At 38.6% G+C, this 141,866-nt stretch overlaps 2 protein-coding genes across 15 annotated transcripts; one reads left to right on the top strand and one right to left on the bottom strand.

The window, feature by feature from the left end:
* Positions 1–7,551: 7,551 nt before the first annotated feature.
* On the bottom strand, positions 7,552–19,687 carry LOC108037945 (protein yellow). The gene is made up of 3 exons (XM_017114619.2): positions 19,346–19,687; positions 16,532–17,198; positions 7,552–8,080 (listed from the first exon to the last, which is right to left on the bottom strand). The coding sequence occupies exons 1-3, from the start codon at positions 19,579–19,581 to the stop codon at positions 7,589–7,591; spliced, it is 1,395 nt and encodes a 464-aa protein (XP_016970108.2). The 5' UTR covers positions 19,582–19,687; the 3' UTR covers positions 7,552–7,588.
* A 1,177-nt stretch (positions 19,688–20,864) lies between these two features.
* LOC108040061 lies at positions 20,865–105,556 on the top strand. Of its 14 annotated transcripts, none has more exons than XM_044460611.1 (15): positions 20,865–20,960; positions 21,399–21,441; positions 22,977–23,558; positions 25,046–25,126; positions 39,011–39,091; positions 56,952–57,017; positions 57,081–57,164; positions 73,643–73,930; positions 77,498–77,582; positions 77,817–78,005; positions 91,295–91,525; positions 92,390–92,805; positions 92,854–92,968; positions 103,718–104,155; positions 104,761–105,556. In XM_044460611.1, the coding sequence occupies exons 2-15, from the start codon at positions 21,418–21,420 to the stop codon at positions 105,429–105,431; spliced, it is 3,351 nt and encodes a 1,116-aa protein (XP_044316546.1). In that variant the 5' UTR covers positions 20,865–20,960; positions 21,399–21,417; the 3' UTR covers positions 105,432–105,556. The 14 variants fall into 14 exon arrangements, with proteins under 14 accessions (XP_044316546.1, XP_044316555.1, XP_044316548.1 ...); XM_044460612.1 differs by having other exon boundaries at positions 20,882–21,084; positions 92,486–92,805; XM_044460610.1 differs by having other exon boundaries at positions 20,883–21,084.
* Positions 105,557–141,866: the final 36,310 nt, after the last annotated feature.

The raw sequence follows: 141,866 nt of genomic DNA on the forward strand, positions 1-141,866 counted from the left end.
TTTGCATAGTTCTTGGGATATAGTTCGGTATTGACAAATAAAAACCATCGCAATATCCTTTAATAGAAATCCTTATCGTGAATTAACGTTGACTCTGTTGAGCACCTTGACGAGCTGTTCCAAAGTCATCCGTTAGATGGCGATATTGTATTGCGCCATCTACCCCAAGACATTGGTAACACGGGCCATGAAAGGCGGAAATGTAGGCGCTAGCCAGGCTTAAGCGTTTTATGGGTTTTTGGGCTTTAGAGTGGGCGTGGAAAACTTTTATTAGGCCAATCGATAGGTATTGACGAAAGAAATACATATCAATTAAAAGTATCATAATAGCATCAAAACTGTGGCCACAGCTTGTGGCTTGTGGGCGTCAGAGGGGCGTGGCACCATTTTGAAACAAACTTGCGCTGCGTAGGAACTCCTAAAATCTGCATGCAAAATGCCAATCTTCTAGCTTTTATAGTTTCCGAGATCTCAGCATTCATACGGACAGACAGACAGACTGACAGACGGAGATGGCTAGATCGACTCGGCAGTGATCCTGAACAGGAATATATATACTTTATAGGGTCGGAAACGCTTCCTTCTACCTGTTACATACTTTTGCACGAATACAATATACCCTTTTACTCTACGAGTAACGGGTATAACTACTAAGTTGCCTCTCGGCACTTCGCATACTTTTCGACTCTCAGGGCTGCCGTCAGAATGAAAAAATAGTTAGTCTTTTTGAAATTTTGGTACTCCAGGGCGTCTTTACATAGATGATTGACAGCAAGATCGAAAACCTTTATTTACAAAACTTTTAATAACATTGTCCTTCTTCTATAAACACATACGCGGATTTTGATTCATTAACGTTCTTATTGCTCGGATTGCAAATACTGTTACGAACAATCTTATTCACGCTCGCTTTTAATATCCGAAAATTGACTTCTCCATAGTCCAGGTTGCTATATAAGAAAATTGGCAGTCGGTTACTCATTATCCATACACTTTGGTCTTCTCTGTTGTCTATTTTTAAATCATTGGGAAATTGTATTAAGTTTGGTTCCTTTTTTAGATCTAGAAGTTTTCCCAAATTGGCTCGAGTGTATGGCTTTGTTGTGTCCCAGCAACCAACATTGTCTTCATGAACTTGTGTAAAAAACATTATTCCATTCCTTGTGATTCCGGAAGTAGATGACTGACTATTAAATCCACGATCCCCAATTGAAAAGAAGTACTTTGCGTTGTCTTGATTAGAATTTATCCATAAAGATTCGTTTAGCAAGAGATCCATCGGTACCATAAACTCCTAGAATAAATATAAAATAATTGATGTTATTTGTACTTGAAATTTATATTACTTTAATATCTTTATACTAATAACAATAAATAATATCTATTTACTAATAATATGAAAATAATTCGCAATTCCTTTCAAAATTAACATATATTAAAACCCGTTTATTTTTACATAGATACTTACTTGACCAAAATAGATTAAATGTTAATAATTTTGTTTCGTTAAAATGTTGTTCAGCTCTGAAGACGAATCCGGACGGTTTTTTTTCGCGGAGAGTTTTAAATATATTGTAAAAGAGGAAATAATAGGATTTTTCAATAGACTCTTGGGAGCACCTAAATAAATAGTTTTTCTTTTAATATTCTAACTCGTGATGCCTTCATTGACGGTTTCTTGAAACTCAAAGAGCTTGAGATTTTTTGGTGTTTCAATATAATATATAGAAGTCATTCTTGCGTTACGGGTATAAAAAACGTTGCACTCGCTGCGACAACAATTTTGGATCGCACATATGGAGAACAAGGTCGCTCAAGTTATAAAATCTTGCATTAAATGCAGTATATGCAACAAAAAATTGGGAAAGCAGGAAGGTCAGCTTTATTGCATAGAAAAAGGGGACTGTCCACTATACACACTGCACATAGATCACTTGGGACCTATGGATGCAACGAGCAAGCAGTACAAATATATTTTCGCAGTAGTTGATGCTTTTAGCAAATTTGTCTGGCTGTTTACAACGAAGACTACAAACAGCGATGAAGTTCTCAAAACCCTTAAGGACTGGTCAGCTGTTTTTGGATACCCATCCCGCATCGTCAGCTACAGAGGAGTAGCCTTCACATCCAATGTTTTCATGGACTTCCCAAGGGAAAATGGAATTGATCATGTCTGGACAACTACTGGTGTACCTCGAGGCAACGGACAAATAGAACGGGTCAACCGATCCATTCTTTCAATCATATCCAAGTTGTCGGCTGAAGATACCTCCAAATGGTATAAATTTGTTCCCCAGGTTCAGAGAGCAATAAACTCCCACGTCAATAGTCCGACAAAGAAGACACCGTTCCTACTTATGTTTGGTGTAAAAATGCGGAGTAAGACCAACGATAATCTTATTGCCTTGCTAGAACAAGAGTTGCTGGACGAATTCGATACAAAGAGGACCAAAGAACGCGAGGAATTAATACAAAAAGCGAAAAAAGAAAGCATCTACAAAGAAGGCGATTTAGTTGCAATAAAACGCACCCAGTTTGTATGTAGTATCCAATGTTAAGAGAAATGGACGTTATGATGTCAAAAAAGCTGCTGCAATTGAGGGGCCAAACTCTCCGTCAACTAGCTCTGACAACATGAAGATGTGGAAATATGTCAACTGGCACGAGGATAATTTGTCGTCTGGGACAGACTCGAGTGGCCAGGATGACCGAATGTAAGGAACAGATCAGTTGCTACAGGTTGGCAGAACTACAGAAGAGAAGTGGCAGTAGAAGGGAAGCAGCAAAAGTGAGCAGAAGCAAGTTGTCCTGAATTAAGTCCGGAATATACAAAAAATAAGTCGAAAAGTCGTTATATGTCACGGAGAATTTAAGTTGTATCAATTTTGTCAAATCATATTTAACCAATATAAAATATAACCAATAAATCTTCATTACATGTATATATTAAGAATACCCGCTGTACCAAGTACACTTAAGAAAACACTTTGTTGCAGTTAAACGTAAACAGGTATATCTCAAGTGCGACGTGCGAAAAAAATTTTGGTTCAGACGAAATAAGTGCTAACGGCGGCATATTTTACATAGCTCGGCGCAAAGCATGATCCAGTTTAAGTGCATATACATCCTCTCTTTTATTCTAACACATAATACCGAGGGGCATTAGCTTAGCCAAGGCTAAGTTGACTCTAATACATGCATTACAGCACATTCGAATAAACATAACTCAATCAAAAGTTTTACGATCAATCCATTAAATTTAAAGCTATTTAAATAAAACTACAACATGGCGACCGTGACATGTTATCGGATGATAACCAAGCCAAAGACAATACGGCGAACGTTTTCTATAATATCAAAGTAATTGACCACAGAGATGATAAGACCACTGTTTGTCTTACTTTTGTTTATTGTCACTACATATAAATATACAAATTATAAAGAAAAATTATCTGTATATGCGTTATAAGAGCAGAAAAATTAACCTAGACAGGGTTTAACACCATCCAAATTAATAAATAAAAATTAATACTTTAAATACCTATCTTGAAAAAAAAAGAAATATTAAACACATCACAGAGACCCAAATTTTGCAATTTTTTTTATACTATTGGTCTCAACGACCCAGTGTAGCATCTCAGAGCTCGAATGTATGTAAATGGGATCAAATAAAAACCAATGGTACTGACCACCAGGAGCAAAAGTCTATTACAAAAAAAACACTGTGTCAAAACATACGACAATATTGGTATAGTTTTTCAACAAAGCACGAAATACAATATATAAAAATAGGAAAAAATTAAATAAAACAAGAAAGAAAATCTAACTTCGGCTAATACTCATAAAAATCCCAACTTCCGAACTTTAAAAACACCAAATTTATGGCACTTCCGATCGTTCTTATATATGGCAGCTATAGGATTGCATTGATTGGCCAAAAATAAAACCCATAAAAATCCCAACTTCCTTACTTTACAAACATTAAAGTTATGGCATTTCCTATCAATCAGTTGTATGGCAGCTATAGGATATAGTCGGCCGATCCCAGCCGTTCCGACTTATATACTGCGTGCCAAGGAAAGAAGGGTGTGTGCAAAGTTTCAATTCGTTATCTCTAAAACTGAGAGACTAGTTTGCGTAGAAACAGACAGACGGACAGACGGTAGGACAGACATGCATCAACTCAGGAGGTGATCCTGATCAAAAATATATATACTTTATAGGGTCTGAGATGTCTCCTTCACTGCGTTGCACACTTTTGACCAAATTTATAATACCCTCTGCAAGGGTATAAGCATAGGTGGTTAAAAACGTTAAGAGTGGCTCTAGTTAACCTGATGACCATAATAACAAATAACAAAGAAAAAGAAGCAATATTCTCTACACTACATGACGTTTCTATCCAAGGAAGACATACAGACATATGTTAATAAAAACGTTGGCCAAGGCCAAATAATAATTTTTTGTATGGTCATACATAAGCATACGGTCCGATAAGTACTTAGCCTCCAAAAGAAAAACGAAAATTTTGGAAAAGAGGCGATTTATTTCTCAACTTAATCTCCTTTTGGCTCGATACACTTGACCCAGCGATGCTCAGCCTTCTTTAACCCGTCTGAAAAATACGTTTTCTCGAGGTTTGCAAAATAGGCCTCTGTGGCGGCGACGACATCCTTATTCGACGCAAATTTCTGTCCAGCGAGTGACTTTTTCAAAATTGGAAATAAAAAGAAGTCACACAGGGCCAAATCTGGAGAATATCGTGGATGGGGTGCTACCCCAATTCGACCAATTTGTGAGCCGGTGCGTTGTCATGATGGAAGAGCACTTTTTTCTTCGCCAAGTGGGGCCTAATAATTCGGCGTAGTACAGCCCTGTGACCGTTTTGCAATTCTCTAGGTAGTCGATGTAGATCACACCTTGTGAATCCAAAAAAACGGGGGTCATCACCTTTCCGGCCGATGGGACAGTCTTCGCCTGCTTCGGAGCAACGCAGTGAAGGAGACATCTCCGACCCTATAAAGTATATATATTCTTGATCAGGATCACCTCCTGAGTTGATATAAGCATGTCCTTCTGTCTGTCTATCTGTTTCTACGCAAACTAATCTCTCAGTTTTAATGATATCAAATTGAAACTTTGCACACACCCTTCTTTTCTTTGCACGCAGTATATAAGTCGGAACGGCCGGGATTGGCCGACTATATCCTATAGCTCCCATACAACTGATTGATCGGAAATGCCATAACTTTGGTGTTTGTAAAGTTAGGAAGTTCGGATTTTCTATGGGTTTTATTTTTGGTTCCTGCATTTAGAGTCAGATTGTGTTATTAATTTCGATTTTAAAAGAGAATATCCTAGTTAAAACTGACGGAATAATGGTCCCAAATTTAAATTTATGGCTAAAGCTGCATATTTTTTCGCCAACGATCATTTCATGTACTCTAACACAAAGCTAAGAATCAGCATGTTGATCGACACGAAGCGGGCCGATAGACTGCAAGAATTCGTAGTCAAAATGATGCAGCGAGCATGATTATTTCTTTCGGGAGTGTATCACTCGCAATCACGTATTTGTCGAGTTGACTCGATCATACTCGTTGCAAATCTCTGTTTCGAACACAGATCTTCCTAGAAGTCTCCCAGGCGTTTGAAAAGCATGGCTAAAATGTATCATCTATAGATTAAGCTTCTACTTCCGCAAAACGTACACCTGGTGCTTGAATAGTGCCTTTTAACCAAATAGATCGACATCGCGGCAGGCGTACCACAAGGTAACGTCCCAGTCCTTACCTCCTATATTCGGAAGATATACCCACAAACCACTAACTTATGACACACGTACGCTGATGACTCAGCTATCTAAAGTCGCTCAAAATGTTAACTTAAGGTATCATTACTACTAGCTACTTACCTACGCCGCTTTGAAAAAAAGTTTGCCGATCTCTATTTAATTTATGTATTTTCCTCGCGAACTCGCATTTTTTGCCCAAATTGATAATAGGGCCCGCGCGTAACAAGCACGTGCTTGGTGTCGTTGGGCCACTTGTTTGTACTGCTCGTAGTGCATCAACGTCCATCAGATAATAAACTTATCATTTTAAACGTTGAAAGCAAGCCAGTGAGTATTTTTTTTTAATAACGTTTCTTAGGTGTGTCAACTAATGTGGTTTATGTTAGATAAACGGATAGTACAACGGAACGCAAGATTAAGAAATCTGTTTTATTGCATTATAACAAATATTTATGGCATTAGTATATGGTTCCGTAAGTACAAATTATTTAGCTTCAAAAAGCCTGCGAAAACAATGAATTTGTTAAGAGTAGTTTAAAAATGTCAAGCGAGCAGACCTTGGACCTTTTGCAAGGAAGTAAAGGTCACCGACTTATATACTGCCTGCAATAGAAAGACAACTTTTGGGAAAGTTTCAAGCAGATAGCTATAAAACTGAACTGACTAGAAACGGACAGACGGACATGGTGATGCTGATCAAGAATATATATACTTTATAGGGTCCTTCACTGCGATGCAAACTTTTGACTGAAATTATAATACACTCACAAGGGAATAAAAACACCTGGAACAAAGAAAAAACAAGAGAGAACGCTATAGTCGAGTGCCTCGACTATTAGATACCCGTTACTCAGATAACCAATTTAATATTATAATTGCCGGGCAATTGCAACTGTGTACAATGTAAATACATGCATATGTATATGCTTACATACATACACACATACGCCATTGTTTGACTCAGACCTCCAATTTGGCTAACTTGATTTGATTTGCATAGTTCTTGGGATATAGTTCGGTATTGACAAATAAAAACCATCGCAATATCCTTTAATAGAAATCCTTATCGTGAATTAACGTTGACTCTGTTGAGCACCTTGACGAGCTGTTCCAAAGTCATCCGTTAGATGGCGATATTGTATTGCGCCATCTACCCCAAGACATTGGTAACACGGGCCATGAAAGGCGGAAATGTAGGCGCTAGCCAGGCTTAAGCGTTTTATGGGTTTTTGGGCTTTAGAGTGGGCGTGGCAAACTTTTATTAGGCCAATCGATAGGTATTGACGAAAGAAATACATATCAATTAAAAGTATCATAATAGCATCAAAACTGTGGCCACAGCTTGTGGCTTGTGGGCGTCAGAGGGGGCGTGGCACCATTTTGAAACAAACTTGCGCTGCGTAGGAACTCCTAAAATCTGCATGCAAAATGCCAATCTTCTAGCTTTTATAGTTTCCGAGATCTCAGCATTCATACGGACAGACAGACAGACTGACAGACGGAGATGGCTAGATCGACTCGGCAGTGATCCTGAACAGGAATATATATACTTTATAGGGTCGGAAACGCTTCCTTCTACCTGTTACATACTTTTGCACGAATACAATATACCCTTTTACTCTACGAGTAACGGGTATAACTACTAAGTTGCCTCTCGGCACTTCGCATACTTTTCGACTCTCAGGGCTGCCGTCAGAATGAAAAAATAGTTAGTCTTTTTGAAATTTTGGTACTCCAGGGCGTCTTTAAATAGATGATTGACAGCAAGATCGAAAACCTTTATTTACAAAACTTTTAATAACATTGTCCTTCTTCTATAAACACATAAGCGGATTTTGATTCATTAACGTTCTTATTGCTCGGATTGCAAATACTGTTACGAACAATCTTATTCACGCTCGCTTTTAATATCCGAAAATTGACTTCTCCATAGTCCAGGTTGCTATATAAGAAAATTGGCAGTCGGTTACTCATTATCCATACACTTTGGTCTTCTCTGTTGTCTATTTTTAAATCATTAGGAAATTGTATTAAGTTTGGTTCCTTTTTTAGATCTAGAAGTTTTCCCAAATTGGCTCGAGTGTATGGCTTTGTTGTGTCCCAGCAACCAACATTGTCTTCATGAACTTGTGTAAAAAACATTATTCCATTCCTTGTGATTCCGGAAGTAGATGACTGACTATTAAATCCACGATCCCCAATTGAAAAGAAGTACTTTGCGTTGTCTTGATTAGAATTTATCCATAAAGATTCGTTTAGCAAGAGATCCATCGGTACCATAAACTCCTAGAATAAATATAAAATAATTGATGTTATTTGTACTTGAAATTTATATTACTTTAATATCTTTATACTAATAACAATAAATAATATCTATTTACTAATAATATGAAAATAATTCGCAATTCCTTTCAAAATTAACATATATTAAAACCCGTTTATTTTTACATAGATACTTACTTGACCAAAATAGATTAAATGTTAATAATTTTGTTTCGTTAAAATGTTGTTCAGCTCTGAAGACGAATCCGGACGGTTTTTTTTCGCGGAGAGTTTTAAATATATTGTAAAAGAAGAAAAAATAGGATTTTTCCATAGACTCTTGGGAGCACCTAAATAAATAGTTTTTCTTTTAATATTCTAACTCGTGATGCCTTCATTGACGGTTTCTTGAAACTCAAAGAGCTTGAGATTTTTTGGTGTTTCAATATAATATATAGAAGTCATTCTTGCCTTTGTGTTTCTTATTTTAATTTTAATTGTTTTTTGGTTTGAAACTGGTGTGATGAAATGATCCCACTTTATCATCACCGGTAGTAATTGATTCATCCGCATCAAAATATAAGCCATATTTCGTGAGTCGTGAGAACATTTCCCAATTTAAAGAGCACCTTGTTGTGTCATCGCATTCTATTTCACTTTCTCATAAAAGCCGAATTCAAAATAAATTTTTGGCCAGTTAACCCTCATTCTTGCTTATAGCCTAGTACTCAGATCGACAAACGATTACGCTAGCGTAAAAACTTTAATCTTTCCAGTGTGACCAAAATTTCGAGAGTTTATCAGATTTAAGCGTGCTTTAAAGCGTGATTTAAATTTAACAGTTGTTTTTTGAATTTATTGATAATTATTCGCTAATTTAAAGTTCATAGCTGCACTTTTATTGTGTTTTTCGTACATTCTTGACCTAAAAAACATTTTGCTCTGACAAGAGGCACCCCAGAGAGTATTAATGTTATTTTGTCCTCACATGTAAACTCCTGCAATCGACTTTTGCGAGGTTTTTGAGTTTTTCCCTTCATTTCTTATAATGTTCAGTGAGAAGCGCACGCCAAAAGATTAAATTTTGTAATCTTTTCGCTCGGGTTCACCCAAAGTTCATTTCCGCAGTCTGGCAACGCTATGAACATTTCTGGTATTTTTTTCGTCGATCTGAGGACCGATGTGAAAAAAACCCTTGACGAAAAGTGAACGCCAGCTGTTAGCCTCTCGCTCTCTCTCATGACTGGCGTATGAAATGCTGCCGCTAATTATTACATCAGACGTGCTATACCGTCATATTGAGTCTTCTCTGAGAAAACCTTTTCGTTTAATATCTGATGACATCATGTCTCCTTCCTGTGATTTTCGTCATTATGAAGCAACTCTACCCTTTATAAAAAATCACTTTGTATTTTGCATAACTTAAATATCAACAAAAACACTTTTTGCTTTTCTGTTTTGTGCCAGAGTTTACCGCCAACTGTAAACATTGTGTTTTTGGTACCATTTGCTGTCTTTACGTTACACCTAATTGCTCTTGGACTTAGCCTTAGGTCTCTCCTAGCTTGACGATTGTACAGTCACCTTAGAGCTTTTAAAAATGATTATTGCTTGCACTTATGCGCCTGTCAATAAAGCCGAATTAGTTACTACCTTAGTTACTACAAGGATCTGCTTCTAGCATATGATTAAGCGTTAGCAATAAAATATAATTTCGTAATTTGCTTTCTGAATATTTTTTTAATGTTTCAAGTAGTTTCAAATTGTCGTATCTTAATTTTGTAGAAGATTGTAAATAGTGTTTGATAAATAATAGAAAAATAAATAAATATAGAAAAAGCAATTATAATTTTATAAACATGAAGTATAGATCTACATCCTATCCATACCCTCTGAAAAAACCTGCCGGCAACCACAGATCAGGCAATAAACGGATTTGCTCAGTTTTTTAAACGACTTAAAATACTTCAGCTCATTCAACACATCCTTTTTATCCCCTTGGTCAGAAGTTTGTAACGCAGTGAAGGAGACGTTTCCGACCCCATTAAGTATAAATATTCTTGATCAGGATCAATAGGGGAATCGATATAGCCATGTCCGTCTACCCGTCAGTTTACAAGATAGTGATCTGAAACTTTCACTGCCGTCCTAAAACATGTGTACGCAGATCAAGTTTATTTATCGAATCTTCCCTCTTCGAGACTAACGACAAGTATTCAAGTCTTAGCTTAATACATACATTTAATACATTTAATTAGTTAAAATTAAGTTTTTTAGGAGAAGGGCCCTAGCTATTGTTGCTGAGTGTGGAGATCTCTTCGCCTGAGTCGTGAATGGCTGGTGTTCCAGGTTAAAGACCGCGCAAGCCTATTTGGATGAGCCTGTAGCTTGATCGTATACTTTGCTTTTACACTGTCGATTTCGTGTTTAACAGATCCCACATTTAAATCTCTGTGAATGTTTTCATTCCGTATGTACCACGGTGCACCAGTTATAGTTCTCAGTATCTTTGATTAAGCTCGCTGTATTACTTCTAGGTTGCTAACGCATGCGTTTCTCCAAAGCTCGGAGCCATATTTCCAAATTGGCTTGAAAACTGCATTGTACAGAAGAACCTTGTACTCCATTTATAGCGGAGAACGGGCATTTATTAACCAATGAACCCTTCTTGCTTTTAATTTAAGTTGTGTTCTCTTAGCTTCGATGTGCTTTCGCACAAGTAAGCCGTCTATCAAGGTGGACTCCAAGAAATGTTACTTCAGTTGTTTGTGCACCATGAAAGTTGTTCAGAGATAGTGGGGTGCAAGTTTGTCTGTTTAGGGTAAAGGTGACGTGTTTATTCTTTTGCTCGTTAACCTTTATGCGCCAATCTGCTAGCCAATTCTCTAGAAGCCCGATATGAGCTGACTGTTGCGTTGCTCTTATGGGGCACTTAGATCGACTTAGAAAGGCAGTATCATCAGCAACTGTTGAGGTTGTTGTAAGACTGGTTGTCGGAAGGCCTGCTGTGTAAATTATATACAGTGTTGGTCCAAGCACGCTACCTTGAGGTACTGCAGCTTTAATTGTATGGTATTCGGAGAGGAAATCTTTACATAGCAATGCGAAACTTCTATGCTCAAGATATGGGTGTTCTGTGGAAGCAAGGTTTTAATTTTATAAATTAAACCGTCCTGCCAAACGCGGTCGAAGACCTGGGCGATTTTCAAATGTATTTCGTATCTAGGAGGTTATTCGGTTTACTTCTTCAATGGTTCCGTGTTTCTCGCGAAAACCAAATTGGTGGTTTGGAATGGCATTATGGGACTGTAGGTGTTGCTTTATACGATTCAGGAGCAGCTTTTTAAATATCTTTGATAGGCATGGCAGGAGATTGATTATCCTACATAATGGGACTTGTCCTTTTCGGCTTTGTGGATCATAGTGATGACAGACTTTTTCCATTGTTGTGGATAACAGCCCAATTTCATCATGCTGTTGAATATTGTGGTGACGAGATTTACTGCACAGTTTGGCAATTCTATAATCATTTTAGGGGAGATTAAATCGTGTCCTGGCAGTTTATTTTTTTCATTTTTATCACTTCTCTTGATTGAAATATGATAGGCAGGTTAGCCTCTGGAAAGATGTTTGTTGGGAGCACAAAGCTATTTGTTGGTGGGAGTGGTTTGAAAACGTTTTCTAGATGTGCGGCAAATACATTTGACTGCTCTTCATTGCTGCGAGCTCCTGTTTGTGTGCGTAATGGCGACTCACTTTCGATTGGTGGACATATACCTGATTTAGCTTTTCACAGTGGATATCGTTTGCTGTTTGGGGAGAGATGCTGCAAATAGGATAATTGAGATCGATTAAATTCATCTTCTAAGGCTGTGAGTAGAAGATAGTTTGCTGTTTTAAGTCACTCCCTCCGAGGCCTTCGCTTATTGCGTAGCAGTTCGTTAATATGCCCAGAAGCCCGACAGTTGTTATCAGGATTACAAGCCGGTATAAAAGGGGTGGAGTGTTGTGCAGCTAGCGACATAACAGACACTAGTTCTTTTTGGTAGCCATCAATATGGGAGCTTACGTACTTTCTGTATTTAACCCAATCTGTTTTACGGGAGGTTAGAACATATATGCGTTCTGAAAGCTGTGGATGATCGTAGAGATGAAATGAGTGATTCATGATCTCTAGCCACTCTTCCTTTGGGGTTGGTGAGTCGAGAGCCCCAGTGGGTGTGTTTTGCATTGTAATCACCAGCTGGTCAAAGAACTGTACAAATTCATCTTCGGAATGATGCAAATGATGGCAACTCATAGTGCCTGATGGGTTTCTTGATCAGTATGCCAGTACTGCCATGAGCCTTGCCATCAGGATGGTTTGTTTCATAAAATGTATAGCCATTAAGGTGAAAATAGTTTTTGTTTGTTAGGTGAATCTCTGATATAAGCATGTCTTCAATGTCATACTGATCTAGGAACTGCGAGAGCTCGTATTTGTGCTGTGAAATGCCGTTCGCATTTCAGAAACATATTTTTAAGGAAAACATCTAAGCAGATTTCTGTTTGATTAAAAGCTCCAATAGGAGATTTTGAGAGCGCATAAGTTCCTGCAGCGTTTGCTGTATTGCTACCATTGTGTTGGTTATAGTTACCAGCATTGCTTCTACGCCATTAGGCAATTGTGTGCTTGCAGTTGTATGTTAGAAAGTAGTTTCTGGATTCTGGTTCAATATTGATTGCCGCACTGTATCCGCAGTGGTTTTTCCGTTATCAAGGTGTTTAACCACTGATCGGTAATCTTGCTCGTCGTTCACTTGAATTTTTGATTCGTTGATGTTACCCCTTTTTATGGACTTTACATAAAACTTGTTTGCTCCAATTTGATCAGTTATTATACCCTTGCAGGGGTATTATAATTTTGGTCAAAAGTGTGCAACGCAGTGAAGCAGACATCCCGACCCTATAGAGAATATATGTTCTTGATCAGGATCGCGTCCTGAGTTTATATAAGCATGTCCGTCTGTCCGTCTGCCTGTCCGTCTGTCTGTTTCTACGCGAACTAGTCTCACAGTTTTAAAGATATCGAATTGAAACTTTGCACCACACCCTTTTTTCCTTTGTACGCAGTATATAAATCGGAACGGCTGGGATCGGCCGACTATATCCAATAGCCGCCATAAATCTGATTGATCTGAAATGCCATAACTTTAGTGGTTGTAAAGTTAGGAAGTTGGGATTTTCTATGGTTTTCATTTTTGGCCAATCAACAAATTTCATAAGGATCCGCAGACTATATCTTATAGCTGCCATATAACTGAACGATCGGAAATTCCATAACTTTGGTATTTTTAAAGTTAGGATGTTGGGATTTTAATGAGTATTAAGAATGCATCATATGAATAATTTTGGAGAATATAATTTACAGAGTATTCTGCAAGGGTATATAAACTGTTTGTATTCATGATCCGTTAAAATTTTTTGTATTTCTGGTTTGGGTAGGGGCTAGCTTGACAGTAAGAGCTGACGAAACAGACACTGCAGTTGATGTGGTTGTTGACGTCGTTAGTGTCGAAGTCACCTTTTTAAACGAGGGCATTGTGCTGGTCGTTGTTGTATTGAGCAGATCGTTTGTTAAGTTGTAGGGGTCGGGGGACTGGCATTGGACACTCCACGGCTTTTTTTGTGATGTGCCGCTTGGACATAATACGCCTGGAGAGAGCGAGCGTGCCTCCGTATTCGCTTGCAGTGTTGCAGTTGTTGCCGGTTCTGTGCACTCTTCCGCTATTATGGAGAAGTAAGCGTTATTTCTGATTGACGAGAGCCGACGTTCGTCTTGTTGTTGTTGCCGAGGGTTGCCCTTTATTGTAACAAACTGTATTATCACTTATCTTAGTAATGTAGCAGCCCTAAGCAACACTATTAGTATTTATACACATTATACATAGTAATAGCCCTAAGCATCTCTGTAAATAAAAACACACAAATATACTCGGCCTGTTATCTATATGTATACATTCTGTTAAAGTTCCTAGCTGTTAAGATAATGTTAGAAAAGCAGACAATAAATGAGAGAAGGGCAGTCTTGAGAGTGATCCCGACCTGAACTGGTGCGTGTTTTACTCTGCTACAGTAAGCACATGAGCACAGGTACCCATGCGTACATTCTGATCGTCTTTTCGGGAAATAGAATTCGGCTATTTGTGGTGTATTTTTTTAGTTTCTCGGCGGAGCGAAATAAAAACACATTTGTCGTCATTGACAGTTGTGACTTTGAATCACTTTGTTTGATCCAAAAAGTGTGAGCGGTGAGCATTTGTGAGTGAACATTTCTGTTGCATCAAACGATCAAAGCTTAAGCCTAGTATCCAGATCGACAAACGATTACGCTAGCGTAAAAACTTTAATCTTTCCAGTGTGACCAAAAGTTTGAGAGTTCATCAGAGTTAAGCGTGCTACGGTCGTACTGTCAATCAGCTGGGTTTGTTGACAAGCAGTTAAAATTCAAATATCGTATTTGCGGGAAAGAGCCTTTAAAAGATATTATCAAATACCTTGGCAAGAAAAGTCTACCGCTTTACAAAGAAATTAAAAAACAATACAATTTAAAATTAACAGTTCTTTTTTTTAATTTACTGATAATTATTTGCTTATTTAAAGTTCAGTTTAAAGTGCAGCTAGCACTTTTATTGTGTTTTTTCGTACATTCTGGACCTAAAAAACATTTTGCTCTGACAAGAGGCACCCCAGATAGTATTAATGTTATTTTGTCCTCACATGTAAACACCTGCAATCGACTTTTGTGAGTTTTTTGAGTTTTTCCCTCCATTTCTTATAATGTTCAGTGAGAAGCGCACGCCAAAAGATTAAATTTCTTAATCTTTTCGCTAGGGTTCACGTTTCCGCAGACTGGCAACGCTATGGAATTTTCTGGTATTTTTTTCGTCGATCAGGAGACCGACGTGAAAAAAGGCCCGACGAAAAGTAAACGCCAGCTGTTTGCCTCTCGCTCTCTCTCATGACTGGCGTACGGTTTTCGTCGATCAGGATACTAGGCTTTATCAATGACCGTGATCGTTCTTAACCGCAGGCATGATCGTTTGTGAGTGCAACATTGCTCATACATGATTGTTGTGATCAAATATTTGGGTTCGCTTATGTTCAGATGGTTTACATAAGTGGTTTTTCGTACGGTACTTTTCATTTGAGATCGGTTTGATCGACTTTGCCTTGGGCCTCTTTGTGAGTTTTTTGGCACGCTATGTTTGACTTTTTTCGCTGGCAGGCGATAATTTGTAAAGTTTGTATAAATTGACATTGAAAGTGTTGCTGAGCAAATTACACTTGCCACATACACAGTATCTGCCAAACGTAAAGGACGCAGTTTTATTTGGAATGTCTTGGCAGAAATTGTAAAGCCAGACAACACCTTATTGACCGGATTCGTATTCTGCCGCACTTGCTCCAAGGTTCTAAAGTACACCGAAAGCCAAACATATAATTTAAACAGTCATAGCTGCTGCAAATTAACTAAGCAGACATCACCTTTAAAATGTGTCTCAGCTTTGGACAAGTCTGAGGTCATAGAAAAATGTACATCGTGGATAACGGAAGACTGTCGACCATTTACAGCTGTGCGTGGATCTGGCTTTCTTAAGCTAGTACAATTTTTCATCAAGATCGGGGCCTCTTATGGTGAACACATCGTTTTGGAAGATTTATTACCACTACAATTTCTCGAAAGGTCAAAAAGTGCGCCACAGAGAGAAAACAAAATATTAAAGACGAAGTAATTAACATTGTAAGCTGCAGTGGAGCCTCAGTGACTACAACTACGTGAAAAGAAATTTTCTAGGCGTTACATTTCACTACCAAACGGATATTTTTCGATATTGTTTTGGGAATGAAATCAATGGACTTCCAAAGATCTACAGGTGACAATGTCTTGCGAAAACTTCCCTATCGTTGTGTTATGTTCTCCCAACTATGTTAAAAATTCAAAGCCTTTGTCCGCCAAATTCTGAAGATGCTATCTTAATTTCGATTTTAATGGAGAATATCCTAGTTAACATTGACGAACCCATATCCAAATTTAAGTTTGTGTCATAAAGCTGCATATTTTTTATTCCCACCACTTTAAATATGCAAATTTTTAGATCGGCAAATTTAAGGATCGGTAGACTATATCCTATAGCTGCCATATAACTGAACGATTGGAAATGCCAAAACTTTGGAATTTTGATAGTTAGGAAGTTGGGATTTTTTATAAGTATTATGAATGCATCATATGAATAATTTTGGAGAATATAATTTACAGATTATTCTGCAAGAGTATATCAATTTCGGCTCCGCCCGAAGTTAGCTTTCCTTTCTTGTTTATTTTAAAATTCATTATTATTATTTTTTTGCAAATAAATTATAAAAAGAAATTAAGAAATATTAATAGAATTGTAATTTTTTTTTAATTATTCTAAAATCTTTTGTACCTCTTACCTTAAAGCTTGCCATGGGATGGAAGTAAAGATGCCGTTGCACACTTCCCTTTTTGCCAGATATACTCATACCAAACACACCATCCATCCATTGAAAGTTCAATCCGTATATATTAAAGTCTGAAGCAATTGGGTTGGGATAGAAATTATAGTTTGTCACTCTCCAGCTTCGGTTTTTTGAAAGGCTATAAACAACAAGCCCAAATCTCCATACATCTGATACAATAGCATGAGCATCGTCGCAATTATCTCCAATATCCACAACTATATTTGAGTGCAGGGAATCCTGCTTAACATGAGATTTTTCCAAATTGTATCGAACGATCAATTCGTCAGTATTAAGGTCATATACAACTATTTTAGGCGGGCAGATCTGATTTAAATTGATTGTCGCATTAACAATACCAGAATCGATCATCCAAAGCCTTTGGCATCTATCTACCGCTGTACGATACACCGATATTAGTTTTAAGCAGTCGGGATTAATGGGGTTTCCATGAGCCTCCCAATTCGGATACGGTTTTATTGCTGGGCTCGACTCTTTTGGAGGAAACGGAATTGTGCCTAAACTTGCAGGAACTCCATCCTTCCAACGAGGCGTTGTAACAAACAGTCGGTCTTGATAAACATCTATACCAAGAGGTAAATTATTTTTTGGCACGAAGTCTCTGTAAGTAAAAAAAAAAGTATAAAAGTTTTAAATGCAGTTTTTAAATGCGTTTGCTGAAAAACAATTTTTTTTATAAGCTGAAAATAATTTAACAAGAAATAAAAAATAATTTATATCAATTTAACAACAACCGAAAAAAATTAAATTAATAAGTATTAATCAAGAGAACAGTCTTAACTTATATTTTTAAGCTAGCTTCCCTGATCATCGCCAATTCGATAGCACGGTCTCCATCTCCCACCCGGGAAATGCTTAGACGAGATATAATGTAAGACCGAAAATAGGTATAGAAAACAAGAAAGGAAAGCTAACCCCGGCCGATTATATCCTATAGCTGCCATATAACTGAACAATTGGAAATGTCATAACAATGGTGATTTTAAAGTTATGAAGTCGGCTCCGCCCGAAGTTATCTTTCCTTTCTTGTTTAGAACTAACAAGAAAGGTGGCAAGCTTCGGCAAGCCGAAGTTTATATACCCTTGCAGTTTTTACAAATCGACTACATTTCGATTTTTATGCCTATATGACTAAAATTAATGAAGCTATGTCGATTTTGCGTTGCATTTTGCCATCGTTTGTATGGCAGCTATAAGATAATATTGTCCGATTTTAATTTAATTAAAACTGTAATTCCATAATATTTAAAAACAGCAAAGTTATAATTTTTTTGGAATTGTTTTTTCCGATTGTTCCTATGGGAGCTATATGATATAGTCGATAAATCCGCCTCGTTCCTACTTATATACTACCTGTAATAGAAAGACAACTTTTGAGAAAGTTTCAAGCAGATAGCTTTAAAACTGATTGGCTAGTTTGCGTAGAAACCGACAGACGGACATGGCTAGATCGACTCTCCTGGTGATACTGATCAAGAATATATATACTTTATAGGGTCGGAAATGTCTCCTTCACTGCGTTGCAAACTTTTGACTGAAATTATAATACCCTCTGCAAGGGTATACAAATTTTTTTAAGAAATCGTATATAAGATCGATATCTATATATATAAAATATATGTAGATCGCGAATTCTCTTTAGTAAACCAATACGGTTTTGTTATAAACCCTTTATTATTACTATTGCCCTTGCATAAAGTATTATAATTTCAGTCAAAAGTTTGCAATTAGTGAAAGGCACATTTTTTTAGCTTAAAAGCTATATGTATGAAGCTTTGCAAGACTTAGCAATTTCAGAAATTTTTGGCTTGTAAAAATTGGACGTCTGTATCAGATAACGGCGATATAAAAAAATCGGAGAAGGGAAAATAAAATGAAAACTTCCTTGATTCTTAGCATATACCCATATACTACGGTAAGTAAGACCGTAAATTACTTTTATAAGAACGAAATCTTCACTGTTTTTAAGCATCGAAATGAAAATAAGGCATATTAATTTAGAAATTTTGTTAACATCAATTGACAATAGACAAACAGCAAAATCGATGTTTTTAAAATTACCAGATGTTTTGTCTATCCCATAGCATTTGAATAATAAAATCAACAAACAAATAGAATAAATATTATTTTTATACCGAGGGTATTATAATTTCAGTCAGACATTTCCGATCCTATAAAGTATATATATTCTTAATATTAATATTATGGAATTACGGTTTTAAAATCGGACAACAATATCAAATAGCTGTCATAGAAACGATGGCAAAATGTTTAGCTTTATTGATTTTAGTAATATAGGCATAGAAATCGAAATGTAGTCGATTTGTAATAACTGCTTCCTTTCTCGTTTCTTCTCCGTTATAAATCAATCATTTAATAAACATATTATCACCAATAAAATAAATACATTTTTTGTGTATCTCGTCTTATATAACTACTCACGACAATACAAAAAAAATTTATTTTAGTTTTTAAAAAACTTTGCACAAGTTTACATCTTGGTCAGGTCTATCTATTAAAACAAATTAATTAATTGAATCTTTTTTAACTGGTAACGATTTTAATACAAAAAATTGTGGTATGCATTTATCCAAATAACTCTAATGCAATTGTATCCTTTGGCTTTATTAAAGACGCTCTTGTCAAGGTTAATATACACATCAAGTTTCAGTATAACTGCAGTACGCTTGCAGACGACAACTTACTTCCTCGTTATTATTAAAGAAGAATTATTTAATTTTTAGTTACCCATTCAAAATTGCTTGTTGACGTTCGACAAATGTTGAATATTCAAAGTCCAAATATTTCCACTCATTAACGATTTCAAGATGACTTTCACTCTTTAAATTCATCGAAAATGACTGTGTGGTGTAATCATAGCCTTCAAGATGCTGAACTGGTTGAATAATGAAGTTTCCTCTTAACGACTCAATAAAAAAAATTATCTGCGTAGTTATACAAAAACTTGGAAAAGAGTGCATCATAATGACCCGAAATTTAAAATTGTTTTGTTTAAAATTGATCTAGGGAAATCCGATGCATTCCTTTGTAACAATCAATCCGGTCTACCAAATGTAATTAACTGGTTAGTTGTTAGATATCGGTTAAAAGTTTTTGAAGCGTGTACGAGCTTTTAATTTTATTTAATGTAAGCTTTCAGCAAAAAGCTTTTCGACTTAGCGAAATATCAGACCGTTTTGTATACCCTTGCAGAGAGTATTCGAATTATAGTCAGAAGTTAACAACGAGGTAAGGGAGATATATCCGACCTTTTGAAAAATATATATTCTTGATCAGCATCACTGGTCGACTTATTCAGATATTTGTTTTACAAAACGATTTTGTTTTTTTTTGTGTGTATAATTCCCCGCAATTTACAATGTGACCGCCATCCATTGCCGATATGCCCTATTCTGTAAACGCGCCATACAGATTTTAATTTAAATTTATTTCTACCCTTTTCAGCATCTTTTATAATGCAAGGGAGTGACAGTAACGGGCAGTAATGGTCATAGAATTAATTATTTAGGTTATAGTCGGCCGATCCCTATGAAATTTGGTAGGTCGGATTGATTGAAAATCCCAAATTCCTAATTTTAAAAACACCAAAGTTATGGGATTTCCGATTGTTCAGTTACTTCGGCTCCGCCCGAAGTTAGCTTTCCTTTCTTGTTTATATATTATTTCTTTAAAGAATTTGTATACTCGCGCTTTTACTTAATTCAATCAACCAAAATACTTAATATCATAACAAAATGAATAAGAGCTAGCTTCGGAAAGTCGAAGTTTATATACCCTAACGTCTATTCATGAATTTGTATGCGCTTTTGTTTTAATTTCCGTTATTAAATTTTATTTTTATATTTTCTAAAACTTTTACATTTTTTTGGTTAGAAGGTCATTTAAACAAAAATTAAGAGTTTTAACAAGAAGAAGGCTGCATGAGACAACTCTACAACCCTATTAAAATGTATATTTGCTTCATTTCCTATAAATTTTATATTCATTAATTAAAAGTTCCAACCAAAACTATAATATACTCAGTGTGGGTATAAATATTTCAGATTTACTACTGTATGTTTGTCTCATATCCAGTGCCTCAAAAATAAAAACGTAAAACAAAATTGTATTTAATCAATGCGTTAAACAGCATCACATTGGGAAGAGATTCTCTCTACTGTTCTTATATGTAGAAATTACAATCTGTGGCATCTGTGAATACTTCTTGTTGTATGTGTGAGATTTAAATTTAAATTTTCTGAAGTGTCGTATGGTAAAGACTCGATAATATAGTAAATAGGCAAAATGTGGACAGTGTGGAAGCTATCTTTGATGTGCACTCATATTCTCGAAACACAAAGGCGTATGTATTCCTGTCCATTCTTTTGGTCTAAACGGATTTAGGTTTTTTTATTTTCTTTCAATAATTCGATTGTATTGTAAAAAGTAAACATTTTCTATTCGGAACACCACCTCAAAATAAGCAGGTAAATGTCGTAATTTTGAAGTCCTAAAAAATAAATCAAAAACAGATTTATTATGTTCATAGCTATTTGAGAATATGGATTGTAATTCGTGAAAAATGTATTACATAAGAACATCACCCTTTAACTTTAATTACGGTCCCTCGTGATTTTATATGTACATGAACAAGTAAAAACGATGTATTTGTCATCTACATATTTATGCATTCTTTTATTTATGTGATCCTGTTGCTGTTTTTCTTCTTACAACAAAATGTTTTTTCTACAAGTGGTTGATTTTAAATGTACCTAACTTACTTATTTATTTGTTTTTTTAGATTGATATAACTTTGAGAAATGGATTCTACTTCGAATACTGTGGTTAGTACTATATATTGTCTTTACTAGAAATAAATAAATATCTTTCATATTAGTTAGCATTACAAAATGCTTATTTCTTTCACACACGACTTGAGTTTTTTTAAATTTGGGAGAGACCTTTAAAATTCATTTGGCGTCCACAAATTAAATATATACCTTTCCTGCGCTATGTTGATTATTTCACATTAAAAAGGGTCTGATAAGAGATAATCAAAACTCAAATCGTGTAACGAACTCCTAGCATAGATTAACTTCATTGACAATTCGACGACGCATATATTACATGTGAAAAAGCCAATTTCACATGTGTACTTAGTCTCGAACTCAACTTAATCAAATTAAGCTAGTTAATATTCAAATTTTCTCAAAAATAAAATAATTGTCTAGGTTAAACGAATTAATTTGCTTTATCTGGGCTTTAAAATCTAAGCAACCATAAATATAAAATATGTTTAAGTCTTACTCTGCTTTTAAAGATATTGTCTTGTCACCTTCACAGAATTTGTGATTGCAAATTGAAATTATGACAGACTTGAATGATAAAAATACTTTTAATTATATTGTTAAACGTGGCTAATAACACTGACCTACAAAATTAAATGAAGGTAATACTCCAGAAACAGAAAATTTAAACAAAATTACAAAAATTGGGTAAAATGAATAAACCATTACCCAAAATGACACCTTTAAAAGGATACAAAATGTTTTTTTTTTATATATAATACTTGAAAATGAAATTTTCACAAAGTAAAAAATAATTGTAATTTCAACAGTCCTTCAGATAATAAATTTGTTTTATTAATTTGTCAATTTTAAAAAATCTAGTTTTTCGGGAGTTATTCCAATTGTTTAACATCAGAGAATATTATTTAGTTATCAGATTTTGACAGCCAAAAGTCCTCGAAAAATACATTAATTGCCTTTGTTAAAATTAAATCATCGATAAGATAAAAAAATGAATCCCTCAGTTTTAACGCTATCAGCTTGAAACTTTCCCAAAAGTTGTCTTTCTGTTGCAGGTAGTATATAAGTCGGAACGAGCCGGATCGGGCGACTATATTATATAGCTCCCATAGGAACCATCGGAAAAAATTCGACAACAATATTAATTTTTTTGTTTTTTTTCTGTTTTTTGGGATTTGGTAGAATCCGATTATAGCGACTTTCAAAAGACCGACGATTTTACGTAGTTATTCCCGGAAGACGCACTAACCATATAAGTTTGTATCTTATAAGTTGTATGGAGTCGTTATAACCGGATTCTACTGTATTTAAATATTATGGAATTATGGTTTTAATTAAAATAAAATCGGACAACAATATCATATAGCTGCCATAGTAACGATGCCTATATTAGCATAGGAATCGAAATTTAGTCGATTTGTAATAACTGCAAAGATATATAAACTTCGGCTTGTCGAGGTTTGCTTTCTTTCTTGTCTGATAATGATTTTGTAAGCTGTAAGTTGTAATTAACCATAATTAAATTACAAGTATTAGAGTTGACATCAGCATTTTCTCTTTACCATCTTAAGGAAAAAGTTCTTGAAACAAAAAATGGCACGGAAGAGTTACATGCTGATGTGTTGGCTTCCGAAGATAATGGTAACTCAGTCGAAACCCCTTTGGAATTAAGCAGTGACAGTGATTTAGATAAGCCCAATAGCCGAACAGATGATATCGACGATGCTGACTTAATAATTGAAGACAAGGAATCCAAAAACTGTAGTTTAAAAAGCGAGAACACGGATACCGTAGTCGAAAAGCCGTCAATACCGGTTGGGTCATTGGATACTGATACCACTGCTAATACGGATGAAAAAGAATCCAAGGACCTTAACATAGAACAGTCACCTGTTAAGACAGACACAACTATTACTTTGGAAAATTCAGTCATTGCCAATACCAAAAACGAAAAACCGCCCATTGTTTCTGATGATAATCAAAACGTGGCTGTCATAAAAGATGAAAATTGTATTATTGTAAGCACATCTAATGCTGAAAACTCATCTGTGCCACAAGGTACATCAAATATACAAGTTGAAGACGAAGACGAAGAAGTTCAAAAAACCGAAAAAACGGTATTACAAGACTGCACAGAAAATTTGACAGAAGAAGTAAGAAATTCTTACGCATACATCAATTTAACGCTTTTAAGCTATTAAAATGCAGCTTTATTTAGCTTACATTAATCCATGCAAGCTAACGACTTTTAAATCAATTTTTGTTTGGAATTTATTAAATTTATTTGTCGAAAAAAATATAAAAGGAAGCGTTTTCGGCCCTTTAAGGTGTATATTACCGTGACCTGGATCATTTGCCGAGTCGATCTTGCCATTACAGTTTTCTGTCCGTCCGTATAAACGTTTAAATATCGGAAACAATCCAGCTAAGGCTACAGTTTTTAGTTTCAATATGCAGATTCTGTTGCTACGCAGCGCAAGTTAAATTCAAAATTTTGATACGGCCACAAAAAGCCATCTTCTGTATAAACTTGGTATAGGATAGTTATTAAAAACTTAAAAACATATTTGGTCAATATCTATCAACACACCAACAATTTTGTAAGTCCCACCTTCTTTTTTACTTTTCAAACATTGGTTTTTTTGTTTTTTTAATTTACATTAGATTCTTTTTTTGTATTTAATTCACTACTGTTTTATCCGATTCATATGTAAATAAATTTAACTTTTATCCTTAAAATAAATTGTCAGCTGGAAATTTGGTTGAGCACACCAGATATTAGGAAAAAACCATAAATGCAGGCGAAAACTTCTTAATGAGACTGTGACAGCAAACACAACTTTTAGTGCCAATTGATCTAGACATTCGACTAGATCATTCATTAACGACCTGAAAGATCTTGGGTGTTAACTAGAGTAATAATGGTTTTAGTGCCGCCTTCTCACAATTTTAAAATAACATTACACAATGTACTAGTATGCATTAAAGTATCCCGTATTCCCCTCTAAAAAAAAAATCATATGGCAACTACAGTGATCAAACACTGCTCTTTGTGACTGGCAGCAACAGCTGTAAGTACCAGCCTAGTCTACGCTAAAACGTTGCGTCGAAATCAAAAAACATGTAATTTTAACATATTTTGTGTGTGGTATGCAGTGGTATAAAAAAGTGCAATATCTTTGTAAATGAATAGTCTGCCGCAAAAAATTCTTATTTTGATTTTAATAAATATGTAATTTCTGACTAATGTAGTTTATATTTCGTGATCATTTGAATACGCAGAAAATTATGCCAAGTAGTTGAGGAAAAATTCCTTTAATACTTTTTTAAATAAATAGCACAGGTCACCGGAAAAATAACTGCCAGTGTATATAAACTTCGGCGTGCTTAAGCTAACCAGGAATAATCAAGGTCTCTTTATTTAACTTTTATATCTCACACACGTTGTCTTTACTTCTTGGTTCGATCGAGACTGAGCTTCGCTGCACGCAAGCCGCTCTCTCTAGCGCTCTCTCTTGAGAGAGAGGGATAGGCCACCGCTCTTATAGTGTGGCCAGCTTATCTTTAATATACTTGGCCAGTTACACAAGTTTTTGACTTATAATTCGATTGATAATAATTATACTTTTATTAATCTTAGGGTATTATTGAAACTACAAGCACTAAATCTGAGCTGGCTGGCGAAACCACAAAACCCGAAGTTGATTTGCCAATTGAACATGTAAGTGAAGAAATTATATAAAAATATTAGTGAGTAAGTTCGCGGCATACAAAGATAACAGATTATTTAACTATTTAAATAATTGATAATAATTGTCATATTTGTATGATAATAAAGATGTGTGTTTTGTGAGGCAAAGTTACAGGATATTGTTTAAAAAAAATTTGATTTGCGGAACCACTCACTGGACGAACTGGGGAGACATAGAAATCTTTTCGCCCGAAAATGGTTTGAAATTTGTATGTAGTTTATATGAACATTCCATCCGCACATTTCAGCCCGGAATAGATTTAGTTAAACGAATTTATACTTTCAATGGATAAATTTTTGATTAAAATATTAATTTAATTAAATTAGAACGAACTGTGGTCGTGTAACTTAAAATAACTCTAGTTGTTAGTTCTTCTGATATTCTTGACCTAGTGAGAGCCACTTGTACTAACATTTCTAATCCTACATAATCAATAGATTTACGCATTATTTGTTAAAGTATAGTACTCAGATCGACAAACGAGAACGATAGCGTAAAAACATTAATCTTTCCAGTGTGACCAAAATTTCGAGAGTTCAGCAGAATAAAGCGTGCTACGGTCGTACCAAAGACCAATATAAATGATTATATTGGTCTTTGGTCGTACTGTCAATCAGCTGGGCTTGTTGACAAGCAGTTAAAATTTAAATATGGTATTTGCGGGAAAGAGCCTTTTATCAACTACCTTGGCAAAATAAGTCATAAGGAAATGGATATACCCGTCCGATCACCTGAGTTTTCAAACTCGATTTGAATGTTTGAAGTAAAGTGAGCTTGAAAGTTGTTCCATATAAACGGAGAGACGGCATGACTATATCAGCTCTCTTAATGATTTGAAATTCTACGCCTACGTTTTTTTCCAAAATTAGCCTCGTCCAAAAATCATAACTTTCTGAACATTTATATAATGGTTTTGATATGTGTTTAGTCTTAAAAAATATACATTTTTCAATTTTATACATTTTGTTAAATAAGCTGTAGCTCTTGTGATCACTTGAATCGTCTTTTTCAGTCCAATTCTGCCAGGTTCAGGCGTTCCTAGTTAGCCAAATTTCGAACTGGCCTAGCCGTTGGGGTCGACGTCGGCTTCCGCATTGCAGACAGTGACCGCCACACATTGTTGCTGTTTTATTGCCGGCGCACTTGCTGATCTCAACCGTCGAGGAGAAAAGCTGCACTGTTAACTCCTCCTACGGCGTACGATTCTTGGGTGTCCATTTGTTAAATGTCCACAATTTGTTAAATTCCAAAACCACACGTTTCCCGGCGGAAATAGTGGGATACATGAGCATTAGTCGGTATTTCCTATCCACCACCATGGGTCACTCGAACGTATAGTAGTTAAGGTCCGTTGATCATTATTGATGGCTCAGAAAATTCCACTGCCTCCACTATATGTTGGTATGAAGGACTCCACCTCTTTATGATGTTTACGACTCCCGTCTTCGCCAGTTGACTGGCTCTTGTAGTAGTACCGTGGCTACATGTACGTCTCCGTCGAAAGAGTTTACCATTGCCAAAATATTGTCTAGTTTCTGCAGCGAGACGTGTGTGACGTTGAACAATCTTGTGTTGATTTTAATTTTTTGATTATCGTTTCTGACTACTTTGTCTTGTGACTGGAGGATAATATTCCAGTCTGAGGCAAGGGTGACCTGGTGACCCATTTTCAGCCAGACGCCAGCCAATTTAAGAAGCAGGGACTGCGGTGAGCTGTAGCGGTCATCTTGGTGATCCCGTCCGTAGCCTCCTGCAGAATGTTCTTCGGTGGTCTTTTTGATGAATTGCTGCAGTTGTTGTAGGTAGATTTACATGTAGGAGGGGTATTCAAACCTCATTGACACGCCAAGCGACTCCTTGTTGAAGTGCGATGACCGGCGCATCGAATCTGAATATGTGAAGTGCGTTTGCGACGTGCAAGATCGCCATTCTAGGAAGAGAGTTGCTTCTTTGCTGTTCTCACCCGCTAGGTGTTGGCAAAGTCTTAAGTCTTATATTATTTATATTTTTTTTGTACTCCTAATAATTTCGCTTTTTTTGCTTATTATAATTTGTATTTTTTTTTCCTTACTTTTTAAATGAGATTTATGAATAAGTTTCCATGATTTAGTTTGACTTAATTGACTCTAGCATCCTCTTTTACCTCTTCTGTTTTGAATCGCTGTTTGTCTTTGTTTTTAACTTGTTTATTCGAGACATAGACTGTTTTCCCCTGTTGTAGATGATAGGCTTTGAACTTTTTTCTTACCCTTGCAGAGGGTATTCTAATTTCAGTCAAAAGTTTGCTACGCAGTGAAGGAAATAATTCCGACCCAGGAGAGTCGATCTAGCCAAGTCCGTCTGTTCGTCCGTCCGTCCGTTTCTACGCAAACTAGTCAGCTTAAAATCGACATAGCTTCATTGTTATTAGTAATATAGGCATACAAATCGAAATGTAGTGGATTTGTAATCACTGCAAGGGTATATAAACTTCGGCTTGCCGAAGTTTGCTTCCTTTCTTGTTTTTAATTGAGCCTATCCGTCGATGTTTTATACTCTTGAATAGGGTATTATAATTTCAGTCAAAAGATTGCATTGCAGTGATGGAGACATTTCCGACCGTATAAAGTATATATATTATTGATCAGCATCACCAGGGGAGTGGATCTTTCCATGTCCGCCTCTACGCAAACTAGTCCCTCAGTTTTAAAGCTATCTGCTTGTTGTTTTTATAATTTTGGTCAAAAGTGTGCAACGCAGTGAGGCAGACATCTCCGACCCTATAAAGTATATATATTCTTGAACAGGATCGCGTCCTGAGTTGATAAAAGCAAGTCCGTCTGTCCGTCTATCTGTCCGTTTGTCCGTCCGTCTGTCTGTTTCTACGAAATCTGAGTCTCTCAGTTTTAAAGATATCGAATTGAAACCTTGCACACACCTTTCGTTCCTTTGCACGTAGTATATAAATCGGAACGGTCGGGATGTTCGCCTTTCAAGCGCCTTTAAATGTTGATAAAAGTTGAATGGAACCTTTTAATCTTTCCTTTCACTTTCCTCTTTTGGGATGGTGTGTAGTAGACTTCTGCATGAATGCATCCAACACGACAAATGAATCACTTATTCTAGAAGTGGGCACACTTTTTTTCTGCACAGTATATTTGGGTGTGAGTAAGTAGGGTAGTATTGTGTGTTTTGATTGACAGTGTTCTCACTCATTCCATAGTTGTACAGCTGTTGATGAGTACAGCAAAATTGGTGTAGTCAACGCACTGTACAGTGTTTTGGTGTGCAGTTGACTTACTGTACAGTAAGTGAAATTGGCTGGTACATACACACATATATAGTTTTCGTGTGAACTATTCATAGAAAGAATACGATTAAAAAATTGATTTGTATTTTTGTTTCAAATGTATTTTTTATAAAATAAAGAATTTATAAATTTTTAATATTTTAATTAATAGTTATTATAATAATTATTTTATGTTATTAAAGAATCTATATTTAAGTTATTAATATTGGAATGAAGGAACATTATTTTATTTGCCATGTCTTCAGTGGTGGCAATTTTTGACTGCACTCATCTGCACAGTTGTACACAGTCAACACACAAGCTGTACAGCGTGTTTAAAAAAGGACAAATGTAGTACTCACTCACGAAGACTACAACTATATGCTGTACTCACTCGAAGTGAGTACACTGAAAATGTTGTGCTATCTTTTTCTGGCCTATAGAGTCTACTGTACAGTAAAAAATGAGTGCAGTATTTTTAAGAACACTACACTACTGTACAGATCTGTCATGCTACAAATGAGTACATTCATGCAGAAGTCTAGTGTGTACTACCAATAACCATACAACATATAGACTGGTTATTTCATACAACGAAAATGGACCCAAAAATTTCTTAGCGACAGGCCCCAGAGCTCTTAGCAGCAGGCCCCGGACGCTTCATGTGCGTTCGGGTTTTTTGCGCTCTCATTCTTATTCTCATTTTGATGCTCGCGCGCTCATTGCATGAGTTGAATCGTTCAGTCGCAGAGAGGCGCATTTTGAAGAAGGTTGCGCCTGCGCTTGAATTGGTCTTTATATGTATGCGTGTTCATGCATTCTCATACAGGGGTGTATGTGTACGATTATTTCAATTGGATGCGGCAAGAATATTTTGTCTCTTGCTACTTTTCATAATGTGTAATATTAAGAATATTATATGTTATAATATATTTTTAATATTTCAGCATTACTGATTTGAATTTGTAAATCAACATGAAGATTTACAAATTCAAATCAGTTGTAGCAGTACAATGATTTGCATATATGTATGTATAATATGTATGTATAATATAATTAATATAAATCAATCTCTTTAATGATTTTTAATATATTTAATATATCCAATTTTGTTATTGGTAAGATAGCATTATAAAAAGGATAATTTTCGTATGCTACGTTCTTTTCGAGCTTCTCCCGCTCCTTCAAAATACAATCGTTATTAGGGTAGGCAATGAGTGCGCGAGCATCAAAATGAGAATAAGAATGAGAGCGCAAAAAACCCGAACGCACATGAAGCGTCCGGGGCCTGCTGCTATGAGCTCTGGGGCCTGTCGCTAAGAAATTTTTGGGTCCATTTTCGTTGTATGAAATAACCAGTCTATATGTTGTATGGTTATTGGTTGGTGGTAGTACACAGCGATTCCCAAAGACTGTAAATAGTTGAGAACCGTCCACAAAGTACGCCCCTTTCATTATCTGACACCATTGTTTTCGGTGCAGTGAAGTAAAATGTATCGCCGACTTAGATTCAATTGGCAAGAGTTTGGAAAATTTGTTAATAATAACTTAGGAATTAGTTGGAGTTGAGGTTTATTCGGATGTCTGTCGAATTTAAACATTTACAAACTAGGCAAGAAGACACTTGTGACTTAATATGGTATACCATCATGGAAAAATGGTGCTTTTGTAAGATTTGCATCTTCATTTTCTTTGGGTTTCGGTGGGCTCTTTAATGTTCCTCTCCTATTATCCTGCCGATTTCATCTTTGTCACTCAAATTTGTACCAACCTCTGAGTAATGCGAATATTGTAGCCTCAAAAGATTCGAGGCAGCAGTTTTGCAAAAACTGTAGGTAGGTTTCGGGTATTTTGATCCCCTTGATTACCAATTAGTTAATTCATTTTTCAAAGAAATTTGCAGAGTTTGCATAGAGTTATCCTTACTTGCACACAACATGCGGAGTTTCTCAAAAATATTCCCGTCTTTTAGGATAAAAAAAAAAGTTTATTCCGGCGTGCTGAATTAAGTCTGATCCGTCTTAAAGTGCACTGTGAATTGTAGCTATGGATTCTGTTGCAGTTAGCTGTCAGTCGACACAATGGGGGGAGACCACCAGCTACTACAGTAGATTTCGATGTCTTATAAATAAGCTCGCGGTTGTATGCCCCTATGCATGTTTACCACCGTTTTAATTTGGCGTTGTAGTTCCTATTACCTAGTGTAAACGCTGGCGGTTGGATGTCGGTGTTTACTGTTGCTGGGTCAAAAGTAGGATCCAAGGTTGTCCAACGCCCAAACTATTGAACAATAGTTCGTCTTTTGACTTTCAAAGTAAACGGTTGGTTTTTTCTGCTCTCCGATTTCGTATAATCCCATCGGTGGGTTTTATAAAAATATTCTCATAGTCATTTATTTAAATATACATTTACATTCAGTTCGCTTTCCAAGGTATCTACTTTATAAACTTTGTGCACAAACTTAGTGATGTTTTATTATGAAGTTCTAAGCGTGCAGTTTCTGCGCTCTTGCGGTACTTATTACTACTCGCTTATAAGTTTCAAATAAGTTTTCGCATTACGCAATTCCTCAAATGTTGCTACGATCAGCAGTTAATAAAGATTCGGTATCCAAACAATCCATAGTGGAAAGCATGCAACCAGCGACTTCCGATTTGTCCGCTGTGGTTGTCGGTTGTTCGGCTCACGTTGGTTCTGAAGAAACAATGTCTGCTTTAGTTTCACTAAAAAAACAAATTTTCGATTCTCGGCTTGTGTAATGGTGGAATAGTGGATCGAATGTCTTACTACCTATAGCATAACATGATATAACATGCTTTCGTTGATGGTTCACTGGTTCGCGTAGTTGATTTGTTTTTTGTATCAAAGGTGTGTTTCTGTCAGAGTAGCACCACTCACGCAACCTGAAGATCCATATCATCCTACAATCGAATTTACAATTGACACGGGTACCGTTACATTGTTTTCACAAGGTAAATAATTTATTTCTGATTTTAATAGGTCTGATCTTTTCTCATGCAATAATATGTTCGATGCAATAACCTTATTTTGTAATTGCTGTTCCGTGTTACTATCCGTCAATCTCCAATAAATCACCTTGGTTTAGCAAAGAGTTGGCACACTTAAGAAATTTAAAGTCCAGATTTTTTTGGGAAATATAAAAATACCGGTTCTCAATCTGTTTTTCCTAAATATTTAAGTCCTCGGTCAAGATTTATTTAAAATGTTGTAAGGTTCAGCTCTTGCAGGATCCGAAACAGTTTTAAAACACCATGCGTAAATCGAATTTTTATCCTTCCTCGCTGTCGTTTGAAAAATACGGATCAGGTAATACCTAAACGACTCTACTTTAAATAATTCATCAGAGCCTTATTCTAACACCATATCCAAGTCGAACTTAATATTCAGTTCCACTTTAACAGAAATTTCTCTTCTTTTGGATCCTCTTCGTGTTAAGCATGTTTATTTGCCAGGGCCCGATGGTATTCCTGTGTGCGTGCTTAGGTTTTGCACTGAAGCCGTGTGCAAACCTCTTCACAAGTTGTTTGCCTTATCTCTAGAATATCCCCAATTTCCACATATAATATTTTTCCTCTTTACAGAAAAGGAAACAAGTTAGAAGCCAGTAACTATAGAGGTATATCTAAGTTGTCAGGTATTTCAAGCTTTTTGAAAAAATTTGCAACACCTTTGTTTCTCTGCGTCAACACAGATTTTTTAAACGTAGATCCACAATCACTAACCTTTTGGAGCTTTTTTCGTTTGTAATAAAAGGCTTCCAAATTAGTTTTTAAACAAACGTCATTTACCCTTATTGAAGTAAAGCATTTGATTTTGTATTTACTTACTTCTTGTTTGGAAACTTGACCTGTTAGGTTTTCAGTTCATCTCATTATATGGTTCTCAAGTTATCTGAATGGCAGGTCACAAAGGGTCCTTCTTAAAAATTATTATTTCTAAAATTCTCCGTGTTACATTCGCTGTCCCACAAGTGAGCCTTCTTACCACGCTTCTTTTTACATTATTTGTCAACGATCTTCCTTTAATTATAAGTCATTTTCGATACGATGTTAAATTATGACTTACAATCCAAACTGTATAACTTTCAAAACTGGTGCTGAGATAATTTACTAAATTTAAACGGCTCTAAGTTCAAGCTGAGTATGGGTCCACATCAGCACAAAATGGATATTTCCTCTTTCCCAGGTCTTTTACCTATACTCGTCTATCTACTCGCGGATCGTGGCAGACGATACACGGCTGCGCAACTCGGTCGGTTGGGCGGGTTGTTGTCCGTAGAATTCCGCGAGTAAAAAAAATGTTTTTAACATTCTCTTTCTCGTTTGTCGCATAGCTCTCTTCTGTTTTGTTCCCCATGTCGCTGTGAGAAAGAACATCATTTGAACATCGGTGGTCAAGTGGAAACATTTACAAAATCAGGGAAAGCTAAAACTTGTGAGGAAGCAAGAAAAGTTGTTAAATTGTTAAAGGCTTTTAGGCCTTCCTCGTCCAACACAACTATAATTTTTCTTGATTGTAACGCCTTGACTTTAAGAATTTTCGCATTGTCGTAAATAAATTTCCGAAAATAAGAAATCATCCCTAATTTCTTTAATCATTCAAGCGGATGTCATCTTAGGTTACAACGTAGCCCAGAAAATCCACTTGGGTACGCAAAAACTGTGTCTTTTCTGTAGTCAGCACGAAGATTGTGCCAGTAAGATTTCTAATCTTCGCTAAAGACTATGATGTCATCTACATATATAGACGTAACAGGGCTTACCGATTTATTCTCGCCACACATCGTCGATCATTCGTTGGAAAAAGACCGGGACATTCTTTGAGTCTAATGGCATGCAAAGGAATTATTATTTCCTATTCACGGTAGAGAATGCAGTTTTCGGTATGTCGGATTCTTTCATATAAATCTGATTAAATCCCGACGTTAGGTCAGGGCCGTAAAAATGACAAAATGGACGTAAGAGATTTTTACCTGCGCTGGGTGTTCATTCCCAATCAGAAGGTGGATGTTATGCGAGGCCCTGGCTAATAGAGTAATCCTCACTCCGGGTAATAGTGAGTTAACCGTAGAGAAAACGATTTTGGCTTATGCCACGGAAAGGGTTCCGGCTCGGACGAAGAATGTAATAAAAGAGTTATGGGCTGTTGAGTTGAAGAATGAGCCAGATAGTTGGTAAGTGATTTTAATTTTACCTGCTGCAGATTGGTCTTGGAAAGGTTTGAGGGAAGCTATCTTATTTGCATCAGTGAAAACTGCAATTTGCACTATCAGAAACTGTAGCTTAACCCCATCTTTGACGCCATATTCTAAGTATGGAACGCTTGAGAGGCATTGGTCATAAAATTTACCTCTTCGTATTGGAGAACTCATTTTCAGGGCAAAATTGACCATTGGCAGACAGCTTGGTAGGCTTCCTCATAGTAGGACTCGTTGTTTGATTTTTCATCAAACTCATTCGTAGTGTGGCCCTGGGAAGATGGGATAGTATTCAGATGGTACAACCTTTGCGATTTGCGGAACGGATTGAGGTTGGACCAAATGCTAGGGCTGCGCTTGAAATTCTAGTTATCGTCATCCTGCGCGCAACATTAGAACGATAGGATGCCCCGACTGATTAGATTCAATTTTAATCGCTGGGCGGCGGGGGTAGAACATTTTTGGGAGTGGTGTTGCATCTGGGGTCTAGGTTGATTCGGATGGAAGCACCACGGGTATCTAAAACCGTTTACAGGGCAAGCTTGTGTAGGGGACGGGTACCTATTGGCGTAGTTCAGGTAACTAAAAGCAAATGGCATATGCCTCCAGTAAGGTTTTAGGCAACGATTTAATAGCAGCCTAAACCCCTAGTAAAGACGTCTAATGCCCTTCAGGGCCTTGATGCCCTTTTTTAAGATTTCGTCCTATAAGAGCGAAGTGAGTCTTGACTGGTAATTTCGCTTTCTTTTTATTCGTACTAAGTGCAAGCTGGCCTTTTCTAGTGCGGTCACTTTGCCGCTCATCTTCCTTGACGCTGGCCATCTGCCCAAGTAGTGTGGTCGAGGTCGTGCTAAGTTAGAGTGCTAAGTTAGAGAGTAATTAGAGTTTCCTTCATTTCCTCCATCTTTTAAATCGGACCGACGAGGATTTTCGGTTCAGAACAGAAAACTATTAAATTGGGAAATATTCGGATTGACGTGAATTTGGGGACTATATTTAACTCAATATAAGGTTTAAAAATTTGTTGAAGGTTTATTTTTTTGTAGTTTTCTCTACCTTTTTTACTGGTCTTTTGTAAAATTTATCTACATTCAATTTTTTAGTTGTCGTTAGTCCCCATTTCTATTTTTTGTTTAAAAAAAGTTAAATTCAGGGTTTGACACCCAACTCAAGGTAGCTCTCACTGTGCTGGTTACACTAAACATATTAATAAGCTTCCACAACCACCCTCTTTTTATATTTTAGATATTTTATAAAGGGTCGCTCGCAAACTAGTTGCCGCAGCGGTTGTGAGAGAGGTGTGAGTTAGTTTGACCAAATTTATATTGGGTGATTACCCGTGACCAAAGGATAACGCAAGAAAGTCTTGGGATTGGGCTGGTTTATTATTCCTCTTAGTATAGCGTTATTGCTATTGCTCTGTTGCTGGTTGTCGCTGTCCTCTGCTGCGTTGCTCCTTGCTGGCCGCTACTGTGTCCGACCCAAGTGTCTGAGATCGGGACGGCTCCACCGAGACCCTGGATGTTATGCGAACATCCTACCGGGCCGGCAAAGTGTATCGGCTAGCAGGTGGAGCTACTTTCCGACTTATCGACTGGGCACATTTCCCGTTTGACCTGGATGCCCATCACTCATCCGCCGGTCTCGCCTGCTTTGCTGTTGCCAAGCAGTTCTCCAACATCGGGATTTGTGGGGAGTTTTAAGATTCCTCACATTTTCCTTAACCTTTCCCAAGACTGTATCCCCAAAAGACTTTTCTCATACAGTTCCCTTAAAGACTTGAACTTTCCCACGACTCTTTCCCCAAAAGACTTATCTCATGCAGCACCTTGAAAGACGGTTTACCTAGATTGTGCCCTCGTTCCCCAGAAAGTTCCCCGCTTTGAATTCGAATTTTCCCGCCCAAAACATATCCTCGAATTTAAAATTACCACTTCGTTTCCCTTGGTCCGTCCATCGATTGTAGGATCAAGTGTTGTCATCGTCGTTGTCTTCAGTTGCCAGCGTTGCCATTTGTATGACCTTATATAAAAATATTTGTTAAACCCATCGATCGCAACTATCGATCGACCGCCTGCCGAGTCGCCCCCGTCCCTATTTTCCATGTCCCCGATCCGCGGACTTTTGAAAACATAAAAAAAACCATTTAAATTGTGCTGATGGCTGTATACTGGCCCCGCAGAACCCTGATCTTACCGCACGCCGTCCTGCTGTGGTAGCAGACGCCGTCCTCGATGAACAGCTTGCCGGTTTGCCTCGGACGGCACCCTCGGCGGCCATCCTCCTTCGGCCACTTCATCCCAGCGGCCGTTGTCTGCCGATCGCTTTGGACAGATGGTGCTCCTTGGCCCAGACTGTGTCCCCGATATGTGGTTTCCATGAGCGTCTACGGAGATTGTAGTGCCGTGCCTGATTTCCTTTAGCTTGTGGTCGTTTTCTGACGGAGTTTGTGGTTGCCTTTCGTTGCCGTAGGTTTCCTCGTCGTACAAGGCGTTCGATAACCTGAGCTCTCTTACTTGTGTGACGAAAGCCAGCCCATACCATTGGCCATAGCTCCTCCGCAGCAGCATTTTCCCAGCCGCCTGAAGCTGGCTACGTTTGTACCAAAGGCAACTCTCACAATGGTAACTTGCTGCAGCCCTCGCAATCGTCTTGCCGCGACAGTGCGTCTGCCACTATAGCTGGCCCTTCCTATAAGCGATTTCAAAGTCGTATTGTTGCAGTTCCAGCGCCCATCGTCCGATTCTTCCGGTTGGGCTCTCGAAGCTATTCAACCACTTCAGGGCCATGTGTTATCACTTTGAAGTGGTAGCCCTCCTAGTTCGGTCTTAATTTTCGTATGGCCCACCCAATTGCCAAGCATACCTTCTCAGTGACCGATAAATTCCTTTCTGATTCATTCAAGGACCGGCTAGAATTCGAGCTTACTCGCTCGCCTTGGTCGGACATGTCAAAATTGAGTCGGCGACTAATCTTGCCTTGACGGATTCAAAGGCCTGCTGGTGATTGTCTGTCCACTCCCACATTGTACTCTTTCGGAGAAGGGCGTTCAGCGGATTCACCAGCGGGGCAACATCTTTCACAAAACGCCTGTAACACGACGCCTCTTCCAAGTAATGCCGCAGCTCCTTTTAGCAACGCAATCGCTGATACCTTTTCTGGGTGTGTTCCGATGCCTTGGTCTGTAATGCGATGCCCCAAGTATTGCAGCTCCTTTCTGAAAAACTGGCACTTTCTTTAGGTTTTGCATGTGTTCCTCTAGGTTCCATCCGATGACGATAATGTCCTGATACGCGAAGTCCTGAAGTCTAATAACCTGGTTCAACGCCCGCTGTAATGTTGCCGACGCGGAGTGCAGACAAACGGCATCACCTCCCACTGGAAAAGGCCTTTCCCTGGCACAGTAATCGCCGTGTACTGCCTACTGCCTGCCTCCAAATGTATCTGCCAGTAACCGTCCTTTATGTCGAGGCTGGTGATATACTTAGCCTCCCGCAGTTGGTCCAGAATGTAGTTTATTATCGGCATTGGGTGTGCGTCCTTCACGGTCGATGCATCCTTTTTTCTAGTAGCTCGTCTACTTTGACATTGATCTCGTCCTGCATTTTCGGGTTTTTAGGGTAATACTGCTGTTTGACTGGTTGGCCACGTTGGATGTGCCCTTTCTGCCTTCCAGTTTCATGAACTCGGCCTTTAGGAAACCGCTCCAAATCCTCTTCCGCAAATCTTTTTGGCGTTTCCAGTTGATTTAGGATCCCGGTTGATTTAGGCACTCCTTAGCCCAGTGGCATCCCCGCATCTGTGGCAGGCCTGGGCGGGATTCAGCACGGATCCGCTACGATCGGTTCCTGATTCGTGGCCACGCGGCGTATGCCTCGGTGATGCGACTTCGTCCTCCTGGCACCGCCAGCATACCTGCTTTGTCCTTTGCCTTGGCACCGGATGGATCTGCACCTGCTGCTTGTGAGGATTGTTCTCCAGCTCGAACTTCTCCCTTTGCTTCAAACTCGTCTGCCAGCGACATCAAGGTGTCCAAGTGTCGACTATCTTACGGGCTAATGAACATCCGGAGTGCCGACGTGCTGTTCTCCTTTATTCTTTCCAAGACATGTCCACCACGTAATCCCTAAAGCTTTCCCCGTAGGCTTGTTTTTTTTTTGCCTGACTTGGTCTGCCAGCTTTGTCATGTTTCCTCAAGGAAGGAAGTAGTTTTGGAAGGTGTAAATGAAGTCTCCCCAGGTCTCCCAGTGCCGATTGTTGGCTATGAACCACCTTTTAGGAACTCCGGTATTCCTCTTCGGACTACTTTGTCCAGAAACTCCAGGGGCTTATCTTGTCGTCGTAGCGGAAGTTCCACTTTCGGACCTTTTTGGCTACCTTTGCGTAGTCCTCCATGTGCGTCCTCGACTTTCCTTTCTTTCCCGGCAACTCTCTCGCTGCCGGCCATTGCTTCCGATACTCAAAACATCCATGCTCGCTATCAAGCCCTCGGCACTCGGGGTTGTGAGATTGAACTTTAGTGTGGGTAGCTTCAGAAATTTTCTTTCCAGTCGGCAATATCCGGCTCTCCTCGAAGTCTCTCTCTTTCTCATCGACTCGACTGAGCCCTCAAGTTCTACTCCCAAAACTTGGCTCAACTCGTCAAAATCCTCCTCCGGGAGATTATGAATCCACTACTTTCCCATCCCGAAACTTTTATTACCTTGGTCAGGACAATCACTATAGTCCGCCAAATGTAACGACCTAATTCTTTTGTTTCTCACTCGCTACGTAAACGTGCGGCTAGCTCAGAGAGGTTGAGAGTTCGTTCCACCAAATTTATATTGGGTGATTGTCCGTGACCAAAGGATAACGCAAAAAAGGGTTGGGATTGTGCTGGCTTATAATACCTCTTACTAGAACCTTATTGCTACTGCTTCTGTTGTCGTTGCCCTCTGCGAACGGCTCCACAGAGACCGCAGCTATAGTGATCAAACACGGCTCATTTTGACCGGAAACAAAAGCTGTATGTAACAGCCTACTCTACGATACTAAGTTGTCAGGACTCTAAACATGTAACTTTAACATATTTGGTGTGACCCTATGGCAGTGGCTTAAAAAAAAACACAGTGCATTATCTTGGTAAATGAATGGTCTGTAGCAAAAAGATTCTTATGTTGATTTTTATATATAAGTAATTGTTTGTACATACCTTTGTCCATTGTTTTAAAAAAAAGGCAATGGCGACTTCGTTTTAGTTTCTTATACATTTTCCGACTAATGTAATTTACATTTAGTGATCATTTTAATAGTTTTTAAAATAAATAACACAGGTCATCGGAGTTTCACTTATTTGATTGCTAATAATTATACATTTATTAATCTTAGGGTATTATTGAAACTACAAACACTACATCTGATCTGGCCGGCGAAACCACAAAACCCGAAGTTGATTTGCCAATTGAACATGTAAGTGAAGAGATTATATAAAAATATTAGTGAGTAAGTTCGCGGCATACAAAGATAACAGATTATTTAACTATTTAAATAATTGATAATAATTGTCATATTGGTATGACAATAAAGATTTGTGATTTGTTACAGGATATTGTTAAAAAAAGAATTTGATTTTTGGGAACCACTCATGACTTTTTTCTTAAGCCTAGTACTCAGATCGACGAAAACCGTTCGCCAGTCATGAGAGAGAGCGAGAGGCAAACAGCTGGCGTTCACTTTTCGTCGGGCCTTTTTTCACCTCTGTACTCAGATCGACGAAAAAAATACCATAAAATTTCATAGCGTTGCCAGTCTGCTGAAATGAACTTTGGGTAAACCCTAGAGGAAAGAATAAAAAATTTAATCTTTTGGCGTGCGCTTCTTACTGAACATTTTAAAAAATGGAGGGAAAAAATAAAAAAAACCCGCAAAAGTCGATTACTGGAGTTCACATGTGAGGACAAAATAACAATTAATACTATCTGGGGTGCCTCTTGTCAGAACAAAATGTTTCTTTGGTCAAAAATGTACGAAAAAACACAATAAAAGTGCAGCTATGAACTTTAAATTAGCAAATAATTATCAGTAAATTAAAAAAAACAACTGTTAAATTTAAATTGTATTGTTTTTTTATTTCTTTGTACAGCGGCAGACTTGCCAAGGTATTTGATAATATCTCTTAAAGGCTCTTTCCCGCAAATACGATATTTGAAATTTAACTGCTTGTCAACAAACCCAGATGATTGACAGTACGACCGTAGCACGCTTAAGTCTGATGAACTCTCGAAATTTTGGTCACACTGGAAAGATTAAAGTTTTTACGCTAGCGTACTCGTTTGTCGATCTGAATACTAGGCTTTACGATGAGACATAAAAATCTTTTCACACGAAAATGGTTTATATATTGTATGTAGTTCGTATGAACATTTCATCCAATATTTCTGTGTCAACCCTGTTAAAGGTTCCATAGTCACAACCCGTAATCGATTAAGTTAATGCACTTTGGGTGGCTTTTAAATGAATTTATACGTGCGAATGGCATGGATAAATTATTGATAAAAATATAAAATAAAAATTAAATTGAAAAAAACTCTATTTGTTAGTTTTTGATGATATAGGTAGAGTCACTTGTACTAACCTTTCCATTTCTATAATACCAATCGTTTTTTGTTAAGGATGAAAAGTTTTTTTTAAATCCATAAAAAATATGGATGAGGACGCGGAATGCTTATTAATATTAATATTAATGAACATGATTGTAATTAATTAAGCTATGATAGATTAAAGAAGGACCCTTTAGAAAAATGTTGAGTTTGAAGCTCTTATAGATGTGCACAATTAAGCTTAAAAACTTTTTTATTTGAATTAAATTTTTTCGTTTTCATTCGCTGCTGGGGAAAATTGTTTAGACAGTGGAAATCAGTAAAAACTTCACACACAAATGCAATGCGCGCATCTCATAGTATGTGTTTCGATCGCTGATCACAATAATTATCATTAACAAATGTAACGACCTGATTCTTTATTTCTGCTCGCTACGTAAACGTGCGGCTAGCTCAGAGAGGTTGTGAGTTCGTTCCACCAAATTTATTTTGAGTGACCGCCCGTGACCAAAGGATAACGCCAGAAATGATTAGGTTGGTGCTGGTTTATTGACTCTCTAAAATATAGCCTTATTGCTATTATTCTGCTGCCCGTTGTCGCTGTCTCCTGCTGCGTTGCTCCTGGCTCGCTGCTGCTCTGCTCCTGGCGTGCTGCTGCGTCGCTCCTGGCTTACCGCTGTGTTGCTTCGGCTTGCTGCTCCGGGTGACTGAGATCGGTACGACTCCACCAAAACCCTGGATGTTATGCGAGCTTTCCTACCGGGGCCGGCAAGGTGTATCGCCTAGCAGGTGAACCGAAGTTACGCCTTATCGCCTAGCCACCTTTATCGCCTGGCTTCCGGAGTTCAGCCTGGACTTTGTCGGCAAGGTGTATCGCCTAGCAGGTAGAACAGAGTTCTCCCTTATCGCCTAGCCACCTTTATCGCCTGACACCGCGCAAGGACTCCCTAAGCTTGACTTTATCACGACCTAGCACCGTTGGATCTCAGCGTTGTAGCCTCAGCCTTGTAGACTTGTCGTCGTTCGGCGTCTCGACTTTGCGATCTTGATCCTTGGGCACTTCGGTTTCGATGTTTACTTATTCCGCGTTCACGCACTCGCTCTGATTCTCGCACTCGTACTGTCCCGAGCTGCGCTTGCGCCGTCCTTTTTATAGGCGCTGTATGTGCCGTTATTTCCCTCGGGTCCAAGGTCCACTGAGGTACCGTTAATTCACGGTGTGTCCTCTTTGGGCGGGTCCGAAGTCCGCCAATTTACCGTATGACCCCGTTGCCCTTGCCGGGCGCGGGTCCAAGGTCCATCGAGGTACCGTTAATTCACGGTGTGTCCTCTTTAGGCGGGTCCAAAGTCCGCCCAATTCACCGTTTGACCTCGTTGCCCTTGCCATATGAGGGTCCAAGGTCCGAATGTTTCCCGTTTGACCTGGATGCCCTTCATTTCTCCGGTTTTCTCGCCTCCTCCGCTGTTGCTAGGCCGATCTCCTGCATAGAGATTTGTGGGGAGTTTATGACTCCTCACATTTCCCCCTTCCTTCGGAAACGTAATGAAAGTGGTGACTTTCCCCGCCCTTTATGTTTAGACTACTCGAATTCCCCGCCTGACTTGTGTGTTAGATGTTCCCCAGACAGTTCCCCGAAACACTTAACCTTTGCCCAGACTGTTCTCCTAAAAGACTTTACCCGTACATCTCCTTGAAAGACTTGAACTTTTCCGCGACTGTTTCCCTAAAAGACTTTTCCATGCAGCTCCTTGAAAGATTATTTCCCCAGACTGTTTCCCTGTTCCCCAGACAGTTCCCCGTTCCCCAGACAGTTCCCAGTTCCCCAGATAGTTCCCAGTTCCCATTTCCCAGACAGTTCCCAGTTCCCAAGACAGTTCCCAGTTCCCCTGCGTGGAATTCGAATTTTCCCGCCCAGACATTTCCCCAAAATAAAAGTCACCATTTCGCTTTCCCTCGGTCCGGCAACTCCCTAGAATCTCACCACGATCGCGTTTATCGATTGTGGGTTCCAGTGTTGCCATCGTCGTTGCCTTTTCGTTGTCTTAAGTTGCCATTTGAATTCTTGAACATAGAAATAACCAATTTTGTTAACCCATCGATCGCAACTATCGATCGACCGCCTATCTCGGCGCCCCCGTCCCTATTGCCTATGTCCGGCAACCCGTTACCCCAAAATGTAAATAAACAAATCGCTTTGCGTGTTACAACCATAAAAGGCCTTTTATTGGGCCCTCAAGACCCTTACTACTCCGCTTGCCACCCGGATGCGGTAGCGGACACCGTCTACCACCAAGAGTTTGGCCCAGCGGCTGTTACGGGCTCTCTCCCGCTGTCTACTGGCCTCGGCTGCCACCCTGGGCGGCCACTCTTCCTCGGCCATCTCCTGCCAGTGGCTGCTGTCCGCCGAATGCTGGCGGCTCACTGTCGGCCTGGCGGGTGGGGACCGCGGCTCCGGGCACGATGTCAGCCTGGCGCTTTTGGGCGGCCGCGCGGCTGGCCCTCCTGATGCTGGCCACACCCAGGGCCCCTTCTCCCAGCACTCCGGCTCCCCACCGAGCCGTTTTGCTGGCGACGGCGACGGCGTTGGCACCCACGGCGGCGGTGGAGGCGGAGGTGTCTCCGCTCCGTGCCGTGGTGCCTGGAATGGCCATGTTGCCTGCAGCGGTGACGGTGGTGGCGGTGGCGGTGCTGCTGCCCGGGGCGGCGACGGTGGTGGCGGTGGTGGTGTTGCTGCCCGGGTCGGCGACGGTGGTGGCGGTGGTGGAGGCGGTGGCGGTGCTGCTGCCCGGGGCGGCGACGATAGTGGCGGTGGCGGTGATGCGGCCCGGGGCGGCGACGGTGGTGGCGGTGGAGGCGCTTGCAGCGGCGGCTGCTCCGGGGGGCCTGGCCGGGCCCATAACGCTGCCTCTTCGGCCTCAGCCTCGTCCAGCCGCTTCCGCCACTCCCTGGCTGCTGCGGCTGCCCGTGCCACCGCCCGCTGCGCGAATATTCGCCGCACCACCTCTGTCCGGGTTGCGAGTATGCGCACTGCCTCCTCCGGGTGGCCCGAGGGCGCTGCTTCTCCCAACCGGATCCGCCCGAATCCGGCTGCGGCCCTCCTTATGCGGCGGAATGCCATCCGGGCCTTTGCCGCCCGACGGGGCTCGTCCTCCTCGTCCGACGAGACCTCCGGACTCACCGTCTCCGTCCCGGTGTCCTCCTTGTCTTCCTCTTCCTCCTCGTCGGATGAGGACAGGTCGATGGTGGCCATCTCGGCCTCCTGCCCGGCCGGCCGGACGCCGGTCTCCTCCTCCTCCTCCAGCTCGATGTCGGTGATGCGCCCCTCATCCTCCGATATGGGGTTCGGCGACGGGGACCGCGACACAAGGGGGGACGCCAGCAGCTGGAGTGCGGAACCTGAGTCCCGCCTCCATCTCGCCGCTGGCTGTTGCCCGGTGCTGCCTCCCCGCCCCTCTCCCACCACGATCTTCCTGTTGCTGCTGCTGCGTGTCTTCATCTCGGCGACCTGATTTTAATAGACCCGTCTTGTGGCGCTCGCGCGCTGACGACACCTCGGTTTCCTATGTTTCCGGTTCCGTTATCCGCGGCGGCCTTTGGACTTTCCCTTGCTACGGGCTCCGACGGGTCCCTGCTTTGGTATGCGTTACCCGGTAACGGTATCCGCATCCTCCCTCTCCCGCTCTCGCGCTCCTATTGCATCTGTGTGAGTTCGATACTGTGTATCGTCCTCTCCCTCTCTTCGGAGTCACAGTGCGCCCTTTCTAAGTCCGACTCCGATCCTTTGTTTTGGCCATCAATTACTTGTTTTTTTTAATTGGCTAATGTGGGCGGTTTTTTCTTTGCCAGAATTTTCGTGCCGCAACTTGCATATCACTGGCGAATTAAAATTTATTATCTTAAACGGCCCATCGTACTTTGGTGCCAATTTTGCGGCGAATCCTTCTGCAGCCTTGGACAGATGGTGTTCCTTAGCCCAGACTGTGTCCCCGATGTTTGGATTCCATGGGCGTCTACGGAGATTGTAATGGCGTGCCTGATCCTGCGCTGCCTTTTCCATATTTCTCCTCACTCTTCTTTTAGCTTCTTGGCGTTCTCGGCCGGAGTTTGCGTTTCCCTTCCTGTGCCGATTGTTCCTTCATCGTACAGTGCGCTGGGTAACCTAGGCTCTCTCCCTTGCGTAATAAAAGCCGGCGAATATCCTGTGGATTCGGCCACGCTCATATTCACGGCCAACTGCAGTTCCGGCCACTTTTCGTCCCAAGTCCTCTGGTCTGCCCCTGTGAACTGGGCGATCATAGTTTTCACCGTCCTGTTGGCTCTCTCCGTCGGGTTTTCCTGGGGCGTGTACGGGGCCGTGAACTGGTGACGGACGCCTAATTCACCCAGGAACTTTTTAAACGCCCTGCTGGTGAACTGAACGCCATTGTCTGTAATCAGTACCTTGGGCACGCCGTATCTTGCGAGGATCCGCTCGCGGATCGCCTTTTCCAGAGTTTCCGTCGTTGCCCTGCGCATTGGCACCATTTCGGTCCACTTGGAGAACCTATCTACCAGCACTAGCAGCATAGAATTCCCGTGTTTGGAGCGGGGCAGTGGTCCGACGAAATCTGCGCACACAGTGGCCCACGGCTCTTCCGGAACTTGGGTCAGCATTTTTCCGGCCGCCTGTAGTTGGCTTGGCTTGTATCGTAGGCAGCTCTCGCAGTTTTGCACATATTTCCTTATGTCGCGGTGCATTCCCGGCCAATGATATCTTGCGGCGACTCTGGCAATTGTTTTCCGACTGCCCATGTGGCCGGCTGTCGGTGAGTTGTGGTTCTCCGACATTACCCGCCGCCTGGACCCCGTTGGCACGCATAGCTTCCAAGACGTGACATCCTCGTTGCCTGCTCTGTGCGGTATGTGGCGATATAGCTGGTCGGCTTCTGTCATGTAGTCTGGATATTTTTGGGGATTTTGGGAAATCTTGCTCCGCATATCCCTTATCCAGTTACACTCGCCGGTTTCCTTGTGCTGTTCCTATGTTTTTACCCGTCGACACGTTTCTGGCAGTGGCTGTCGTGATAGTGCGTCTGCGACTATATTCAGCTGGCCCTTTCTGTACGCGATCTCGAAGTCATATTGCTGCAGTTCCAGCGCCCATCGTGCGATTCTTCCGGTTGGGCTCTCGATGCTATTCAACCACTTCAGTGCCATATGATCCGTGATCACTTTGAAGTAGTAGCCCTCCAAGTATGGCCTTAACTTGCGTATGGCCCACACAATTGCCAGGCATTCCTTCTCAGTCGCTGAGAAATTTCTCTCAGAACCATTTAGGGACCTACTGGAATACGAGATCACCCTCTCGCCTTGGTCGGAATTCTGTGTGAGAATAGCACCGAGCCCGTAATCGCTGGCGTCGGTCTGCAGCACAAATGTCTTTGTGAAATCTGGGCATGCTAAGATTGGGTCTGCTATTAGCCTGGCCTTGACAGCTTCAAACGCCTGTTGATGGTCATCTGTCCATTCCCATTTTGTGCTTTTCCGGAGCAGGCTATTCAACGGATGCACCAACGTTGCAAAATCTGGCACAAAACGCCTGTACCACGACGCCACTCCCAAATATTGTCGTAACTCCTTAACGTTGGCCGGTGGTTTTATTAAGGCAATTGCCGACACCTTTTCTGGGTCTGTTCCGATGCCTTGGTCTGTAATGCGATGCCCCAAGTATTGCAGTTCCTTTCTAAAAAATTTGCATTTTTCCGCATTTATTTTCAGGTTGGCGGCCCTTAGTCTCCTAAACACTTCCTTCAGGTTTTCCATATGCTCTTCGAGCGTTCGTCCGATGACGATAATGTCGTCCTGATACGCGAAGGCATGCGGCATCATTTCTGGTCCAATGACTTGATCCAATGCCCGCTGGAATGTTGCCGACGCGGAGTGTAGGCCAAATGGCATCCTGGTCCAGGATGTAATTTATCATTGGCATCGGGTATGCGTCCTTTATGGACCTCGCATTTATCTGCCGGAAATCCACACACAGCCTCCACTTTCCAGTCTTCTTTCTCACCATGACTATTGGTGAGCTGTAGGGACTCCTGGACGGCTCGATGCATCCTTTTTCCAGCAGCTCGTCTACCTTGGCATTTATCTCACCCTGCATTTTTGGATTTTTAGGGTAGTACCGTTGTTTGACTGGTTGGTCGTCCTTCATGGTGATCCTATGTACGGCCACGTTGGATGTACCATTTATTCCTTCCAGTTCGTCCAACTCGGCTTTTAAAAATCCCTCCACATCCTTTTCCGCAAATCTTTTGGGTGTTTCAACTATTGCCACTGACAGTTTTTCCTCCAGCCATCCTCCTCGTCTATTCTTTGCCGGTATCGACGCGCTGTGTCCTGCGCACTCGACTTCGGCCCCGATTCTGGTGAGGAAATTCCATTCCAACACCAGGGCGTCGATCAGTCCTGGTAAAATCAGCAGCTCCATTGAAATTGTTTTCGTTCCCAGTCCAATTTTGGTCTCGAGCTGTGATCTTATTTCTCCGCAGCGACCGTCTGCCATCCGTACTTGCCTTCTCGTGGGTCCGACCCTTCCTGCCGCCTGCAGCCTGTCCGCCAGCTCTTCGCTGATGAAACTCGCCGTGGCGCCGGTATCCACCGTGGCCTTAATCTTACTTTCACCTATGAGCACCGTGGCGGACAGTTGCATTTCTTCCGCCTGTAGGTCGCCCATTAATTTCGAGAGGCAGCACCTTGCGATCCCTGGCCGCCCCTCGGAGGCTGGGGTCGCTGGGCGTTTCCCGACCCGGAACAGCATTGAACCGTCTGAACTCCTATTTTTCCGCATCGCCAGCAGAACGTAAGACGTTGGTTTCGGCATTCCTTCGCCCAGTGGTCTGGACCCCCGCATCTGCGGCAGGCCTGGGTAGGATTTGCCACGTATCCGCCGCGATTGTTTGCCGGTTCGTGGCCGCGCGGCGTACTTCGTGGTTGTGCGTCCGGGTCCTCCTGGCACCGCCTGCACACCGCACCCTGGTCTGGTCTTGGCCTTGGCACTGGGTGGCTCTGCCCTTGCTGCTTGCGGGGATTGTTTTCCAGCTCGAATTTCTCCCGCTGCTGGTCGAGCTCCTCAAATTCGTCAGCCAGCGCCATCAATGTCTCCAAATTTCGACATTCGTATGGGCGAACGAACATTCTGAGTGCCGGCGTGCTGTTTTCTTTTATCCTCTCCAGCGTTTCCTTGGTCGACATATTCAATGGGCGCATCAGGGTCTGCATATCCACCATAAAGTCTTTGAAGCTCTCCCCGTAGGCTTGCTTCCTCTGTCTGACCTGATCCGCCAGCTTCGCCATGTATCCTCGGGGCAGAAAGAAATTTTGGAAGCTGTAGATGAAGTCTCCCCAGGTTTCCCAGTGCCGATTGTTGGCGATGAACCACTTCAAGGCTCTGCCTTGGAGCAGCTCCGGCATTGCTCGTGGGATCTGATTTATGTCGAGACCGTAAGTCACGACTGACCACTCTACTTGCTCCAAGAATTCCAGCGGCTTGTCGTTTCCGTCGTAGCGGAAATTCCACTCCCGGACCTGCTTGGCCACCTTTGCGTAGTCCTGCGTGTGTGTCCTGGAATTCTCCTTTCTTTCCCGGCTATTTTCCCGCTGCCGACTTGCGTGGCTTGCGATGCTCGACACATCCAAGCTCGCTACGAGGCCCTCGGCGCTTGCGGTTGTGATTTTAAATTTTGGCGTGGGCATTTTCCGGAATTTCTTTTCCAGGCCCGTTACCAAATCGGCGATGTCTGGCTCCTCTGCCGTCTGGTCGACGAAGTCTCCCAGCGTCTTCCTCATCGAATCGACTGAGCCCTCCAGTTCTATTCCTAGCACTTGGCTCACCTCGTCGAAGTCTTCTTTCCTGAGATTATAAATCCAGGACTTCCCCATCTCGGAACTTTTGTTTCCTTGGTCAGGACAATCACTCTTGGGCGCCAGATGTAACGACCTGATTCTTTATTTCTGCTCGCTACGTAAACGTGCGACTAGCTCAGAGAGGTTGTGAGTTCGTTCCACCAAATTTATTTTGAGTGACCGCCCGTGACCAAAGGATAACGCCAGAAATGATTAGGTTGGTGCTGGTTTATTGACTCTCTAAAATATAGCCTTATTGCTATTATTCTGCTGCCCGTTGTCGCTGTCTCCTGCTGCGTTGCTCCTGGCTCGCTGCTGCTCTGCTCCTGGCGTGCTGCTGCGTCGCTCCTGGCTTACCGCTGTGTTGCTTCGGCTTGCTGCTCCGGGTGACTGAGATCGGTACGACTTCACCAAAACCCTGGATGTTATGCGAGCTTTCCTACCGGGGCCGGCAAGGTGTATCGCCTAGCAGGTGAACCGAAGTTACGCCTTATCGCCTAGCCACCTTTATCGCCTGGCTTCCGGAGTTCAGCCTGGACTTTGTCGGCAAGGTGTATCGCCTAGCAGGTAGAACAGAGTTCTCCCTTATCGCCTAGCCACCTTTATCGCCTGACACCGCGCAAGGACTCCCTAAGCTTGACTTTATCACGACCTAGCACCGTTGGATCTCAGCGTTGTAGCCTCAGCCTTGTAGACTTGTCGTCGTTCGGCGTCTCGACTTTGCGATCTTGATCCTTGGGCACTTCGGTTTCGATGTTTACTTATTCCGCGTTCACGCACTCGCTCTGATTCTCGCACTCGTACTGTCCCGAGCTGCGCTTGCGCCGTCCTTTTTATAGGCGCTGTATGTGCCGTTATTTCCCTCGGGTCCAAGGTCCACTGAGGTACCGTTAATTCACGGTGTGTCCTCTTTGGGCGGGTCCGAAGTCCGCCAATTTACCGTATGACCCCGTTGCCCTTGCCGGGCGCGGGTCCAAGGTCCATCGAGGTACCGTTAATTCACGGTGTGTCCTCTTTAGGCGGGTCCAAAGTCCGCCCAATTCACCGTTTGACCTCGTTGCCCTTGCCATATGAGGGTCCAAGGTCCGAATGTTTCCCGTTTGACCTGGATGCCCTTCATTTCTCCGGTTTTCTCGCCTCCTCCGCTGTTGCTAGGCCGATCTCCTGCATAGAGATTTGTGGGGAGTTTATGACTCCTCACACAAATTAGAATTAGCTTAAGCCCACCGCACAGAAATCTAACATAAGTGCAAGCCTGCCGCACAGAGTACATACTTGTAGACGTACTTATGTACACAAACAGAATTGGGCGTCATTCAGATGACGTCGTTCTTAAAACTTTTAAAAAGTCATGCCAGAAAATAAGTTTAATAACCTAAATTTTACACTTTTCACCTACAACAACAAATTTAGGTGCATGTTCCTGCAATAATACCTAGGCCGTGTAAACCAAATACATGTGTATGTCTATACAGTGAATGCCTTCATTCCAGTTTACTTCTCGCTGGAATGCCAAGGGAAAGCCAGCATTGCAACAAGCGAGAGCCAGACCAGTTTGAGAACAAGCTGTCAGTATCAGGTTAAAAAACAGATCAAACCATTATCCAACTGAACAAGATGGAAGAACTTAAAGTCAAGTTTCGACTGTTGGGGCACAAGTTTAATAAATCGAAAAATCAAAAAATGCGAACTTTGGTGATCATTGAGCCACTTAACTAGTCAGTCTTGAAGAGCGAACAAGTTCAGATTACACAAACGTTAACATGTATAGGTAATTTAATGCCACATATTTCCTGACATGGACTGGCCAAGCCAGCAGTGATGGCCAGTTAATACTTTCTAATCTACTCGACCGTAAATACTATTATTACCAAACAACAATGCCCCCAGCAGGCAAAGCCGTTTGCAGGACTCGCTCGCTACGTAAACGTGCGGCTGCCTCAGAGAGGTTGTGAGTTCGTTCCACGAAATTTATATTGGGTGATTGCCCGTAATCAAAGGATAACGCAAGAAAGGATTTTGTTTGTGCTTGTTTATTTTTTCTCTTAGTATAGCCCTATAGCAACTGGTCCTGGCTTGCTGATGCGTCGCTTCTGGCTCCGGATGTTTGAGACCGGGACGGCTCCACCGAGACCCTGGATGTTATGCAAACCTCCCTACCTGGACCGGTAAGGTGTATCGCCAGCAGGTAAAACTGGTTTTTCCCTTATCGCCTAGACAGGACTTCTTAAGTTAGCCTTGTAGACTTGTCGTCGATTGGCGTATCGATCTTGATCCTGGGGAACTTGGGTAGTTGTTCCGCGTTCACGGACGTCGTCCTTTCATAGGCGCTGGAGATACCGTTATTTCCCTCCTCAAAATCGGGATCAAGGTACAGTTAGTTCATGGTTTGACCTGGATACCTTTCGCTCCTCCTGCATTCTTGCCACATTCGCTGTTGCCGTGCCGATCTCCTGCATCGGGATTTGTGGGGAGTTTTTAAGACTCCTCACAGGCCTTCAGTTACCCACTTGAAATAACAGCCGAACACGGTTCAAGTAACGTCATCGCAAAATAGGAGGTTTTGCAGATATAGAAGAAATGCTTTTTATTCGGTTGTATTTCTCCCTATCAGAGATTTTAGTAAAGAGACTGCGATACCTTAAGTGAACAAGACGGTTATGTTATGAGTATCATGATTTTCGATTCCTGCAGTTCGTCCTGCTCAGCACAACATGTACAAAATCTTAACGCTGAAATCTTTAAGGATGATAACCCAAGAATTGTTGTTTTTATTGCTTAATACAACAATTTGTCCTTCTTCTATATTAAAACACTTCCAATAAAAAATGTTAGTTACTCGCCTAGACGGCTTCCAAATAGTCGGCTGCCAACTTGTCTGTTTTGTAGATCCAGAACCTCCTCGACTGTCGGTAGTTTCTTGGAAAGCGTATTGAGAATTTCTGCGGGGTTGGAGGGCTTTGCCGGAAACCGAGCTTCCGTGTTGGGGTTGGTGGCCAGACGCTATCCTGAGTTATTTGTAGGAAAGCAGTGCCTCTGTGCCTGTATTGGTGGCATCCTATCCTCCTCGTGGTCACAATGACATCGGCTAGGGGCTGGCCGTCAGAGAAGGCTGGTAAGCCGCCCCAAAACTAGTGAAAGGCAACTCCTGGCCTTGGTGCACCTTATGCGTCATCAGGTTGCGTGGCAAGGTGGTCTTGGATGGTGTTGACATATTCGCGACATCCTTTGCTGTGGTGAGTTATTTGTAGGCTCAAACCCCCACCCAGACTGACTTTCGGCACGATTTCAGTGACAGCTTAGTCCAGTAGTTAACACTTAACTCCATATTTGAAAAACGGAGTTGATGTAATGGACAGAGTTGATATAATTGATAGAACGGAAAACTATTAGCAGGGCCGCTCTAAGCTCGTGACCTGCAGTTAGGCAGATGGCGACACATAACATTTTCGAAATGCCCCTTCAGCGGCGGGCATCAAATTGGTATGCTGAAAACCGGGTATCTCATAGTCGTTGCCCCTTGACTATAGCGTTTTTCCTTATTTATAATGTTTACTTGATTTGGGTTATGTTTCAGGTCGGAACAACTTCACTTACGAAATTGAAAGATCCTTATCTTCCAACTCTATAGCTGACTGTTGATATAAAAACAAAGTAAAAAAATGTTGTAGTTTACGGTCCGAGTTTTAACAACCGTACCTTCTCAAAAAAGTCCAAGATCCTGCCCATTTACCGGCTCCCGCAAGAGTTCAGGACGCTTTACTTAAATACTACTTTATTTTGTCCTCAATCATTTCTTACTCCTTTTCATGAAAAGGGAAATAATTCATAATTAAACTAGCGCAACTGGCAACTTATATTTGTATTTTTATACCTTTGCAGAGGGTATTATAATTTCAGTCAAAAGTTTGCAACGCAGTGAAGGAGCCATTTCCGACCCTATAAAGTATATATATTCTTGATTAGCATCACCAGGAAAGTTGATCTAGCCATGTCCTTCTTTCCGTCCGTCCGTTTCTACGCAAACTAGTCCCTCAGTTTTAAAGCTATATGCTTGAAACTTTCCCAAAGGGGATATAGTTCTTATAGGAACCATCGGAAAAAAAGAATTCAAAAAAATTATGACTTTGCTGTATTTAATTTTTTTTTGGTTCTTTGGGATTTGGTAATATAATGGAATTACGGTTTTAATTAAATTAAAATCCGACAACAATATCATTTAGCTGCCATATAAACGAAAGGATATATGAAGGGATAAAACTGTTTGTGCAATTACTATAGGTCTCATAAAAAAGAATTTTTAATGTTTATGGGAGTGAATTTCTTCGGCACCATGAGCTCGTGGGCTCTAAGACCTGGGTAATCTGTTAGGGCTTAGACTACTTTGAAATTGTAATTCATTTGCATAATTAATGGGATGATGCGACCTTCCATCTATCGGCAAATTGATCACTAGAGACTGATTGGTCGAACATAAATTGTCGTGCTCCAGAATTGGAGCGTACAATTAGTAATTCAATAAATTAGTATTTTAATTATTACTCTGCTCAAAATCAAATGCACAGGCTGTGCTGCTGAAGATAAATAGGGAATACAAATAATCTTTTAGATATTTACTTTCTTATTAAATTAATTTTAGTTAATTATAGGCAGGGATTTAACAATTCATTTAAAAGCTTTTAAACATGGTGTTATGACACATTTTTTTGACAAATTCTTTGAATCAACCCACATTTTGCCCCGTATACGTTAACTTACAACTGAATGTATTGAACGAGTTTGTGTAAAAGAACTCTTTACTATTTTGCTCTAACAACGATGCACATTTTATAATACTTCCTGTAATTAATATATCATATACAGTCCACAGAAGAACCAGGCTTTGTTATATTTTCTCTACAAGGCTGTAACTTTGATGAAAAACAAATCTTACATTAGTAGACTTCTAGTAATTAAAAAACCATCTATTGGTACTACCGAAATGCATAAATTTAATCACGTAGATGGGTTGCTATACCTAGTAGAAACTATGTAAAAACTATGCGCAAACTATGTATGTATAAATTATCCTTATAAAATACTATGACTTTAATGGACTATAAAATTATTTCTATTACTGACTTTTTGTGAATTCTTAAAAAATTAAATGTTCTGTTGGTCTGTCCGACCCTTGCCTATACTTTTTATTTATTGATTTCTGTTATTTACACTATCAGATTATATATATATATAGATTACACTATCAATTTGCTTAGCTTGACAGCGCAGAGAAGCTGGGCTTTAGAGAAAGTATTTGGTTCTATCAAGGCTATTATCCGAAGCACAATTCGGGCATTGTACAAAATGGCTCTTTCGAAATTGTCCGCAGGTTGTGTCACATGGCATTGAACGTAAAAAAGAGATCTTGCACACAAACTTCCGCAAGCGGAAAATATTCAACATATCTGAATTTAATTCGGCATTGTTAAGAAGTGGTCCAACTGTCAAAGGTAGTCATTCAACTTATTCAAAATTGGTTCATTATCTAGCCAAACTTTTAAGTTGTTACTACATGGTTGAGTTAAGTAGTGTGCTTATATTTTGTTAATTTTAGGTTAAATAAATGACAACTTAGAACACAAATATTAAAGATTAAGATTATTTAGCCAAGTACAATTGTGTAAACTCAAATTAAAATTAGATTATATTTATTAAATTATGTTGTCGTGCCGCCAGCATAGAGTAAGAATCTATATAGAGGTTTTATTTGCTCTGCCCGCCCCTCTGCCAAAGCTCTGCTGAGAGCCATGTTTTAAGCTAACTTCGGTTTCTCACCACACCCAACATGTGCGAGGCACAAGCAATAGTATGGGGAAATCTGGCACCAAACCTTAGTATAAGAAACTCACCGCGGGACTCGTTTCCAGTTCGATCGAACAAATGAAAAACTCTCTTTTTTCAGATTTTTCCCTACGTGGCATCACTGGCAAAGTCACTCGAGAGCACGGGCAGAGCAAATGAAACTTTTATCTAGTTTCTTTCTCTATGCCGCCAATTTCACATTCCATGAACTTTTGAGATGGGCGACGAAAACTCGTGGTCAAGACATAAAATTTCGATAGCGCGCTTATTGGTTTGAGGTGCGGCATGGCGGTAAGGCCTAGTACTCATATCGACGAAAACGCCAGACATGAGAGAGAGCGAGAGGCAAACAGCTGGCGTACACTTTTCGTCAACGTTTTTGTTCACCTCGGTACTCAAAAAATACCAGAAAATTTCATAGCGTTGCCAGTCTGCGGAAATTAACTTTCGGGGAACCCTAGTAAAAAGATTAAAAAATTGTATTTTTTGGCGTGCGCTTCTCACTGAACATTTAAAAATATGGAGGGAAAAAATCAAAAACCCGTAAAGGTCGATTGCAGGAGTTGACATGTGAGGGGTGCCTCATGTCATAGCAAAATTTTACTTAGGTCAAAAATGTACGAAAAAACACAATAAAAGTGCAGCTATAAACTTTAAATAAGCAAATATTTATCAGTAAATTAAAAAAACCAACTGTTAAATTTAAATTGTATTGTTGCAGATGGCAGACTTGTCTTCCCAAGGTAGTTGATAATATTTTGTAAAGGCTCTTTACCGCAAATACGATATTTTAATTTTAACTGCTTGTCAATAAGCCCAGCTGATTGACAATAAAACCGTAGTACGCTCAGAACTCTCAAAATTTGGTCACACTGAAAAGATTAAATTTTTTACGCTAGCGTACTCGTTTGTCGATCTGAGTACTAGGCTTAAGCTTTAATTTTATGAACAAGCAACGCCCACAATAAAGACTTATGCAAGCCAAAGTTAATATACCCCTGCCACTGTTTTATAAATTAAATATTCTAGTCGTCCGATATTTACCAAACGAAAAACAAAATTATATCGTTTAAAATGACAATATCTCGGAAGGGGCTTATGTTAAGAAACAACGAAGTTATAATTTGATTCCCGTTTACCAGTCGTCCGATTTTTATAAAACAAAAACCGTATTTCTGAAATAGCTAAAAATTATGTTATTATGTTTATTATTATGTTATTATGTGTTGCAAAGTAAAATAGCCAACCTAGTAAAATGGCCAACGAACAGGTCTACATCAATTCACCCGGTGTAGCGGCGTAGGATAGATCGAACCATTTTTATGGAAATCCTTGAAAATTGGAACCATTCATATAAATATCACTAATTTTATTCGGTTTAGTAAAAGTAACGACTATCAACCAAAACATAAACCTCTAACGATTTATCATTACGGTTTCAAAGTTGAAAGCAGAAAATGTGAAAATCTTACTAGTCAAATTTTTTTATTGTTGTAAAATTTAAAATGTTGCGATATATAATAGATCCAACCAGTGCGCTAAGCTTAAATGGCTTTTTAAAAATATATATCAGTCCAAAAACTTTTCTATATATATTTTCAATATTTTTGAGATTTCAATATAGGCTGTCACTATCACACGCCCTATCCAAGCGTCATACTAGTATCTTCTTTCAATTGATTTGTTGTAATAATCATCCTTTTTTTTCGAAAATTCGTGCTTTTGCTTATTACAACAATAAGAGATTTATGACGCTTAATCTGCGTAGTCATAAATTTAGAAAGTAGCAGTAAAACTTTTTTTTCTTCTTTACTTGTTACAAAGTTATTGAAAAAGATATACTCAATTGTCTTTTCTTAATTTAAGCACTTTATATATTAAATAATAAATGTTTCTTAATGTTAATTTATTATTTTTATACCCGTTACTCGTAGAGTAAAAGGGTATATTGTATTCGTGCAAAAGTATGTAACAGGTAGAAGGAAGCGTTTCCGACCCTATAAAGTATATATATTCTTGTTCAGGATCACTAGCCGAGTCGATCTAGCCATGTCCGTCTGTCCGTCTGTCTGTCTGTCCGTATGAACGCTGAGATCTCGGAAACTATAAAAGCTAGAAGATTGGCATTTTGCATGTAGATTTTAGGAGTTCCTACGCAGCGCAAGTTTGTTTCAAACTGGTGCCACGCCCCCTCTGACGCCCACAAGCCACAAGCTGTGGCCACAGTTTTGATGCTATTATGAAAATTTTAATTGATATGTATTTGTTTCGTCAATACCTATCGATTTGCCACTCTAACGCCCAAAAACCTATTAAACGCTTAGTCTGGCTAGCGCCTACATTTCCGCCTTTCATGACCCGTGGTAGCGCCATCTAACGGATGACTTTGGAACAGCTGGCCGTTAATTCTCGATAAGGATTTCTATTAAAGGAAATTGCGATGGTTTTCATTTGTCAATACTATATCCCAAGAACTTTGCAAATCAAATCAAGTTAGCCAAATTGGAGGTCTGAGTCAAACAATGGCGTATGTGTGTATGTATGTAAGCATATACATATGTATGTATTTACATTGTACACAGTTGCAATTGCCCGGCAAAGATAACTCCTTTCAAAGAAAGCTATTCGCTATACCCGTTACTCGTGTTGTGCAAACATTTAGACTTTAATATACATAATACTATTTAAGAATGTATGTGTTTATCCAATATAAGTATGTATGTTTAATATTTCTAGTCAATTTATTGCACTCAAAAACATAAACATAAACACAGCTGCTGGTGCAGGACAAAAGCTGCCTGCGCTAAAGCAGCGCTGGTGCTGATGCTCGTGCTGTAAAGCTGCCAGCTCTAAGAGATCGCCAAATTCAAATTGATAATTTGTTATTTATTTGAACAGCAAAGCAGATTTTTTAAATGTTTTGATTATCAAAAATCAATAAATTTAAATAGATTAATTTTTTGCTACCTAAACAAATATATTAGTATTTTTTTATGTTATTTAGGACAAGAATTTGGCAGTCCTTGAACATCGGTCAGTTACAAACAAAGATGCAAACTTTTCACAGGAGGTATGTTGTATATTCTTACACTAATGTCAAATCGATTGTTCATGAGATAATACACTAAATTAGGGAAAAGAGGAGGAAGAAATAACAGATCAATCAGAGCTTTTGAAAGAAAAACCTAAGGAAACTGAACATCTGAGGTCTGATCAGGTAAGTAATATAATTATTTTTTATATTTTTGTTTGTACCTATGGGATCTTTTTCAGTGCCTCAAAGGGCTTGCAAATATGTATTTTTTTCAAATTTTGTTTAAAGGCCCTTATTGAGCAACGATAAAAAGATTATCGATTGAGCTGTCTGGCTGTATTGACAGTCTGGATTCAGATTTAACTTTCATTCTATAAATTTCTCTTAAACGGGGCGTAAATGCAGTTTTTTTTGTATGTTTGGGCCTCTGATCATGCTCTGCAGTATCAGCCATGACAGAGGTTGTATTTCTGGTGGACCACCGATTAAATTTCACATTGACTTTTTGTATGGAATGTCCCTTCCCTCTTCATGTGAAATTTTTAATAAGTTCACATAAGGGTTAATTCATAAGTCCTTCGACACTTTAGAACATTTTTATACCCGTTATTCGTAGAGTAAAAGGGTATATTGTATTCGTGCAAAAGTATGTAACAGGTAGAAGGAAGCGTTTCCGACCCTATAAAGTATATATATTCTTGTTCAGGATCACTAGCCGAGTCGATCTAGCCATGTCTGTCTGTCCGTCTGTCTGTCCGTCTGTCTGTCCGTATGAACGCTGAGATCTCGGAAGCCACAAGCTGTGGCCACAGTTTTGATGCTATTATGAAAATTTTAATTGATATGTATTTGTTTCGTCAATACCTATCGATTGGCCTAAAGTTTGCCACGCCCACTCTAACGCCCAAAAACCCATTAAACGCTTAAGCTTGGCTAGCGCCTACATTTCTACATGGGGTAGATGGCGCAATACAATAGCGGCATCTAACGGATGGCTTTGGAACAGCTGACCAAGGTATATATTAAGTTGTTTAGCTGAGTAACGGGTATCTAATAGTCGAGGCACTCGACTATAGCGTTCTCTCTTGTTTATATTGAATCACTTTGAACAATTTCATATACCTGGAAAACACAAGCCGTTATCAAATTGTATTTAAATATTTATGAGTGCTTTGAAAACTAAGTTTATATTTTCTTGTTTTAAATAATTGCTTTAGATAAATACTTTTACTGGAAAATAGTTTAATAGAAATAGTTTTATACAAATATAAGATGTCCTTTGTCCGAGAATGTGTGTTGCTCAAGTTTGTCCACACATTTACTGAGTGACCTTGATTCCCCATGGGTTTATTGTTAAAGCCTAGTACTCAGATCGACGAAAACTGTACGCCAGTCATGAGAGAGAGCGAGAGGCAAACAGCTCCACCTCGGTACTCAGATCGACGAAAAAATAGCAGGAAATTGCATAGCGTTGCCAGTCTGCGGAAATGAACTTTGGGTGAACCCTAGCGAAAAGAATAAAAAAATTAATCTTTTGGCGTGCGTTCTTACTGAACATTTTAAAAAATGGAGGGAAAAAATCGAAAAACCCGCAAAAGTCGATTGCAGGAGTTTACATGTGAGGACAAAATAACATTAATACTATCTGGGGTGCCTCTTGTCAGAGCAAAATGTTTCTTAGGTCAAAAAATTACGAAAATACAATAAAAGGTCAGCTATGAAGTTTAAATTAGCAAATAAATATCAGTAAATTAAAAAAAAACAACTGATAAATTTAAATTGTATTGTTTTTTATTTCTTTGTACAGCGGTAGACTTGTCTTGCCAAGGTAGTTGATAATATCTTTTAAAGGCTCTTTCCCGCAAATACGATATTTGAATTTTAACTGATTGTCAAGAAGCCCAGCTGACTGACAGTACGACCGTAGAAATTTTGGTCACTGGAAAGATCAAAGTTTTTGCGATAGCGTACTCGTTTGTCGATCTGAGTACTAGGCTTTAACGAGACATGAATGCAGAGTGGATGTAAAAATCTGAATATGACTGATTGCAATGCTTTTAAATTTTTTTAAAATTGCAGATAACATTATGTTTTTTTTATTCTCACACAAATTTATTTCCTTAAGAAGGCCTAGAACTGAACTAAAATTATTCCTCTTGTTGGATACCTGAAATTGTAAATTGAATTCTCATCAGATACTGATTGCTGTGTTTTCTGCAGAGAGTACAGAGATTCTTAGAATCCAATGCCTTGCTATGACATAGCTATGTAAATTTTCAGACGAATGTCTTCCATAATATTAGTTATATCAATAATCCCATCTAAGAAACGCACGCAGCCAAAGATACATCTATTATCACAGGAGATTATGAATTCAGGATTATGTTACTTTCAGCCACAGATACATCAATTATAGAAAACTTATGGTAAAGTTATTCTAAATTTTTTTTTTTTTAATATACGCTTTATTTATTGAATCTTCTCTATATGGGACTAACAATAAGTATATCAAATCTTAACAATATAACTTAACTTACAGTCATGTATACTGAATTTTAGATCGTTACGATGCAGACGAGTTCTGTTCGAAACCCTTGTTAGGTTCGTTGCGAGATTATTTGGGTGCAGTGTAAGCTTGTTATGGTAGGACGCTTTCTGCTTTGCTATTTCATCTTTGACCGGTGGTATACTTAGATCCCTGTGGATGTTTTCGTTCCGAACATACCATGGTGCCCCAGTGATTGTTCGCAGGATTTTTGATTGTGAGCGCTGTATGATGTCAACGTTGCTGTTGCTCGCGTTCCCCCAGAGTTGGGAGCCGTAGTTCTTAAGGGTGGAGTTGTAGAGAAGAACTTCAAAGTCCAGACACAGGGGTGATCGAGAATTTATAATCCAGTGTAGGCTGCTAGCTTTAAGTCTTAGATGTACTTTCTTGCATTCAATGTGCCTCCGCCAGGTTAGGCGTCTGTCGAGGTGGACGCCGAGATATGTTACATCGCTGGCTTGGGGAATCTGCGTACTATTCAAAGTTAGCGGGGGGCACGATTGTCTGTTAAGGGTAAACGTTATATGTTTACACTTTTGTTCATTAATTTTGATTCGCCAGTCTGATAGCCACTTTTCAACTACCACCAAATGATCAGCCAGTTGAGCTGTTGCTGTAGTTGGGCATCTCGAGCGGCTCAGGATTGCGGTGTCGTCAGCAAATGTGGACGTAGTCAGCCTCTCGTTCGTAGGGATGTCTGCTGTGTATAGGACAAACAGGGTAGGGCCCAGGGCGCTACCTTGTGGGACTCCGGCTTCAATGTTATACTAGTTGGATGTCGTTGCATTGCATCTCACCTCAAAGACTCTGTGGTAGAGGTACGACTTAAGTAACTTATGTGAGTTTTCTGGCAGTAATGTTATGATTTTATGCATAAGGCCTTCAAGCCAGACTCGGTCGAATGCCTGAGAGACGTCGAGGAATATCGCACTACAATATTCCCGAAGTTCGAAGGCTGTACGAATTTCTGAAGTTATCCGGTTGACTTGCTCGATGGTTCCGTTTCTTTCACGAAACCCGAATTGATGTGCCGCGATTAAGTTTTGTTCTTTTAAATATGGTGTAATGCGCATGAGCATGCATTTTTCTAGTAATTTGGACAGGCACGATAGTAAGCTTATTGGCCTGTACGATGAGGGAATTGTGTGGTCTTTCCCAGGCTTCGGTATCATTATAACCACGGACTTTTTCCATTTTTTGGGGTAGTAGCCAAGTTTTGTGATCCCCTTAAATAGCTAGCATATTAAATCCACCGCGCAGTTTGGAAGTTCAATTATCATTTTTGGGGTTATTAGGTCGCCCCCTGGAGCCTTTTTCGGTTTTATTTGCTTCCTAATGACATTTCAGGTGTTTGAAACAAATTCGGGTTAATTGCAATTTCAGAGCTAAGCGGCTGTAGTTGAAGAGAGTTTGTGGCAGCGTTCGGCTAAAATACATTTCGTAGGCGTAAAGCAAATGTTTCGGCTCTGTCTTCGTCACTGCGGGCCCAAGTACACGAGGAGTTTCTAATTGGAGAGACTGATTCTATCGGAGAGCTTAAATTTGGGTGAGCTCTCCACAAAGGATGCTTTGTTCTGGTCGGCGACAGTTTCTTGATGTACTGGCGCTGCGCAAGCTCCTCTTCTTGCTTGAGGGTTTTGGTGAGTCTGCGGGTGGCATCATTATAGAGTTGCTTCGAATGGGGCGATCTGCAGGATTGCCAAGCGCGTCGTAGACGTCGTTTTTCCCGAACCAGTTGTTCGATTTGCAGATCAGTTTTGTATTGGTTGCTACGCACGATTGTCTCTTCTGGTGTTGAGATTTTGGCTGCTGCCACGAGTACTGACTCCAGGGCATCAGCACAGAAGTCGATGTCGTTCTTTATGTTTAACTGTGGTGTTAGTTCAATGTGGGAACTTACGTACATTTTGTACTTTAGCCAGTTAGTTCTAGTCGAGGTCAGCCTGAAGGGGTGCTCGATTACTTTCGGGCTTTGAAGGAGAGTTATTAAAACAGGCGAGTGGTCCGTTAATAAGTCCGATAGCGATTTGGCGCTTGCTAAATTTCTTGGGATGTTCTTGGTCACAGCGAAGTCAATTAAGTCCGGGAGTTTTCTGGGGTCAGCTGGCCAATATGTGGGGCTGCCAGGGGAGACATAGTCGAGTTTGTTGCTCAAATTTATAATTGCTTTATACAGTTGTCTTCCTTTGGGGTCACGAGTCTTGATCCGTGCGTGTGCTTGGCGTTGTAGTCTCCTCCTGCTATAAAGCGATCTCCGAGTGAATTGTAGAAGTCCAAGAATTGCTCTTCAGTTATTGTAAAACGCGGTGGGCAATAGACAGCGGCTATAGTGATACTTGCAAACTGCTTGCAATTTTATAGATGTAGCCTGCAAATAATGTGTTGCAAACCTCTGGTGAAAGTGGTGTTTAATGCGTTCCCTGATTAGGATTCCAGTTCCTCCGTGAGCCTTACCGTCCGGATGATCTGTGCAGTATGAAGTATAACCTCTTATTTGGAAGTTGTATTTACTTGTGAGATGCGTTTCTGCCAGCAGCATTACATCTATTTGGTTTTTATTGAGGAATTGAGTTATTTCAAGTTTGTGCCGTGAAACGCCAAAGACATTCCACATGGATATTCGAAGACAAGACATCGATTATTTAGATTGTTGGGATGTGAGCAAATTTATTAAAATGCTTTGATGCTGCATAAGGTTTGCCATTGTTGTTTTCATGAAGGACAAAAATTCCATCATCATCATTGAGGGGCCCAAATGAAGATCTGGCTGCTTTCGCAAAGAAAACATTAGGTGTGGTTTGGGATTGCACGTACGCATTTTATGCATTCTGGGAGCGTGCGTGTTTTGCTTGTTGAAACTGACTCTTCCGCTCTTTATAGACCGGGCAGCCTCTGAAGTTTGCGGTATGGTTATCTCCACAGTTAGCGCATTTCTTCGTCTTTGGGTTTTCTTTGCTTACAGGGCAAGGTTCGTAGCTGTGGAAGCCACCACAAGCTACGCAGACTGATCGAAGCCCGCAGTTGTTTCTGGTGTGTCCATACTCTTGGCAGTTTGTGCATTGCAGCGCACCATTTCGCTTATGCGGTTCTTCAACAGTAATACTATGCAACAGGAATTGCAGTTTGTAGATCGGGTGCACTTCATTTTTCTTTAAGGCTCTGCTTTCTGGCTCCAGTTCGACCTTAAAGAGTGGTTGCGGCTTTTTATTTTTGTTGATAATATTAATAAAACTTTTGGGGAAAAATCCTTTTTCTTTCAGTGCCTCTTTTATCTCATTGGTGGATACATCGGGCTCTATGCCCTTTAGCACTACTTGCAAGCCCTTGCTACTCTTGAGCTGGTACGTGTAGTAGGGTTTCCTAGCATCGTCTAGGTAATTGGTTACAGCTCTGAATTGATCTTCAGTTTTAGCTTGAAGCTTTGTTTCATGAATATTCCCTTTAACAAGAGGAGTAAGATAAAAGTTGTCATTCACGACCAGCACAACAATTCTCTTTACTAGTGCATTTGAGTTCTGTTCCCTTATGAAAATTGGCTTTGGTTTCTTTTGCAGCCTGTCCAGCTTCGGATTGATTATTGTCAATTTCCGACAATATGGCGAATCTGTTGTTACTAGATGCCCCTGGTTGTTCGCTGCCTGTATTAGGGCAATTTTGTTTTGGTTTATTTCCAACCATTTTATTTTGCGGGCTTAGTTTCCGTTTGATTTGGATGTAACGATCCATGCCAGTCTGTATAGCCGGACCCACCTGTTGTTGTTTGATATTGCCGATATTGGCACTCGTGCTTACAATTGGCTTTGTAGTTTTATTCGGCGCTGCAGAAGTTGCAAACGCATTCGAAATCGCGTTGTTGGTAACGGCGACCGTTGATGTTGTTGTTGCAGTGGCTGCGGTTGCAGAAATTAATTAATAAATGGTCAGTAGGGCTTAGTTGCTCTTTGAAGAAGTTCTTTCTACTTCTGTATCACGGGATGAGAAATAAGAGATATAACTTTTTCTCTGGTCTACGGAGCTTCTACGCTCATTTTTAGAATCGCCGCTCATTGCGCTTTCACTCGTGGCACTTCTTAGTTCTTATAATAACTTTGCACTAGTTTTATTCATAGCTCTAATCATTATTTTACTTTATTACACTACTCCAGTATTTTTAGTTATTTGTTTTTCACTTTTAAGCTGTTTTTTCCGGAGCTCGCGCAAAACACGTCTGCACTCTCCGGGTGTTTCAACAATCAAAGTCAAAATTATTCTACATGAACTATAGAAGTACTTTTACCTATTCCCCAACTATTTTATTCTTTAATTATGTGTTACCTAACCTTAAGAATTTAAGATTTATCCAAGAATATATTTTGGTCACACTCTGCCCTAACCGACTCTACAAAAGCCCACAAAAAGAGAACACAAATTTATAATATTTCATCAAATTAACGAATACAAAATAAATTATAGTTTAAACTTAAAGTCTTTTATATTTAATCAAGCGCAAGGTTGTTCCTTGGTTGTTTAGCCAATAATAACTGGTGACCCCGACAATTCGAACATCTGCAATAAAAGCGAACGAAGTCCAGTTTTACGCAGAACCTCATCCTAACCTAAGACAATGCAGAACAACGAAGATTTTGTCGACGCGCAGGAGCCATTGCAAATTCCTGATGCGAATGTTGTTAACTCGGTATTTGCTAAAATGCCCTTCCCTCAACTACATTCCATCACCAACACCGAAATGTGTTTCACCAAGTGGAAAGCTAGTTTATCCTGCAAGGCCTCGGTGCACGCAAAGAGCAAGAGAAATACGCAGCAGTAATGGCGTACGCTGATCCCAAATACCTGGATCAAGTGCACGATCTTGTCAACAACCCTCCACAAACGAATCCGTACTCCACCCTTAAACAAACCATTTTGTCCAAATTGGCAAAATCAGAGATGGTGCGCCTCGACAGTTTTGCGACAGGAATTCAACTCGGCGACGGTCGTCCAAGTCATCTACTCAGTCAATTGCAGCAAACTAACGCCACCAATGATGAATCGGTTGTCCGTCGCTACTGGTCAAGCGCCTACCACCTCCGGCACGTGCAGTGATCGTAGGCCTCCTTGAAAGCTCTCCCAACACCACCCTCGCGCAGCTCGCAACTGCCGCCGGTGCTGTGATGGATTCTCTTAACTACGACGCTTCAGACCACATCTGTGCGGTATCACAGCAAAACACCCACCATGCTTCACAGGAGGATCGCATCACACAATTAAGTAAATGCCTGGACGATAATGACAAGATTCTGCAGCAGATCAACAACAAGCTAAGTCACCTGCTTGGCACCACAAATCAGCAACGAGGTTGGAGCTACAATCGATCGCCCAGCAACAACAATTACCGGAGCAACACACTCTCAATTTTGCTGGTACCACAACAAGTACGCGGACAGTGCCCAACGTTGCATCCAACCGTGCTCTTTCCATGTCAACAACAGTTCAAAAAACTAAGCACCACCGTTGGAAATCAACAGGGCAGTTCCAACGGTCGTGACGCAAATGCGCCACAACGCTACCCATTGCTCAAAGTAAACATCTGCAGAATTTCGTCCTCCAATCGTCTCTTCGTTCCAGACTCAAAATCGGGTAAAAGTTTTCTTATCGACACTGGAGCTGACGTACCTGTTATACCACCCAGCATAATTAATCAATACATCGCAGTCACTAATGAACATACACTATTTGCAGCCAATTGAACAGCAATCAAAACTTATGGCACCACTCGCCTTATGCTGGATCTCGGTTTACGTCGCCCTTTCACATGGATTTTTACCATAGCTGATACCAAAATCGCAATCATTGGTTCAGACTTCTTGCAACACTTTAATCACGAAACACGCCTATCATGCTGCGGTATATTTAGCCAGCAATCGAATTCGGAGATAAGGACATATAACATTCACTGCGAATTCTCCAAACTACTGGAAGAATTTAAAGACATCACGCAGCTCAACTCATGTCCTTCTCAATCAACAACCACCAACGTCACACAGTGCATCGAAACCAAAGGATCTCCACCATTCGCCAGGCCAAGAAGGCTAACTCCAGAAAAATTCCAAGCACCAAAAAGGGATTTCCAGTATTTAATCAACCTTGGCGTTGGCCGTCCGTAGGGCTACTGGTGGTGATTACCGAGCTCTCAACGCCCAAACCACCCTAGATCGGTATCCCTTACCGCACATCCAAGACTGCACTCACATATTTTACGGGAAACACGTTTTTAAAAGATCGATCTATACCGAGCATATCATCAAATCCCCATCGAGGCTCGAGACATTCCCAAAACGGCACCCACATGACTTTCGGGTTGTGCAACGCAACACAAACATTCCAACGATACATGCATTCCGCACTGGCAGAGATGGATTTTGTCTTCGTTTACGTCGATAACATTGCGGTTGCATCAGTCAATATGGAGCAACACCAATTTCACCTACTCCAAGTCTTTGAACGACTACGACAATTTAACCCACCATTAATCCAGCGAAGTGCATCTTCGGAAAAAAGTCGATCGATTTCTTAGGCATAGGCATCAAACCACTGCCAGAAAAAGTTAAAGCCATCTCGGATTTCCCTCTGCCCAAAGTCGCTAAGGAGCTACGTAGGTTCTTGGCAATCAAACCGAAATCAAAAGAACAACAGAGCATTCCGGCGGATCAGCAGCTGATTTCAGCAAACCCTCAAATGTTGCTAAGATCAGCAGCTAAAAAAGATTCGGTATCCGAACAATCCGTTACAGAATGCATGCAACCAGGGACTTCCAAGAATTCCGATTTGTCCGTAGTGGTTTCACAATTAGTGGATCCACCTATCTCTCAGAATGTAGTATCACCACCACAAGGGACTACTGAGTCCGGACAACCGGCTCAAGTTGGTTTTGCAGAAACAATGTCTGCTCCACCAAAATCCCTTTTAGTGGTTCCACTAAAAAAACAAATTTTCGTTTCTCGGCTTTCCCCTGATCAAACATCTTCTGATGTATTGTCTTATATACAAGACAAAACTAAAGCCGATTGTAATAGTGTAAAGGTGGAAAAGTTTAAGTTTTCTTATGCTAGAGACATTTCATCTTTCAAGATAACTGTCCCTAACGAGCTTTTTGAAGCCATATGCTCGGGCGACTTTTGGCCGGATAATATGGTTGTAAAGGAGTTCGAGGCTAAGATAAAGAAGAAGGGGCCCGTAGGAGTAAAACTTCCTAGTCGAGGCCAAACCAGTGTACCAATTTCAAAAAACTAACTTCTAACCTCCTTCTTTCCTATCAGAATGCAAGAGGTTTGCGTAGCAAACTCACTAAATTGTATTCTGATAGCCTTTCCTTTGCATCTCATATTATTGTGTTCACAGAAACCTGGTTAAAGCCGGAGATCTTTAGCTCCGAAGTTTTTCCAGGTAAGTACACAATATATAGGTATGACCGTCCCTCTAGACGGGGAGGTGGAGTCTTAATTGGAGTTGATTCAAACTTCCCGTCTGAGGAGTTATTTTTTGATGAATTCAATACCATTGAATTTATTTGTGAAAAGTTATCGCTTCCTGGTAACTTTATATACATAACTTGCTCTTATATTCCGCCGTTGTCTGAACTTCCTGATTATTTAAATCACCTATCCGTTATTAAGTCCGTTGCAAATAAGCTTTCCGATAGGGATCAGTTGATAGTTCTAGGTGATTTTAATATACCTGGAGTTACTTGGTCCACTGAGGATGGATCGAATGTCTTACTACCTATAGCACAACATGATTTTATTGATGGCCTGCTTGACATATCTCTATCTCAAGTAAACCATGTTCGAAATTCATTAGGTCGCCTACTTGATTTGTGTTTTGTATCGAATCCTGAAGGTGTATTTCTGTCCAGAGTAGCACCACTCACGCAACCTGAAGATCCATATCACCCAACAATCGAACTTTCATTTGATACGGGTAGAGTTATAGAAGAAAAATCAGAAAAATCCAAACGAATACATTGTTTTCGCAAGGCAGACTTTCTGAGGCTTAATAATTTTATTTCTGGCTTTAATTGGTCTGATCTTTACTTATGCAATAATATGTCCGATGCAGTTAATGTTTTTTATACTGCAATAAACTCATTTTTTAATTCCTGTGTTCCGTGGTACTATCCGTCAACTTCCAATAAATCACCTTGGTTTAGCAAAGAGTTGACACACTTAAGAAATGTAAAGTCCAGACTTTTTAGGAAATATAAAAATACCGGTTCTCAATCTGTTTTTACTAGATATCTAAGTGCTCGGTCAAGATTTACCGTGCTTAATGCTCAGTGTTATAATAGTTACTTAAACCGTTGTAAGGTCCAGTTCTCTCAGGACCCGAAACAGTTTTATAATTTTGTTAACACCAAGCGTAAATCTAATTCTTATCCTTCCTCGCTGTCGTTCGAAAACATGACGGGAACCACAGATCAGGCAATAGCCGATATATTTGCCCAATTTTTTCAAACGACTTACTCTACTTTAGATTATTCATCTCAGCCTTATTCTTACACCATGCCCAAGTCAAACCTCATATTCTGTCCCACTTTAACAGAAAGCTCTCTTCTTTTGGATCTTCTTCGTATTAAGCCTGTTTATTCGCCAGGGCCCGATGGTATTCCTGGGTGCGTGCTTAGGTATTGCGCTAAGGCCCTGTGCAAACCTCTTCACAAGTTGTTTACCTTATCTCTAGAAACGTCCCAATTCCCAAATATTTGGAAGGAATCATTTGTTATTCCTCTTTTCAAAAAAGGTAACAAGTTAGAAGCCAGTAACTACAGAGGTATTTCTAAGTTGTCAGCTATTCCTAAGCTTTTTGAAAAAATTATTACTCCTCATTTGCAGCACTTTTGCAGATCAATTATTTCTCCGTGTCAACACGGATTTATTAAACGTAGATCCACAATTACAAACCTTCTAGAGCTCACTACATTTGTGATAAAAGGCTTCAATAGTAGTTTTCAAACAGATGTCATTTACACTGACTTTAGTAAAGCATTTGACTCTGTAAATCACTTACTTCTTATTCATAAACTTGACCTTTTAGGTTTTCCAGTTGATCTGCTTAAATGGATTTCAAGTTATCTAAATGGCAGGTCACAAAGGGTCCTTTTTAAAAACTCAATTTCTGAAATTCTCCGTGTTACCTCCGGTGTCCCACAAGGGAGCCATCTGGGTCCGTTACTTTTTACATTATTTATTAACGATCTTCCCTCAATTATAAGTCATTCTCGCGTACTTATGTACGCAGATGATGTTAAGTTGTGCCTGCAGTATAAGGACATTTCCTGCCATTTAGACTTGCAATCCGATCTAGATAATTTTCAAAACTGGTGCCGAGATAATTTACTAAATTTAAACGGCTCCAAGTGCAAGCTGATGACTTTTTATCGGGCCAATCCGATATACGCGACTTACACGTTAAGTGGCAGCTCTTTGGATAGAATAACTCTTGTAAACGATCTTGGCGTTCTCTTGGACCCTAAACTAAAATTTTCTAATCACATTTCGTCCATGGTTAATAAAGCCAGAGGAGTGCTTGGATTTATTAAAAGGTGGTCAAAAGAATTCGATGATCCTTATTTGACTAAAACTTTATTTATTTCGCTAGTCCGTCCGATTCTGGAGTATGGGTCTCCCGTCTGGAGTCCACAATACGGAATACATATTGGTCGTATTGAATCTGTACAAAAAAACTTCCTTCTTTTTGCTTTACGGCGCCTAAACTGGGATGCAAATCTTATCTTACCTTCCTATTCTAGTAGACTTCTTTTGATTAATTTACCATCCCTAGCCAACCGTAGAACGATGCTTGGTACTATCTTTATTTATAACCTTATACATGGTGATATTGACTGCCCCGACTTGTTAAGTCGGCTAAACTTTTCTGTGCCAAGTAGATTAACTAGAAATTATATTCCCCTAATTTTAAATCATTGTAGATCTAACTATGCCTTGCATGAGCCTTTCAGAGTATTATGTTCTGACTATAATAGACTTTTTCCTGTAATATCAAATCTTGACTCTCTGCCGCTCCTAAAACGATTAATACTTGCTTCATTGGCACAAGATTGATCTAACTATTACTTTTTCCCCGGACCTTTACCTTTATTTTCCTATCTCGCGTCTATCCTATCGCGAATCGTGCCGTACGATACACGGCTGCGCCCCTCGGTCGGTTGGGCGGGTAAGTGGGCCGTGGGACTCCGCGCGAAAAAAAAAAAAAAAAAAATAATTAATTGGGAGCAGTGCATCATCAAGTCGTCGATAATCAGTTCCAACCAATGGGATTTTTCAGTTTTTCAATTCGGTCATTTGCGATCTGTACACATCCAGCGTGCGACCCTTCGTTCCAGAGCCCCTAAGGAAGAGCGTCATTAGCAAACTACATAACATCTCTCACAGTGGAATTGGATCAACAATAAAACTCATCAAACGTTTCGTATGGTCCTCAATGCACAAGGATATTGCTCAATTCGTAAAACACTGCGTTCCTTGCCAAAAATCGAAGATTTCCCGACACGTTCGCTCGCCGCTACAACACTTCACGCTTCCTAGTAAAAGATTCGACCATATCAATTTGGACCTCATCGGACCATTACCCCAATCGGGTCAAAATAGATACTGCTTAACAATCATTGACCGTTATACACGTTGGCCGGAAGCCATCGCAATCGAGGACACGCAAGCTAACACGGTAGCCTCAGCACTTATCGGTTCGTGGATCTCAAGATTTGGAGTTCCTGCTCGCATCACAACAGACCAAGGAAGACAGTTCGAGTCCAAATTGTTCCATGAATTTTCACGAATGCTAGGAATATATCACCTTCGCACAACAGCATATCACTCGCAAGCAAATGGAATCATAAAACGCTGGCACAGAACAGTAAAGGCAGCTATCATGTGCAAAAATCGCGTTAATTGGCCACAGAAACTTCCAATGATCCTGCTCGGGTTGCGATCAGCATTTAAGCCAGACTTCCAAACAACATCAGCACAACTTGTGTACGGCACAACCCTTCGCCTTCCAGGAGAATTTTTTCATCAAAAGTCCAATTTCCAACCGCAAACTAACTTCGCAATGGAACTGGAGGAAATTATGCGAGAAATACGGCCAATACAGACGGCACATCACGACACATCTAAACCTTTCGTTTTTAAAGAGCTGGAACTCGCAACTCACGTCTTTCTACTCAACGACACTGTCCGTGGATCCCTTCAGCCACCTTACGATGGACCCTTTGAAGTGAAAGAAAAACAATCCAAATATTTTACCATAAAAACCGGCGCCCGATGCATTAAAGTATCTATAGACCGACTCAAGCCAGCCTTCATCCCAAAATCCAGGACTGAAGACATCGCGGCGACCCCTGCGGTTAACCAACCTTCAAGACCTCGTCGTACAATTAGACTCCCTCTTCGTTTTAGAACATGAAGTCTAGGGGGGAGTACTGTGGCCATCTGGCATCACTGAAAAACTTCCCTGACTTTTAGAATTTAAGATTTATCCAAGAATATATTTTAGTCATACTCTACCAAAACCGACTCTACGAAAGCCCACAAAAAGAGAACACAAAAGAATACAAAATAAATTATAGTTTAGACTTAAAGTCTTTTATATTTAATCAAGCGCAAGATTGTAAATTGGTTGTTTAGCCAACCATAAGTTCATCAGAATTGAATGTGCTACGGTCGTACTATTAGTCAGCTGGGTTTGTAGACAAACAGTTAAAATAAAAAAAAAAATAATTGTAAGAAAGAGCTTTTAAATGATATTCTCAACTAGTTTGGAAAGTCCAGTCGGTGTACATAGAAATTAAAAAACAATCAAATTTATTATAATTTATAAATTTATTTAATAATTTGTTTTAGTTTACTAATAATTATTTGGTCACTAAATTCTTTCGGGTTATTTTTCTGGATTTTTTCTTGTGTTTTTTCCGACCATTTTGATTTAAGCCTATTACTCAGATCGACGAAAACCGTACGCCAGTCATGAGAGAGAGCGAAAGGCAAACAGCTGGCGTTCACTTTTCGTCGGGCCTCTTTTTAACGTCGGTACTCATTTCGACGAAAAAATACAGAAAAAATTCATAGCGTGCCAGTCTGCTGAAATGAACTTTGGGTGAACCCTAGCGAAAAGAATAAAAAATTTAATCTTTTGGCGTGCGCTTCTCACTGAACATTTTAAAAAATGGAGGGAAAAGATCAAAAAACCGGCAAAAGTCGATTGCAGGAGTTTACATGTGAGGATAAAATAACATTAATACTATCTGGGGTGCCTCTTGTCAGAGCAAAAATATATATACTTTATAGGGTCGGAAACGTCTCCTTCACTGCGTAACAAACTTCTGACCAAAACTCCAAAGCTACCATCCAAAAATTACCAAGTATTCTGTTACACCGTTTGGGTTCTTTTCCAGTCTGCTAATGACTAATTAATGCTAATTTAAATATTCCCCAAGAGAGCAGGGCAGAAGGTCTGACGTTGGCAGCGACGATCAGAATTGTCGGAAACGATATGTAGGTAGAGTGTTAACCTTGTATTTCGCATCCGCTGCATCGGTCGCCTTGGTCGGCGGGTTCCATGCTAAAGCCTAGTATCCTGATCGACGAAAACCGTACGCCAGTCATGAGAGAGAGCAAGAGGCAAACAGCTGGCGTTCACTTTTCGTCGGGCCTTTTTTTCACGTCGGTCTCCTGATCGACGAAAAAAATACCAGAAAATTCCATAGCGTTGCCAGTCTGCGGAAATTAACTTTGGGTGAACCCTAGCGGAAAAGATTAAAAAATTTAATCTTTTGGCGTGCGCTTCTCACTGAACATTATAAGAAATGGAGGGAAAAACTCAAAAAACCCACAAAAGTCGATTGCAGGTGTTTACATGTGAGGACAAAATAACATTAATACTATCTGGGGTGCCTCTTGTCAGAGCAAAATGTTTTTTAAGTCCAGAATGTACGAAAAAACACAATAAAAGTGCAGCTATGAACTTTAAATTACAAATAATTATCAGTAAATTAAAAAAAAACAACTGTTAAATTTAAATTGTATTGTTTTTTAATTTCTTTGTACAGCGGCAGACTTGTCTTGCCAAGGTATTTGATAATATCTTTTAAAGGCTCTTTCCCGCAAATACGATATTTGAATTTTAACTGCTTGTCAACAAACCCAGCTGATTGACAGTACGACCATAGCACTCTTAAATCAGATGAACTCTCAAACTTTTGGTCACACTGGAAAGATTAAAGTTTTTACGCTAGCGTAATCGTTTGTCGATCTGGATACTAAGCTTAACTCCGACCTCCTCGGACTTCTTCAGCGTTTATTTTAGTACGGCCGTCTGGCGGCTACGGACTCAACATCGACGGAGCTGATAGGTGACGAAGAGGCACATCGAAACAGTTACCAAAGTACCGCTGGTTAAAAGTGGCTTCGTTAGAGTTTCTTCTTTTAAATGATTTTTAAATTATACGAAACGATGATATTCATGCAATGATTACTTGTGGAAACGCAAATAATAGATTGATAAGTCCCTACTTCAATAATGTTTTCATCATTATTCAGGTGATAATAATAAATAATAAGAAAGGAAGCAAACTTCAAACTACAAAACGAATACATTTCGAGTTGCTATTTTGTTTCTTAATTTTTTGATTTCCTATTGGAGCTGCATGATATAGATGTCGGATTTAAATTTAATTAAAACCGTAATTCCATAGTATTTAAATATTACCAAATCCCAAAGAACAAAAAAATAATTAAAAAAAAAAAAAACAATGTCATACTTTTTAATATTTTTTTTCCGATTGTTTCTACGGGAGCTATTTGTTATAGTCGCCCGATCCGGCTCGTTCCGCGACCTGCAATAGAAAGACAACTTTTGGGAAAGCAGACAGCTTTAAAACTGAGGGACTAGTTTGCGTAGAAACGGACAGACAGACGGACAGACAAGAATATAGGGTTGGAAATGTCTCCTTCACAAATTATAATCCCTCTGCAAGGGTACAAAAACCCCGTTTTCTTATATATCGTAATGTCTTGATTTCGTTGTTATAATGCTGGCTAAGCTACATTTTTTGTTTACATTACAGAACGAGTTTAATAACCAAATTCTGGACATCATTTCGGACATAGACATAAATATAAAAGCCCAAGAAAAAATAACTCAACTCCAAGAGCAAGAACTGAAACTCATAAGAAAACAGAACGAGCTGGCAAATCAAATTCAACAGCAACAGATTTTGGCTCAGCGACTAAATGCTAACAACCAATTTAAGCCAAGTCAAGGAAGTCAAAGTGCAAACTTTGACTCACAAAGCCAACAACAAAATAAGCGTGATGTATTAGTTTCGGTAACCCCTCAGAATACCGCTGGTAATGTAAGTATTATCTTCAATACATCGTTTTTTTTGATTCCTTATGCAGTTCACTTCAAAAACTCAACTAAAATATATATTTTTTAGGAAACTTATTTTCCTTACTTTTATTTGCCTGACGGAGTATCGGCGTGTTAAATAAAAAATGGTTTTCTTGTACTTACTTTAGTTTAGGTAAAGGTAATCTTTAGATGGCTGCGTTATCCACACTTCAAAATTTCGGTTTCAAATTTTCGTAATTCGAAGTTTTTTTCTTGAAAAATATTATTACATTTTTGAGTTAAATATTATTTTTAATCTAAACTTTCGTCAAACTTTTTTTGGTGTTTCGACAATGGAGGTCTAAAAGGTCAGTTTAAATCCTCCCGTCATATAAAGTTTAGTTTGTCGTGCAAATAAGAAAACAATCCTTTAAATTATTCTTAGAAAATACAGTTTTAGTGTTCATTACGTCAAAGCAGAACGAATAATATCTTATATTTATATTTTTTGTTGATTATTGTGATTTTTGTTAATACTCTATTTTACGCTCCTCACTTTTCAAAAATACGAATTAAATCAGAAAGTCAAGTTTGTCATAGAATGTATTTCATTCGAGAGAGTGGGACACTTACGCTATAGTAGACAATTTATCAGTTTCCTTACATTTTCTTAAATTCATGAAAATTGATATACTTTTATTTTGTACTTTTTTGACAACGAATAAAAATCCAAAATGTATTTTAATTTTTATAGCAAAACAAGAAACTTTAAATTATATAACAAGAGAACTGTGTTCGACCGGTTCGTTTTTTCTTAATGCAAATCATTAAAAATCAGACGACTTTACTTAATTAATAAATTGTTTACTTATGTTCCTTATATACTGAAAAAGTTTAAGGTAAATATTTTTTAACGAGGGTAAAATTCCTATAACAACTTTTTTCGATCACCCTCAGGTTGCACGATATAATTAAGAATACTACATTAAGATGTTTATTATCTAAACAAAATTTAATTTTCTAACATATGTATACACTAGGCTGTCATGACTTTTAAGAAAGCGAGAAAAATATTGCAATAAAAAACAAGAAAGGAAGCAAACTTCGGCAATCCGAAGTTTATATACCCTTGCAGTTATTACAAAACGACTACATTGCGATTTCTATGTCTATATTACTAAAAACAATAAAGCTATGTCGATTTTGCGCTGCATTTTGCTATAGTTTCTATGTCAGCTATACCATTTTGTTGTCCGATTCTGACAAAACTAAAAGCGTAATTCTGATACAGTAAATAATTACTATATCTCAAAGGAAAATTTTGAGAATAAAAAAAGAGCAAAATACAATTTTTTTGTTATTTTTTTTTTTTTAATTTTTTGATTTTTTTATTGTATAAAACAGATTTTCGATTTAAATTTAATTAAAATCGTAGTTTGATAGTACTTAAATTTTACCAATAACCAATCAACAAAAAAAAATGAAAAACAACAATGTTATACCAATTGGCTAGATCGACTCTCCTGTTGATGCTGATCAAGAATATAGGGTCGGAAATGTCTCCTTCACTGCGTAGCAAAACTTTTGAATGAAATTAAAATACCAAGGGTATAAGGGTATAAAAACCGAATGAGAAAATCAATTTAAAATTCTAATAAGTTTCTTAAAAAAATTAAATTTTTCCTTTTTAAGAAACATTTTTGTATACTTTTAAAAATTATTATGTAAAAACAGAGTATTCAATTTCTGACTCCTGAGATAGAAAAAAACGGCTATTATAGAAAAGAATTAATAGTTAATTTGCTCCAATTATTCTTCGGCCTAACATACATTTTTAGAGTGTACTGAAAGGGTGCATTGTATAGCGTTTTCCCTTTTTAATTTTAATAAATTTCTTCTTTTTTTTATAACAGTACTTTGAACTTTTACATAATAGCAAGATTCCTAAGTAAAAGTCCCTTATAAAATTATTTTTTTTTAAACCATTTTAAAGTAAACGCATATTTGGAAATGTTTGGGAAAATTTAGTTATGAAAGTCCCTAATCGACAGATGGACGTTATTTTAACATAAGTAGTTTGGAATCGCCAAATAAAATTTAATTTTTTAGCATCCAAAATTAAAGAATCGAAATGATAATAAGTTCCTTAAAAAGAGATTCAACAATTTCCCAAAATTAAATTGAAAATCTTAAAATAGTTTTCAATAGGATCATAGAATTCTTAGTAAAGCAAGAGTCATTCTACGCGTATTTAAAATATCTTCCTTGTGTTTTGGTATGCACACATATTATAATAAAACGTTCAATTTCGATTAAAAAAAACATATCTTAACGAGGTAAAAAAGTCATGACGAACGCTGCTTTAACAAACAAATTGTTTGATATTTTTTATCAAGCAAATTGTCTGATTTTTATCAGACAGCAGATTTTCAATCCTGCGGTTATTCGCACATTGTACCATTGTATCAATCAGCCAAATAAGTGCACGTTTCGAGTGAAATTTGCTGTTACTTATTATATGTGCCATCCATTTTTTTTAAACAAAAAATATTATTGTATATTTAAAGTCAAAGGTTTTAAGCAGCGCTTTAGTTTCAGACTCCTTTGATTATAGTAAATAAAATATACACCATTTTTCTACATTTAAAATATGAGTTAAGGCTTTTAATTTAAATTAACTCCTCCGTTGTCTTCGATTTTCAAGGAATAAAAACAAGCAACTTTTTTCAAAAATTTCTTCCTATTCAGAATTGTCTTCTTCTTTAGGTCCAGCTCCAGTATATTGAACCTATTTTAGTGACGCCACGTGTACTTCTGTATGACCAACTGCGTCTTGTGGCACATGCCTCTTCAAATGTGTGAGAGTATGGTCGATTTAGAACAAGAATTTCTATAATTAGCGTTTTTGAGAAAATTTCGTGTGCTCACATTACGCGCTATACACATAATGTATTTGGCATTTATATGTATGCACATATAAATTTGTTTGCGAAGAAGCGAAAATTATTTTTTAAATGTGTGCTTATGAAATTGATTAGTTACGAATACCATTTAATTTTATTACTATAAAATAATATTTAAATCGGAAATTCATTGTGCTAATACGATTAGAATGAATTGCATAGTAGAGAAAAAAAGAGGCTTTCGTCCAAGTGATCTTATTGATAATAATAATCGTCAATTTTTATTAAGGCTCAGTAAGCAGCTGTGGCAGAAAAAAAATGTACGACAACTTCTATAAAAATTATTTTATGTTTAAATAGTCATTATTTTACTTTTTACTATACGGAGAACCTGTAGAAAATAAAAATAACTATTTAGCTCAGATTTGCAGGTTGCAATGACTGCCTTTTTATTTGCACAAATGTTTTAGTCAATAATAACTTTTTTGACTTGCAAGTATAAAAATATTTTTGTTATTTTAACGTCGGCAATTTAATTTGAAAAACTAGTTTGTGCATAAACTACGTATTTTTTTACCCTTTAAATACAATACCTTTTTCAATAGCACAGTCCCATATGAATATGAAATACACATACAAGTCAAATAAATTAGGCTAAGCCTTTAAATTTGAATTTAATTAATTAGGAAACCACCAATACATCGAAGACGGTTGATTTACGCAAAATATTTACTCCAGCGACAGATTCTTCTGAAATATTACCAAAAAATCGTAAGTATAAATAATAAATAAAAAAGGTGATACGTAAAAGTCGTCTTAGACAATCATTAATCGTTACTTATAACAGTACTAATATTAAGCCAAGTTCAGTTGTTATTATGCTACGCTTAGGAGGCATTCCTAGTTGCTGCAAAACGCTTTATAAATGCCTACAAGTGAAAGTTGATTACGTATCGCCTTTTGAATTAAATTTTAGACAACACTTCAATCTCCAATCTTAATTAGGAAAATTATATGCCTCGTCTGCATTTTATTCTCCAACACTACACCCTACTGTGGAAGACCAAGTTGAGCTAGCGCGGAGAATATCACATTCATTAAGTGATATCAGTAACCAAACATCTAAGGGTCAGTCAATGTATGTCAATCGCAAAAAACGCTCAGACAAATGGGTTCATGAAGGTAGATCTCAAGGTAATAATTGTTTGAATCATGTTTCCCGTTATTCCTAATATATCCGGTTCTCACATTTTTGATTGCTAAAATAATTAAATTAATAAAATACAATTAAATACAGTGCTCGATAAATGCTACTTCCGTGCTGAAGGCCTTCACTTAAATTAAAAACTTTATTTTAAGTAACTATTTTAAAAATTACATTTTTTAAATATATTTTTGTAATGGCTGAGTTAAGAACCACGACCCGTATCGTCATTTTTATACCCTTGCAGAGGGTATTATAATTTTGGTCAAAAGTGGGCAACGCAGTGAAGGAGACATCTCCGACCTTATAAAGTATATATATTCTTGATAAGGATCGCGTCCTGAGTTGATATAAACATGTCCGTCTGTCTGTTTCTACGCAAACTAGTCTCTCAGTTTTAAAGATATCGAATCGAAACTTTGTACACACCCTTCTTTCATTTGCACGCAGTATATACGTCGGAACGGTCGGTATCGGCCGACTATGTCATATAGCTGCCATATAACTGATTGATCAATTTGGCCAATCAATCCGACCTACCAAATTTCATAAGGATTGTCCGACTATATCCTATAACTTCCTATGGGATTTATTTTTGGCCAATCAATCCGACCTACCAAATTTCATAAGGATCGGCCGACTATATCCTACAGCTGCCATATATATGTTTTTAAAATTAGAAAGTTGGGATTTTTCATAAGTATTAAGAATGCATCATATGAATAATTTTGAAGAATATAATTTACAGAGTATTCTGCAAGGGTATATCAACTTGGGTCCCGCCCGAAGCTAACTTTCCTTTCTTGTTTTTCTAATTTCGGCCAAAAGTCTTAAGCACTTCTTTTTTAAAAAATTCATAACTTTCGTCTAGTATTAGTAGTGCAACTCTGTAAAAATATGGAAAACCATTGAGTGATAATTTGTCATTTTTATTTTCGTGTTTTTATATTAGCAGTTAAAGTAGTTAAAGTTGAATTTCTTAACTTCGCACCACAACTGTAGATCAAATTGGTAAAGATTTTTATATTAGGATTTAATATGTATTGTTTTAATTGCATTAAAAAACTAAGCTTTAAACTCAATTTTCCTTGTATAAAATGCACCCTTCAAATATGTTTGCCCACACATTTATTATGTCATCAGATGCGCAATTTTAAGTAAAAACTTAAAGAAGAAGAAACTTAAAGAAGATTTTTTTAAGTCCATCAAAAAACCCGGCGACGTTTGGAAAAATGTGAAAGGCTCATGCAAGGCATAGTTAGATCTACAATGATTTAATATTAGGGGAATATAATTTCTAGTTAATCTGCTTGGCACAGAAAAGTTTAGCCGACTTACCAAGTCGGGGCAGTCAATATCACCATGTATAAGGTTATAAATGAAGATAGTACCAAGCAACGTTCTACGGTTGGCTAGGGAGGGTAAATTAATCAACAGAAGTCTACTAGAAGAAGAAGGTAAGTTAAGATTTGCATTCCAGTTTAGGCGCAGTAAAGCAAAAAGAAGAATTCAATACGCCCAATATGTATTCCGTGGACTCCAGACGGGAGACCCATACTCTAGAATCAAACGGACTTGCGAAATAAATAAAGTTTTAGCTATATAAGGATCATCGAATTGTTTTGACCACCTTTTCATATATCCAAGCACTCCTCTGGCTTTATTAACCATGGACGAAATGTGATTAGAAAATTTTAATTTAGGGTCCAAGAGAACGCCAAGATCGTTTACAAGAGTTATTCTATCCAAAGATCTGCCACTTAACGTGTAAATCGCGTATATCGGATTGACCCGATAAAAAGTCATTAGCTTGTTCTTGGAACCGTTTAAATTTAGTAAATTATTTCGGCAAAAGTTTTGAAAATGATCTAGATCGGATTGTAAGTCTAAATAGTAGGAAATATCCTTATATTGCAGGCATAACTTAACATCATCTGCGTACATAAGTACGCGAGAATGACTTATAATTGATGGAAGATCGTTAATAAATAATGTAAAAAGTAACGGACCCAGATGGCTCCCTTGTGGGACACCGGAGGTAACACGGAGAATTTCAGAAATTTAATTTTTAAAAAGGACCCTTCGTGACCTGCCATTCAGATAACTTGAGATCATAGCTCGCAAATAACTGTTGACCGTTTTTCTTCTTGCGCTCTCGTTGCGTGCATAACCGAAAAAGTTCATACTCTCTCACTCTCGCTCTGAGCAAGAGACTTTTTCTGTCTTCTTTTATGTTTTCTGTTCAGCGCTTTTCGTTGAGCTCTTTGTATATCGCTCTTTCAATGAGCAGTGCGTAAAGAGCGGAATGAGAAACGCTCGCAAAATGAGAGTCAGCAAAAGACCGATTGACCGAAAAAGTCAACGCAAACGGTCTTCACATTTACTTTCGTTGTTGTGAAAAAGGAATAATATAATTTTTTTGAAATTTATTTTTAAATATTTTTATTAACAAGTTCCATTTCGATTCCATATTCCATATATCTGCAAAACAGACGCTTAACGATTGGCTTGCCTATGCGTGTGAATGTATATCAATACATACGCAGAAGACCTTTTGCTGAACTGAACACGACAAAACGTTCTTGGAACAACCAGAACCAAACAGAACAGAAAGAAAACGGTTTCGCTCTGAGCGCGAGCGAGCACATTCAAGAACCTTTAAATCGGTTGCTCTCTGAGTCTTTTCGTAAACAGTCTGGAAAAGATTTCTTCCAAATATTTGGGAATTGGGAAGTTTCTAGAGATAAGGTAAACAACTTGTGAAGTGGCTTGCACAGGGCCTTAGCGCATTACCTAAGCCTGGAATACCATCGGGCCCTGGCGAATAAACAGGCTTAATACGAAGAAGATCCCAAAAGAAGAGAACTTGCTGTTAAAGTGGGACAGAATATGAGGTTTGACTTGGATATGGTGTAAGTATAGAGTAGAGTATGTCGTTTGAAAAAATTGGGAAAATAAATCGGCTATTGCCTGATCTGTGGTTGCCGTCATGTTTTCGAACGACAGCGACGAGAGAACTGGACCTTACATCGGTTTTAGTAACTATTATAACACTGAGCATTAGGCACGGTAAATCTCACCAGCTGTATTCTCCAAACTCTCACCAGCTGAATTCCTCCAAACTCTCACCAGCTGAATTCCTCCAAACTCTCATTTATTTGTGAGGGGTTATTTAACTCCTCACAATATCTAGTAAAAACAGATTGAGAACCGGTATTTTTATATTTCCTAAAAAGTCTGGACTTTACATTTCTTAAGTTTGTCAACTCTTTGCTAAACCAAGGTGATTTATTGGAAATTGACGAATAGTACCACGGAACACAGGAATTAAAAAATAAGTGTAAAAAACATTAACTGCAGCGCACATATGACTGCATAAGTAAAGATCAGACCAACTAAAATAAAATTAGTTAGCCTTAGAAAGTCTGCCTTGCGAAAGTTCAATTGTAGGGTGGTATGGATCTTCAGGTTGCGTGATGGCTGCTACTCTGGACAGAAACACACCTTCAGGATTTGATACAAAACTGAAGTCAAGTAGGCGACCTAGTGAATTTCGAACATGGTTTACTTGAGATAAGGATATGTTAAGCAGGCCGTCAATAAAATTATGTTGTGCTATAGGTAGTAAGACATTCGATCCATCCTCAGTGGACCAGGTAACTCCAGGTATATTAAAATCACCTAGAACTACCAACTGATCCCAATCGGAAAGCTTATATGCAACAGACTTAATTACGGAAAGGTGATTTAAATAATCAAGAAGTTCAGACAACGGCGGAATATATCAGCAAGTTATGTATATAGAGCTTCCAAGAAGCGATAACTTTACACAAATAAATTCAATGGTATTGAATTCCTCAAAAAATAACTCCTCTGACGGGAGTTTTGAATCAACTCCAATTAAGACTTCACCTCCCCGTCTAGAGGGACGGTCATACCTGTATATTGTGTACTTACCTGGAAAAACTTCGGAGCTAAAGATCTCCGGCTTTATGGTTAACCTGGTGTTTCTGTAAACACAATAATATGAGATGCAAAGAAAAGCTAACAGAATAAAATTTATTATGATTGCTAGGCAAGCCTCTTGCATTCTGATAGGAAAGAAGGAGGTTAGATGTTGGTTTTTTGAAATTGGTACACTGGTTTGGCCTCGACAAGGAAGTTTTACTCCCACGGGCCCCTTCTTCTTTATCATAGCCTCGAACTCAACCATATTATCCGTCCAAAAGTCGCCCGAGCATATGGCTTCAAAAAGCTCGTTAGCGACGGTTATCTTGAAAGATGAAATGTCTCTTGCATAAGAAAACTTAAACTTTTCCACCTTTACACTATTAAATCGACTTTAGTTTTGTCTTGTATATAAAACAATACATCAGAAGATGTTAGATCAGGGGAAACGAAAATTTGTTTCTTTAGTGGAACCACTGAAAGGGATTTTGGTGAAGCAGACATTGTTTCTGCAAAACCAACTTGAGCCGGTTGTTCGGACTCAGTAGTCCCTTATGGTGGTGTCGCTACATTTTGAGAGATATGTGGAACCACTAATTGTGAAACTACTACGGACAAATCGGAATTCTTAGAGGTCCCTGGTTGCTTCCATTCTGGTACGGATTGTTCGGATACCAAATCTTTTTTAGCTCCTAATCTTAGCAACATTTGAGGGTTTCCTGCAATCAGCTGCTGATCCGCCAGCTGCTGGTCGCACGGTTTTGGTTTAAGTCTAGATTGGATTAAGAGTGAAATTTTAGAGCAGAAGTCTTTGGGGCGAACCGCATCTGAATCCCTATAGTTAAACATCTGCAAATCTTTGGCCAAATTATATACTCGCTAGACAAACGGTAAGAGCAAGTTCAGACTATAATTTAAAAGATGTTTGAGATAGATAGAAGGCTGTAACGTGATTTAAAGCAGAGACGTCGTGTGCACAAATCTATGGTTTTGATGAATTTTTGTAATGCAAATCGACATCGAAACAAAACTTGACCCTGTAGATTAACATGTAGATACGAATTCAGATGATATCCAGGAAGAACTAGACAAAACATTACAGGCAGACTTAAACTAATTAACAATCGAGTAATTGCAGCACCAATCGACTTACCCGACTCTCTGCACGAAATGAGCAGAACTATGGCCCTGAAAAGGTAGGCAAGTTAAGAGGGGGCGTATAGTTAATTCGTTGCAAAATCTGTCATTTTTTAAGGCGTTTTATTGGCGATACGGTTAGTCTCAGCTCAATTTTAGTTTTTGCATGTGATAGAGCAACATTTAAACAACATGTGTGAATTTGTTCATCCAAAAATATTAAAAATTGAGTGACATACAGGCAAACTCCGGCGGCGCCTCGAAGAAAACACGTTTTGCGGTGTACACGATAACTGGTCACAGAATCATCTGATTTGAAAAAATCAAATTGCATTAGTTAAAGGACAAGATTCCTCAGGTAACGCTGTTGATTTTTTTTTTTTTTTTTTAAGGCACTTGAAAGTCAAAAACCCCAATTTTAGCCCAAAACGTCGAGATATTTGTTGCCTAATAATAATAAATTAAACAAAAAAAAATCGACAGCGTTACCTGGGAATTTAGTAGAAAAATACTGTGCAAAATCTCAAAACGATCCGTCCGATAGATTTTGCCGGATCGTGTACACCGACTTTGAAATGGAAACTTTTCAGGAGAGCGTTTTAAAGTTTTGGACACCCAAAAATCGAATACAAAACGAGCTAACTTACCTACGTTCAACTGCCTATAACTTCGGAAGTTTTACTCGGATCAATCTAAAATTTTAACACAATATTATATCCTCTCGCAGCTGATAATTGTTTTGTGTATACCTAAAATGATTTTTTAAACTTGTCCTTGTACGTAGACGATCTGATAGTTGCAAACAATTCATACATAAGCAACTAAAATATGAATTATCCACCAAGTTCCAAATTAAGGGGATATATACCTTTTTCATTTTCAAAAAATCGAATTTTTTTTTTTTGCTTTATCTTAAAGAACAACTTCTTGAGAATATTTCCCAAAATTTTCATAGAGATTTGAGCAGTAGAACAAAAGTTACAGCGCTCCTAGCCGCGCGCCTCGTCCCTGCCCAAACCCAAACTTTAAACTTTAAACGCGAATATCTCGAAATGGTTTTTTTTAAAAATGACTTCGCGGTGATATGGATTGGCGAAAAACTACTGAACCGATTTTCTTCAAATTTTTTTTTAAATGAATTTTATTAGTACTTGAACGATCGTTTTTTCATGTAAAAATTTTTATTTCGCCGAAATAGATAATTTTGTAAGAATTTTTGCGTCCAAAAACGTAAATTTTTGCATTAAACGTGCATTAAAAAAAATTTTAAAAACGTTCGTTCAAGTAGTACAAGTACTACTTTAAACTAATGAAATATTTTTATTTTTTCGGTATCAGTTGACCCATTTGTCCTGGAGAATTATCACCGCAAGGCTATTTAAAAAAAAGGCGTTTAAGGGAAACAGCCACACCTTAAAAATTATTAAATATTTTTTCAAAAATTTTTGCATAAACATTGTCAACAATCTAAACTTTCAGAAAATGTAATCATTCATTTAATAAAAACAATAGTGACATACATAAAAAAATCCAAACATTCCTATTTTTTTCGACAAAAAAAGGTATATACCCCCTTAAGGACTGAAAATTGATGTACTGTTTGGGAATTCACTTTCAACAGAGCAATGATAAGACAAAGTTTGCAAAGGGCCAATCAAAGTACATTGCCAATAAACACAAGTGAGAAATTGTCAACTGAAATATGCCCAACATCCCAAAACGAATAGTAAGAAGTTTCTAGATTGCCGAATCAGAGTTTAGTAGGTTAGTTATGGTATTTAAAAACTATGGAACGGCAGCAAGCCAATTGGACCTGCTAGAAAGGTGTCTCTGAACTCTTTGCTCAACTAAAAATAAGCTTTCAGAAGTAGACATACAAGTTAGCTGTCATAATCTTACTGTCAAGATTACCCAAGGATTATGAAAACTTTTGTAAACACAATGGAATCTTGGGTTAGGTTACCAACTCTGGAGCGGGTGAGGATCAATATGTTTCAGAGAGGTTTTTGCCAGCTACTGTGATTTTCGATCAGAGAATAGCAACTGTTACAATGTATTGCGACAATAATTTGCAGGATCTCAAAAAAAATAATTGTTTATGTATGTTTACTAAGTCTGACGTTTAAGATTAACTCACAACTATTCCCAGCGGCGTCAGAAAACAGAGCAAAACACCTTATGGAGTCTGACTTACACCCTCAAAAATTGGGATGGCAAGAAGCATGCTGGTACACGCCGATCTGATAGATCCTGGTAGAGCCTATCCAAACTGCGTGGTACATGAGAAACAGGTCGCCAACGTCTGCTTTGGTTGGCAAAACACCTTAAGAAGCCTGCTCACCAAAAAACTCAATGTCTTGGGAATGCGTTTGGATCGGTGGCAGTTGCGTTGGAAGAACTCGGAGCAGATGAGTCGATGATATCAAATCCATCCGAACTGATCTAGTTGACAGGGAAGATGTTATTCGAAAGCGCCGAGGCGGTTGAGACAAAGCGGTATTCTTTCGATACATCGTCCACCATGAATGTGTTTTTCTCAACAAAAAGTCAACTCCAAAATTTACGTGGAGGTGCTCAATAGTTTAAAAAAAAGGGTTCATCGAGTGCGATAAGACATCGCAAGTGAACGGGAGGTACACAATGACAACGCCCAAGCTTTTTATTTTTTTTTATAACTTTGCTTTAATTTTTGAATCTTTTCTTGACGAGACTAACAAAAAGTATTTAAATCTTAAAAATTAGTATATTATTATTTCAGTTTATCTGAATTTACACGTTCCTAATATTTATTGCTGGATGGGAAGGTCGTTACGACAAAGACGAGAGCGGCTGCTCACTCTGGATAGGTCTCTTGCGAGGTAGTTTGGTTGTGTTGACAGTTCATTGAAGTCTCTTTCTATGGTTTGCGCTATTTCATCTCAGATCTCTCTGAAAGTTATCGTTCCGAACGTACCACGGTGCACCGGTGATGGTTCTGAGGATCTTCGACTGCTCTCTGCTTAATTTCAACGCTGCTGTTACTGGAGTTCCCCCACAACTGAGAGCCATATGTCCAGATTGGTTTAGGACTGAGTTGTAGAGCAGTATCTTGTAGTTCAGACTAAGAGGAGAGCGTGAGTTTATAGCCAATGCAGGCTACCAGACTTCAGCTTTAGGAGTGTTCTTTTGGCTTCAATGTGTTTGCGCCAAGTAAGTCGTCAAGGTGAACGGCAGGGTACGTTACTTCCTTTGTTTGAGGCAGCACAGTATTGTTTAATGTAAGCGGAGGACAGTCCCGTATGTTTAATGTGCTCATTGACCTTTATTCGGCCACACATTTTTTAACCACAACTAAGTGATCTGCTAGATGCGCTAATGCTTTTTGTGGACATTTTGATCGAGCAAGGATTGCAGTATCGTCAGTGAACGTAGACATAAGTCGTCCGCTCGTAAGAATGTTAGAAGTATAAAGAAGGTAAAGTGTTGGGCCAAGAACACTGCCTTGAGGAACTCTAGCTTCGATGTTATGGTCAGCAGATATGGTGTTTTTGCATCTCACCGCGAATTTCCTATTGTAGAGGTATGACTTTAGGAGTTTGTGAGTGCTGCATTAGGCCTGTAAGCCATACCCTGTCAAAGGCCTGAGAAACGTCTCAAATGCGGTTCGAATTTCCGATGTTATATGGTTTACCTGCTCGATGGTACCTTGTTTTTCGAAAGCCGAATTGATGTGCTGGGATAATGTTGTGGTTTCTTAGATACGGTACAATACGGGTCAACATACATTTTTCAATAAGATTTTATAGGCATGATAGTAGACTTATAGGTCTATAAGATGAGGCGGCTGTGTAGTCTTTTCTAGGCTTAGGTATCATTATGATGATCGACTTGTGGAAGCTCAATAATCACCGAGCTATTTTATCGCATCCTGGAAATTTTCGTGGATGCAGGTGCTTCTTTATGAACTTGACTATATCAATCGGCGTAAATTCAATGTGATCGTGTACTTTCTCGTCTACTCGTGGTTGTATAGGTAGCACGTCTGTGCTGGGTTGGCTGGAAGACATTCTGAAGAGGGATAGCGAGTGTGTCGGCTTATTGGGGTACAGTCAGGTAGAAACTGTGTAGGCGTCTGGTGTGACCGGCCGGGACAGATCCAGGGACGGTAGGCTGTGGCTGCGAGAGGTGCATGCTTTGAGAGCCCAGTGCCTGTTCACCCTAGTCTGGGAACGGTAACGCATCCTTAGACCCTCATAGCCCCGAGGCGAAAGACAACGGAGGCGTTCCGGAGCAGCGAGCAACGAGGCAGCGGAGAGCGACGGTGGAGCAGACACAATTTATCATGGAAGGCGTTGAGACAACCATCTGTCACCATTAGTCCCAGGCCGAGGGACAAGTCGACGAATAAAGATCCTAGTAAAAACATCCTAACATTCTGTGCGTTCTCACTAGACATTCGGGCGTTTATATAAATTTTGGTGGGACGAACAACATACTCGTAGCGAGCAGACCGTAAAAATCAGTTCGTTACATTTGGCGCCCAACGTGGGGGTATTATTCAACTGGTGTGCTTATTGATGAATGAGCCCTCTACACGGGGTACTTTGGGCTTCTTTTCGCAATGCCTTGACGAGTCGTCGTGTGGCTTCTTTAACTTTATCTTTGCGAATGGAGATCTAAGTAACTGTCAATCTTTTCGCGCTTTTCCTGGACCAGCCTCTCGATCTGTGCATTTGTGTATCGTTGGTTGTAAGCTAAGTTTCTTCTTTGGGGTGTTGATACCCGAGCCGCTGAGACCAAAACGGACTCGAGTGTGTTGGTGAAGCTGTTTATGGCTTCTACGTTGTTCAGCCGTGGATTTAGCTCAATGTACTAGCTAACGAACTTTTTAAATTTGAGCCAGTTTGTTCTGTTTGATGTTATTTTGGAAGGATTGTCTTTGGTTTCTGGCCGCATGATAGGTCTGACAATAAACTGGCGCTGATCAGAGTGTGTGGGATATTTTTTGTAACTGCGAAGACAATCAAGTCTGACCGCTTTCTGGGATCTGCCGGTATGCCAGTATGTGGGTGAAACAGGTTAAACACAGTCCAGCCTATTGCCAACCTTTATAATGGCGTTGTAAAGTTGCCTTCCTTTTAGAGTCACAAGGCGAGATCCCTCACTGTGGAAGTAATGCTTGCGCCATGTGCTTTTCCGTCAGGATGACTTGTACTATAGAGCAAGTACCCACGGATTTGGAAATTGAACCGCCCCAGCTTACACCTTCTTTCTAGTGACCATCTTTCAGCCGAGATAAGATCAACATGGAATTTTTTTTGTTTTCTCGCCTGAACAAAAAGGTGAAAGGACCGCATTTTCAGACTACATATGTGTTCCAAGCAGCTTAAACAAAAGCTGTAAAGGTTCCAGAGAATGCCTACGATGACGCCTTCAATGAAGTCGCACTGGCAGAGTTGTATCGACGCAGAAGCATATTTTGAAATTTTTTACACACTTATTTTAAGGACCGGCTCAATACATTTTTTAAATCCACTTTTCGGTCAAACTCTGTATGCTAGGGTGTCTGCCTGTTTCAACACCTTTGCATTCAGTAAATCTGATTGTAAACGATGAACCAGCCTTGATGTGTCTAGCCTTAACATCTAACTCCAACATTAACCATTCTGTCGTGAAAGCAATAAGAATTCGAATCGTCTAGAGTTTGAAAATGTTAATTAATAAGAATTGTAAGCTTTCAGATTAGTTTAAAGTCTTCAACAATTTGCAGGAATTAAGCACACAAACCTTGCATAGACTCCTGCCGACATAGCGGCGTTACGTGTCCGATCCAAAACGTTGTTATCACGGGCTAAGGGATTTTCTTTGACTTACTGGCTGCCAAGAAGTTGTGGCCTGTTATATCATCGAAAACGTCCATCTAATTGCTACCACCTAGGTACATAATTCATTTTGTTCTTGCTCAATGGTCTCTTTGTTGATTCTGCTGTCTTTTCGTGGGTTCATAATCATTGCTTGTTTCCGCAGTCTCCGACAGTTGTTCTCGTGAATAGCTTACTTCCAACTTGTATAAGTAACCTGAAGACCGATTACTTCTTCGGCACCCTATTTCGACTATATCAATGCTCTGTATATATTGATTTTTTAAATGTATTTGTTTATTTGCCAATAGATTAAACCTTAACTGTAAGTAACCACTAAGGCTTAAATAGGCTTTAACACTGTAAATATATTGGTTTCCAAAAGAATCCGTAGGGGAGCTTGGGTCCACACAAAGATCTGCGATCTTGAAGCTTGGACAGATGTAAAAAAAACACATTTAGTGGAATAGGTTCATTGAAGATTAGAGACTGAAAAGCAAAACTTAAAAAAAGCTTGTATGAATTTTCTTTATTATGTACCTTATTGAATTGTTAAAGTTCAAGCTTCAGTTTTGCGAAAGAATGCTTCATTTGAAACTTCATCTCTCAATGTTATTCGCTGATCGCTGGACATAGCTCTGCCGCATTATTCATTAAATATATTAAATAAGTTCACCTTTAAAAGCTTAGATCTGATTAGTCTGATTGTTACTCCGTCACATAGGTTTCATCACTACTGTTGAATTAACAATGAGGTGGACTCTCTCCATCTAATACCAATGGTGAACAAGTAAATTGCAACGCTGGCGTTTTTTGCTCTACTTGGTTGCTAAGGGCCCAATTTAACAGCTTATCTTAGGTAGGTACTTTATACATGTTTGGAAATACTACGTTTCTTTTTTGATGGGTAGTGCAACCTTCCTAAAAGCGTGTTGTGCTTCGGTTAAATGTTTCTGGTCAATGTTGGTCTTGAGAAGCAGGCCTGTACAAGATGAATACTATTTTTGTTCTGGAGCTTTTAATTCATCTTTTATGTCCTGCACGGCTGAGTTGCCGTCAGAAGACGATCTAGTATTGGCTTTGTACACTTTTATTGAAATAGTCACGAGTTATTGTTCCCTATTGGGGCAATAGATTTTTTATTTAGAACAAGTACTGCTTGTCTTGTGTGTCCCTCGTCTTCTTCAACTTTAACCACCTTCTAGTCATTGGTAGGCTATAGAGGATCTGGTCTAGGTATTATTGGGTTCTCCCTAAAGACTACACTGAGAAGATTTTCTGTACGCGTTCGTTTCAAACGCGTTCGTTTCTAATTCACACATTTTAAATTAAATTTAAAATTGCAATCTGAGATTTAAAACATCAATTTTCACGGATGTGACATTTAATAGTATAATTAATCCTTAAAGCCTAGTACTCAGATCGACAAAAACTGTCCGCCAGTCATGAGAGAGCGAGAGGCAAACAGCTGGCGTTCACTTTTCGTCGGGCCTTTTTTTCACGTCGGTCCACAGATCGATGAAAAAAATACCAGAAAATTGCATAGCGTTGCCAGTCTGCGGAAATGGACTTTGGGTGAACCCTAGCGAAAAGTTAAAAAAATTTAATCTTTTGCGTGCGCCTCTCACTGAACATTATAAGAAATGGAGGGACAAACTCAAAAAACTAACAAAAGTCGATAAACACTTGCTTACATGTGAGGACAAAATAACATTAATGCTATCTGGGGTGCCTGTTATCAGAGCAAAATGTTTCTTAGGTCAAAAATTTACGAAAATACAATAAAAGTGCAGCTATGAACTTTAAATTAGCAAATAATTATCAGTAAATTAAAAAAAACAACTGTTAAATTTAAATTGTATTGTTTTTTAGTTTCTTTGTACAGCGGCAGACTTGTCTTGCCAAGGTATTTGATAATATCTTTTAAAGGCACTTTCCCGCAAATACGATATTTGAATTTTAACTGCTTGTCAACAAACCCAGCGTATTGACAGTACGACCGTAGCACGCCTAAATCTGATGAACTCTCAAAATTTTGGTCACACTGGAAAGATTAAAGTTTTTACGCTAGCATACTCGTTTGTCGATCTGAGTACTTGGCTTGATAACTAAATATAAAAGCGTTGGAGTCTTAATAGATAGAAATTTTTAAATGTGAGAACCGGCTGTTAAGAATAACTATATTAATATTTACCGAATTTGGAAAACTGTATAACTATATAAATTTGTTATAATAACAAAAAAATAAACACATATTTTACTTGTTATTTTAATGTAATCAACTTAAAAATATATAAAACTGTATCGTCTGAGTTCTCTTTTTTACGTACATTTACAAACATTTACATATATAGGGAATGAGTGCTCTAATGACGCTATAAATCCATATAAAGAGAATTCAGATATAAATTCCACTTTGGAATTTACAAATTTGGAAAAAATACCGCTAAAGCTCATAATGAACCCAAATGGTAAAGTTCGTGATTATAATTCGCTCAAAGAATTGATTAACGTTGAAACTGGCCTTTTATCGCCTGACAACTGCGCTGAACTAATAACTGCTCTGCAGCTTCATCAAGGACGAGGTAACTTGTATAATTTTAAATGTAATCTGATTATAAAAAATTAATATTATACAATCTCAGTACAATCTTAATACATAAAAAGCAAGTTACATTTTGAAACCAAATATTAAAAGTTGTTAACGATGTAGGGAACTACTGACGAATTCCTATTTCCATATAGGCAATTTATCAATTTACAAATTTATTATAATATCTTGTATCACTTTAAACATAAAAATTACATTTTTCATTACAAAATTTAACATAACCAATTTTTATGGATACAGATATTTTATTTAACTATCGGATAAGTACATATATACATTAAAAATAAGATTATTGATTAATTCATTTTCTTTTAAGCTGCAACTTGCTTTCTTCTTTGTTTTAGTATTTTTTTTTAAATCTAGATTACTATGACGGATCTGTAAATCGAACCCCTAGTTAGGTTATAAATGAAGGCACAAACATTCTTCTAAAGTTAGTTATTATTTAAAAAAAACGTAATTTAGAAATTTAGTTTTTTGACTACCTTTAAAAAAAAAACCATCCCCACAAAAACGATAGTTAGCATGAGGTAAACTAAATAATAATAATAAATTGCAAGGGTATACAAAGAGAAACAAGTCTGCAATCAAGTTTTTGTGATTATAATTTAAGATTTTAGTCAATATGCTGTTCGTAATAGTTTAATACTTTTACAAACATGTTTAAGATTGAAGGGCAGCTTACTAATACACTCAAACATTTTACTATACTGGTTTATATTATTTAATACATTTGCATTGCTTCATTATTGACGCTCCCCAACGCTCGCGCCGCCGCTCCCGCCGCAACCAACGCCTTCAATTGGGGTACAACCAACCGCTAACGACAAATATGTAGGTGCCGAACTTTTTGCGAAGCGCCGCAAAAAGGCTGAAAATTGGATAGTTGATGAAACTAATGCAGGCACTCAAAATCATCCGTCTGGTATTCCAGATTATCAGCAGTATCAACAAAAGCCTATTTTACCAAACATTTTGCCTGCATATTCTGATGCCGGTAAACATCGTGTTCAGTTGAACTTACATCAAAATCAGTTAATTGAGAAGTATTCAAAGCCAGGACTCCAAGTTGTTAAGTCTCCTTGGGAAGCAGCTTTACAAACTGGTTCAGCAAGCTCTGCGTTTTTGGAGGACAACAATAGTCAATGTTTCTCCCCAGCCGTAACACCAACGTCGTATTTCCATGGCGGATATAACGATATTCCGGATGCTGAGCAGCCAACGCATTATACTACTCAGAGACAACAACAAAATGTATGCATAATCAAATTATTGTACATCAATAACCATTTATTCCTACAGGTCAATCCTGCTCCACCGCAATCAATCAATGTACCTTCAAACCCGAAAAGGGATCTTGCATATACACCATGCGTTGCCCAGGGCTGGGGAGGCCATAATGTGGAACTACCAAAAGGTTAGTATCAAGCACATATTGATGACTATCAAATAATAAATTACGAAGAAAAATACAACAATTTTAAAATGCTTTAGTTATTATTGATAGAATAATAATGGGTGTCTATCAATATTATATGAGATTATGCCATTTACAAAAAAACAGTTGTTAATGTCTAGCAAAAGTGAATTTCGGCGACTCCATGAGCTGGGGGAATCAAGTTCCGATCTAGCAATTGGGAATCTGCTTAGGTTTTGACTGCAATTTTTTAAGTAATCTGCATAAGTGGACCCTCTGAAGATAAACTAAGCCGAACTTCATAAATAAAAAGAATACAAATTACTCTGGGGCAGGTTACCAAATAAAACTTGAATGCGCGGTGGTGCGCGAATAAGAATACTTTGGGGATAGCAAGGCTATGACCGTCACGATTTGTTTCCAAAATTTGTTTTTCATACTAAGTACATAAATTCATTTAATGAAACTTAGCCCTGAGCTCTAAAAGTGCTTTCGTCGCAGTCGATTGCATTAGCTTGACAACCCATATCTTGAAGACAAAAGTTGCTAAAAACAGCGGGGTTTGTTGTGGTTAAACGACCTGCTGACAATGCGCTTAAAGAGTTTAACATATTAAAAATCTTGGCAATGATAATTTTTTTTCCCGGATGTAATCTTCCATCTACTGTCTAACTGACTACTTGAGAGTAATTTATCAAAAAATGTAAGCTACGGGGTAATTGTGTTGAAATTCATGCCAAGCTGCTGTTGGCTCAAAATAAGCTTTAAGTAAAGACGCAAACAAAAATGTGGGTACTTTCAGCCCGCAATGTCTGCTATATATTGATGACTGAAATTTATTAAAATACTGAAATTCCCGCTTGTGTTACAAGTGCCTATTCCAATCAGCCTGAGAAGAATAAATAAAAATTTTTTAATTTTTGTACACCAAGGCAGCTTTAATGAACTGTGCACCTTTTCGTGAGCATTTAATAACATTTAAGAAAAGCACTAAAAAATTACTTGGACCTAGTTCTTGGGGTTGTGTTACCCAAGAACAAGAAGGGAATCATTAAGATTACTAAAAGCATGACATCAACCTTACAATAAGATGTGTACAGGTATCCTTGTTCAGCCCTTACAATTGAATGGTGTACTCACAATGGCAGACTAAAATGTTCTGAAAAAATTACTTAGTGCTGTGACCAAGAGCGTTTTCTTAGCCAACATGAGACATTCAGTTTGGGTGGGGGTGCAGCTACCGATAAAAATAACACAACCGTATTCTTTCGCTTCCAAGTTTGATCTATTTTAATGTAATCCCGAGGGAATGTGAGAGAGCTTTTTACAGTGAGCAGAGAGTAACATAAAGCAGTAGTGTACTGATGGAATTCGGAGCTTTCCTTCATAACGTAAGCTCAGGTATTAACAATTTTTCAATTCAGATGTTTCAGTTCTTCAAATAAAAACATTATAAATGTGACCCAAATTCAGGACCCATTGAAACCGCTCCGGTGACTTTCAAAAAACAGGTAATAGAGCCAGTCCATAAACTGGCCTATTTCAGTCATCGAATGATACCCTTTAAAGTTCGTACATCCACAACGCGCAGCTTAGTGTCCTTGCCTGGGATGACTGAGTTATGCGCCCATGAAGCTCCCTTATATATTCATTAGACCATCTTTTCCAGAGATGCTGTGTGATGAAACTTATTTGCTGCCACCGATTTATTGTTGCCCAGTTTTTGTTCATAATAGGCCTTTCTGAAAGCGCCTCAAAAGGGTCTCCTGTTCAGAAGTGGCCAGGTGTCATTGCTGCAAAGTCATTCGGGTTCGACGACATCGGCGACAATGGTCGCGAATTAAAATCGCTTCAATTTCGGCTGTGACCGTTGTAAGCTCCTCGCAGTTCCTTTACGCTCTTGACCGCGGCCGCTAAAATGGGGGAATAAAATGAAAGTTTACAAATTCATTAGATTCATTGATTTGACTTTGTCGTCGAATAGAAATTCTATTAGCTCCCCCAGTCTGTTTTGGCGTTGTCGACTCGTGCTTGGGTTCCCCATTGAATTCCTTCAATTTCGTCAGCGAAGTACACTTGTTGAAGATTCCTGCAATTCTTCAGGTGATGGTGATATTGTATCGAATGTGGTTGTTTTTCGGCAGGCATTCCCCAATCTCATAAAAGCTACGACGCTCAAACATCTCTTGTATGAGCTGATCTGTCGAAGTCTCTCCAGTAAATAATTCCTTTCTGCTCCTTGAATGACCATGAAGGCAGATTTTCGCTTTTCTACATTAATAATGGCCATACCCAGTATTTCGAGAGTGTTGATGACGGTCCTTCGAATTATACTGAGTTTCTAAGCTCCTCCAATGAGCATCCTCTCGATGCCAGGTCCGCAGGGTTGAGACGAGTTAGAACGAAACTCCACATGCAGTCCTGGGTAAGGTCTTGTATTTCTGCATTCCGATTGCCGACTAATGTTGATAGCGTTGCTGAATGCTGTTTGATCCAATGCAAAACGAGTTGCGAATCGGTCCAGAGAAATTTTGATACATTTGTGGTGACTAACTTAACTTTTGCGAATAGCGCAGCGAGCAAGTGTCCTCCGCATAGATCCAATATTGGTAGTGACAGTTTTTACAAGTGACTAGTCACCGTGCCATCTTCAGAGATGCTTCTGGCGTACAGGCAGCATCCATTTGCACGGATCGATGCGACGCAAAATCCGTGGAGTTGCAAGTTAGTCTGTTTTGGTTGAAGACAGCCAGAGATTTCAACGACGATATCGATGTTACAAACGAATTCCAGGCTTGATTTAATGCCTGTGGTATTCATCCCATAGCAATTTTAACACCCACAGTTCTGAGCGGGTCAAATAACGACGAAGCCGTTGACAAATCCGAGCGTTTAGTAATGGGTCCTGTAAATTGTTTCGGTCTAAACGCGAATCTGAACGCTTCGCGATGGTGGTCCCAATTAGGTCCTAGAGTGCTTCTCGATGATTTAACGTCCAAATTTATTTCCTTGATTTTTGGGACAAATCTAAATTGGGGATTGTTTAAATGCCACTTTGCTAATTCAATTTTTTCAGTTCCCAGAATTTCCTTGACTTCTGCTTGAATTTGATGCAGTTGATGATTTTATGATTTTATTATTCCGGCCCCAGTGGGAAACTCGGCCAGGTGTACCATACTGCGAATGGTTAGGTAAAGCGCTGCGGTTCCATATGAAACGTTTTAAGCATAAGTCTGATGCGGCTCTGAGGTGTTGTTTCTCCAAAAGATGTATTTGAATCGTTGATGTTCTGGGCGGATTAACACCTTGCGATACATTTTTACCACGTCGCCGATTAACGCGAATCGGTAAAATCTGAAGTTTAGGAGAAGTAAGATCGCGTTGAATTGTTGGTCCTATTAGTAAAAGGTCATCCAACAAATTGCCGTGGTAGTTTGACATGTTGCGTCAATATGTTCTCACATAATTGCTGTTCTGGAGTGAATCTGACGGTGGGTTTGCCAGAAACGTTCCAAATTTGTATCAATTGGTTCTTCGACAGATAGGGCGAAATTGGGCGAAGTTTCATTTCATAGCACGAATCAAGGAGTGCGCGACCAAGATTGAAATTTCCAAAACTATCTTTTAGAGGACGTTAGCTGTGGCCAAAAATATTTGACAGTCACTTGATTGTAGTGCTGGTGTGTGAGAGGTGCTATACCATGATATATTTGATAGGCACCAGGTGCGGATCCACCAATTGGGTTACTGAGGTTTTCCTATGAAGCATGGTGTGATGGGCGTTGGAGCTGTTGCGACATTTCTGAGTATTAGGGCAATTAATTGCCCGAGGTCTTACGTCCAGATAGTTGAGACACAGCACGAATGGTCACCGCATAATGGTCATGTCACAAAATTGAGCACACCTGAAAGTCCTGTGCTCAGTGTTACCACTGGCAATGGCGATCCACCATGATGACCAAGATGGCAAGGTACAAAATTCCAAAGATTCGTTCCATTTTTACGTTCATCTACTTTCTCCATGACGATCCAGATAAGCTTGCTTGAGATATTTGAGACTCGGTAGTTAGCGATTGCAGCGATTTAAGCAATGCTGCGTACGGTTTTGCTGTTTGGTTTGGTTACGGGTGGAAAACAGTGATTGGATGTTGTCGAGAAATACTAAGGTCGGAATATCATGACTTGTATAGTTTCCAGTGCGGGACCCCTGAGACAAACAATTAGCTAAATAAACTTAACGATGATTGATAATTAACCTTATCTATTGAAAATGTGATTGAACATTGTAATAAAGTTTTTGTATTTCGAATATTTACTATTAAAGGTTGGGAAGGCCAGCCTGGGTAGTTTTAACCATCTCGAGTTTCCAGACGCAAGAGAAGTCTGGCCAAAGTTCGAGTCTTCTGAGTGCATTTCAATGCCATACAAATCCTGAATGCATGACTTTACTGAGAGATCCATTCTTTAAATTCAGCAAAGCTGCCGTCTGAGTCTCTGGCCGCTTCCGTCTGTTCAATACTTCCCAGAATCATTAGGGCTTGGGAGAAGTTGTGGGCATCGGGTGTTCCGATTTGGTGTCGGGACGATATAGCGAATGCAGGTAAAGCTCCGTCTAAGATTAGTACGCTTCTGTAATAACGAGTCTAATTATTGATTTGCAATTTTTTAGTTTAAGTTTTTTGTTTTCCAATGACTAGGGATGTCGAAAATATATCAAAACATCGATATATCGATTCTAATTATTGACCTGTATAAAAGGCTTTAGCCTTAAAAAAAATGGTGATGCATAATTAAGCCTAGTACTCAGATCGACGAAAACTGAGAGAGAGCGAGAAGCAAACAGCTGGCGTACACTTTCGTCAGTCTTTTTTTTCACCTCGGTACTCAGATGGACGATAAAACAAGAGAGAACGCTATAGTCGAGTGCCTCGACTATTAGATACCCGTTACTCAGCTAAACAACTTAATATAAATATGCAATTGCAACTGTGTACAATGTAAATACATACATATGTATATACTTACATACATACACACATACGCCATTGTTTCACTCAGACCTCCAATTTGGCTAACTTGATTTGATTTGCATAGTTCTTGGGATATAGTTCGGTATTGACAAATGAAAACCATCGCAATTTCCTTTAATAGAAATCCTTATCGAGAATTAACGTTGACTCTGTTGAGCACCTTGGCCAGCTGTTTCAAAGTCATCCGTTAGATGGCGCCATGAAAGGCGGAAATGTAGGCGCTAGCCAGGCTTAAGCGTTTAATGAATTTTTGGGCGTTAGAGAGGGCGTGGCAAACTTTTATTAGGACAATCGATAGGTATTGACGAAACAAATACATATCAATTAAAATTTTCATAATAGCATCAAAACTGTGGCGACAGCTTGTGGCTTGTGGGCGTCAGAGGGGGCGTGGCACCATTTTGAAACAAACTTGCGCTGCGTAGGAACTCCTAAAATCTACATGCAAAATGCCAATCTTCTAGCTTTTATAGTTTCCGAGATCTCAGCGTTCATACGGACAGACAGACGGACAGACAGACGGACAGACGGACAGACGGACATGGCTATATCGACTCGGCTAGTGACCCTGATCAAGAATATATATACTTTATAGGGTCGGAAACGCTTCCTTCTACCTGTTACATACTTTTGCACGAATACAATATACCCTTTTACACTACGAGTAACGGGTATAAATACCAAAAAAAACAAGAGAGAACGCTATAGTCGGGTGCCCCGACTATCAGATACCCGTTACTCAGGTAAAGGGAGTGCGAGGGAGATGGAGATAGAAACTTTGATCACGCATATCTTTTTAACGAATGGTCCGATTTGAAAAATTTCTTCTACATCTCGATAAGTATTGATAAACACAATAAAACTGCATTTTTACTTTTCCGAAATATTTAAATTTTTTAAATCGTATATAAGCGATTGTGGGCGTTAAAAGGGGCGTGGCACCTTTTTGAAACAAACTTGCGCTGCGTAGGAACTCCTAGAAACTGCATGCAAAATGCCAATCTTCTAGCTTTTATAGTTTCCGAGATCTCAGCGTTCATACGGACGGACAGACGGACAGACGGACATGGCTATATCGACTCGGCTAGTGACCCTGATCAAGAATATATATACTTTATAGGGTCGGAAACGCTTCCTTCTAGCTGTTACATACTTTTGCACGAATACAATATACCCTTTTACTCTACGAGTAACGGGTATAATTACTTCGCGTCGCCAACCACCTGAAATGAACTTTTGAACCCTAGCGAAAAGATTAAAACATTTAAAAAATTTAATCTTTTGGCATGAGCTTCTCACTGAACATTTTAAAAAATGGAGGGAAAAATCAAAAAACCCGTAAAAGACGATTGCAGGAGTTTACATGTGAGGACCAAATAACATTAAACTATCTGGGGTGCCTCTTGCCAGAGCAAAGTGTTTCGAAAATGTATGAAAAAACACAATAAAAGTGCAGCTATGAACTTTAAATTAGCAAATAATTATCAGTAAATTAAAAAAAAACAACTGTTAAATTTAAATTGTATTGTTTTTTAATTTCTTTGTACAGCAGCCGACTTGTATTGTCAAGGTATTTGACAATATCTTTTAAAGGCTTTTTCCCGCAAATACGATATTTGAATTTTAACTGCTTGTCAACAAAACCCAGCTGATTGACAGTACGACCGTAGCACGCTTAATTCTGATGATCTCGCAATTTTGGTCACACTGGAAAGATTAAAGTTTTTTCGCTAGCGAACTCGTTTGTCGATCTGAGTACTAGCCATAAGTTAAGAAATGTTTAAAAGAAAAACCAAAAAATACTCTATTGACAGAAGTGAAGTTGTCTTAGAAATTTAAAAATTACTTTCAAAGCCAATGTGTTGTGAAAACGATTTCTGAACTTTTGAAAACATCCAACCTAAAATTATTACAACGACCTGCGAGAAATGTTTAAAACATTCCTCTTAGTTCAGAAACAAGCGACAATTTTCTCCACACTTGAAAATATGAATGAGAGAAGAACAATGCTTGTGTGTGCTGCCATTTTCAGTTTAGTGTCCGCGTCGTGTTGAAAAAGGATGTTGACACGCACCTCGCAGAAGTTAAAAATCTCCTATAATTTGTTAGGCTTCTCGAAAAATGTAATTTGCAGGGAGTTCCACCAAACGATGATCCCATCGAGAAGAATTATTTTAAATATTTCTGTGTACAATAGAAGCGGAGAATCCTCATCTACACCTAATGCTTTATATTCACGGTCCAATGTTGTTTCTTGTCAAGCATGCCGCCTAGGTATTTACAGTGGCTCCAAGCATATTTCGTGCAGACGTAAATTCAAAAATTCAAAATCATATAGCTGGCAAGCTGTACGGAATATGAAAAAGATTTAAATGCAGTTATGTTCTTTAGTATTTTGACATTTATTTAGGCACTTCAATATTTTTAAACTCCATTAGATGACACTTATGTCACAGTTTTTTTATGTCACAGTTTATTTCGAGCAAGGAACTTCTTGTTAAATATGTTGACTATTAAAAAAAAAAGTATCAATCAAGTTCAATCCAGTTTGCATCGAAGAAACCAACTTGAAATCAAACACCATGCTTCGGTCAAGCATTGCGGGGGTCATGTTATGATTTGGACCTGTATGGCAGCTTATGCTCGGGCAACCTCGTTTTTATTGATTGGCCGTGAGGTGGCCAAAATGTACTTACAAATTTAAAAAAAAAATCTGCTGTAAACTGATGAAAAACTGGACATACGCGATCGATTTCGGTATTACCAGGATAACTATCCTACATTTATTTAAGAAAATATTTCTATATTTTATCAACAGTTTCTATATTTTAGGGTTAATTTGAGAAAAATGTTATTTTTTTAGTGTAAATTATTCATTAGGGCATAATTCCCCATTTTAAGAAAAAAATTTTAAAAACAAGTACAATTTTTACTAAAATATAAAACTTTTTTCTTTAATTTAGGGCGACAATTTCCACATTTGAGAAACACTTTCTTGATTCAAGAAAAGTTTTTGTTTTCAGAAAAAAATTCCTTAATAATATAAAACTTTTCTTGGATTTAGAAAAAATAAAGTTTTAATGGCGAATTTCTAAAATTTAGTGTTGATATTGCTATGAGTGTAGTTTCTTGTGGAAGGGATAGTTCGTAGTATCAATAGAAAAGTTGTAGTTGCTCAGGAAATTCACCAAAATAAATGCGTAAATATGAATTCGAATCTTTTGGGGATTGCGCGATGAGGCTTTGAAAATTTTGTAAATAATAACTCTTTAAGCTAAATTAAACTAACGATCTAGTATAGCCCAGTTTGTCTGTCCTGACGTCCGTCCTTCTGTCCGTCTGTTTCTACGCAAAGTAGTCGCTCAGTTTTTGAGCTAACTGTATATAATTCACCCGAAGACTTTTTCTATTGTGAAACGGGATAGACTTAACAATTATAGAACAATACACTCTGAAATAGTATTTGATTTATGTTTTCAGAGATTAGATTTTAATTTTTAAAATAGTAGTGGACTACAAATACAATAGTAAACATTTTTTTAATTAGCTCAACAGCATTTTAACGGCGTCGTCACTAATGTGGTTTCATTGCATCTCTAGCTATTTGGGAATGTTTCTACTATATTATACAGCTTTCATATATCGGACTTTCGTATGCACCGCGCTATTATCCACCAAGATTGCTGCAGGTCGTTAATCTCAAGTAGCTCGGATTTCTTCCTATTTTTACGATAATATAACTACGGATGCGATAAAAATATTTATGAAGAAAATGTGGACCAAACATCCTTATTCTGTTAGTTTTCACTTCTCTAAGAATTGTTGATCATACTGTGGACCAAAAAAGGTTAAGTACACTTCATACCTCAGTGTTTTTTGTTAAAAATATGTTTTAAAACTTATCAAATTTAATATTATTTTTTAGCTTCAATAAACTTAATCTTTAGTATTTCAAAAATACCAAAATTAACTACAACATTTCTTCGTGAACAAATGCCACCAAAAAAGTTGACGTACACTCGTCATCTCTCTGTTTCTTTGGAATTCCCCTTCCAAATCTAACGGTGATCGCGAATTCTTCCTTCAGTCTACTCCTGATGCTTGCATTTTTATGCATTTTAAGTTCATTTCATTTAATTTTGCTGGAGTGAGAGGTCAAGATGGGTCGAGGAAGCGAAATTTTACCTGAAACTCGAAAAATAATTTTAAAACATTATTTGGAAGGAAAAGGAGCTCGTGCTATTGGTAGGATGCTTCAGAGGCCTCCATCCAGCGTGCAAACTATTATTAATTCCTACAGGAACTCTGGAACACTCCAAGTAAAGCCGAGATCCAGTCGTCTTAAAAAATTGACCGATAGGGAAGAACGCCAAATCCTAGGCTCAATAAAGGCCAATCCTAAAAATTCATCATCAAAAATACAGGAGGAAATATTTCAAAGCTCAGGCAAAACAGTTCACCCTTAAACTGTACGAAATGTGCTCCACGAATACCTCGTAGAAAGCCATTGATTACCTTGGTAAATCGAAAGATTTCGCATACAAATATATAAACGAGCCGGAATCATTTTGGGACAACGTTATCTGGAGTGATGAGTCAAAATTGATCATTTTTGGTTCAGATGGCTCCCAAATAGTATGGAGGAAACGCAAAACAGCGTTGAATTAACGCCAACTGTTAAGCATGGCGGCGGTGACGTGATGGTCTGGGGGTGTGTTGAGACGGCTGGAGTTGGGAAACTTGTGTTTATAAGCATCAACACCATACAATTTCAAAGGATAACTTTAAGGACAGCGCGACTCAGCTCCAGTTGAATGAGACTACATTTCTGTTTCAACAGGACAACGACCCCAAACACACCTCCTATTTGGTCAAGGAGTGGCTGCAAGCAATTGCATACACCTCCACAGTATCTAGATCTCAATCCCATTGAGCACGTTTGGAACGTTGTTGGATAAAAGGATCAGAAAACACCAAATATCATCAAAAGAGTCCCTTAAGATAATTTTGCAGTCTGAGTAAGAAAAAATTGAGAAAAAGGACACACAAATTTTGGTACATAGTATGCACCGAAGTCTGCTAGCAGTTATTGCTGCAAAAGGAGGTCCAACCAAATATAATATTATCGAGCTGGGACCTTATTTTATCTTAGGTGTACTTAAACTTTTTCGACTATGAATATAAAGTATTTTTACGATTGTTTTTTATTATCTTTTTATTTTATAAAATAAGGAAACAAAAAGACTTTTATGTTCTAAAAATATATAACCTACCAAACAGAAAATTATTTGAAAATTATTGAATGCATTAAGTTGCACAACTATGGTGTACTTAAACATTTTTGGTCTACTATCGATGCCGCAAACATACATAGATTTTTTCAGTAACGACGTTTTAGCAGCTCTTATTTAAGCCACAAAATTTTTTATTCAAGCCTTAAATATATAGGATGTTTTTCTTCCAAATCATCAAACACATCGGCTTTTTCCAAATCTATTTTGGACCCTTCGACCGTTTAAATATTTGAATCAAGACGGAATATAAGAAATTCTAAATAATTCTTTTCACAAATTCCGAACGTTTAAATTGTAAAAAGCGTTTTTTAAATTAAATTCCTTTATTTTCATAAAAATGCGGCTCACGTTATCTTTTTTCTTGGGAATCGGTATCCTTGTAACAATATTACTTCGTATTTTATTTAGTAATTCGAATATTTCAGAATCTTTACAAATAAAAGAAAGTGAGTCATCATGGCAGACTCGTCCCGATGCAGATGACAATAAAATTAGCTGTGTTCACTTTTTATATGGAGATAACCTAACCTCGAATTTTGCTGTTGATGTGCAGAATCGTTTACACGAGCTCGAAAAATTTCAAACATTCTTTTTGGAACACCAACGACTTGAAAATAAAATTTTAAGAAATAGAGAATATTTAAGTGAACTACGGTCAACGAAATTGAGCCGCGCTTATAAAAACCCTAGTGATATTATACCAAAAAATGAATTTGAAATGCTTAGAAACGATGACCAAAGAGTCAAAAGCGACACTGATGATAAAGTTAATGTGCGTGATTTAATAGAATCTTTCGAGCAACAGAATATAACAGAATTAAACCAAGCCAGACAAGCCGTAGAACCAATAGAAAACAATGAAGGCAAGGTTAAAATGCTTGAATATGTTTTTGTGTGTATATACATGTATAACAAATATTCACTTTAACAGAGAATTGTCTTTCAAGTTTGCATGTTTCAGATAGATATGTAAAATAAGCTATGTGAAGTTTTTTGTAAGTTTTCAACATTATTTTCAGGTTCACTGACAAACTTCCAACCAGGCATTGCCTTCGATTTTAAAGTGTGAATTAATAATTATTTGTATTTTTGGTTGCGTTATGTTTTTATCTGTATCTTTCCGTGTAGACTTTATGATCTATTAAGTCTGTTGCCCTTGTATCGTAATGTATTAGTGAATAAACTGAACAAATCAATGAATTAATTAATCAACAAAAACAAACAACAAATAAAACAAAATTGTCCTGACAAAGTTAAACATTTATATTCATAAAAAAAGGATTATCTTTAAACTATGTATATTTTTTAGACAGAAAAACAACTGCCGCTGCTATATTTGGTTTCAATAAAAGAAAATATATGTGACCATAATATCTGTGTCAGTCCAACACTATCATAAAAATTTACGTTTTCTAAATTAAAATTTTTAACATTGTCTTTTAAAATAATTTCTATTTTGTTTTTACAGGCCTTTATGTTCCGAAAGAAATATCGCTCTCGAGCTATGCAGCTCCCCCAAAACAGTACGGAGGACATGAAGAGAACTTTAAATTACCAAGCTACGAATCTTTATCGCGCCCTTTACCGATGACCAACTTTGTTGCTAATGAAAATTCAATTACTGGCAGTAGCGAATTTCCATTGACAAAGCCGTTAACAACTGGATTTAGTACACTACCGCCAAACCAGAAACCTTACTCACCGTATAAAAAAATACCCGTTCGGTCCGAGTGTTTCGCTCCTCAGGTCAACTTTAACCCTTCGCCTTTGTCTTTCGATAAAGTGGCTATATTTGAACAGCATGATAAGAGAAACTTGACTGGTGCAAGCCCGCAGTATCTAAATGTACAGCAAAATTCGCAAGTACGGAATACTTCACCAACACCATTTGGAATTGCTTTCAATGAACAGACGTCCAGATCTCCAAGTTCATTAGGCTCAGGAGGTTCCCCCCATCTGCCAAAAACTGGCTCTTCTAGATGTGGACCTACAAGTAGCTCGGCTACTCCTTCGTTGAACCAGGGTCAAACTTTTAACAAATGTGCCAGAGGTTGGGGACCAATCTCACACAACCAAGAGGTCTATCAAAGTCCATACTCCTTACCAATATCTGGAAACTTACCATACTCTGATTTTTAGAAGATATTGCTGCAAACAATTTAACGATTTACGACATACTTACATAAAATTGTAAAAATAATATTTAATGTGTTTGCTTATTTGGTTTTTAAAAAAATAATAATTGTACGACATCGAAAATCGAATTCAATTGTTTTTAACTGCCATTATTTTAAAATAGGAATATTGTCTTCAGCGGGTGTGAAATTTTGTTAAAGTTTTTAAATAATATGTATATCTCAAGCGAATTAAAAGCAACAAATTTATATTAGCTATCCCGATATTAAGGGTTAAATTATAAGTAAATCCAAGACGTGACTTTATGCTAGCACACATAAAGGCAGGCTTCAACGTACATTCATTTTACAATATCATGGCATGAAAAATGTCGAAACATTTTTTGGACGTCGACATCTTCGGCTGTGAATTCAGTTGTGTTAAGGTAATAATTTGATTTCGACTGAGACTTCCAGGTTTCCTTTTTAAAATCGAATTTCTTTGTTAAGTTAACACAGCTCCCCTCCAATTGAAGAATACAAATTAGATAAAGCCAAAGGGAAATGGAAATTACTTTTATTTTGAGTCTGCATACAGACTTATACGTAAAAGTCGTTGGTTGAATCTTGGGTGAATTCAATAAAAATGACAAATGAAGGAGTCATAAATAGAGAAATATCCCATATAAATATATAAAGTTTCAAGGGTAATTCCTCCATTAGTACACTCTATATTTGTATACCCTTGCAGAGGGTATTAGTGTGCAACGCAGTGAAGGAGATAGAGGCAGCTCGAAATTTGTCTTTTCACATTCATCGTTTCGTACCGTAGCATAAATATTTTAGTGACCGCACTTTTCCATTTAAAATTGAATATTAACAAGAAAGGAATCAAACTTCGGCAAGCCGAAGTTTATATACCCTTGCAGTTATTACAAATCAACTAAATTTCGATTTTTATGCCTATATTACTAAAAACAATGAAGCTATATCGATTTTGCGCTTCATTTTGCCATCGTTTCTATGTCAGCTATATGATATTGTTGTCCGATTTTATTTTAATTAAAACCGCAATTCCCTAATAAATATCACCAAATCCCAAAGAACAACAAAAAAAAAGAAAAACAACAAAGGTGTAATTTTTTGAATTGTTTTTTCCGATTGTTCCTATGGGAGCTATATGATATAGTCGCCCGATCCGGCTCGTTCCGACTTATATACTACCTGCAATAGAAAGACAACTTTTGGGAAAGTTTCAAGCAGATAGCTTTAAAACTGAGGGTCTAGTTTGCGTAGAAACGGACAGACAGACAGACGGACGGACAGACGGACATGGTTAGATCGACTCTCCTGGTGATGCTGATCAAGAATATATATACTTTATACTTGACTGAAATTATAATACCCTCTGCAAGGGTATAAAAATGAGTTGGTTTAATTAACTTTATTAACATATAATGCATATTGTAAACATATAATTTTTTTTTTTTTTTTTTGGACGTTGATGCACTATGATCAGCGCAAACAAGTGGCCCTTTCGACACCAAGCAGTGCTTATTAAGCGCGGAGCCCTATTACCCAATGGGCGTAAAAACGAAATCGCGAGAAGTGAAAAAGGACGATATAGAAGCGGAGAGACTAAGTTAGAAATACGTACGACTAATACTAATACTAATTATGTGCTAAGTAAGAAAAAATTAATGCTTTTAGGCTTGGCAAAGAGTCGGTAGTAGAAATAATATGGTATAGTCTATTATAGTCGTACACAGTACTCTAAACGGTTCATGCATATCAAAGTTAGTGAAAAATTAGAGAGTTTTCTAATTATTAAAACCGAAAAAAACTTGGCGGTGGCTAAAATTATTAACAGCGAAAAACGAAAACGAAAAAGAAAAGGTGTCGACGGCTCAAATCAATTTCAACGAATGCTTATATATTTTTCGACAAAGTACTTAGAGCCTAGCTTAACGAAGGTTGGCGGCGACTTCGCCGAGAGCGAGAGAAAACTTTATTGTGCTCCCGCCTTCGCCCAAACTAACTTACATTAAACTTCAAGTTTTTATTTTTTTCAATATATTTCAAATTTCAATTTTGAGCGAACACCGGCCCCGTTGAACACCCATCGGGCTTCAACACAATGGAAGCGGCACCAACTTATGAATGGCCCGCCGAAAAAGGCCTCCTCCATTAGCACTTGCACTTTATATTTTTGGTTTAAGTGTCACTGTCACTAGTTTCCAAATAAATTAATAACTTTAATGTCCACCCGGGGGCGCCATGAAAAATTAGAGAGTTTTCTAATTATTAAAACCGAAAAAAACTTGGCGGTGGCTAAAATTATTAACAGCGAAAAACGAAAACGAAAAAGAAAAGGTGTCGACGGCTCAAATCAATTTCAACGAATGCTTATATATTTTTCGACAAAGTACTTAGAGCCTAGCTTAACGAAGGTTGGCGAAGACGGGGCGACTTCGCCGAGAGCGAGAGAAAACTTTATTGTGCTCCCGCCTTCGACCTAAACTAACTTACACTAAACTTCAAGTTTTTATTTTTTTCAATATATTTCAAATTTCAATTTTGAGCGAACACCGGCCCCGTTGAACACCCATCGGGCTTCAACACAATGGAAGCGGCGCCAACTTATGAATGGCCCGCCGAAAAAGGCCTCCTCCACTAGTTCGCACGTCGACGACCCTGACCATGCCGTCCTCCCCTGCGTGCCTGGCGACTATTCTGCCGAGGAGCCATTGTTGGGGCGGTAGGTTGTCCTCGGCCACGAGGACGAGATCTCCCTCGCTGATGTTGGGCTGCTGCTGGTGCCACTTGCCCCGTATTTGGAGGCCCAGGACATATTCCCGGGACCATCGCCGCCAGAACATTTGCCTGACTGACGAGACAAGCCGCCATCGCCGAAAGCAGTTGAGACCCTCCTGGTCCGGGGTCCGGAGTGCTGGTGTGGCGAGTAGCGGCCCGCCTGTCAGTAGGTGCCCGGGTGTCAGTCGCAGGGCATCCATCTGGCAGAGAGTTTTCTAATTATTAAAACCGAAAAAAACTTGGCGGTGGCTAAAATTATTAACAGCGAAAAACGAAAACGAAAAAGAAAAGGTGTCGACGGCTCAAATCAATTTCAACGAATGCTTATATATTTTTTGACAAAGTACTTAGAGCCTAGCTTAACGAAGGTTGGCGAGGACGGGGCGACTTCGCCGAGAGCGAGAGAAAACTTTATTGTGCTCCCGCCTTCGCCCTAAACTAACTTACACTAAACTTCAAGTTTTTGTTTTTTTCAATATATTTCAAATTTCAATTTTGAGCGAACACCGGCCCCGTTGAACACCCATCGGGCTTCAACACAATGGAAGCGGCGCCAACTTATGAATGGCCCGCCGAAAAAGGCCTCCTCCACTAGCACTTGCACTGTATATTTTTGGTTTATGTGTCACTGTCACTAGTTTCCAAATAAATTAATAACTTTAACGTCCACCCGGGGGCGCCATGAAAAATTAGAGAGTTTTCTAATTATTAAAACCGAAAAAAACTTGGCGGTGGCTAAAATTATTAACAGCGAAAAACGAAAACGAAAAAGAAAAGGTGTCGACGGCTCAAATCAATTTCAACGAATGCTTATATATTTTTCGACAAAGTACTTAGAGCCTAGCTTAACGAAGGTTGGCGAAGACGGGGCGACTTCGCCGAGAGCGAGAGAAAACTTTATTGTGCTCCCGCCTTCGACCTAAACTAACTTACACTAAACTTCAAGTTTTTATTTTTTCCAATATATTTCAAATTTCAATTTTGAGCGAACAGTTAGATCTACAAATATTTAATGTAAGAGGAACATAGTTCCTGGTAATTCTAATAGGCACGGAGAAGCTTATGCGACCCAGTAACTCGGGACTCTCCACATCCCCGTGAATAAGTTTATAGATAAAAGTTGTGCCAAGCATCGTTCTACGGTTTACTAAGCATGGTAGATTAATTAAGAGAAGTCACTAGAGTAGGATGGTAAAATAAGGCTTGCATTCCAGTTAAGGCCCCGTAGAGCAAATAATAAAAAGTTATTTTGCACAGACTCTATCCGGTCTATATGTACACCATACTGAGGACTACAAACTGCTGAACAGTACTCCGGGATTGGACGGACTAGTGAAATGAAAAGAGTCTTTGTAACATAAGGATCATCGAATTCCTTTGACCACCTTTTAATAAATCCAAGTACTCCACTGGCTTTATTCACCATAGGAGTTATATGGTCACAAAACTTAAGTTTTGGGTTAAGAAGGACGCCAAGGTCATCAACATGCGTAATTCTCGACAACGCACAACCACCCAGCGTATACGTTGCATATTGTGGGTTCACCCGAAAAAATGTCATTACTTTGCACTTAGCGCTATTTAAATCCAAAATATTTTCACAACACCATGTTTGAAAAGCATTTAGGTCAAATTGTAAGTCTAAACTGCTAGAAAGTTCGTTATATTGCAGGCATAACTTAACGTCATCTGCGTACATAAGGACACGCGACTTTGTCAAGACTAGAGGGAGATCGTTTATAAATAAAGTAAAAAGAAGTGGGCCAAGTTGGCTTCCTTGTGGGACGCCTGAAGTAAATCAGAGATCGAGTTTTTAAAGAGGACACGTTGAGTCCTACCACTCAGATAACTTGAGATCCATATTAGAAGATCACATGGAAACCCTAATAAGTCTAGCTTTAATACAAGAAGCGAGTAATTTACTGAATCAAACGCTTTACTAAAATCAGTGTAAACTACGTCAGTCTGCATGTTCTTTCTAAAGCCATTTATTACAAAAGACGTTAGCTCCAAGAGGTTTGTCGTCGTAGATCTACGCCTTATAAATCCATGTTGACATGGAGATATAATGTTGCAAGTGGGGTGTAATAACGGATAATTTGGATATGCCTCTGTAATTACTTGTATTCGATTTATTTCCTTTCTTATGAAGGGGAATAGCAAATGACTCCTTCCAAATAAGTGGGAAATGAGAAGTTTTCAATGACAAGGTTAACAATTTGTGCAGAGTCCTACACAGAGTTTCAGCACAGTATTTAAGCACGCAGCCTGGAACTCCGTCCGGACCCGGTGAATAGACTGGCTTAACTTTATGGAGATCCAAAAGAAGAGAGCTTTCGCTTAACCTCGGACAAAAAATTAAGTTTGACTTAAATATGGCATTTGAATAAGACGGATTTGGACGGGATGAAACAGAATATGTTGTCTGGAAAAACTGGGCAAATAGATCGTCGATTGCCTGATCAGAATTTGCCGTAGAGTTTTCGAATGATAGCGATGCAGGGTAACAGGCTGATTTACGCTTAGTGTTAACAAAATTATAAAACCGTTTTGGATCTTGTGAAAATTGGACCCTACAACGAGTCAGATAGCTTTTATAACACCGGGCGTTTAGCACGGTAAAATTTGACTGAGCCCTTAGGTACCGAGAGAAGGCAGATTGTGAACCGCACATTTTAAATTTATTGAAAAGTCTGTTCTTAATATTTTTTAGGTGTGACAACTCTTTATTAAACCATGGAGGTTTATTTGAAATTAACGGATAGTATAACGGAACACACAGATAAAAGAAGGAATTCAATGCATTATCAAAGATATTAACGACCTCAGCCACGTTAGTGCATGAATGAAATTCGGACCAGTCATAGCCGGATATAAAAGTATTTAAAAGATGAAAGTTTGCCTTACGAAAGCAGCGGATTCATTTAACCGACTTTTCGGATTTTTTATTCAGCTCTGTTATTGCGTTAGAGTATGGTGATAAGGATCTTCCGGTTGTGTAAGTGGTGATGTTCTTGATAGGCAAACGCCTTCTGAATTTGAAACAAAACACAAGTCCAGTTAACGTCCTAAGGAGTTCTTAACATGGTTCACTTGGGATAGCGCAATGTCAAGCAAGCCGTCAATAAAATCATGCTGCGCTAAAGGAACTTATCCACCGGTGTAAGACGCGAGTTGTGGATGTATATCGCGGTGAAAAGATCTCTAAAGGAAAACAGAGAAAACATCGGTGTCGACTGGTGGCAAACGACAGTCCGTAGACGGGGGTGTTGGAACACTGACAGAAGCCTGAGTTGCTGGAAGGCGGCATTGTCTATTATGTCCTGAGGCTGGACCAAACATCTCGAATAGACGGAGTAGCAGTAACTGTACTTGGATTCAAGCACTGTCGAGGTGGCCGTGCTGTCGGTGGACGCGGAAAAAAGATCGGAGCAACTTTCATAGCTCTTCTCCACCTTTTCCCACAAAGCCCGGATTTGGTCCCAATGGACTTGGCACATGCCAGGGGAAAGTCGTTCTGGTTCAGCGACGCTCGGAGTATGAATTTCCGCTTGAAATTGGATAACCCGGTCTGTTGTGGCAATAAACTTTTTGAGGGCGATGCCATCTTGGACACCTACCGAGAAATCCTTGACGGGGGACCGGGGATAGTCTCGACGCCCTTGGAATGGCAATGCCAGCCTTTGGCGTTAATTGAGACGGGACCTGTCCAAACGGATAGATGGGATCGACCTCGGTTTCTTGTCGTCTCCCATGGGTATTCTCGGACTCGAACTCTGCGGATCAGCTCTTGTCGACTGACCTGAGCAAGGGGCGTTTCGTTCGGAACGTGAGGATATTCACCGTTAAGCTCTCGGCGCGATCTGTGTCGCCAACGAGTTGGTCGTCGCTGCAATTCAACGAACGACAAAAAAAAAACCCCACAGAGAACGGTCACACTGCTAATTTGTGGGGAGTAGAGAGAACCGTGACATAAAAACAAGAAGAATCGGAAGAAAATATTTGGAAATCGATGAAATGTATTTATTATATATTTTGTTTATATATTTATATATCTTGTTACTCCCTTTGTTGACTTCTGATTTTTTGTTTATTTAAATTTTTACCTTAGTTATTGTTGCCAAATAATTTAATTGTATTTATTTAGTTTTTTTTTTTTTTGGGCTTAGAAAATAAATTTGATCGCAAAAAAAATCAGGAAAAACGCAATAAAAATAAATTAATTAATTACCATAATAATTACCTTTGACGGAAATAATTAAATAATATTTATAATTAAATAATAATTAGAATTATAAATAATTATTTTCGAACGGAGCCGGAACGTTGGAATTAAAACCTTGGCTTGGGTTCGGGAGAAATGTTCACTGGATTATGCCGTCGGCAGCGCAGTGCATGCATGACGGACTCGGGAGAGAGAGAGAAGGGAAAAAACAGCAACAATAATAAAACAGCCGCTGGGGCGGTTAATGCGGAAATTTGAAAAAAAAAACAATCACGGGTGCCGTGTGGATTTGAATTTATTTTATTTTATGTTCCTGTATGTGGAGGCAGAAAATAGTTTTATGTAGATATGGGCACGCATGCGTTTATGGATATGTTGTAAGTGTATCGGTACAGTAGAGCGTCAAGGAGTGGACAAAGCAGATAAAATTATGTGGGCAGAAAAAAAAACACAAGACAAATAAATTTCTCGACAGCGGCGGACTGTTCGGCGAACGGGGAAACTCCCGAAATGAGTTCAAGCCGAGTGGCTGATATTAGTTATGCCTTTTTATTTTCCACCACATAATTTCACTTTTTGTCGTATTTCTTTTTTCTCGGAGGCATAATTGCACTGCACTATGTACACAAGTTGTCACCCGCGTGTGTACAACGGGGAACGAAAAAAAACGGGAAGGAGTATGGCGACGCACAAAGCGGAGACGGAACATTTTTTTGGAATTGAAGGAATGTTAAATTTTTCGACTGCCGTTGTGTCGGAATAACTCGGACGTGGAGTTGACACGAAAAAAAATGATCGTACTGCAGTGTGAACGAAATTCAATGTTCGAAACACTGCTAAAGACCGGCAGCGAGAGGGGGTCGGAAAATGCTCGTACTTATCTTTTTTGCGGAAAAATCACCGGAGCTGCTAGTCGAATGACATGAAGGATATCCTTATCCGGCTCGAAGGACCAAAATGTTGTAGGGGGCGATCCGGCCACAAAAAAGACTCTTGAAGGCACAAAAAAATTCCTACGGCTCAAACGCAAAAAGGGAGACGACATTAATAAGTCGGGGGCGTCGTGGTGTAATTCAATGTGTTTGCTTTATTCGGCTGCATACATGAGACTAAAACTTAAACCTAAAGCCGCTCCCGCCCGCTTTACTCCGCTGAAGCTAAAGCGGGAGATCGGCAGCAGCCGTCCGAGGATCCGAAACCCGAAGCTCTCACTCCGGAGCGTGGACGTTGCGAGAAGCGAGCGAGGGAGTGCAAGAGGGGCGAGAGCGAAAGTTTTGAAAGCTTAGTGAGCAGCGGCGATGCAGTGGGCCACTGACCTAAACAAATATTACCAAATTCCAAAGAACAACAAAAAAAATTAAAAACAACATAGCTATAATATTTTTGAATTGTTTTTTCCGATTGTTCCTATGGGAGCTATATGATATAGTCGCCCGAAGGAGACATCTCCGACCCTATAAAATATATATATTCTTGATCAGGATCGCGTCCTGGGTTGATATAAGCATGTCCGCCTGTCCGTCTGTCTGTTTCTACGCGAACTAGTCTCTCATTTTTAAAGGTATCGAATTGAAAGTTTGCACAAACCCTTCGTTCCTTTGCAAGCAGTATATAAGTCGGAACGGCCGGAATTTTTTCTGATTTAGTTTTTTTATGATTAAGTTTTGACCGTGACTCTACTATTATCTTCTACCTCCTCTGGTTTGAATCGATGTTTATCTTTGTTCTTGATCTGTTTATTGGAGACATAGACAGTGACCCCCTGATTATATTGTAACGGCTTATTTCTGTTTTTATTGTGCCTATCGGTTGACATTTTCTGTTTATGCAGGAGTAACCCCCTTATGCCTTCCTGCGTCTGTTCATTAAAATTGGTCAGTCCCTGATAATTTAATCTGGAAGTTCTATTGAGGAAGATGTCGACTGGTTTCCGGTTCGTCACCGAATGGACAGAGTTGTTATATCTGTCTATGGCAATAAAAACCAACTCGGTTACTTTCAGGTTACGGTTGTCGTTTTTCAGACGCCGGTATATTTCAAAAAAGATTGAGGGGAATCTTTCAACCTGGCCGTTCACTTATCTCTTATGAGAGGGTGTGTAATAAACGGTTATTCCGAGAGATTGTAAGTTGAGAACTGTGGGGCAGAGTGGACCGCTTTCATTGTCTGATACTATTGTTTCTGGTGCTGTGAAATAATGCAGAACTTCGGCCAGCCTCTCGCAGAGATGGACTGCCGACTTTGATTCTATCGGGAAAAGTTTAGCAAATTTTTAATTTATCGATGCAAGTCTGGAATTTGAGATTTTCTATCGTAAAAAGGTCAATGTGTAGGATTTCGCATGGGTAATTAGTGATACGGGTTAGTTGCAATTCCGGCTTAGCTGGGTGCCTATCATACTTAAACATTTTACAAGCCCAGCAAGAAGAAACCAACGATCTAATGCGGTTGACCATTTTGGGAAAATAAAATTTTTCCAAGATCTGTAACTTCATCTCTTTTGGATTTCTGTGGGCCCTAGAATGCACCGTATTTATTATTCTACTCGTAGCTACTTCGTCCGCTACATTAGTTACCTACCTTTGCATAATGCGAAGTTTGTACGCCGGGAAGTTCTCCCGGTAGCTCTCAGGAATTTGTATGCCATTAATTATTAATGGCTTCAAGTATTTCATTAGTGTATAATCAATGGGGATCAAGTGACGGACGTAGCCCGTGTGTGGAGTTTCGCAAGAATATTCCAGCCTATCTGGGTCAAAGACAAGTGGATTCCTAAACACGTTAATCGGGGCTTCCACGACAGGAATTAAGTTCAATGCGTCTTGAATCGCACTGTGAACCATATCAACGGAGTCCGTTGTTGAGGATGTGTCGGCATTGAGGTAGTTTACATTCGACACGATGCGAGAAAGAGCATCAGCAACCACATTGGATTTGCCCAGCTTGTAAATAAGCTCGCAGTCGTATTCTTCTATGCGCGCTTTCCAGCGTTTCAACTTAGCATTATAGTTCCGATTGCCTAATGAAAAGGTTAGGGGTTGGTGATCGGCGTAAGCTTTAATTGACGCGGCGCCATAGAGATAGGATCGTAAATTATCGAGGGCCCATACTATCGCCAGCATTTCTTTACTGCGTAGTTTTCCTCCGTTTTGTTCGGCGCGAAGATTACGCCAGTGAGACTCGTAGTCTTTACTAAAGACAATAGTAACGTCGATGTATACGTAACAAATTTTACCAATATGCTCTCGCAATAGGTCGTCGATCATTCTTTGGAAAACAGACAGGGCGTTTTTCAACCCGAATGGCAGGCGCAGAAACTCGTATTTCCCGTTCCGGGTAAATAATGCAGTTTTGGGTATGTCGGATTCCTTCATGTGAATCTGGTGGACCACGGACGTTAAGTCAAGAGTGGTCTTTTTTGGGACTACCCATACCGGGGAATTGTAGGGGCTCTTGGAGGGCCTGATTTATCCCTCGCGCAGGAGCTCGTCGACCTGATTTCCTACTTCTCCTCTTATGTTCGCGGAGTAAAGGGTACCTTTTTGAATATATGTGTTCCTAAGTATTTGTTCGGATTTCAGCTCGAACATTTGTATCGACGGCCTCGCCCGCCGAGAGTGGCTCAAAAATAGTGGAGAATTTACTGGGTGTTGGCTGTCGACACTAACCATACAACATATAGACTGGTCGCGGACGTTGCGAGAAGCGAGCTAGAGAGCGCAAGAGGGGCGAGACCGAAAAATCGGAGCGCTCAGTGAGCAGCGACGATACAGTGGGCCACTGACCTAAATATATGTATGCGTGTTCATGCAATCTCATACAGGGATTTCATAATAAAAATAAGAATAATGTTATAATATATTTTTTAATATTTCAGCATAAATTTAATTTTGGTTTACAAATTCAAATTGGTGGTAGCAGTGAAATGTTTTGCATATATGTATGTATTCCAATTAATATAAATTAATCTAATGAGATAGGAACAGGGCATATCGCACTTGGTGTCACTTAAACATCGACTGCTCTTAAGTGGTTGAGAAAACTTCAAGCCAAATCAGCTTTGGTTGTTGTTCTGCGAGCGGATGGTCCCTGCACAACCGACGATTGTATTTTAGGAGAGCGGCCAGAAGCAAAAACAGCTGTTTCGCCGCTCGAAAAGAACATAGCATACGAAAATTATCCTTTTTATAACAATAACAAAATTGGATAAATAAATTTGTACATTGTTTTAGTTTTCGATAGATTAAATATATTTAAAATCATTAAAAGCTTACTTCTTGATTTAAAATAGTAATACAAATTAAAAAAAATCACTTCGAATATTTTTTGTCTGTACTTTATATTGATTAAACAATTTGTTATTTTCCAAGATTCAAATTATACAATTATTTTCATTAAAATATTATTTAAATAAAAAATGCAGATTTGTATATTTGTTCCATTTAAAAACTACTATTTAACACAGGTGTACACATACTTGTATGTATGTATATTTATCGGTAACTAATTCGAGCGGCGACTTTTAAGAATAAACATACATACAAATATATACAACTAGATCATTAAATAACAAAATAAAACAAAATTACACTGCGATTAAAAAAAAATCAACCAAAGATCATTAAACATAACATTCAAAACAAGTGTCCTAAAAAGAGCAAACAAAAAACAACCCAAACAGCTGTTTTTGTTTCTGGCCGCACTGTCGCAGAACAACAACCAAAGCTGATTTGGTTTGAAGTGCTTTAAGTGACGCCGACTGCGTTATGCCCTGTTCCTATCTCAGTATATTGATTTCTATTAATTGGAATACATACCTATATGCAAAACATTGTACTGCTACCACTGATTTGAATTTGTAAACCAAAACTTAATTTATGCTGAAATATTAAAAAATGTATTATAACATATAATGTTCTTATTTTTATCATTAACTCAATAGTGGATACGCCCATATTGTTAGGGTACACATTATGAAAAGTAGCAAAAGACAAAATATTCTTGCTGCATCAAATTGAAATAAGAGCACACATGCACCCCTGTATGAGAATGCATTAACACGCATACATATAAAGGACAATTCAAGCGCAGCCGCAACCTTCTTCAAAATGCGCCTCTCTGCGACTGGACGACCGAACTCGTGTATTCGTTGTATGAAATGACCAGTCTATATGTTTTAAGTAAATACTGTCGATTAGCGAATGGACATTCAAGGAAGGCATGGCAAATAGCGGAATTTTTACTCCTGGTGCTATTGTTAAAGAATCGTTTTTGCTATCAATAATGCCATGGAAGGCAGTTAAACCTGGAAGAACAAAGAAGGTGACCGGAGAGTCATTGCCTATGGGGCTGAAGAATGGTCCGGTTAGTTGATACGTTATTTTTATCTCCCCTCCAGCGGATTGAACCGGGAGAAGAGTAGTTAGATTGGGGCCAAGAGTACTTTTAACGGTAAGGCTGAGAGGATGAAAACTTATTAGAGTAAGTAACATGGTTCATTGAGAACAGATTCTGCAACTCTAAATAGATTGCGTAGGCCTCTGTCAAATTTTTTGGGCCGCGAATTACTAGTAGCTTAGAGAGGTCAGCGCTCAGGCCTCTAATGAAAACATCCAAGGCTCTGTCCCTATAAGTTTCGACCACCGCACTAAGAATTTCTGGGCTTTGGTTACCGTTTTTAAGGCAGCGTATTATCAGGGCAAAATTAGTATTTATTCCTGAGTAAAGGCTTCCACGGTCTTCGCCCCCTGAGTCATTTGACCCATCTGGTATTCTAGTGTGCGCAGATCTCGCTTATCGGCGTAATGGAGCATTAGGACGCGTTTTATCTCGGGCCAATCGTCTTCTGCCACGTTGTATGTCTGGGCGTTTCCCCTAATCTTCTGCCTATATTTTGTATTTTTGCAACACTATAACGCCCGTGAATTGAAACCACGATATCCTTTTGCGATCGTAAATAAGCCGGTGACATAACATATTTTATAAGGCTATTTTTATTAATCATTTTTTCTCTCGTTTATTATCTTTATTTGGAATCGACTGCGAACATATCTTTTTATTATTTCTTTTGCACTATTTTTATACCCTTGCAGAGGGTATTATAATTCCAGTCAAAAGTTTGCAACGCAGTGAAGGAGACATCTCCGAAACTATAGAGTATATATATTCTTGATCAGCATCACCAGGAGAGTCGATCTAGCCATGTATGTTTGTCCGTCCGTCCGTCAGGATGTCAGTCTGTCCCAAAAGTTGTCTTTCTATTGCAGGTAGTATATAAGTCGGAACGAGCCGGATCGGGTGACTATATCATATAGCTCAACATAGGAATAATCGGAAAAAAAATCAAAAAAATTATTACTTTGTTGTTTTTAATTTTTTTTTCTTTAGGATTTGATAATATTTAAATATTATTTAATTACGGTTATAAAATTAAAATCGGACAACAATATTGTATAGCTGCCATAGAAACAATGGCAAAATGCAGCGAAAAATCGACATAGCTTCATTGTTTTTAGTAATAAGGGCATTCAAAACAAAAAAAAAAAAAAGTAATCGATTTTTTATAACTGCAAGGGTTTATAAACTTTCGGCTTGCCGAAGTTTCCCTCCTTTCTTGTTTATTTTTATTTCAATTTTATTTTTGAAAAAAAAACATTTTTTACATGTACTTCTCATAGAAGGTTTCTCTCACTTTTCTGACACACGCAACACACACAATTCACTTCCCACCTTTCATTATCCTAGGGTTCTCCGTCGCTTAATGGAGAGGTCCGCCAGTTAAGTCCTTTCAAAGGACACATGTCCTTGTCAGGACTGTTTTTTTTTTATTAGAAATATATTTCCATTATGTCGTGGTATTCCTCCTTGGCTGCATCAGCTTGTCGTTGCCGGTTGGCTTGTTGATTGTCCTTCGCTGGCATAAGAGGGGGCCTCCCCCTCACACTTGTTGAATTTGCTGTCGTTGTCCTGGGCCTATGGGCTCAGGCGGTACCGGTGCCGTTCATCGCACAGGTTGTTTACTATTGTTGCTGCGCCGGCGTCCAGGGTCCTCCGCAGTCCGGTCGGGATCGTTTTTCCAGTATCGAAAGCTATATAGCTCTTACTGTTAATTTTGGTATTTAATTTATTAATTGTTTACAATGGCAGGAATATATCTCCCTTGGTTTATAAGTGCGGGGCTTTTTTTTTTTTTTAATTTGTTCCTTTTAGAACTATAATTCTTTTTGTAGCTTGCATGCCTCGTCCCATTTAGGGGGTGCACTTAACGCTGCTCTAATTTCGGCTATTCTACGGAATATTTTTTTCCGCAAGCCTTCCCTTCTTTGTGGTTTCATTGATATCTTTTTATTTACATTTATTAAGTTGCCACTCTGCACTTACATTAAGAAGAAAAGCCCTGGTCAACAAAATTGTTGCGGTGGTTGGGGACGGAAATGTTCATGTTGTTCGGATTACTAAAGGGAATATTCACGAAACCAAGGTTCCGACCAAATCCGAAGAACATTTCCGAGCCGTGTCTAAATACCTTGAAAAAACTACTTTACGTAAAAAGCAAAAAGCAGCAAGGGCTTGTAAGTTGTACTAAAGGGGAACGAGCCCGACGTAACCACCAATGAAGTTATCGATGCCCTCAAAGAACATGGTTTTTCTACAAAGAACGTTAGTAACATGATTAACATAATTATCGAAATTACGATACAGATAGAGACGCACCCCACAAACAATTACAATTTCCAATTAAAAGCCTACACCTTCTTCCGAACAGATCATCCAGACGGTAAAACCCCGGTATCCTAATCATGGATGGTATCAAACACCATTTTCACGAAAGGTTTGGAACTAATTACTTGCAGGCCACGACTATCAAAGTGAAGTCAGATAGCGGACCCCTTTCCTTAGCCGCTGTGTACTGCCCACCTCGCTTTACAATTACTGAAGGACAATGAATGGATTTTTCCAACTTCCAACCGAAAAAGGCTCCGGGCAGTATCCTAATAACACCAAAAATCCTATTGAGGCTAGTTGTAAACTCTTCATTGGGATCATACGTATCGGCTAAAATCCGAGCAAATGGAAAAAATCTACTACCACAATGATACCGTAGTACGGAAAATACCACACAACTCCTTCATCCTACAGACCAAAAAGTTTATTATTGTGTCTGTCTAAATTGTTCGAAAAATGCCTTCTTACACGCATAATACCATATCTGGAACACAATGTTATCCCCACACATCAATTTGGCTTCCGTCAAAGACATGGTACAATCGAACAAGTTAACAGAATAACAACAGAAATCCGCATTGCTTTTGAGAATCGGGAATATTGCAGCGCAATATTCCTCAATGTATCTCAAGCCTTCGATCGAGTCTGGCTCGATGGCCTCATGCTTAAGATCAAAATACACTTGTCTCATAAACTACTTGAGTCGTATCTCAACAAAGTCTTTGCAATAAAGTGCAACACAACGACATCCAACGACTGCATTATCGAAGCTGTTCTACTCTGTTCGTCCTATATACAGCGGATATTCCTATGAACGAGGAGCTAACAACATCTACGTTCGCTGACGTCACAGCAATCCTAAGTCGCTCGTGGTGCCCACGCCGAGCAACAACACAACTAGCCAATCACCTCATCGTCGTTGAGAGGTGGCTATCTGATTGGCGTATTAACAAAAATGTAAAAAAATAACATTTACTCTCAACGGGCAAACACTCCCTCCACTATCATTAAATAGTACTCCGATTCCCCAATTCCACCTCGACAAACGACTAACCTGGAGAAGACACATCGAATGCAAGAAACTACATCTAAAACTAAAAGCCAGCAGCTTACACTGGATATTAAACATTCAATCGCCTCTGCGTCTGGACTACAAGGTCCTGCTCTACAACTTACTTTCAAGCCTACCTGGACATATGGCTCCAGCTATGGGGGAACGCGAGCAGCAGTAACATTGACATCATACAGCGCTCACATTCGAAAATCCTGAGGACTATCACTAGGGCAGCTAAAACATCCACAGAGACCTCGGCATTCTTGCAGTAAAAGATGAAATTGACAAACAAAGGACGACCTACAAGCAAAAACTCTCCGTGTACCCCATCTCGCAAGAGGCTTGTCTCGGGTTTCCAGCAGAACCCGCCTTTAACGCAACGACCTTCCAACCCAGCAATAAATCTTTGGGCCGCATTACTAAGTACCAGTCATATGACTGTAAGTTAAATTACTATAAGATTTGATACACTTATTGTTAGTATCCAAATGGAGAAGATTCAACAAATCAATACCAAAGCAATTAAACAACAATTAAATTTTAAGACTATAAAAATAAATAGACTATTCTTGCAGAGGGTATTATAATTTCCGTCAAAAGTTTGAAACGCAGTGAAGGTTACATTTCCGACCCTATAAAGTATATATATTCTTGATCAGCATCAATAGGAGAGACGATCAACAGGCAAACATGCCCTCCACTATCATTGAATAGTACTCCGATTCCCCAAGTCAACGATGTAACGTATCTCGGCGTCCACCTAGACAGACGACTAACCTGGAGAAGACACATCGAATGTAAGAATCTACATATATAACTAAGAGCCAGGAGCTTCCATTGGATATTAAACATTCGATCCCCCCTGCGTCAGGACTACAAGGTCCTGCTCTATAACTCTACTCCCAAGCCTATCTGGACATATGGCTCCCAGCTATGGGGGAACGCGAGCAGCAGCAACATTGACATCATACAGCGCGCACAATCGAAAATCCTGAGGACTATCACTGGGGCACCGTGGTATATTCGCAACCAAAACATCCACAGAGACCTCTGGATTCTCGCAGTAAAAGATGAAATAGACAAACAAAAGACGACCTACAAAAAAAACTCTCCGTGCACCCAAATCATCTCGCAAGAGGCTTGTCTCGGATGTGCAGCAGAACCCGCCTACAACGCAACGACCTTCCAACCCAGCAATAATACTCAGGGCCGCATTACTTAGTACCAGTCATATGACTGTAAGTTAGATTACTATACGATTTGTTACACTTATTGTTAGCATCCGAAAGAAGAAGATTCAATAAATAAATCATCACTCTACTCACTCTGAATTTCGGGTTTTGTAATGTGGTCCAATTACATTCTCCAATGCAGGATTTAGAAAGTCAACCTACAGGTTGAATATATCTTTGTTGAATAATTTTTAATTCTCTAGTGACCAATTCTGAGGTGTATTATTTCTTCATGTACGAATCCCAGTTGGTGCAGTTCAACGTTTGGCTGAAGCATTCGATCTGGTAATACTCTGTTAAAGACTCGAAGAATAAATGAACAAATACGAAAAATCCGCTGGACCGATGAAATATTTTAGATTACGGTGATATAAACTTGCTATATAAGCCTAACTTTTAACAGCCAAGTAAGGGGCGCACGCCATTTCGTAAGTAACTGGTGAAGTTGATACAATTTGGAGTCGTCTCTCCACAAGATAAGCTGGTATTTGCGATCCGCGCAATGTAAAAGTATTACAATACATTTTCGAAATATCTGCGGTTAGCGCATATATGTGCAATCAAAGAGACAAAAGAGTCACTATATGACGGGAGGAAGAAGTTTTTGCCGAGGCATCAAGCATTGAGCATATAGAAACGCCTTTCCTAGCTGCTTCGCGAATATTCGGACGTTGATGCACTATGATCAGCGCAAACAAGTGGCCCTTACGACACCAAGCAGTGCTTGTTACGCGCGGAGCCTAATAGGCGCAAAAACGAGATCGCGAGAAGTTAAAAGCACAATGTAGAAGCGGACAGACTAAGATTACAAATACGTACGAGACTAATACTAATACTAATTTTGTGCTAGGTAAGATAAAATTAATGATTTTAGGCTTGGCAAAGAGTCGGTAGTAGAAATAATGTGGTATAGTCTATTATAGTCGTTACACAGTACTCTAAACGGTTCATGCATATCAAAGTTAGATCTACAAATATTTAATGTAAGAGGAACATAGTTCCTGGTAATTCTATTAGGCACGGAGAAGCTTATGCGACCCAGTAACTCGGGACTCTCCACATCCCCGTGAATAAGTTTATAGATAAAAGTTGTGCCAAGCATCGTTCTACGGTTTACTAAGGATGGTAGATTAATTAGGAGAAGTCTACTAGAGTAGGATGGTAAAATAAGGCTTGCATTCCAGTTAAGGCCCCGTAGAGCAAATAATAAAAAGTTCTTTTGCACAGACTCTATCCGGTCTATATGTACACCATACTGAGGACTCCAAACTGCAGAACAGTACTCCAGGATTGGACGGACTAGTGAAATGAAGAGAGTCTTTGTAACATAGGGATCATCGAATTCCTTTGACCACCTTTTAATAAATCCAAGTACTCCCCTGGCTTTATTCACCATAGAAGTAATATGGTCACAAAACTTAAGTTTAGGGTCAAGGAGGACGCCAAGGTCATCGACATGCGTAATTCTAGACAACGCGCAACCACCCAGCGTATACGTTGCATATTGTGGGTTCACCCGAAAAAATGTCATTACTTTGCACTTAGCGCTATTTAAATCCAAAAGATTTTCACAACACCATGTTTGAAAAGCGTTTAGGTCAGATTGTAAGTCTGAACTGCTAGAAATTTCGTTATATTGCAGGCATAACTTAACGTCATCTGCGTACATAAGGACACGCGACTTTGTCAAGACTAGAGGGAGATCGTTTATAAATAAAGTAAAAAGAAGTGGGCCAAGGTGGCTTCCTTGTGGGACGCCTGAAGTAACTCGGATCAAATCAGAGATCGAGTTTTTAAAGAGGACTCGTTGAGTCCTACCACTCAGATAACTTGAGATCCATGTTAGAAGATCACATGGAAACCCTAATAAGTCTAGCTTTAATACAAGTAGCGAGTGATTTACTGAATCAAACGCTTTACTAAAGTCAGTGTAAACTACGTCAGTCTGCATGTTCTTTCTAAAGCCATTTATTATAAAAGACGTTAGCTCCAAGAGGTTTGTCGTCGTAAATCTTCGCCTTATAAAACCATGTTGACATGGAGATATAATCGATCTACAAAGATGTTGCAAAAGGGGTGTAATTGTGTTTTCGAAAAGCTTTGGGATGGCGGATAATTTGGATATGCCTCTGTAATTACTTGTATTGCATTTATTTCCTTTCTTATGAAGGGGAATGACAAATGACTCCTTCCAAATAAGTGGGAAATGAGATGTTTTTAAAGACAAGGTAAACAATTTGTACAGAGGTCTACACAGAGTTTCAGCACAGTACCTCAGCACGCAGCCTGGAACTCCGTCCGGACCCGGTGAATAGACAGGCTTAACTTTATGAAGATCCAAAAGAAGGGAGCTTTCGCTTAACCTCGGACAAAAAATCAAGTTCGACTTGGGTATGGCATTTGAATAAGACGGATTTGGACGGGATGAAACAGAATATGTTGTCTGGAAAAACTGGGCAAATAGATCGTCGATTGCCTGATCAGAATTTGCCGTAGAGTTTTCGAATGATAGCGATGCAGGGTAACAGGCTGATTTACGCTTAGTGTTAACAAAATTATAAAACCGTTTTGGATCTTGTGAAAATTGGACCCTACAACGAGTCAGATAGCTTTTATAACACCGGGCGTTTAGCACGGTAAAATTTCACTGAGCCCTTAGGTACCGAGAGAAGGCAGATTGTGAACCGCACATTTTAAATTTATTGAAAAGTCTGTTCTTAATATTTTTTAGGTGTGACAACTCTTTATTAAACCATGGAGGTTTATTTGAAATTAACGGATAGTATAACGGAACACACAGATAAAAGAAGGAATTCAATGCATTATCAAAGATATTAACGACCTCAGCCACGTTAGTGCATGAATGAAATTCGGACCAGTCATAGCCGGATATAAAAGTATTTAAAAGATGAAAGTTTGCCTTACGAAAGCAGCGGATTCATTTAACCGACTTTTCGGATTTTTTATTCAGCTCTGTTATTGCGTTAGAGTATGGTGATAAGGATCTTCCGGTTGTGTAAGTGGTGATGTTCTTGATAGGCAAACGCCTTCTGAATTTGAAACAAAACACAAGTCCAGTTAACGTCCTAAGGAGTTCTTAACATGGTTCACTTGGGATAGCGCAATGTCAAGCAAGCCGTCAATAAAGTCATGCTGCGCTAAAGGAAGTAAAATGTTAGAGTTTTTGTCAGGGGACCATGTCGCACTAGGTATATTAAAATCACCTAATACAATTAACTGATCTCGATCCGACAGTTTTTTGGAAATGGACTGAATAACGGAAAGGTGATTTGCGTAAATAGGGAACTCAGATGATGGTGGGATATATGAACAAGTAATATATACAAAACTACCGGGAAACGATAATTTTATACCTAGGAATTCGATGTCATAAAATTCTTCGAAAGTTAGTAATTCAGACGAAAAGGTGGAGTCGACAGCAATCAGGACTCCACCTCCCCGTCTGGACTGACGATCAAGCCTATAAATTGTGTACTTACCTGGGAGAATTTCGGAGCTAAGAATATCCGGCCTTAACCAGGTCTCTGTACATACCATAATATTATATGGGAAAGAAAAACTATCCGAGTACAATTTAGTCAGCTTACTAAGTAAGCCTCTTGTATTCTGATAGCAAAAGAAGAAAAGAGGAGGCTAGTTTTTTGGGACAGAGGAGGATGTGGAGGGCGCTGGGGATGGTTCTTTAATGGTGTTTTCCATTTCCCCTGCACTATTTTTTTTTTCTCTTAGCTTCGTACTCTTTTACAAATATGCCCTCGGGCCAGAAACTGGTGGAACACACAGATGCAAAAAGAGCACAAGGAATACCAATCTTAAATGATGATACTTTCCTAGCATAAGAAAATTTAAATTGTTCGACCTTCAAATCATCAACTTGGATTTTGTTACGGATATAAGCCGTAATATCCAGTGATGAGAGGTCTGGGGCGACCCGTGAAACAAATACATGTTTTAGCTGGGGCACCCGAACACAAGTAACCGTTTTTGGTACAACACATGCAACCCTTTTTGGTACTACAGAATATGTATCTGTACTACCAGTATCGGCCGGTAATCCGGACGTTAAGTCTACATGAGGTGTTGGGGCCACTACTTTATTTTGATCGGACAGAGCGGAAGTACCTAGCGGAGCCACATCGATTCCAGCAACTTCGGATACCGAATCACTTTTTGCCCCCGATCTTAGTACCATTTGAGTGGCGCCTAAGATTGGCAGCTGAGCTGGAGTCGAATCGCGGGCAGCAGGTTGCACAGCACCTGCCGTAGAATGCCCACCGACCGCGACTTTTTTGCGCTTTGGGGAATCGGGCTCAGCTAGCATGCGGCTAGTGAGCTGAGATTCAAGCGCCACGAGCAGGTCCGTATTTTTACGGCAGTTCCGGATTAATTCCGTAACACTGCTTTTTGTGAGCCGCCTAATAGTTATTGCCTGGTTCTCGTATACAATGCATTCATCGCAGTAGTAGCGCAGGCCACTCCTCTTATCGATGGCATCACGAACCAGGCCAGAATAGCCAAGACACTTTGCGTGATAAATTTTATCACATGTATGGCAAGGAATACTTTGCTGTCCAGCCGAGATAACTTTCTTGCAATTTTTTAATGAACAGAAAGCCATTTTCGCTGACCACGGACCACTGTGCACTATAGCGGACAAAAAAATCGAAAGCGCTCAAGAACTTTTTAATGAGAGATCAAGCAGAGCGGGCAATAGAAAACAATAACAACAAACCAGCACCGAATTAAATTATGATAAAAACTTTTTGTTTACTAAACACAAGTTAATCACGATGCACTCGCGAAGCGAACGGAAAGTTGTTAGAAAACACTTAAAGGTGTAGCTACGATGAAGAGATTTAAGTAAACCCCGGTGGTTTCAATAAGAAAAATGAAAATTCGGAGCGCAAAACAAAAACACGACCGTTCTCTGTGAAGAAATGCCTAGTGTTTTTGGATCTGCCTTGAACTTCAATGCGATCATTACCTAATACTTGGGCATTTAGATTGTAAAAGTATTTAGTTCTTCGATTTGCCAAAATCTTTGCAATGCTTGATTAAGAGAATTTGTTGTTATAAATGCAACTATCTGGTTCTTGCAGTTCTCTACCAACTATTCAGTCTAACGTGGTGTTCACTAGACAAGGCAGCTCTTGGCCGAGTGATACCTTGCCCCCTAACAGGAAATCATCTTCTGAGGCTTAAACACCAGTGGGTCTGCCAAATCTAGTCCTTCAGGTATGTCCTAGCCTCTGGTGGACACAGGATGGTGCAAAGAGATAGTTTTTGTTACTGCAAATTGCGGTGACCAATTATTTGCTGAGACTCCAGACTTGACTGTTGTGGACACTAAAAATCGTAGCTGCGTGTGGACGTCGGATATGCCAGACACTTCATGTTTGAAACGATGGAATTTAAGCTGAAGACGTTTGGATAATTCTTCTGTTATAAAGATTATTTCTGAACAAAAATCCAGAAGTGTGCGAGCTGGATGAAATAGGCCAAACTTCATATAAGACACAATTTTGATTGCCTGATGAAGTTGGATCTGTTTTTCGTCTGTGCTAAGTGCCAAACCAGATAAGCAGCTGAGTAAGTAAATAAATTTATTAATTGTTGGAATTGAGGCGTCATTATGAACCATGTAAGTAAACAAGGACATTAAACGTTTGTACTCACAGTTCTTATCATCAAGCGAAAGAATTTCAAAGGATTGATGCATTTTTCTTTAAAACAGCGTCACAATGATGTTGGTAGAAAACTTGCGAAGAAATGTCGCTAGTGTAGTTATCCGGTGCTCAAAACAACCAAATTCTTGCCAAAGAGTATTGATGACTAGCTCCTTCTTTACCCTGTATTGAGTGTAAGACTGTTTTATTTGGGTAATTGATGACTAGCACCGCGCTAGGTTAGAAGGCTTAAACTTAAGGGGTTACAACGCTGTAGAATTTTCAAAAAATTGTTTAACTATCCTGGAATGCGGAGAAAAAAATTTATGGCGAAAAAAAATTGAAAAAAAAATTGAAAAAAATTATGGCGTCTCAGGGCGCCGGCCATATCGCCGCCATTTTGAATTTTTTTTTATAAAAAAATTATTTTGTGCACTTCAATACTTCAAAAAAAAGGGTTGCAGTGATGTAACCCCTTAAGCGAGGATATACTGTCTTTTGCCAGTCATTGCCATTCTATCACGGTCTCCAAAATGTTTAGGAAAAAAACCTTTAAAGGAATAAGTAAAATAAGTGCTTTGAACTGTTCTTTTCGGCCTTTTATTTTTTACTGACTTAATAAAGTTCTTATGTGCTCTTTATCAGCATGGGAGAATATTTTAACGGCAAATACAGAGCGATTCTTAGGATGTTACTATATGATCTTAACATTCAACAAAAAAGGAAAGCTAACTTCGGGCGGAGCCGAAGTTGATATACCCTTGCAGAATACTCTGTAAATTATATGCTCCAAAATTATTCATATGATGCATTCTTAATACTCATAAAAAATCCCAACTTCCTAACTTTAAAAACACCAAAGTTATGGCATTTTCGATCAATCAGTTATATGGCAGCTATAGGATATAGTCGGCCGATCCTTATGAACTTTGGTAGGTCGGATTAATTGGCCAAAAATAAAACCCATAGAAAATCCCAATTTCCTAACTTAACAAACACCAAAGTTATGGCATTTCAGATCAATCAGTTATATGGCGGCTATAGGATATAGTCAGCCGATCCTTATGAAATTTGGCAGGTCGGATTGATTGGCCAAATATAAAACCGATAGAAAATCCCAACTTCCTAACTTTACAAACACCAAAGTTATGGCATTTCCGATCAATCAGTTATATGGCGGCTATAGGATATAGCCGGCCGATCCTTATGAAATTTGGTAGGCCGGATTAAGTGGCCAAATATAAAAGCCATAGAAAATCCCAACTTTCTATCTTTACAAACACCAAAGTTATGGCATTTCCGATCAATCAGTTATATGGCAGCTATAGGATATAGTCGGCCGATCCTTATGAAATTTGGTAGGTCGGATTGATTGGCCAAATATAAAACTCATAGAAAATCCCAACTTTCTAACTTTACAAACAGCAGAGTTATGGCATTTCCGATCAATCAGTTATAAGGCAGCTATAGGATATAGTCGGCCGATCCTTATGAAATTTGGTACGTCGGATTGATTGGCCAAATATAATACCCATAGAGAGTCCCAACTTCCTAACTTAACAAACAGCAGAGTTATGGCATTTCCGATCAATCAGTTATATGGCAGCTATAGGATATAGTCGGCCGATCCCGGCCGTTCCGACTTATATACTGCGTGCAAAGGAAAGAAGGGTGTGTGCAAAGTTTCAATACGATATCTTTAAAACTGACAGACTAGTTCGCGTAGAAACAGACAGACGGACAGACAGACGAACAGACGGACATGGCTATATCAACTCAGGAGGTGATCCTGATCACGAATATATATACTTTATAGGGTCGGAGATGTCCCCTTCACTGCGTTGCACACTTTTGACCAAAATTATAATACCCTCTGCAAGGGTATAATAATTCAATTCTCCCAAACAGCATTGATGATCCCAAACTTCCATGCTATGTCCTCAATAAAGTTCGCACAAACGGAAGCCGTGTGAACTTAGACTTTCTTCGCTAAAGCCTAGTACTCGGATCGAAAAACGACACAAATTTGGGTTTCTCTTTTTTCTAAATAATTAAAAAAGCTAATTTACAAATATTTATATAAATTTAATTTATATTATTATAATAATTTTATATAATGTTATTATAATACGTATAATATAAAAATACCACATATTTTTTAATCCATATATTTAACTTTATTTATATAATAATAAATATAACAAGAGAGAACGCTATAGTCGGGTGCCCCGACTATCAGATACCCGTTACTCAGGTAAAGGGAGTGCGAGGGAGATGGAGATAGAAACTTTGATCACGCATAACTTTTTAACGAATGGTCCGATTTGAAAAATTTCTTCTACATTTCGATAGGCATTGATAAACACAATAAAACTGCATTTTTACTTTTCCGAAATATTAAAATTTTTAAAATCGTATATAAGCGATTGTGGGCGTTAAAGGGGGCGTGGCACCTTTTTGAAATAAACTTGCGCTGCGTAGGAACTCCAAGAATCTGCATGCAAAATGCCAATCTTCTAGCTTTTATAGTTTCCGAGATCTCAGCGTTCATACGGACAGACAGACAGACGGACAGACAGACGGACAGACGGACATGGCTATATCGACTCGGCTAGTGACCCTGATCAAGAATATATATACTTTATAGGGTCGGAAACGCTTCCTTCTAGCTGTTACATACTTTTGCACGAATACAATATACCCTTTTACTCTACGAGTAACGGGTATAAAAATATTCATCCTGTTCAATCGCAAAATTTCTGAGCCTCCTAAAAATCGTTCACAAGTCGCATGCTGAATACCCTAATGTCAATTATTCCAATGTGAAGTCATGTATGAAATAAATTATGTTATTTTTTTATACTTAGATATATTTGGTCATTACTAAAAAATATTATACATTCGAATAATTAGTAAATAAAGTAAATATAAAGGCAATACAAAATAAGTATTTTTAATAATGTTATAATTTTAAAATAAAGAGTATATTTCGACAGCGCGCTGCAGCGAATTTCTTCGCTTGTGAATACATGTGCAAGTTATCCAACCCGTGAAACCAGGCCACTTATGGCTTTTGTAAACAATATTTTCAAACTCTGCATTTGCCTTTGTCTTTGCCTTTGGCTTTGAGGTCCGATCTTGGTTCCCCAACTAAGTTAAACAAATCAAAATTAAAGTAAACATCAGCTTCTGTTCGAAGCCCAATCAATTGCTAATTGAATTTCACAATGAAATGCGACAGTTTCATCTTGAGCGCAAATTAAAATTAAAGTAAACATCAGCTTCCGTTTGAATCCCAATCAATTGCGCCCTTTTGCGTTTCAAGTTCCCACCAAATTGCATCGGTCAGCATAATTGAATTTCACAATGAGATGCAACAGTTTCATCCTAAGCTTTTAATCTAAACATAAATTGAAGTTCTAAAGTTCAAAAAGAAAAGCTCCTGGCCGAGGTTCATTGGATTAGATTTAGAAAAAAAGCGGCAGTCCTATTTTCATCGTGACCGCGATCGGTTGTATAAAACATTAGAAAGTAAAAAGTGTCTTGTATTAAAAGTGTTTAAGAATAAAAGGTTTATCACCAAATAAATATAATAAAAAAAATTGTATTTTTTTAATTCATCGAACAACACAAAATTTAATTGGCGCCCAACGTGGGGCCGCGTCTAAAAAAGTTCCAAAAAATTATTTAATGAAATATAAGTTAAATATAAACGGAGCTCGCGCGGCCAACAACTCTTCATTTTTAGTGGAAAAATTAAAACATCCACCAAACGGCACAACCAAGTGGCAGTGATCGTTAAAAAAAAATTAAATGGAAATTAATAAATGAAATAATCCATTTAAAGGTGAATTTAAAATAAAGGTGGACCAAAATTTTAAACAAAACAATACAAGAACACACAAATACAAATTAAAAAAAAAAAAAAAAAAACAATAAAAAAACCGAAAACGCATTAAAATAAAAAAAAACTGTTTTATCAAACAAGAACTTTCAACAACAAAAAAACAACACGCTGAAACAATAAAATTAAAGAAGGAAGGAAGGCCATTCTCACGCCATTAATCTTCGCTGAATCCAAGAAGGAAGATACCCTCAACATCATAGAAGGAAGACCCCATCGGGACAGTTTCGTGAGGAATTAATTTTCAATAATAACAAAAAATTATTTTGTTTGTTTATTGAGAAAAAATATTTTAAAAAAAAATTAAACATTGATAAAAATAGTAAGTTAAATCGCGAACCTAGATTTAATAATTAATAAAGAAACAATCTGGAAGATTTAATAAATAGCTTTGGTGAATTAAATTTAAAAATGGCATCCGGAGGTTCAGCACCAAATTTTTCTGCAGGTAGTATAGCCACAGCGGGAGGCTTAACAGTGGAATTAATAAATAGATTAATAAATGTTCAGTTGAATGAAGTGACCAGGAAAATAGAAGGTTTAGAAGGAAGGTTAGCCACAGATGCAAACACTGTGGAAGATTATAAAATTCAAGCAATTGACCCAACTATAAAATGCGATACCACACTTGAAGTGGTAAAATCTTTACCAAAATTCACTGGGGAACCAACACAATATGTAGGATGGAGGGAAGCTGCAGAAACTGTAATGAGTCTTTATAAAATTCAAAGCGAACAATATTTTATTGCCTTAACAATTTTACGAAATAAAATTATGGGAGCTGCCCATGATGCTCTTACCAATCATGGCACCGTTTTAAATTTTCAAGCAATCTTATCTAGATTGGACTTTATATATAACGATAAACGACCAATACATATACTCGAGTCAGAACTAAGTATCCTCAGGCAGGGACGAATGACAGTTACAGAATTTTATAATGAAGTCAATAAAAAAATGACTTTATTAATAAACAAAATCATAATGACATACGGAAAGGAGAGCGTAGTTACCAAGGAAACAAACAAAATAATAAGGAGCAATGCTCTACGAATATTTATATCCGGACTAAATGGATCTATCTCAGAAACACTTTTCTCATTAAATCCACCAGATTTGCCCAATGCTTTGGCAAAGGTCCAAGAATTAGAATCAAATAATTTCCGTGCTCAATTTGCAAATAGGTTTAATGGATTTAAAAATGAAAATAAATATCAGGGAAACAACTTACGATTTAATCAAATACGACAAAATAATAATTCTAATAAAATGGGAAATAATTTTAGTAATAACCAAAATTATAATTGGCCACAAAGGGGAAATTTTTGGCAAAACAATAATCAAAATAACAATCAAAAGCAACAAGCCGTCGAGCCAATGGATGTTGATCCATCGATTCAACTCCAGAATAAACCTTATAATAATCGGCAGCCGAATAATAATTGGCAGGGAAATAATAATCAAGGAAGAAATAATAATTGGCAGGCAAATAATAATCAAGGAAGATATAATAATAATTATTATCAAAATAATAATCGTTCTAATTATTATCACACAAATCAAAATAGAGAGCAAATTCAAGCTCAAAAAAGGGAACCAAATGGAACAGTAAATCAACCAGCTAATAAAATAACCAGATTAAATAATATTAATGAAGATCATTTTTTAGACCAGACCCCTACAGGGGAATGCCTTATTTAAATAGGATAGACAGGAAAACAAAAAAGCAGTTGAAGATTTTAATAGATACAGGAGCCACTGCATGTTATATAAAAAATGGAATTTTTGAAAATAAAAATGAGTTATCAATATACAAAAAGGTAACTACAGTTCATGGGTATTCAATTATAAAATATTATCATATTATAAATATATTTGAAACAAGACATTTATTTTATGAAATCGAAGGATTAGAATCTGACCTTCTAATTGGATTCAATTTATTAAGAAAAATTGGAGCTATAATAAATATAGAAAAGGGAGTCTTGGAATATAAAGGGAAAATAGAAAAGTTAAAATATTATGATAATGAGGAAAAAAATGAAATAAGTTTAATTGAAGTAAATAATATTCTTCCGTTAAAAGAATTTATTATAAAAAAATATTTCGATGATAAAAGTAGCGAAAAAACAGATTCATTATTTGTGGAAAATAGTGAGAAAAGCTTGGGAATCAAAAATCCTGAGAACGCCGACGTAGAAATATCCGTCAATAAAAATAAAAATATCTTGGGAAATAAAAATCCTGAGAACGCCGACGTAGAAATATCCGTCAATAAAAATAAAAATATCTTGGGAATCAAAAATCCTGAGAACGCCGACGTAGAAATATCCGTCAATAAAAATAAAAATATCTTGGGAATTAAAAATCCTGAGAGTACCGACGAAGTAAATACCGTCAAAAATCAAATAAATAAAAATCGTTTGAAATGTAAAAATTTCAAGCCCGCCGTCGTTGAGTTATCCGACAAACAACAGATAAATAATTTAGGTACTAATCAATTAGACGAACTAAAGGAAAAAATAGTTCACTATATTGAAAAAGAGCATTCAAAGATTAATATGCAAATTCCTTTTAGAACAGACATAAAAGGGGAAATAAATCTTATTCATGACAGGCCAATATATGGGAAACAATATCCGTATGCTTTATCTGTCACGGACTTCGTGAATAGTGAAATCAGTAGAATGTTATCAGAAGAAATTATAAGGCCTAGCCGTAGCCCTTACAATTCACCAGTTCTGGTAGTCCCAAAGAAAGGAGAAAATCAAGACGGAAGCCGTAAATTAAGACTCGTTATTGATTATAAAAAATTAAATGAAAGTACCATACCTGACAGGTACCCAATGCAAGACCCATCAGTAATTCTATCCAATTTGGGAAAAGCAAGATATTTTTCAACAATAGATTTAGAATCAGGTTTTCATCAGATATTAATGAAAGAATCTGATGTCGAAACAAGAAAGGAAAGCTAACTTCGGGCGGAGCCGAAGTTGATATACCCTTGCAGAATACTCTATAATTATATTCTCCAAAATTATTCCTATGATGCATTCTTAATACTCATAAAAAATCCAAACTTCCTAACTTTAAAAACACCAAAGTTATGGCATTTCGAATCGTTCAGTTATATGGCAGCTATAGGATATAGTCGGCCGATCCTTATGAAATTTGGTAGGTCGGATTGATTGGCCAAATATAAAACCCATAGAAAATCCCAACTTCCTAACTTTACAAAAACGAAAGTTATGGCATTTCCGATCAATCAGTTATATGGCAGCTATAGGATATAGTCGACCGATCCCGGCCGTTCCGACTTATATACTGCGTGCAAAGGAAAGAAGGCTGTGTGCAAAGTTTCAACTCGATAGCTTTAAAACTGAGAGACTAGTTTGCGTAGAAACAGACAGACGGACAGACGGACAGACGGACAGACAGACGGACAGACGGACAGACGGACAGACGGACAGACGGACATGGCTATATCAACTCAGGAGGTGATCCTGATCAAGAATATATATACTTTATAGGGTCGGAGATGCCTCCTTCACTGCGTTGCACACTTTTGACCAAAATTATAATACCCTCTGCAAGGGTATAAAAACATCATTATCAATAAATAATGGAAAATACGAATTTTTAAGAATGCCATTCGGACTAACAAATGCACCAAGAATTTTTCAGAGAGCAATGGACGACATCCTTAGAGAACAAATAGGGAAAACATGTCATGTCTACATGGACGACATAATAATATTCTCAAATTCGATTGAACAACATTATGAAGACTTAAACAAAATTATAAATATATTATTAAGGGCAAACATAAAAATCTCTTTAGAAAAATCAAAATTCCTTAAACGCGAAACCAGTTTTCTAGGGTACATCGTATCTTATAACGTCATCAAGACAGACCCAGAAAAAATTGACACCATTAATAAGTATCCGCTTCCAAAAAATATTCGGGAACTAAGAAGTTTCCTAGGCCTTACGGGCTATTATAGAAAATTTGTTTTAAATTACGCCTTCATAGCGAAACCTCTAACCAAATATCTTGGAGGTCATAATGGCAAAATTTCAAAAAGAATGTCAACAAAAATGTTAATTCAGCTGGATGACCCAGCTATTAAAGCTTTCAACGAGCTGAAAGAAAATCTAATTGCTCAAGTAGAACTAGTTCAACCGGACTATAATAAAAAATTTACCCTGACCACCGACGCTTCGGACGTAGCAATTGGTGCAGTATTATCCCAAGAAGGTAAACCAATTACATTTATTTCAAAAACCTTGACTAAAACAGAACAAGTTTATGCAACAAATAAGAAAGAACTTTTAGTCATAGTATGGGCCCTTAAAAATCTAAGAAATTACTTATACGGAGTGATTGGAATTGAAATTCAAACCGATCATCAACCATTATCTTTCGCAATTTCTGATAAAAATCCTAATATCGAAATGAAACGCTGGTATTCCTTCATAGAAAGTTTCACTCCAAAAGTCATTTATAAGCCAGGTACAACTAATGTAGTTGCAGACGCCTTATCAAGGATTCAAATCAACAACTTAACTGACAGTAACGAATCGGTCTCAGATCAAAACACTCAGCATTCAGCAGAGAGTAGTTTTGAGAATGTTATACAAGAAACCCGTAAACCCTTAAACCAGTTTAAGCAACAATTGCTATTAGCAACGGGGAGGTATACAATACATGAGTCGGTTAATATATTCGAAAATACCAGACATATAATAGAATTTGACACTCCCGAAAATTTGATATCAATCTTAAGAGAATATATTCCTCCTAATTTAACAGTCGGTATTCATTGTACTTTAGAGGACTTTTATAGAATTCAAAAACCACTTAAAGATAATTTTATGAATAAATTTTTGTATACAAGAATATTTGTCCAAGATGTAGAAAATTCTGAAGACAGAGCACTTATAATCGAAGAAACACATTGTAGAGCGCACAGGGGACTAGACGAAAATTATAAACAAATCAGTAGATTGTATTATTGGCCAAACTTACTTACAAAATTAAAAGAATATATAAAAAATTGTAAAATTTGCAACGAAAACAAATATAACAGACATCCAATTAAAATTCCAATTGGAGAAGCCCCAATCCCAAGTAAAGAAGGCGAAAATTTACACATTGATATATATTACGCGCAAAGTCTTACTTTCATAACTTGTATTGACGCTTACTCAAAATTTCTAGTAGTAAAAGAAATCCAAAATAAATTAAATATCGAAAATAAAGTAATGGAACTTCTTCAACAATTTCCGCAAGCCAAAATAATAATGACCGATAATGAACCGAGCTTTACCTCGGCCCAATTTAAATCTTTTGCACAAAGGTGCGGTTTAACTTTACATTACGCAGACCCGAGGCACAGTACCTCAAACGGACAAGTTGAAAGGGCACATTCTACATTAACAGAATTAGCTCGATGCATAAAAGAAGAATTTAATTTAACAGACTATTCCGAAATAGTAATAAGAGCCGCTCAAGAATATAATCAGAGCATTCATTCAACAACGAACCAAAAACCTTTTGACGTACTATATAATAAAATAGAGCACGATAACATTCCTAAAATTTTAAAAAATACACAAGAAAAAATGTTAGAAATACATAATGAAAACAGAAAAAACAAAGATTATCATGTAAGACAGGTAGTTTATGAGAAGAAACACGGGGAAAGAAATAAACTTAAAACTAGATATAAAAAACAAGTAGTTAAAGAAAATTTACCTAACAAAATAATAATCAACAATAGAAATAGGATTATTCACAAAGATAATATAAAATTCTAAATATTTATATATTACTTTTTTTTACCTTTTGCAGAAAATGTTTTATCAGCTGCTCATATTACACCTTATTTTATTAACAAAATCAGAAATAATTGACTATACAAGTCACGAGTATCTTTTATTCAAGGACAATAAAGACGTATTGACGTACGATTCATACGCAGATTTATTCCACGTAACTAACTTAAGTTTTTATAAAGAAATAATAAAATTGGAATCAGATAATATAAAAAGGGATTCTAATAAAAGGTCACAATGGGAAATTAAATATGACATAGAAGTAATCGAATTAATTTTATCACAATTAATATCAACTAGATCAAAAAGAGGTATAAACGAGTTAGGCACTGTATGGAAATGGTTAGCTGGAACCCCGGATCATGATGATTTTATTAAAGTTCAGAATAAAATCAATGAATTAATTGAAAATAATAATAAGCAATCTATTATCAATTCCAAATTGTTCAAAGAAATTGAATCTCTTTCTGATGATTTTAAAAATGTTTTTATTGATCAAGATTTACCACTGCGAAAACATCGTTTACGATTACTAACATTTGATCTGCAAAATTTAATTGACACAATTACACTAGCAAAAATTGATGTTTTTAATACCAAAATTTTGAACAATGATGACATCATGGAAATATTAAAACATGAACAAAAACCAGTAATTATCGCTGATTTAATGGACATCTCTGTATTTAAAATCGCACTCCATAAAGAACTTTTAATCATTTATATAAAATACCCAATAATTAAAAATAGATGCGAAATTTATCACGCTAGAGCGATATCTCAAAAAGATGGGAAACTAGTATTAAGCAATGAAGTCGCAAAATGCGCAAATATGTTTTATGAAATGTCTAACTTTAAAAACGAACTTTTTAATAATTATTGCACTTTAATTAAGGAAAAAGTTGTTTCACCCGATTATTAAATGGAGAGAAATCGACTTGTAAAAAAATAAGAGAAAAAAAAAAAAATTGACATCATACAAGATGGTGCCATTCTTATAACTGGTAACAATATTGTTAACAACTCCCATTTAAACGGTTCATTTTTAATAACATTTAATGACACAACCAATATTAATAATATCTCATATACCAATTTGGAAAACAAAATTCTTGATTACATAACTACGAATCACTTCAAAAATTATGAAATATCCGATTATATACTATCAAATAACTCGGAACTTTCTTTAGATAATATAAACATTTTAAATCCATTTATTAAAATTAATAATACTAAAATATCACTTACCTTTATATTATTAATTTTAATCATTATATATTTGATTTTTTTACTTATTATAAAATACAAAAATGCTATATTATTTGTAACCAAAAAACAACGGCCAGAACCAGAAAAATCTATTAACCAAGAAAATTTTATAACAGAATTAAGAGAGCAATTAAATGAATTTCATATTGAATCGGGACGATCCATTTTAGAAGGGGGAGAGTTATCCAACCCGTGAAACCAGGCCACTTATGGCTTTTATAAACAATATTTTCAAACTCTGCATTTGCCTTTGTCTTTGCCTTTGGCTTTGAGGTCCGATCTTGGTTCCCCAACTAAGTTAAACAAATCAAAATTAAAGTAAACATCAGCTTCTGTTCGAAGCCCAATCAATTGCTAATTGAATTTCACAATGAAATGCGACAGTTTCATCTTGAGCGCAAATTAAAATTAAAGTAAACATCAGCTTCCGTTTGAATCCCAATCAATTGCGCCCTTTTGCGTTTCAAGTTCCCACCAAATTGCATCGGTCAGCATAATTGAATTTCACAATGAGATGCAACAGTTTCATCCTAAGCTTTTAATCTAAACATAAATTGAAGTTCTAAAGTTCAAAAAGAAAAGCTCCTGGCCGAGGTTCATTGGATTAGATTTAGAAAAAAAGCGGCAGTCCTATTTTCATCGTGACCGCGATCGGTTGTATAAAACATTAGAAAGTAAAAAGTGTCTTGTATTAAAAGTGTTTAAGAATAAAAGGTTTATCACCAAATAAATATAATAAAAAAAATTGTATTTTTTTAATTCATCGAACAACACAAAATTTTATTTGCACACATACATTCGTCGGCTGTCGCAGTATGCGTGCAAAGAGCGGCTGGCTTTTGAGCGCTCTCTCGCTGACTTTTGGGCAGAGAGCGAAAAGCCGTGTGTGCAAAAAAATCGTATGGCGTTTCGCATCCTGGAGTTTATATTGGTCTTTGGCCATACCCTGTCATACCCTGGCTTGAGAAACGTCCCAAATGCGGTTTGAATTTCCGATGTTATATGGTTTACCTGCTCGATGGTACCATGTTTTTCGCGAAAGCCGAATTGATGTGCTGGGATTATGTTGTTGTTTCTTAGATACGGTACAATACTAGTCAACAGGCATTTTTCAAAGAAATTGTATAGGCGTGATATTCGACTTATAGGCTTATAAGGGGAGGCGGCTGTGTGATCTTTTCTAGGCTTAGGTATCATTATAATGATCGACTTCTTCCACTTCGCATCATTGCATTGAAGGGCTGGCATGTGGGAGTTATTAGATCGCATCCTGGAGATTTTTGTGGTTACAGGTGCACCCTTCTGACCTTGGCATATTACTCGGCGTAAATTCAATGTGACCGTGTACGTTGGCTGGAAGACATTCTCAAGATGGATAGCGAATGTGTCGGCTCTATGCAGGGAAGACATTGATTATTTTGATATAGTGTTTTGGAGCAACTGAATCAAGATATCTTGATTTCTCATCAGACTTTGCATGGTAGTCTCCATAAATTGTATGAACTCTTGAATACTTTGTTACAGGTTACATATCAATATTTCCATTTTGGTAACTGTCTGTTTAATAGGTTGGAAGGAGGCAGCAGGCGATATTTCATCATTGAAGGTAGTGTCGGCAAAGCTTACGTTCTTGGAAACGTTTGAGCTACCCAATGAAGATCTCCCTGCAGTTAAAAAGAAACCGGTTGGGTAGATTTCAAAGGTATCAATGATGCTGTCTGGGACCGAGATGTAGACACTTTGTGTTTTATCCGGTTTTTTCCAGCTCCTTGTAACCCGGGCAACCTCTATAGTTTGCCGCACATACGGGGCGAAGCGTGCAGTAAGATTTCGTGTGTCCAAATTCTTGTCAAATTGTGCATTGTACCGGGCCATTGCGCTTATGCGGCTTCTCAACAGAGACTCTGCGGTGAAGTAAGTACTGGAGCTTGTAGATGGAATATATTTTATTCCTTTTCAAAGCTTTAAGCGGTGGTACCAGTGCCACTTTGAATAAGGGTTCAGGGCATTGGTTTCTGTTAATTATGTTGGTAACAGTTTTTACTTCAAATGCGTTCTTCCTAAATGCATGAGCTATTACAATTGGTTGTAGATTACGACTTAGAAAATCAGCATAGGCCAATTATTTTAGATACTTCTGGTTCGCGTTGCTGTTCAGCGAGTACCCAGTTGTCAGAGATACGCTTCTGTTGCCTATTGTAATTGTGTAGTCATTTCAGCAGGAGTGGATAAGGACTTAGAAAATCAGCAAGGGCCATTCTCTACGCTTTCCTGTACTTAATGCTAAATTGGAAGAATTGCAAGTACCCCCACGAATCGCTTTTAATGAATCACAGTTCGTAAAAATGACAAATTCTTGTCCTTGTAAATTATTTATAGTAGAAACAAAAGATTTAACAATTCTAGGAATTCGAAAACGAATTAGCGGAAATAGGAAGCCAATCCGTTAATTGCTTTCACTGCGATACCGTTTGCGGAGGGGGTAATTCTACGAATCTTTTGGTCGTGTTTCTTGCCAACTAACTGAGTAGCTTATTTGCTGTGTGAGGGACATACACTTGATTATGTTTAAAGGAGAAACCTGGTTCCATTAATATTTATAAAACTTGTCTAGTCTTTCCATTGCCTGTACTTTGGTTTCTGTCACTAACAAAACGTCATCAATTTGAACGATGACAAATGTATGAGCTACCGATCCCAATGCTTTAA

Source organism: Drosophila rhopaloa, unplaced genomic scaffold, assembly GCF_018152115.1.
Source record: "Drosophila rhopaloa isolate 14029-0021.01 unplaced genomic scaffold, ASM1815211v1 contig_203, whole genome shotgun sequence".
In the NCBI taxonomy this organism is placed as follows: domain Eukaryota; kingdom Metazoa; phylum Arthropoda; class Insecta; order Diptera; family Drosophilidae; genus Drosophila; species Drosophila rhopaloa.

Bases quoted from the DNA above. Each gene is read 5' to 3' on its own strand.
- LOC108037945 (XM_017114619.2), bottom strand. From the start codon at position 19,581: ATGATGCACTCTTTTCCAAGTTTTTGTATAACTACGCAGATAATTTTT. The intron at 17,199-19,345 runs GTAACTAAAAAT...TTTTACTTACAG, and splicing joins CAACAAGCAATTTTGAATGG to AGACTTCGTGCCAAAAAATA. The intron at 8,081-16,531 runs GTAAGAGGTACA...TATTTATTCTAG, and splicing joins ATCCCATGGCAAGCTTTAAG to GAGTTTATGGTACCGATGGA.
- LOC108040061 (XM_044460611.1), top strand. From the start codon at position 21,418: ATGGATTCTACTTCGAATACTGTG. The intron at 77,583-77,816 runs GTAAGTATAAAT...AATCTTAATTAG, and splicing joins TGAAATATTACCAAAAAATC to GAAAATTATATGCCTCGTCT. The intron at 78,006-91,294 runs GTAATAATTGTT...TTACATATATAG, and splicing joins TCATGAAGGTAGATCTCAAG to GGAATGAGTGCTCTAATGAC.